The sequence below is a fragment of the Myotis myotis genome, unplaced genomic scaffold (assembly GCF_014108235.1).
Source record: "Myotis myotis isolate mMyoMyo1 unplaced genomic scaffold, mMyoMyo1.p scaffold_m19_p_17, whole genome shotgun sequence".
Classification (NCBI taxonomy): Eukaryota; Metazoa; Chordata; class Mammalia; order Chiroptera; family Vespertilionidae; genus Myotis; species Myotis myotis.
Window position 1 is genome coordinate 32,357,464 of NW_023416321.1, and position 138,764 is coordinate 32,496,227.

At 50.6% G+C, this 138,764-nt stretch overlaps 4 protein-coding genes across 19 annotated transcripts; all 4 read right to left on the bottom strand.

The window, feature by feature from the left end:
- Positions 1 to 1,874: 1,874 nt before the first annotated feature.
- FLOT2 (flotillin 2) lies at positions 1,875 to 18,719 on the bottom strand. 2 transcript variants are annotated; one of them, XM_036340756.1, is made up of 11 exons: positions 18,557 to 18,719; positions 12,423 to 12,504; positions 8,893 to 8,983; positions 5,774 to 5,897; positions 5,222 to 5,340; positions 4,812 to 4,925; positions 4,592 to 4,711; positions 4,290 to 4,504; positions 3,703 to 3,886; positions 3,280 to 3,429; positions 1,875 to 3,167 (listed from the first exon to the last, which is right to left on the bottom strand). In XM_036340756.1, the coding sequence occupies exons 1-11, from the start codon at positions 18,603 to 18,605 to the stop codon at positions 3,129 to 3,131; spliced, it is 1,287 nt and encodes a 428-aa protein (XP_036196649.1). In that variant the 5' UTR covers positions 18,606 to 18,719; the 3' UTR covers positions 1,875 to 3,128. The 2 variants fall into 2 exon arrangements, with proteins under 2 accessions (XP_036196649.1, XP_036196648.1); XM_036340755.1 differs by lacking the exon at positions 8,893 to 8,983 and adding an exon at positions 6,853 to 6,943 and having other exon boundaries at positions 18,557 to 18,718.
- DHRS13 (dehydrogenase/reductase 13) lies at positions 6,003 to 23,906 on the bottom strand. Of its 4 annotated transcripts, none has more exons than XM_036340761.1 (8): positions 23,618 to 23,906; positions 23,410 to 23,528; positions 22,069 to 22,192; positions 21,542 to 21,853; positions 19,059 to 19,941; positions 16,689 to 16,807; positions 6,577 to 6,639; positions 6,003 to 6,220 (listed from the first exon to the last, which is right to left on the bottom strand). In XM_036340761.1, the coding sequence occupies exons 1-5, from the start codon at positions 23,742 to 23,744 to the stop codon at positions 19,490 to 19,492; spliced, it is 1,134 nt and encodes a 377-aa protein (XP_036196654.1). In that variant the 5' UTR covers positions 23,745 to 23,906; the 3' UTR covers positions 6,003 to 6,220; positions 6,577 to 6,639; positions 16,689 to 16,807; positions 19,059 to 19,489. The 4 variants fall into 4 exon arrangements, with proteins under 4 accessions (XP_036196654.1, XP_036196653.1, XP_036196650.1 ...); XM_036340760.1 differs by lacking the exon at positions 6,003 to 6,220 and adding an exon at positions 6,853 to 6,943 and having other exon boundaries at positions 6,597 to 6,639; XM_036340757.1 differs by lacking the exons at positions 6,003 to 6,220; positions 6,577 to 6,639 and adding an exon at positions 12,423 to 12,504.
- A 3,011-nt stretch (positions 23,907 to 26,917) lies between these two features.
- Positions 26,918 to 69,452, bottom strand: PHF12 (PHD finger protein 12). 11 transcript variants are annotated; one of them, XM_036340763.1, is made up of 15 exons: positions 68,807 to 69,451; positions 67,990 to 68,171; positions 47,500 to 47,572; positions 44,292 to 44,685; positions 42,382 to 42,502; positions 40,867 to 40,999; positions 38,891 to 39,055; positions 35,145 to 35,303; positions 33,742 to 34,540; positions 32,424 to 32,549; positions 31,614 to 31,757; positions 30,596 to 30,694; positions 29,579 to 29,661; positions 28,531 to 28,669; positions 26,918 to 28,182 (listed from the first exon to the last, which is right to left on the bottom strand). In XM_036340763.1, the coding sequence occupies exons 1-15, from the start codon at positions 68,870 to 68,872 to the stop codon at positions 27,848 to 27,850; spliced, it is 3,018 nt and encodes a 1,005-aa protein (XP_036196656.1). In that variant the 5' UTR covers positions 68,873 to 69,451; the 3' UTR covers positions 26,918 to 27,847. The 11 variants fall into 11 exon arrangements, 8 of the variants coding, with proteins under 8 accessions (XP_036196656.1, XP_036196662.1, XP_036196658.1 ...); XM_036340769.1 differs by lacking the exon at positions 68,807 to 69,451 and adding an exon at positions 47,285 to 47,376 and having other exon boundaries at positions 67,990 to 68,037; XR_004972889.1 differs by having other exon boundaries at positions 28,040 to 28,182; positions 28,531 to 28,722; positions 68,807 to 69,452.
- Positions 69,453 to 72,856: 3,404 nt separating this feature from the next.
- On the bottom strand, positions 72,857 to 117,994 carry SEZ6 (seizure related 6 homolog). Of its 2 annotated transcripts, none has more exons than XM_036341944.1 (17): positions 117,765 to 117,994; positions 96,895 to 97,560; positions 96,298 to 96,431; positions 85,898 to 86,093; positions 81,183 to 81,368; positions 78,632 to 78,800; positions 78,334 to 78,500; positions 77,572 to 77,766; positions 77,194 to 77,332; positions 76,886 to 77,082; positions 76,106 to 76,300; positions 75,223 to 75,414; positions 74,928 to 75,125; positions 74,612 to 74,650; positions 74,252 to 74,369; positions 74,067 to 74,169; positions 72,857 to 73,887 (listed from the first exon to the last, which is right to left on the bottom strand). In XM_036341944.1, the coding sequence occupies exons 1-17, from the start codon at positions 117,817 to 117,819 to the stop codon at positions 73,858 to 73,860; spliced, it is 2,979 nt and encodes a 992-aa protein (XP_036197837.1). In that variant the 5' UTR covers positions 117,820 to 117,994; the 3' UTR covers positions 72,857 to 73,857. The 2 variants fall into 2 exon arrangements, with proteins under 2 accessions (XP_036197837.1, XP_036197836.1); XM_036341943.1 differs by having other exon boundaries at positions 72,857 to 73,903.
- Positions 117,995 to 138,764: the final 20,770 nt, after the last annotated feature.

Below are 138,764 nucleotides of genomic sequence, written 5' to 3' on the forward strand. Positions count from 1 at the left end.
TTCATAGGTCGAAGCTCAGCCACTGAGCCACGCCTGTTGGGCTTAAGTTTCTTTTGATGAACCCACTTAATTATATGGTCCAATTTATCAATTTCATCTTTAATGGTCTTTTTTCCCCCCTAAGAAATCTTGCCTATGCCAAGGTCATAGAGACATTCCTGTTATTCTATAAGCTTTGTGATTTGAGTTTTAACTTTAGGTCTATGATCCATCTCAAACTAGTTTTTGTATATGGAGTGAGGTGGGGGTTGTGATTAAGTTTCCCCCTCATACAGACTCAGTTGTTCTAACACCATTTTAAAAAAGATTTGTGCCCTAACCGGTTTGGCTCAGTGGATAGAGCGTCGGCCTGTGGACTGATGGGTCCCGGGTTCGATTCCGGTCAAGGGCATGTACCTTGGTTGCGGGCACATCCCCAGTAGGGGGCGTGCGGGAGGTGGCTGATGGATGTTTCTGGCTCTCTGTCCCTCTCTTTCTCTCTGTAAAAAATCAATAAAATATACTTTAAAAAAAGATTTGTCTTTTTTCCTTGAATTGTCACAGTGCTTAGGATGATCTCTTTATTATTATTATTTTTGTTAATCCTCACCCAAGGATAATTTTCCATTGATTTTTAGGGAGAGTGGAAGGGAGGGAAAGACAGAGAGAAACATCAATGTGAGAGAAACACATCGATTGATTGCCTCTTGCATGAGCCCTGACCAGGGCCCAGGCCAGGGAGGAGCCTGCAACTGAGGTACGTGCCCTTGACTAGAATCGAACCCAGGATCCTTTGGTCTGCAGGCTGACGCTCTATCCACAGAGCCAAACCGGTTAGGGCAGAATGATCTTTTTAAGTATGTCAGAGCACATCACTCCTCTTTCAAAAAGCTTCAGTGGTTTCCCATCTGAGAGTAATTGCCCCAAATATGCCATTACAGTAAGCTTCCACATTTCCATCATGACCTCATCTACTGCCACCCTCCCTGCTGCTCATTCACTCATCACTTCCAAACACACTGACCTTCGTGCTGTTCTTTGATCATGACAGACACACTCCCACCTTGAAGGTCTTTGGTTGGGAAGCTCTGCCCCTCACATATCTGCATTGCTTATTCCTTTACCCTTTAGCTGAAAAATGATTTATTTTCAGAGATGTCACCTTTGGAATTTAAAATAAGCAGTATAGAGAAATTGTCTCACAATACATGTAGTTTTAACCTTTCTCAAATAGGTCTCCCTTCAACACCCTAAAATTTCAACACCCTCCCAAACTTCCTAGTTCTTTCAGGATTTTATTTTCTTTCTTAGTACACACCATCATGTAACGTATTGCATATGTATTTAATTTTTATTTCATTTCCCCTACTTGAGTGCAAGCTCTAAAAGCTATGGATTTGTTCTGTTCATTGCAGTCCCCTCAGGATTTAGGACAATATCTGGAACACAGCAAGCGTTAGATAAATTTGTAAAATGAGTAAATATTGAAGCCCAGAAAGATGAAGTTACTTGTCCAAGAGGACATAGGTCATAAACAACTGAGCTAAAATTTAAACCGAAGCAGCCTAACTCCAGAGTTCATGCTTAAGCCTGAGACGTGGACTCCATTACTGAGTGGGGCTCAGGATGGCCAGAGAGATACAGTGGACCTGAGAGCCCCTTATTCTTCTGCCCGAAATGGAGCGGAGCCGGGTGTCCCAGAGCTCAGGTCTAGCCTCAGCAGCTGGGCCAATGGCTGCCCTGTCTCAGGATACTACTGGAGACACGGCAAGTGTGCTGATGCCCTCAAGTGGCTGGGGCGGGAAAGACAGACCAAGTACAGCCTTCAGGCTGAAGGTGTATATGGGAGGGCTATCTGTTAGTGCTTGGTTCCCAGTCACAGAAGACACACTATAGGGCATTGGCATAACAGATCTTTATTTTACCAGAAGGGACAGGCAGTGGGGCAGTGCAGCATCCAAGCCCCAGACCAAACATGCAGCATCCACATGCAGGAACAGCTACACAGGCTGGGGCAGGGCCCATGCCAGGGGTGGGGGACTGGGACCACAGGACATCCACAGCACCCCTGGGTGCTTGGCCTGTGGGCTTCTCTGCCTCCACTAGAGCAAGGAGACAGAGGGCTGGGCTGTTCCCATGGCTGGGACCCTATCACTGGCCAGGAAGAAAGATGGCACAAGGAGTATGAAGTCTGGCCAGTCTACAGCACTCGATTCTGTACAGGGTTGGCACAGCCTTGCCCACTGGAAGGGCCTGGCCTCATACCCAGAACAGAGCAGCCCTAGCAGGAAGAGGGTCTACAGACTTTCTAGTCCCCAACAGGGCTAGACCCTGATCCCAGAAAGACTCAGCAGAGCTGGGACCAAGCCTCACTCCAGCAGAGACATATCCATGAGGGGGACTTCCCTGAGCACAAGCAGGGGCCTCCTAAGGCAGTAGTCAACTGAGGGAGTTGTTATAGACAGGAGGCCTTGCTTCTGTGCCCCTGGGGTGGGTAGAAAGGTAAGGTATGAGAGCAGACCTGGGGTTGGGGAGGTGTGAAGAGAAGGGCAGTGGCCTGGGTCTGTAGGCCACTGCTACCTAGCCTAGAGGGGCTAGAGTGAGTGAGGCTGGGGTTTCCCAGGGGAGGGTTTAGGGCTGGAAAACCAGGCCAGGAGAGGGGCAGGTGGCCATTCTACCCAGACCCCCTGCACCCATGCTGAGGTCTGGACAAGGCCACAGGGAGGATGCACAGAGAACTTCAAGGCACCAGGATTCTGAAGAGCAGCAGGGCCACCCCTTACAGACAGACAGTGATTATAATAAACATCTTCAGCTTAAATTACATGATGTGTGTAAAGGATGGGTGGGAGGAAAGAGGGAGAGAAAAAGACAAACAGACGAAGGAAGAGGCATATGTACAGGAAGATGAGGGTGGAAGAGACACACCAGATGAATATGGCAGTGAGTGTGAGGGTGTGGGGTAAAGGAGAAGGGGAAGGAGACAGACAGAAGGGAAGACAGCCAGAGAAGGCCTGAACACGCAGCACTTCTGGTCCCTACAAATAAGGCACCAGAGTCAGTAACATTCCCGTTGTTCCTGCAGTATTGAAACAGGTGCTGGAGGGAGGAGCGGGCAGCTGCTGAAGGGTGTGGGTTCTTCGGGAGTCTCACACCTGTACACCGGTGGCCTTCTGGATCAGGGGTATCTGTAAGGATGGGAGATGCCATGAGGCCATGGCTCTGGGGCCCACAACCGTTCCACATGGGTCAGTCCAATAGCTACCCAGGCAACCTCATCACAGCGAGCCAAGTACACACCTTGGATAGGTCCACGCCAGTGAGGGCATGCACGGAGGCAGGCAGCTCGGCCAGCAGTCGGTTCACTTCTGATGTCACCTTACTGTTGTCCCCGGTGAGGACCACAATCTCATCGACTTTGGTCAATGGGGCTGCGACTTTGGCAGCAATCTAGGTTGGGTGGGAGGAGAGCTTGGTTGGTTGGTTCTGTCTCCATCCATTCGCCCTGCCCAGCATCTCTTCCCTCCCCATCTCACCTAAACCCCCACACAGCCTGGGTGGCCCTTATTTGAAAGCCATAGTCTGGATTTCTGTTGTAGGGTTCCTCCTCCTGCTGAATACTCTCCCATTTAACCCTTCTAGCCAGCCTGTCAGTGTTCCTGACAAGGCCCAGAGAAATTCCTGCACTTGCCCAGCTAGTCCCAGCCTAGGTGGGAGCCTCACCTGGGGCAGGGCTTCCAGCACCATGGCCATCTTGGCTGAGTCCCCATATTTCTGGTAGGCCTCAGCCTTGAGCTTCATCCGCTCAGCCTCTGCCTTGCCCATCGCCTCGATGACTGCTGCCTCCGCCTCACCGATTTTTCGGATCTTCTCAGCCTCTGCCTCAGCCAAGAGGACCTGCTTCACCCTGAGGGAGTCCAGGAGCGGCAGGATCAGTGGGATGTACCAGGGGTCCCTCAAGCCTTGTCTGGGGGCCAGCAAACCCTCCAGCCCTCTACTCTGCCAGGTGGTGTCAGGGTGGGGGACCCGTGAAGGGGGTGCCCTGGCATTCTGGCTCTGGCCAGGGAGAGGTATGGGCTTCCAGATGCAAACGGAAGAGGAGATTAACCAGGATGCTGTGTCAAGCACCATTCCAGGCCCTCAGACCTCTTTTATCTAATTCAGTTCTAACAATAATGCCACGTTCTTCACAGTGAGTAAACAGGACGGAGGAGCACTGGCTTCTAAGCTGTGGTCAGGAGAGTGGAGGGCGTGCGTGCACAGCAGAGGAGCCTGACGCCGCCCAGCCCCTGCCGCCCAGCAGCACTCACTTTTCGCCCTCGGCGATCTGCTGCATGCGGTGTGCCTCGGCCTCCGCGGGGCGGCGCACGGTGGCAATCAGCTCCTTTTCCGTGCGCAGGATCTCCTGTGCCTCCACTGCAATCTGCTTCTTACGCTGCACAACCTCGATCTCGATCTCTTCTTGCCGAATCTTCTGCTGCTCGTGGGCCCCTTGCAGCTCATAGGCCAGCTGGGCCTCAGCTGTCTGTGGCAGAGTGTGGTTAGCATGTCAGAGGCTAGCGGCCAAGTCTCGAGTCCTAAGCCCCAACTCAGGTGCCCTCTGGCTCCTCACCTTGATGTTGACTTCCTCACTGAAGGCTGACTTCTGCAGCTCGAAGGCTCGCTTGGAGTCGGCGATTTTGGTGTCTGCCATGAACTTCATGTCCAGCATCTCCCTCTTGCACTCGGCTTCCTGGGATCAGGAGGGGTAGGTGCTGAGGGGCCCCTGAGAAACCATGGTCGCACCACCCCTGAGTTCCCGGTCCCTGGGGCGGGAAGGAAAGGCCACATACCCGGATGCCTGCATCCCGCTCGGCCTCGGCCACCCCGATGTCAGCATCCCTCTGTACCACCGCCGTCTGCGTCTTGCCCAGGGAGCTCAGATAGTCCACTTTGTCATACACATCCTGGGGAGGGAAGGAAGAGGGAGTCACCCCTAGAACAGTTTTTAAACATTTTTTCTTAATTTGAGAGAGAAACGTTGATTTGTTGTGCCACTTATTTATGCATTCACTGGCTGCTTCTTGTATGTGCCCTGAGAGGAGATCAAGCCCGTGACCTTGGCGTATTGGGACGATGCTCTAATGATGAGGCCTCCTGGCCAAGGCTCCCAAGGAATAGTTATAAGCACAAAGGTCCCCTCCTGCCAAGCCCCCCACTCCCAGATGGTTGTAGGGGACTGCAGTCTTCCCATCCATCACACCTTGATGGTAAAGCTGAGGATCTCGATGCCCATGCGGCCGACGTCAGGGGCTGCCACCTCCCGCACCAGCTTGGCAAACTGGTCCCGGTCCTGATAAATCTGCTCCACAGTCAGGGTCCCTGGGGGCAGAAGGATCATGGGCTGGCTCCCCAGGGACCTAGCCGGCTAGGGAAGGGAGGAGGCATGCAAGCAGAGGTCTGAGTCTATGCAGGGCTGTGCAGTCTGAGCTGGGTCTTCCTGGTTTCTTCTCAACAGTGCTTAGCGCCAAGCTGCCTTCTGCAGAGTGCAGGCTGGGTGAAGAATAGTGTTCTAAGCAGCACTGGTGCCTGGTCAGACTGGCACCCCTACCCCCACAATGCCCTCTCCTTCACACAAGTCACCTGAAGTTCTGAAAGGAAATACTTGAGGAAAATGTTTCAGCTTTTCATCTAGAAACCTCGGTGGTCTGACAGGCCCCGCCCCACCTCCTGCACCCCTCCCTGGCCCTGGTTTGGGGCCCTGTGATGCTCCTCCAGGGCTGGGGAGGGGCCCCTGGGCTGGGCAGGGTCTCACCGAGGATGGAGCGCAGGTGCCCCTCCAGGGTCTGCAGGACGACATTCTTGATGTCCTGCACATTCTTGCCCAGGAACTGCTCGCAGGCCACGGCCAGAAGCTCCTTCTCCGTCATGATCTTCACCTGCCAGTGGGCACAAGGCGCCTGAGCCAGGAGGAAGGGGGCAGGTGGAGGCCGCAGACCCAGTGTGGAGGATGGTGGCTATGTCCCTCCCCTCCTTTTTCAGACCTGGTCTGGGGGCGGGAGTGGAGTCTGAGGCCTCTAGTGGGGACAGCACACGAGAATTCTCGCACTGAGGAATTTCATCCTTCCTGCCAGTCCAGGCCCTGATGTGGCCTCTCTCCTGGGCATGTGGGGCTTGTCCCCTCACCCTTCCAGTCCACATGCTTGTCCCTCATTAGCCAATTCCTCCCTTGCAGGCTCCCCACAGGTGGGAGACCTGAAGACTGAGGGGCAGAGAATGCAAAAAGGACAATGAACAATAGGGACAGAAACAAACCCACTAGGAAAGAGAGCCTAGATGGGGCAGGGGTGGTTCCAGGGGTGCCACCCAGACCTTCCTGAGATACTAAGCCAACAACCCCCTCACCAGAGGCCTACAACACTGTTGAATCTCTCTGCTCTCTGAAGTTGAGAGGTGGATGAGGGCAGGAAGCCCCTCACCCAGGCACCAAGCTGGGAATGTAAGTCTCCGACTCCAGAGCCTGCCTGACATGACCTCATCCTCTGGTCCCCACACCTCCAGCCCCCTGCCCAGGGAACAGGGAAGGGCCTGGATGCTGGGGCTTGGCAGTTCCGACACCTGCAAAGAACGGGGTTAGTGCGACAGGAGCCCTCAGCACTGGTTCTGTCCCTCGCAGGCCCGCTGAGGAGAAAAGGGGTGTCTGTTAGTTCTGCTGGGCGGCCAAGGCGCCAAGAGAGCACGTTCCAGTGGCGATGACCCTCTTTTGGAAGGGGGGGGGGCAGGGGTAGTGGTGCTGGAGAGAATGCCCCTGGCTGTTGTCTTCTCCTCCCCCCAAATCCCAGCACAGGATGAGGCAGCTCAACGGTCATGCGCAGGGCTGCTGAGTTACTATACCTGGGCGACACCCGTCACAGTTAAAGCTACCCCCTCGGCCGTCTCTACGTCCTCGCAGCGGGGCTGCAACGTCATAATCTCTAGGGTAATCCTGCCAAGAAATGCAAAACAGGGGCATGGGTCTGGGGGCCCGGGGCCTGGGGTGTGGGGGAAGAGTCCAATACCTCCCTGCTCCGGCTGGGACTGGCCAGCGGTCCTGCTGCAGAGAAGGGTGGGGAGGGTCCCCACGGGGTCGTGGCTGGAAGAGTGTGTGAAGGGGATGGGTGGGAAGGCAGGGCAGGGTGATGCAGGTGCCTCCGGGGGGAGTGTGAGTGGCTATCCCTGTGTATACTGCCTCTGCTGAAATCGGCCTGGCTTAAAGAGTGGGAAAAGGAAGCAGAGAAGTGGTTGTGGTGGTCTGGGCTGGTGGAAGGGTGGGGAGAGTGCAGGAGCAGCTGTGTGTATATATCCCGGGAGAGCAAGAAAGTGCTGGTACTCCAGGCTGTGCTGGGTAGGTTGCTCAGGGGTGACATCTGAACCTTCCCCAGGGGCCCTCGCCTGTTCCCTGGGTGTGCTCAGCCCTCCAGGATGCCCCGGGAGGCTGCCTACAAGCTCTGCTCGGTGGTCTGGCTGCCTGGGCGTGCCCACTGCTGGGCCATGATGACGGGATCCTGCCTCGGCCCCTTGCCAGGGAAGCCCTGCCTGGTCTCTCCACCTGACAGCAGACTACGATGTGAAGCTTACCCTCTGGGGTTGGGCCCAGGTGGTCAAGTTGGGAATGGGGCCACACTAGAGCTTCCCGGCCAAAAAGTGCTAGAAAGGCTTGTTCTACCCAGACAATCTGAGGCCTCACGGGTCCACATCACCAGCTTAAAAAGGACCTAGGCATCTGCAGTTATCTCAAGGAGAGCAGTGGGCTTGGAGGCAGGCGGGGCTGCTTTAGACAGGTGCGGGCGGCCAGGGCCCTGTCTGAAGTGCTCTGAGCTCAGGCCTCTGTGCTGACGCCTGCCCTCCCACGGCTACAGGGGCAAGTGCGATGGGCGGTCCCCTTCCCAATTGGAGATGGCAGCATGGGGGAGGAAGGGCGTAGCGGTACAGCTTTTGCCTGAAAAGGCTGAAGGGCAATATCACGCAGAGGGAAGGGGCTGGGTAAGATGACGCTTAGGTCTCTTCTTGTAATGGGAACCTGCACATGACAGGAGAGCACCTGGAGTTACTAAACGCCCTGGTCTAGGAATGAATTCCATCAGCTACGGCGACACGGCAATGAAGAGTGAGACACCAGGTTACTTGCTTTTCAGAGTAAAAGCATACTCATCATAAAGCTTGGGTTTCTCTATACTCTTTTCCCCAAAATCCCCAAGTGCCCTCATATTGTTTTACTTGCCTTTCCAATATCCCTACCTGGCACAGAGAGGACACGATTCTCCCCACCCATTTCACAGATGGGAAAACAAAGTCCAGTGACAAGAGATCTGCTCAAAGGCCCCTCAACAAAGCATTAGGGTTAGGGAACGGCCAAGGCTCTTTTTGCTCAGGCCTGTCAAGAAGATTGAAGGGGTCAAAGGGGCTGGGTGAGTAGAACTCCCCATGAGACCTATCTTCTAGCCTTGCAAGGAGGGGGCTAGGGCTTGACATTAGGGCGTCAGCCTGGAGAAGAGGCTAGCAAGGGGCTCTGTGGTACCTGGAGGACCAGGACTTCATCAGCTGTAGATAGGACTGAACCCACTCCACCCAGACAGCCCAGCTCTATCACATGAGGGCCTGTGTCTCCTGCCTCAACTCACTCCCAATTTAGGCTTGGCATCCAAGGACACCAACTGGTAGACTCTGCCACAGCTTCCAGATCCATTGTTCTTTCCCCACTAGGAGCCCCAGTGGGTGAGGGATCTACAGGGGATCTACAGGGATCTATCCTGGTGCTCAGACCAGCAGAGGTGGGAACAGAGAGGAGGGAGGCACACTCTCAGGAGGGGAGTCCATCTGGCTCCTGCCTGCCAGGCCCCACAGGGCAGGAAGAGAGAAGGTTAGACACAGAGGAGGAAGCAGGTGGGTTATTACCTGTGCAACCCCTGTTACGAATAGCGGGACCCCCTCCGACGTCTCAATATTCTCACAGCGACACAGGATGGTCATAACCTCCAGAGACAGTCTGAGGAGCAGCCGGGGGTAGGGAGAGGTAGGGGCAGGAAAGGGGTAGGAGGGGACACAGCAAACACACACAGTGGTTACCAGATAAGCACCGATGCCTGATGCCTGGGGGCAGGGTTGCTCTCCATACTTCAGCCCCCCACTGCCAGCTCAGCCTAGGGCTGTAGGGGGACAGAGACACCCACGTGCTGGCCTGACGCCTCTGGGTCTCTTCTCTAGCCCCCATACTCTTCCCAGGAGGTGCTGCCTGGCTGGGAAAAGAGCCTGTTGATGCCCTGGACCTATGATCTGGTCAGGAGGCCTGTGCACAGGGCACCTGGGCTGCTCCCCGCCTGCTCCCCAGGAGATTTCTGGCATGATCAGGGACACTTAGCCTCAGCTCCACACTCCAAACACAGGCAAACCTGCGTTTCCAGAAACTGGGAGAGGGAGGTCATTCTGGGCCTTAATGAGCCACAGGAAATACCGAATCCTGCTTGGGGCACACAAGCTCAAGGTCTCTGCTACATATCACTAAGAAGGCAATTTAGGACCCTGGCCGGTTGCTCAGTGGCTAGAGTACTGACTCTCGGACCAAAAGGTCTCGGGTTCAATTCCTGGTCAAAGGTATGCACCTCAGTTGTGGGTTTGATCTCCACCCCAGTTGGGGCGTGTGCAGGAGGGAACCAATCGCTCTCTCTCTCTCCCCAACTACCCCCTCCTCCCTTCCACTCTGTCTGAAAATCAATGGAAAAAATATCCTTAGGTGAGGATTAAAAAAAAAAAAAAAAAAAAAAAGGAATTTAGGGTCAGAAAAGTCCAAAGAAAAATTTGGATTTTCTGATTTGGGGGTGTAGGTGTCAAGGAAGGCTGGGGGAGGAGGTGTGCCCCTGCCGGGATATTCACAGGGACAACTGGGAGATGACAGAGCAAGTCACGTTGGAACTTCCAATGCTGGGCACAGGCAGAGAAGAGTCGTGGTAAAGAGAACCAGGCGCCTCTACGCTGCTTGGCCCCCAATTTGGGCTCCTTGGGCCTCCCCAGGGCAGTGTGTGTGCGCGAATGTGTATAGGGAAGTGGTCTAGGCAGAGGCCAGCCTGTGGACAGCGTGGAAGGTTGCCTTGAACCAGAGGAAGGGAGGACAGAGACTGAGGCTGAAGGAGCAGAAGCAAGTAGTTTGGGGGATGGGAAACCCTCACCTCAGCTCTCACATGCCACCCCTGGGGGCTCCGGCCATGCAGATGTGCAAAGGCTGCCTTCTTTCAAGCTCCTACCACTAGCACCCTGGGGCCGGAGAGAACTCTTGACCTGGCTCAGACAGGAAACCACCAAGATCTCTTCTGGGGAAGGAGGAGAGAGGGAGATAGCAGGATGGGAAGGAAGGAGGAAGGGAAGGAGGGAGGGAAGGAGGGAATACAGGAGGCTGCAGCTCAGATGCCAGAGGTGGAGGAATCGCTCAGGTAAGGAGAGAGCCGCCCATATCATGATAATATGGGACGTGGCAGGAAAGTGCAGCAGAAGGGACTTCACAGAGCCTGGAGAAGACAGCTGGCACTGAGAGTGGGTGACATGTAGGACAGCTATGGAAAGTACCTCGAAAAGGAGGCTGAGGATCCAGGCTCTAGGGAAATAAAGGCCTGGGTTTGTAGCGATGTCCTCCAGCAGGCTAGGGGTTGGAGAAAGAGGCGCCCCCAGAATAGGGCCCAAGAAGGAGAGGGCTGCAGACTCAGACTGTCCAGCAAGTGGGACAGAGGGAGAATGCAGAGCCTGGGTGTGAGATTGGTTTCCTAGGACATGGTACGTGGTCTTCCACCCCTCACTTCCACACCTGCTGTCAGAGAAGCGTGGCTCCGTCTCGGGCCTCTGATGCCTGGAGCAAGAAGCGGGAGTGGGTGACCAAGAATGTGGACCAAGAGCTGCAGAGCTGCTGCCCTAGCAGTGGCTGCCCATGCAGGACCCATCTCCGGGCAAGCTGCAATTCTCTGGGCCTCGCTGTACACTGAGGTGCCTGGACAGGACATACTGCTGTCCCAGGACTGCAGGGCATATGGAAAGGGGTGGCAGTGTCTCTGGAGAGGACAAGCCCTGGTTTCTGACAGGGCAATTGGCCTACTCAGAAGTGCCCATGAGCCTCCTGAGAGGAAGCTGTGACCAGTATTGATTGCTCCCTGACGCTTTCGGCCTTGGGCCAAAAGAGTCCCCCAGGACCATGGTCGGCAAACTGCGGCTCGCGAGCCACATGAAGCTCTTTGGCCCCTTGAGTGTGGCTCTTCCTAAGCCTTAGGAGTACCCTAATTAAGTTAATAACAATGTACCTACCTATATAGTTTAAGTTTAAAAAATTTGGCTCTCAAAAGAAATTTCAATTGTTGTACTGTTGATATTTGGCTCTGTTGACTAATGAGTTTGCCGACCACTGCCCCAGGATCCCACTCAGGCAGAGCAAAGTGAGGGGAGAGATGGGAAAGTGGGAGGGGTTACTGGGCAATCAGGGAAGTTAAAAAATTGTGACATGCTTCCCAAGCCCTGGACCCTAGCTGACACTTCCTGGAACCACAGGCACTGACAGCTCAGTGCAGCCATGGAACTTCTATCTGCCGCCTGGTGGGGCTGGGGTATAGGGGATTTCCACTGGAATCTCCATCACTTCCCCTTCAGGGTGACACCTCCTGGCCCCCAAATGCCCATACCTTCACAGGCCTGCTGTCCTTCTGGCCTGGGTCCTGGCCTGGAAGGATCTGGGTCCCTCCCCTGATCTCCCATAGCCCGGAGGGGGTGATGATGGAAAGGTGGCTGGCATGCCTCATCTCCTCTTGGGTGGGCAGTGAGGGTAGCAGGAAAGGTCCAGGTTGATCTGGCCCTGTCAGGGGCTCTGGAGGAGCCAGAAGGTATAGCCTTATGATAGTCCCTCTGGGGAGCTGAACTATCCCTTCCTCTAGTCTTTCCACACTGATTTAGGAAGTCCAGGCCTGGCTTGCCCACCCTGGCACTAATTCCTTAGATCTCCACTCCTGTCTCTAACCCACTGTTATCAGAGAGCCACTTCACACTGGACATGTATTCTCTGCTATTTAGCCCTTGCCTGCATTTCTCAGGGCCCGTAAAGGTGAGGGTGCATGTTAGGGGTCTCTTCAGCCTTCTCTCCCTCCCCAGACCCACTCTGAACAGGGTGTATAATTAAAGCTTCACAAATAACTTTGAGCTAAAATCAGGGCATTTGGATTCTGCCTGGGCAGGACCCTGAATTCTCTGGGCCAGAAGTGAGGCCTCCAATGGAAAAAAAGTACACCCAGCATCCCTGTGTAACCCATTCTGCCTGCTTCTCTGGAGGCTCCCACCCCCAGAATGAAATGTGGCAAGTGGCAGATGTTCTAGCTGATCTGCGGGGAGACGGGAAAGCTGAAAACCTTCTCTCCCTTGCCCACCAGGATTCCAGTTTCCCTGAGCCCCCAGGTCCTTACCTCTGAGTGTCAGAGATACACCACCAGGCCCAGGCCCAGCCGCCAAACACATACTGTTTATAGTCCGAACCACAACAGCCCCCTGGAGAACAAAGCAAAACATTGCTGTCAATCAGCTCTTGGGTTTGTCTATCCCCAATCCCTCCAACAGCAACCCTGGGCCTTTACCTGCTCAGACACTTAAATCGCATTTTGAGTGCCAGGTGCTGAGGTTACATACAAACGGGAGACATGCCCTTAAGGGTCTTGGAATCTAGTTAGGTAGATAGGCAGTTTGCATAGAAAGGAGGCTATCCAATGAGTAGATCAAAACATATGTGCATTCAGAGAATAGGAGAGGTCCATGGGCAGGAGTGAGCAGCAAAAGCTTCAATCTTTCAGTCAGCCATTAATTTAGCAAAGAAGTAGAGTATTTTCTCTGCTAGGAATACAGAAATGAAGGTGGTAAGTCCTGTCTTGAAGGAGATAAGACCAGGAGGAGGGACCTACTTTTTTTTTTTTGGAGACGATTGTAATGCCAAGCAATTCACCTATTCCCACCCAGACAGGGAGGGAATGCAGCCCCCCACCCCTCACACACAGGGAGATTGCTGGGAGGGAGGGAGACTCGAGCTAAGGTGGGAGCCTTGCTCAAGCCTGGCAGACACATCTCGGTGAGGCTGTCCTATATTCGCAGGGGTTCAGAGTGACTTTGTTCCTCTTGTGGGAGCAGATAGAGAAGGCAAGACCTCAACACAAAGGCCAACTCATGGTACCAATGGGAAGAGTGAAGATAAAGGGAAAAGGTCTACAAAGAAAGTTCTCCTGGGAACTATGTATCAACCAAACAGGATGTGGATCTGGCCGGGACCCAGATTCATGCTGTGGACATGTTCCGCATGCTCACTGTACAGAAAATGAGAAAAATCAATTCCCGAAATTCTTGTTGTGAACGCGCCAGCAAATGCCAAAACTACTCAAGTTCAAGAAAACCTGCGTAAAAGCTGGAGGGGCAGTTCACTTGTAGTGAAAAGAAATGTACAGGAAACATGTGATTGTTTATTAGGAAATGTGATTGTTTATTAAAAACACAAAACAAAGGCAGTATGACTTGGGGGAAAAAGTCAGTGGATGCCATCATTTCCATGTTCACAAACTGGGGTTTTAAGGAAAGCCTTAGGGTAGTTGCCTCTCAAGGTCAAGGGTCAGGGATAGTTTCCTGTAGCTGAGTAAGTGTCTACGAGGACCCATAGCAAGGGGCAAGCTGGTGATGGGGGAGTGCAGATCACAGTGTCTCAGGTATCAGACCAAGGAGCTGTGTGTGTGTGTGTGTGTGAGAGAGAGAGAGAGAGAGAGAGAGCGCGAGCGAGATGAGGGACCACACAGAGATTTAAACTGGGGAGCAACAAGCCCTGGCCAGGTAGCTCATTTGGTTACAGCGTAGTCCCTATATGCCAAGGTTGCGGGTTCAATGCCCAGTCAGGGCCCATAAAAGAATCAACCAATGAATGCATAAAAAAGTGGAACAACAAATTGCTGTTTCCCTCTCTTTCTCCCCTCCCTCTCTCTCTCAAAAATCAATAAATTAAAAAACACACCCTATTTTTAATTTTATAAATATAAAATTATATTTACACTTTAGAAACACTACTTTGCACAAGGAGGAAGATGCTGGGGTCAGGGAGATTGGGCCGCAGCCTCTTGCAGTGGCTGGCGATGAGGGGTAAGTTCCAGAGAACTTCCTGTGTAAGTGGAAGTGTTCTGTGGCTGCACTGTGCACAACGGCAGCCCCTCGCCACAGGTGGCTACTGAGCATTTGAAATGTGGCTGCTCCGACTGAGGGAATGAATTTTAATTTAATTAATTAAATTGAAGTAGCCACTTGTGGCTACTGAATACCATATCGGTGTAGCTCTACAGTCCAGGTTTGGGTGAGCGGTGAAGCAACCAAAACAGACACAACGGAGAGAAGCTCCACCTGGAGAGACGTTTTGGACGAGTGGAGGTGAAGGAACAAAGCCTCCGGGAGGGCAGAGGGCCTGCAGGTTCATGAACTGGCATCGGAGACTGCTCACAAAACGGCCAGCTCAGTTTCCTAGGGTTGCTGCTGGGCACAGTGGGCAAGTAGCTGGGCCGGAGGTCCAGGGAGCGAAGATCAGCCCACATGTGAGCAGTGGTAGGAAGAGGAGGTCTTAGGCCTCTGTTTCTTTGTGGTGAAAATACCTGTTCACCGGGCTGCTGTTCATTAGAAGCTATTGCAGGCTTCCCTGCCCTGGGGAGTGGGGTATGGGAGGCCTCTAAGGACAAGCAGTCAATCTGAAACCTAAACCAGCTCAGGATCCAGTGAGATTGGAAGAAGGTCAAAAATCACAGCTTGTTTCACTTCTTCTTGGCCTGGTGGGGGGTGGGGCCTGGCTGCCTCCAGCCAGCTCCAGGGCACCTTCTCCATGTGCTGGGGGAGGAGGCAGTCGTGGTGGGGTGGGCTAGGGGTGACGGTTAGGGGGATGTCCACCCTTTACCTTTAACTCAGTCTTTGACCTTGGGAGCAGGCGGCCACACACAGCTCAAGCTGGGCCTTGGCCAGGAGCCACATGGCCAGGTTCCCAGGGGTAGCAACAACAGGAAGCTGGGGTTGCCAGACTACCCCGTCCCCAGCAGCCTCCTCTTCTGGAAGGCATCTTCGGCCCAGCTTCCCGGTCACACGGAGCCTGAGCACCATTCCCAGAAGAGAACACGTAGGCGTCCCTTCCTTGCCTGTCCTAATTCCCACTGTCTTGAGACCTGAAAGTTCTCCCTAATTTTATCTCACTTTTTCTAAGCCAACTTGCTTTTCTTTGTCTATCCTTCACAGAGCTGAAGAATAACAAAACACGCCTAGATAACCTCCGCCCCACTCTTAGCCCCTCCCCAGACACATTCTGCCCTCCCAGGAAAACTCACTTCCCTTCTATCCTTCCCTCTCCCACTTCCTTCTTCCTATTAGTCCAGAAAAACCATCCTCTACAAGAGGGATTTAGCCTTTTTTTGAGCCACAAACATCCTTAGGAGTCCAGCAATGCTGGACTGTTCATAAAGGCAGAAAATGAAATTCATAAGAAACAAATCATATTAAAAGTTATAAAAATATTAAAGCTACCAAGTATGTGGTGCAGTGGGACATGTAATACACAGTAATATGTGTGATAGTGTAATACATTAAATAAGGTCTATGGTAGATCTAATAATTGGCTTATTTTCAAAGTAGTGATGAACATGATTTAAAAAATATTTTTACTGATATCAGAGAGAAAGGGAGAGATAGAAACATCAGTGATGAAAAAAAAGAAAAAGAAAAAGAGAAACATCAATGATGAGAGAATCATTGATCGGCTGCCTCCTGCATGCCCCACCCTGGGGATCCAGCCCAGAAATCTGGGTATGTGCCCTGACCTGAAACCAAACCGCAACCTCCTGGTTCAAAGGTCGACACTCAACCTCTGAGCCATGCCAGCTGGGCCATAAATGATTTTTAAGGTATTACAACACATGCAGTATAGTAGGAAAATATCTGCTAATACCATTACGGGCTGTCACCGGCCTTCATAATCATAGGAGTCACTAGATGTAAGTGCACTTTTCTCCCCATCCAAACGTACAGACCTCTACATTCATCCACAATCCCAGGTTAAGACACTCTGACCTATTATGGAGATGAGAGAATTATGTACGGTATTTGGATTCCCCTTTTAAAAATCCCAAGATAGAAAAAGAGCAAAAGGTTTTATATTATAGAATGGAGGAGGAAGGTTAGACAACCAGAAGAACCTCCAGACTTCTCAGGTGAAGAAGATGACCATGAGCTATAGCAGCATCCTTCTTCTGAAACTGGGCTTAGTGAGATGCCTGGACTTAGATACAGGCCAAGTAAGCAGGTGGGGCGGGCTGGGAGTAGTTACTCTGTTCTCCTGGGAGTCCATGTGCAAGAGAGAGCTGCATCTCAGTTTGGTCACTTCAAACCCCAAGGTACTATTATGCTAGGCATCATCTTTCCCTCTTCTCTCGCACCCTTCCTTGACTCCAGCACCCTCAATTCTCAGCACAGCCTCCTCTCCCCACCCCTAAAACAGCTTCCAAAGGAGCACTGCACCCGCCTCTGGCAAGAGGACCTCATTTCTGACAACTGGAAGGTACTAAGCAGCCTATCTCAGGGGCTCCTCTCACCCCTCTCCGAAGATCAGAGCTTTTGTCTCCTGAGCTCAGAGACCAGGCTTCCAGAAAGCAACTCACAAGAGAAACAAAGTAGCTCACCTTGTTAAAGGATTGTCCCAGTAAGCCAAGGTTGTGGGTTCAGTTCCCAGTCAGGGTGCATACAAGAATCAACCAGTGTGTGCATAAATGGGTGGAACAACAAGTTGATATTTTTCTCTCTTAAAAAAAAAAAAAGTCCGGCTCGTGTGGATCAGTGGTTGGGCATCGATCCATGAACTAAGAGGCCACTAGTCTGACTCCCGGTCAGGGCACATACTCACGTTGTAGCTCGATCTCCAGTAGGGGGCGTGTAGGAGGCAAATGATCTATGAAGTTTCTGTTTCTCTCTCATTGATGTTTCTCTCTATCCCTCTCCTTTCCTCTCTAAAAACCAATAAAAACATATTTAAAAAGAAAAAAGAAAAACATAATGCAGATTCGGGTTCTAAAAGCCTTCTTTACGAGTGGGGGCTGGGAGACTGGTCCAGGTCTTACAGAAGCAGGTGCAAATTTGGCCCTCAGTTGCCCTAGCTGTTTTGGCTCAGTGGATAGAGTGTCGGCCTGCAGACCAAAAGGTCCTGGGTTCAATTCCGGTCAAGGGCACATGCCAGGGGTTGAGGGCTCATCCCCAGTAGAGCGTGCAGGTGCCAGCCCATCAGTGATTCCCTCTCATCATTGATGTTTCCATCTCTCTCTCCCTCTCCCTTCCTCTCTGAAATCAAAATATTTGGCCTCAGTGTTCTCTGGGGATCTCCCTCCTAATAAAAGAGTCTCCTATAGGCTATCTCTATAGGCAAGTGAATATCTTATCTCCTCCACAGGAATAAGAGCCTGATCAGGGAGAGTGGGGATTTCCTATCCCAGTGAAGAGATTGATTTTGAGATCCAGACTGTGCCAGAAGTCATGTAGCCATGTTCTGGGGTAAAAGTTTTCAATGGATTTATCAATCTTTCCCAAAGGTGGGCAGCTACAAGACCTGGCTTAGCCTACCCGCTGCTACCTCCTTCTGTCGACAGCTGTAAAACTCTGCGCACAGGCTTAAAATCGGCATTGAGAGGGGGCAAGTAAGACATGAGGCCTCCAAGCTTTTAGGAACCACGGACCCTCCCTGGCACCTGCGATCCAGGGCTGCTGCACAAGCTGGTGCCTTGAAAGGCTTCAGCCGCCTTCCAAGAAACCCAAATATACCATTTAAAAGGCAGCCTTAAGACAAGATAGTCTTGTCTCCCCTCCCCTAGTACTGCAGAGTCGCCAAGCCCCACCTAAGCGCACAGAAATTCCGGCGCCTGCAGCATTTTGCAACAGGGACAGCACAAACCAGAACCCGGTTTCTCAACCTGTAGAGGCCGCACCCAGCTCGGTGCCAGGAAACCCCAGCGAGCCCCAGCCTGCTGGGGATTAACGGGTCTCCGAGCGCCCGGAGGAACGGTGTGTCCCAGGGCCGCTCCCCACGTAGGCACCTGCTCTCCGGAGCTGCGCGACCCACCCCAGGTCCGGGGCGCTGTTCCTCTCCCTCCCGGAACCCCACAGCTTCAGTTCGGGATCCCCCCCCATTCCCCCGCCAAGGCCACGGAGGGAGGACGTGCCCAGAGGGAAGGCGGAGAAAGGAGGAAATAAACATGGGGACAACACGCTGCGGGGGAGGAGCCCTGGGGGGCGCCGAGCCCCGCAGACGAGAGCGTGGGGGATTCTCCGGGAAGGTCTCGGGTGCCGCCCGGGGCGCAGGGGACTCAGGCCCGATTCTCGGGGTCCCGACCTCGTCCCCCCGCGGGGGCCCTCCACCCTCGGGGGCCTTCCCAGGCCGACTCTTCCCCGTCGCTCTCCAGCCCGAGACCCCTCCTCACCCACCTTTCCAGGCACACCGCCCCCCGGCCCCCAACAGCGTCCGGACCGGGCGCCCCGGCCCCCCCTCTCGCTGCCCCCTCACCTGAAACCACCAGCGCCTCGTTGGGCCCCACCGTGTGGCAATTGCCCATGGCGCCGCCGGCACGGAAGGCCACCGGGGGCCGCGGAGACCGGGACGGACAGCAGCAGGCAGCCGCCCGCACTCGCTCCCGCCGCACCGCGGGCCGCGCCCAGCCAATCGCGCCGCCCCCCGCCCGCCCGCCCGCCAGCGCCCCTCCGCGGCCGCGGCCCCGCCGGAAGTGGGGCGGCGGGGGGCGGGGCCGGCTCGGCGAGAGAGGCCGGGAGGCGCTCAGCCTGGGTGGGCAACGCGCTTTATTGCACGTGGGGTGGGATGGCGGGGCCCAGCCCGAAAGCACCCGGATCGTCCCTCTGCTCCCACGGGGCGCCCCGATAACAGCCGCCCTGCCCCGCTCTGCCCCGCCTCGCCAGCATCCACCTTACAGCAGCTGGCCCTGCAGCCGGACCCGGGTTCAAATCTCATCCCTACTCTTCCTAGCGGTGAGACCTTGGGCGAGTCCTCTTACCTCTGCTGCCTACCCTTGTTTCTGTAAAACGGGGATAATTTGACTAGCTACGTGGTTGCCACCAGTTCAGTAATTCCCAATATTGGCAGTACATCAAGTGACAGATTCCCTGGCCTGCATCCAGGGCTGCTCAGCATCACTGAGGGTGGGACCTCACAAAGAAGACAAATTCCTGAGAAGCAGTGTCTGGCACACTACACGCAACACACAGCTTCTCAAACTAGGCTTACTGTCACTCTCAGGAAGAAACAACCACCTATATTTCCTTCCACTAGGAAAAGAGCTGTCCAGGTCATACCTTGAAGCCCCCAGAAAGTAACCATGGAGGTAAAAACTGCAAACTCCTCCATGGCATGGCCAGGCCAGGGACCGGCACACACTAAGGTTTTCCAGGGCCACCAAGTGCCATAGCAAGCATCCCAGCCGGGGGGTTAAGAGGCTTGGGGCTCAGGTTCAGCTTTAACCCAAATTCGGTGTGTGACCTTAGACAAGTCTGGTGGGCTCTGAGGGCTGGGATAGGGTTCAGAAACGGTGGGCTCCTCAGGGTGGGGGCTGCTCAGAGAAGATGGGGTCCCTGAGTCCTCAGGGTGGGGGTCTTCATCCGATTCAGCATCCTCTCCCAGTCCAAGCCCTGCCAGCTTTTTGCTGGCCACCCACAGCCGGTGAGCTGCCCGGTCGTCTCTGGCAGCTGGAGGCACCTCCTCCACGTGGCAGTTGGCGAAGTATCTTCCACTGAGGGGCTCAATGCCCTCCTGTAGAGCGCAGTACAGGGGCGTCTGGGCACCCCCTCCTGGTGTCCGGAGCACCAGCCAAGCCAGTGGGTGCAAAAGTGGGCGCAGCCATCCAGGAACATGACGCAGGAACAGATCTGAGTTCACAGGCCCTGTGAACAGGAGAAAGGAAGGAGTGGGGCGTACCATGGGTGAGGGCCCAGGGTCTGAGCTGTGAGAAAAGGGCTAGAAGGGAGTGGGCACAGACTCCAGTTCCAGGGAAACCAGGGTAGTATTTACTGGGCACTCAGGGCCCTTACTAGGTGACCTCACTCATTTCCATCCTAACTTCTTGTACATCCCCATCTCCCAGAGTTAGCTCATGCTATGCCCCCTGTGAGGTACAGTTCTGTCTCCATCTTCCTCTGTTTAACCAGCAAACATTTATTATTAACAGCGATGGTAGACCAGCCACACTTTGGGGCACTAGAGATATGGAGTGTAATAAAGGCTTGCTAAAGATTAGTTGTGATTATTACTTTCACTGTTATAATTACTAGTTGTGATTATTATTGTCACGCTTGTAATTACTAATTAGCCACGGGCCATGACTATCTAGAATGCAGTATGGTAATACGGGTAGGGCAGATTTTGTTATCCAGTAACCTGCTCCCTAAAGGCAGGGGTAGGTCGTATTCACCAGTTAACTCATTCAGAGTAAAAGCCAAAACGCTTACAGGGGACCTGCAGACCCTGGATGGCCCAGCCCATCTCTGTACCACATCGCTTGCCACTTTCCCCTTCTCACTCTGCTCTAGCCACACCAGGCTCCCTGGTCTTTCTCAAGCACATCAGGCACTTCTGCCTCAGGGCCACTGTACTTGCTGTTTGCTCTGTTCTTTACCCTCTTCTCCCCAGAAAGCCACACGGCTCATTCTCTCATCTCCTTTGGGCCTCTATTCAAATGTTACCTTTTCGGGTATGTCTTTCTTGACTGCCATAGATAAAATAGCACCCCGGCATTTTCTAGTCCCCTTAACCTGTTTTATCTTTCTCCATCGCACTTGATCACTATCTGCCACTGTATATATTTATTAGTGGTTTCTCCTTCCCCTAAACTCTACAATGATAGAGTTTACTTTGTTTGGTTCACTGCTATAGCCCCAGCACTGAGATTAATGCCTGGCACATAGTAGGTACTCAGTTACTGCTTCCTGAAAGAATAATCATTTGCTATTATCATCATATTATAGTCAGTTCAGTCATAGAGATGGCTCCTTGGGGTGAGAACCTGGGCCTTATTCATGGCCATACCCTATCCCAGTGATGGCGAGCCTATGACACGCGTGTCAGAGGTGACACGCGAACTCATTTTTTTGGTTGATTTTTCTTTGTTAAGCGGCATTTAAATATATAAACTAAATATCAAAAAGATAAATCTTTGTTTTACTATGGTTGCAAATATCAAAAAATTTCTATATGTGACACGGCACCAGAGTTAAGTTAGGGTTTTTCAAAATGCTGACACGCCGAGCTCAAAAGGTTCGCCATCACTGCCCTGTCCAGTAGTCAGCATCCAACCTTGTGGTAGGAGAGCAAGAACCCAGACAAAAAAAGCCTGGTTTCAAGATTAGCAAAGAACAGGTCTCTCCTTGGAACATGCTTCCTTCCTGCTCTGAGATCCTGTAGCTCAATGAGAGGCTGGGGGAGCAAGGATGGGGCAGGGATGGGGAGAGGGAATCAAAGTAAAACAGCCAAAGAGCCAGGCCTCACCTGGGTGAGCTGCATAGCAGGTGACGCCAGTGCCCTCAAGCTGTGTGGCGAGCTCCCTGGCAAACAATACATTGGCCAGCTTACTGTCGGCATATGCTCGCAGCTCCTGCTGCCAGCCCACCACCGGGCGGTCCAGGCGTGTGAAGTCAAGGCGCCCTCGCCGGTGGGCAGCTGAGGCTACCACCACCACGCGGCTAGGGGCGCATGTCTTCAGCCGGGGCAGCAGCAGGTGTGTCAGCAGGAAGGGGCCGATGTGGTTTACTCGCAGCAGCAGGTTAAAGGGCTCACGGGTTTGTCCGCAGGAACTGATCCCTGGGGCAGGGACTAGGCGTGAGCAATGGCTCTGGAGTGATCCCCATAGGCCTCGGTGGCCCCATCTGTGAGACGGTGGCAGGGGACATCCTTCCCACATATCCACTGACCCCCAGCAATGCCTGGCTGGGAAGGGATGGCTGCCCCTCCAACAACCCCCCTTCAGCCCTCCCCGCCGCCCGCCCCCCACCCCCCTAGGGCCTGCTGCCTCTCACCAGCATTGTGGATGAGGATGTCCAGCCGTGGCTCAGACCTCAGGAAGGCAGTAGCAAAGGCCCGTACTGAGGCCAGACTGGCCAAGTCCAAGGCCATGAAGATGACTTCATTGTTCCCGCTCTCCTGTGGAGCAGCAAGGGCTGGGCTTGTGACCAGACGCCTCTCTCCTCTCCCCTATCCCCAGACACCAAATTCTGAGAGTCAACCTCCTACTATTATTAAGATCTACCCCTATGCATTAGAGTGATATGAATGAGTGTAGACTCTGGATGTAATTTTTTTTTAATCCTCACCCAAGAGGTGAGAATATTTTTTTCCATTGATTTTTAGAGAGAGTGGAAGGGAGGGGTGAGGGAGAGAGAGAGAAACCTTGATGCAAGAGAGACACATCGATTCACTGCCTCCTGCTCGCCCCCACCAGGATTGAACCTGCAACGGAGGCACATACCCTTGACAGGGAATTGAAACCACGGGCCGACGATCTAACCACTGAGCAACTGGCCAGGGCAGGATGTAAATCTTGACTATGCTTTTTACTAAAGGATGACCTTGGGCAAGATAATCTCTCTGTGTCTCAGTTCTCTCACTGTGAAATGGGAAGGATAATAGTGCCTATATCATAGAGTTGTGAGGATTAAATGAGTTAATATGTGTAAAATACTTGGAATAGTCCCTGGCACACAGCACTATGTAGGTACTTGCTATTACTGTATTATTATTATTGTCCCCTCTACCCTACCCTAAGATCTACACTAGACTTCTTATTGGTCACCTTTCAAACCTCTTGCCCCCTCCAGTCTAGGCATCACACTGCCACCAAAGGTTGGTTCCAAAAGGCTGCCAGTCCAGTGCCTGCTGAGGGCCCTTCGTTGGATCTCTACTGCCCACCCTATAAAATCTGAGCCCCCCTTTAAGGTCTATAAGAGCCTCCTACACCTGGCCCTGACCCCTTCATTTTGCTTCTTTCTTCCGTACTTCCCCGTGCTCCAGCCTCATCCCCCGCCCTCGCCCGGTTTCTTAAATTAGACCCGTTTTCTTGCCTCAGGGCCTTTGCATATGCTGTTCCCTTCCCTACTGTTTTTCATTAATGTAACTTCTACTAGTCCTTAAACGTCTTCAAGCAGCAATTACTTCTGCAAGTCCACTCCCCAGCTTGGGTCTGTGCCCCTTCCTTCCCTGTGGGACTAGGCACCTGTGCACTCCCTCTTCTTCGGCACTTAAAGAACTGAGTTGACCTCTCCCCTCTGGACTGGATCCCCCGGGGCCACTCTGCTCAGCCCATGGTCTCCCGAAGTCTCGGTCCTCTGTGCGCCGTCCCACCCACCCCGGCCTTCCCTCACCTGGCGGAGGTCAAAGGCTGCCGCCTCGCCGCGCTCCCGGCTCCGGCAGGCCAGCACCACACGAGCTCCTCGGCGCGCCAGCTCCAGGGCCGTCATCTTCCCGATGCCGCTGTTGGCGCCTGCGGAGGGCGGGCGGGAGCCCAGCTGAGCCGGGCGGGCATCGCCCCCTGCCGCCCCGGCCCCTCGCCACCCGCCGGCCCGCACTCACCCGTTACCACTGCGGTGCGGCCCCGCAGGCTCACGATGCCTCCGCACGGCGGGGCCTTCACCAGGTTGTAGTAGACGAGCACGTAGGCGCCCAGCAGCAATCCCGCGCCCAGCAGCAGCGCCTCCATGCCGGCCGCGCCTTCGGGCTCCCGCCCAGGCCCGTGCCGCCCTGGATCGCCGCCTGGCAGCTGCCGATCGAGCCCGCACTGGCTTGGAAGGGCGCCGCGAGGATCTCCGGAAGGCGGAGGTGGAGGGGAAGACTGGCGGCTGCAGGCAGTGCAGGGGTGTGTGCGTGCGTGGGCCCTGCGAGCGCCCCCTAGGCACGCGTCTGTGTCCTCCTATGTGTGTGTGTATGAACACCACGGTGCGTGTGTACATTTGGGCCCTGGGAGCGCCCTCTAGGTGTGCCCGCGTGAACTCGTTCTAGATGCGTGTGTGTGCACCGGCACGCTGAGGGTGCCCTCTAGGTCTGCACATGCACCCACATACCGTGTGTGAGTGATTTTTTGGGTATATAATGTACCCATGGGCTCTGGGATCACCCTTCAGGTTTCCCCCCCACTTCCATTTATTTATTTACTTACTTACTTACTTATGTTAATTTTTCTCTTTTATTTATTTTTCCATTGACTTTTTTAGAGAGTGGAAGGGAGGGGAGAGACAGAGAGAAACATAGATGTGACAGAGAAACATCAATTGGTTGCCTCCCCCAAACACCCCCACCAGGGACAGGGATGGAGCCTGCAACCAAGGAATGTGTCCTTGTCTGGAATCCAACCCAGGACTCTTCAGTCCGTGGGCCTACACTCTATTCACTGAGCCTAGCCTGCTAGGGCCGCCCTCCTTTTAGAAGGAGAGGGAGGGAGAAAAACAACGATTTGTTGTCCCACTCATTCATGTACTCATTGGTTGACTCCCCTCTGACCAATGATGGAGCCATATCCTTGGCATATGGGTACCACGTTCTAACCAACTGAGCTACCCAGCCAGGGCCGGATCCTTTGTGTGTGCATCTTTCATGTGTTTGTGTCCATGTTGCTGAGAGCCCCTCCAGGCATGTGCATGCATCTGTAGTCTCTGAGTGTGTGTGTGTTTGAATGAATATCAAGTGTACCTGTCCTTTGTGTGGTGCCCTATAACTGAAGGCTTGTAGGAGGGCTAACAGGGTGTGTGTGTGAGCCCTCTGGGTGACTGTGTAACAGAGTCGTTCCCTCTGAAGCGGCTTTCGTACATGAATACTCTTGTATCTGAAAGCAAGTTCCATCCTGGATACCGTTTCCTCCATAAACAAGTCCTTCCATTCATATCCTCATAACCCGTCCTCAGCTCCTAGGATTCTTCCCATAGAAAGCAAGGAGGTGAGACAGTGCTCAGCATGGCACCATCAGTTAAGGGCCGTCAGGATTCACTTTCCTTAGCTGTCTATATCTTCCTGTCTCTGCTCCCCACCCCCTCCAATTCCGAAGGGAAGCAGGAAGAGAAAGAGTGTAATATTTATCTGACTTCCAGGAGGAAATTCTCCATGGAATGGTTCTCACAGGTGGTAGAAATGGGTAAAGAAACTCCATCACCCAATGGAAGAAGTGACTTTGATGGCAAGGTGGGTGGGAACAACCAGGGAGGCAAGGGTAAGGATATTCCTGGCCAGCCAGGTGACTTGCCCGAGAAAGGACCTTGCCTGAGAAATCCAGTACAATTTAGTATCCATTGTTTGGCACTTACGGTGTGCCAGCAGTATGGTTAGCCTTGGAAAGATGGAGTTGAACAAGGTATGTTTCTGCCCTTAGGGAGTTCAGGAGGCCCATTAGGGCAGGGGCAAAGCTTGACAGGTAGGTGGAAGCCTGGAATAGACCTCAGATTCCCCGGCAAGTTTCCTATTTAGCTGCACTGTGGATTCACGGTTCAATTGTAGTTGTGGGATGAGGCTGGGGATGGAATATTAAGGACACAGTGCCTTCTCCACCCCTGAAGCAAGATCCTGACAGGCCGACAGGCCACCTACTTGAACAGTGCTGGGACAGACACACAGGTGCTCTTCAGCTGAGTCAGACTGTCATTATTTTCATTTATTGACTTTTCTTTTTCATATATTTTGATTGATTTCAGAGAGGAAGGGAGAGACAGAGACATCAATGATGAGAATCATTAGTCGGCTGCCTCCTACATGCCCCATACTGGGGATCGAGCCCACAACACTGACTGGCATGTGCCCTGACCAGGAATTGAACTGTGATCTCCTGGTTCATAGATTGACACAACCCCTGAGCCACGCTGGCCAGGCTATTTATTGACTTTTTAGAGAGAGAGAGAGAGGAAGGTAGAGAAGAACTGATTTGTTGTCCCATTTATTTATGCATTCGTTGGTTGATTCTTATATGTGCCTTGACCTGGGATCAAACCTGCAACCTTGATGTATCAGGACGATGCTCTAACCAACTGAGCCATCTGGCCAGGGCTGGGAGACTGTCTTTAGGAAAAACTTCCCAGATAGTTTCTCATGTAAGGTCTTCAAAGAGGAAAGGGTGGAATTTGGTTTCATAAGAGGGCTCAGGGCCTTAGAATTAAGGTAATGCATAGACTTCGTCTTGAGGAATTGCTGCTGTGGAGTAGTGAATGCAGTCCTATAAACTGTGGCACATCCGGGGTTAGAGACTGGATTTCTCATTTTTCATGTTTCCCCAGAGACGTTTGAATCAACAAATTGCTCCACACTACATTCTAAGACACAGGGGCCACATCTGCCTTGTTGACTGCTCATAGCAAGTGAGCTAGACCAAGATTCAGGCACAGAGGGTCAAGTGGTACTTGAATTGCTCCATGTCCAGCTAAGGTGACAGGGAAAGGACAAAACCAGGTGTTATGACCTCCCAGAATAGATGAATAAAGTATGACAGCAAATAATTGGAACTAAAGGCAGTCTCTACTCTCTAGATTAAAGCTTCTAGACCAGAATGCAGAGGTCTCACTCATGCCAGCTTGTTTTAATGTCTTGGTTTTGGAGCCAATAAGAGCAGGGGCCTGAACATTCTTAGAATCTTGCAGAATCTGATCATGTCAAATAATCAAACCCTCTAAACTCTAAGTCACCCACAAAGTCATACAACAGCTCCCCTTAGCAGATGCACCCTTACCCTCCCATTTCCACTCCCCATGCACTGTAGGCTCACTTTCCTACAACACCTCCCCTCTCCTGATTTCCCTTGGGGAATGTGACTTGTTCAAGGAGACTGTGGGGCCAAGATCTCAGGGAGGGTCCCTTCCAAGGATGATGACAGGTAGGACAGACAGGCAGAAAACATAATTTGAAGTATTTTTGTTTTTTTATATACAGAATACAGGAAAGTTTCTGTAAAGTCTAAAACATTACAATTACTATGTACATTGGTACTAGTTGTGGGGTAGGAGAAGAGGAGGGAGTCAAGGGTGGGAGGAAGAGGAGAGAAGTGGCAAGAGAACAAAAAAAGGAGACAAAACAGGTTTACGACAAAAAACATTTTTGCTACAATAGACAATTTGAAGAAAACGCTCTACCACATGTAGTACTGTACACAGTTTTTAAAAACATTGAAAAAATGTCATCACTAGATGTATTTACACAAAATCCAAATACACTTTTCCTTATTCGAAATAAAATAGATGGACAGCCAGAAAAAGGATTCATTTCTCATTTGTCCATAATACACAGTAGCTACCTGTAGTGCAACCGCTGCAGAAAGGGAAAATAACTTGGAGGGTGGGAACCATGGAAGGAGGGTGGGTAGCGATTTTTATATTAAATAAAACAATGATATTGTATAGATTTTGCTGTATGAAAACTGTATTTTTTTCTTTTAATATAAAACTATTGTCACTGCCACAAAATAGAACAAGTTTCTGATTATTTTACAACGGCGGGCGAGGGGGAGGGAGCAGGTGGGTGGGGAACGGTTTTGTGTTGGAGGAAGTGTCCAGACCATTGGCCTTCCCCTCCCTGCCCACGCTGTTCCTCAGCTCGGGTCTGCCGCTTTGCCATGAAATGTTGAGTACAAATATATGTGCAAATGCCCCCTAGAACTTGAGAAAAGAAAAAGGATTTTAAAAAACAGTCAAAAGGTTTTCTTCATGTCATGCAAAGATTGTAGTTGAAGGGTTTCTGGTGGAGTATAGAAAAAACCCGGGCTTGGTTTGTGTACATTTTTGCATTGCAGGAGTCTTGGGGTGGGTGAGGCGGGTGATGGGGTAGCCACCAGTCCTAGGGAACGGAGTTGGAGCGCAACACAGGGCCCTGGTGGGGCTTGAGAGAGAGCTTCTCGGCCAAGACCCCATCTTGCAACAGACTGGCATCGCCTTTGGGCTGTTTGGTCGCAAACTCAGTGATGCTGAAGACAAACTGCAGACACCCCAGCTTGATGTAGCTGCCATGGTGCAGTAAGGCCGTGCCTTCCCAGCCGGCCCCACTGCCCCCAATCAAGCTCGAGCTGCTGGCTTTGCAGTTGCAGGGTCTCCGTTGTGGCCCCTGGGCTTGGGAACTCATCATGGGTGCCTCCTCACTTGGCTCTTCATCCTGTTTCTGGTGCCGGCGGCGCCCTGGGGAAAAAGGGGATGGTCACCAGAGAGGAACAGTGAGCAGTCCAACCATCTGGGCCGTTTGCCAGATGGATCCCTGTACCTCCCCATTTTAGATGCTGCATGACTGGGGTGAGGGATGCTCAGAAAGGACTGGTCAAGTCTGAAGTGCTGTACACATAAGTGGGTGCACAGCACTTGGTTCTCCGTGACCCTCCCTGGGCCCAGAAGTAAGCACTTGGCCAATGCAACCAGGAAGGCAAGAGACAGCATATCACTGGCAGCAAGCCTGAGCCCCCCTGACAGAGCCTTTGAAAATGTGTCCAAAAATGGCAGGCCTCATGGCCACAGGCCTCTGCTCCAACTTACTGATGACACTCTGCACTTTGGCAACAATACTGCTTGGGGGGGTTGGCGGGGTCTTCTCAGAGAAGTCACATGAATACAGCACATTGTCCACCGTTGTCCCGTGCTCACTGTAGTTTAACAGCTCATAATGTTTGGTATTCTGAGGAGGAGGAGGGAAGATAAGATGTGTGGTCTGCTGCGTGGGGCCTGGGGCTAAGGGGAGAGAGGACATATGGAGAAGGCTGTGCTGCTCTATCTGAGGAGCTCTCTTTCTTTCCCAATCGTGCCCTTCTTCCCTATACTTTTCCACTGGGGCTCAAAATTCACCTCCTGTGTGCTCTCCCTCCCAGGAGCAAGCTCCCGCCTTTCCCTTCCCTCTCTCCTCCCCCCACAGGCATGCAACTCCTAACCTCTAAGGGAACCCATGAGACTTGCAACCAGGGGAGCAATGGGCACTGTCAGTCCCAGGCTCATCCCCTGAACCTATCTCTAAGGCTCCCTTTTCTCTGACTTTCCAGAGCCAAAGCAGATTCGCCTAGGTTCTCTCCTGTTGCTTCTTCTATCCTAAGCCCTGCCTTGTTTCACTATCCCCAGCTTTCATGAATGTACTCTAACAATAAAAAACAAAAACAAATAAACAAAAAAGATTCACCCCTTCAGGGAAGCCTTCCTTCTTAGACCCCCCCCCCCCCCCCACTCTTTTCTGCCTCCTCAGCACTGGCTCCTGTTGAAATCACTGGCATATGAGATGATGAAACTCACAGAGTTGCACTAAGAGGGCTTGGCTTCTTTCTATGCTGTTTCCTCCCCCTGCTTAGCCCCACCCCTCCCCCCACCTCAGCTGAGCCTGTGATCAACCTCAGGAAATATGGTAGCCCTGCTCCTGGGGAGCAGATGGCCATGGTAGAATGTCCTTTTCACACCAAGACTCTTCTCCTCCCCAGATGACAGGGAGGGAAAAGAAGAAGACCCCCAACCCCCTTCTCACCCAGGCACTGAACAAAAACCCAGTGCCTGGGAGAGGCCTCAGGTGGGGAGAGCTCCCTCCTACCCCATCAACACCCCTTACCTCATCGTAGAATATGCAGGCGTGTTTCCCGGACACGTAATTACAGTGACCATAGTTTGTAAGGCACACGTCCATGTCAGCTCCTGCAAGGTGACATGAATAGAGGAAAAGGCGGGCAGAGAACAAATTGTAAGGTGTATGTGTGAAGGTGTGGGGGAGGGGGAGTGTTAGCTTCTGGGCAGGCACTAGGAGACCCTGAGGGACAGGTAGCTCAGGGCCCCCTCCTTGTATTTTAAACTAAAGCTGATGTCTTTTCAACCTCTTGCTAAAGAACAGTTGTCTTTGCCAGTTGATCTGCTTTAGAACATATGGCTCCTGCCCAGTGGGTACAGTGAGCTACTGAAGAAAATGCGATATTTTCTTTTCATTTTTTAAAATATATTTTTTATTCATTTTAGAGAGAAAGGAAGAGAGAGAGAAACATCAATGATGTGAGAGAATCATTGACTGGCTGCCTCCTGCATGCCCCCTACTGGGGATTGAGTCTGCAACCCTGGGCATGTGCCCTTGACTGGAGCGTCAGTCCACAGGCCAACGTTCTATCCCCTGAGCCAAACTGGCTAGGGAGAGGATGGGATGTTTTCATGAGAACACAACATGGGGTGCAGGGCCTATAAATCATATCACCTGAAAGAAGGGAAATGTCTAGGCTGGGGGCTAATCTGCCTGCACCTCTGTACAAGATAGAGGGCGAACTAAAGCTCAGGTGTATGTGAGCCCCGTCACTTTTTCAAAGACCTGCAGGGAGAAAGCATGTGCTCTCTCCTTGGGTATCTCCTTGCAGTGTTTTAAATGCCTCACTGAGCAGCAGTCAGAAGTTTTACCTCTCCTGATGTCACACTGGGCACAAAGCAAAGGGCCAGAGGACAGGGAAGACAAGCAGCTGATGGTCTCCTTTCTTAGCCCCTCTGGTTGGGACATCCATCAAGTTAAACCAGTCTGCCCCTTTCTAGCCTTTGAGGGTCAGAGTGTTAGTCTTTAGGGCTGAACAGACTCAGCACCTCCTAGCTGGCTCACCTGTCCCGATGTAGAGGGTTCGATAACACATGTTCACAGCTCCTCCCAACCCTAAGAGAGGGTAGAACACAGCTCGGGCCTGTACCTCCTTTCTTTGCACTACAAGACAAACACAGGGATAGGGTTATTCAGAAACTCAGAACCTGACACTCAAATGCACACCAACAGAACATATGGCTCAAACATTAACAGAACCTGGACCTTTGGCGCATCGCTTGAAGAATATAATCCCACTGGATGAGTAATCTTTACAAACTCACATCTAACACTGGGCTGCTTCACGGTGAGGCTCTGTCCCACACAGCAGCCCTCACATGGGGTAAGAAGGACCAGCGCTTTGACAATGTCACAGAATTTAAGGATGATAGTACTTGATGAGCTCTTGGCTGCTGGTTGGTTTGTCAGGGATATACTAGCTGGTCCTATAGGGAGGTTGTGCAAAAAAGGGCACAGACCATCTCTCTCAAACTTTAAGGTGCGTATGATTTGCCTAGAATCTTGTTAAAATGCAGATTATGATTTTGTAGGTCTAAGGTGGCGCCAAAGCTCTGCATTTCTAACAAGTTCTTAGATGCAGCTGCTGCTGCTGGTCTGGGGACCAAACTTTTAACATCTAATGCTCCAAGGGGAATCCTAAGCAGAGTTAACCTCTTGGGAAGGATTTCCAGGAGGCTAGCCCAACTGTTACTCTGTTTCTCACCTTTTGGGAAATTCTTCTAACTTGAATATTTGACAGCAATTGAGCAGAAAACACTACATATACCCAAAGGCACTTGTAGCTGCTTTCTGTGTCTCAAAGTGGATATGTATGAAAGAAAGTTACAGTGCACTTCCTGGAGTCTGAGCTGAAAGCTGTGGGTGCCATTTTGTATCTGTTTTCTGAGGAAAAAAACAAAAACCATGGTGCTTTATAAAGCCCATAAAAAGCACACACTGAAAGCTGAGATTTCCATGGAGGGAGATGGCCATTCACACAGAGATCTGATGGCGTGGTGTGGTGGCAGGTGTGCATGCGCACCTTCTGTGTGGTGCCCTCCAGAAGCCAGTGGATGTGCCCCGACACTGCCCGGTGAAGTTTGGACCCGGGAGGGGAAAAGCTGATGTATTCTCTGCAAGGCCAGAAACTTGATCAGCTTCTCGTCCAGCATATTTATCTCGATTTCTATTAACCAAAGAGAAAGATTAAAAAAGCAGCTGAGGAGGAAATGGAATGAGAAGTAGGCTAAGGTTACCGAGCAAATAGTGCAGCATTTCTAAAATCCAGCCAAGAGCTTTTTTAAAAATAGCACAAAGTGATACAAAGATCTTGGCTGGGCATCTCACTAGCCATCTGCAGTGAGAGACAGGCCCCAGTGCAGAATATATAGATGCCTCCTGCCCCTGGGTAGCTGGATTTTAGGTAAAGTGGTCCTAGAAAGGTAGAGCAAGATAAACCATTTGCCTGTGCATGGGGAAGGGCCTGGATGTCTGATATTGGGGCTTGGATTTCTACCCACTCTCTGTTTACAGAGATCGAGTTCTGCCCTGCTTCTCCTTGATTGTGGGAGCGAGATGCCTCCTGATTTTATTCTGCAAGTGCAGGTGATCTGACTATAGTGATTTTCTTTCTTCTCTTCTCACTGGTCAGCTTGGCTCTGTTCTCTCTTCATCTTTGATTATGTGTATATGCATAAGGCAGAGATAGAAGGGGCTTTTCCCCTACACTACTCCCTTCTCCAACCCTGAGATCAGGCATCCCTTCTGCCCCTTTTGAAATGAGCTGAATGCTGCGTGGGGACAGCACTTCCACCACAGTAGCTGGTGGCAGAGCAGCAGCTCACTCACTCACCTCCATTGACATCCATAAATGCTCGAAGTGAGTTGGTGAGGTCCACCATGGCAGTAGAGTTGGCTGGGAAAGAGGGTACGGTTAAAGCGCTTCCTATGGATAACGTGCCGGGGCTGACCTTGCCATCTGGGGACGGAGCAGGAAGACTGTTACTTACGTCGCCTGAGGGAAACCCACCGGTACAATCCCCCACTGCCGAGACAGGTCTGGATTTCGGACCCAAGGTGATGTTCCCTTCTCGATTCTCACCCCATAGGCTCTGGAACTCCTAGAGCTAAAAACGTGTGGTGAGGAAGGGCAGATGGAACGACAATGCACCCAGGCATGCAGAAGGCTCCAGAGAACTGAGAACCAGTGAAATCTACTGCTCTGGGGAATGTTGGTGGGGTAACTTCATTCTCTGAGCCATGACTACCTCCCTACTACCTCTATTCATTTAAATAAGTGGTGCCTGCCCCTAAAGCTCCTGCCTACTGAAGTCTGACTCACAGGTGCAAAATCTATCCAGGAAAAAAGCCTGAGAAGTGGGGCCACCCTGAGATCAGGGGCTCCATGCAGAGAAGTCACAGACACCTTGTTACCAAGACTTCCAGCTGACTAGGGAGGCCAGGTTCAGTTCAGACAGGAGACCACAGGGGGTTTCAGCAGCATCTGATACCTGGTTCAGATGCTGAGGTCAGCAACCTCGAGGTCCCAAGTGCTGACTGGAGATAGCTGAGAGAGCAGGGCCACACTAGGTCAAGTGTGGACATGAGGGCAAGCTTTTGGGCCAGAACTATCTCTATGGGCATCCCACTCTGCAGCAATTCTAAAGGCAGTGTTCCTTTCTAGCCCTGCTTTCCCTGACATGGAAGTTCCTTCAAAATAACCAGGCTCTGAGAATCTGGATCAGGTGTGGATCTAATCTCTGGTGTGGAGCATGAAACAGAGGCTATCACTCAGGGCCTCAGGCTGAGCACAATGGTTTTGGAGCACATGCTGCCTTCCTCAAGGGTGATGGACAAAACAGGCAGAAGACCCAGGCCTGGAAGGAGTGGGAAGGTGGAATCAGGAGATCCAGGCTGTAGTTCCAATCCTGCAACTGACTTGTTAGATCACTTTAAAGAAATCACTTAAGCTTTCAGAGCCTAAGCAGTCCCATTGAATAGACGAAGACAAGTTAACATGTACTTTCTCTTCCATCACAGAAATGGGGGAAGAATAAATAATACAGAGATCAAAGCCCTCTGAAATATTCACAGATAGGATTTTTTGAAGCTTATTTGTCAGGAAGAGCATAAAATTACTCCAAATCACCCTAAGGCTGAGTAGCACTCACCTGAAGATGGCGCTGGTGAGCAGAAACTTTGGCTGGCTCCTGTGGCCAAGATACTGTCTCCTGCTGCTTGGGGGGGAGTGAGCACCCGGGTGGCATTTGGGGGTGAGCCCAGTGGCCTTGAATCTGTCAACGGAGGTCCTATCTGTGATTGGACAGTCTTTCTTTGCAAAGTGCTGGTGTTCTCGATGCTGGCACAAGAGCTGGGAATGGAAGGGGGCAGGCTTGGGACAGGAACCAAACTCCTCTGGGGGCAAGAGCTGGGGCCAGTGGCATTCTCTGTCTTCACAATGATGCCGACGGTGTGGTTCTGAAGCCCCCCAGCCGCTGGTGGTGTGAGGGGCCGGGGCCAGCCTTGTCGGTGTGAGAGGCCTGGTAGGGGGGTGTTGGCGCCTGGAAGTCGCCGGGGGTCCGTGGAATCAGTGGGGCTGCTGTAGAGGTGTGGGCCATTGGCTTTCACCTCTGTGTTCACCGGCCCGTTGGCAGTCCCACAGGGAGTTTTCTTGGATTTTTCCGCACAAGAACTGCAGCTGATGTCTTCTAGGGCTGGGGGTTGGTGGGGTGGAGAGCAGCTCAGGGAATTCTGGGTGCTAATCCCTGAGGGGCAGGACAGGGGATAGTGGGAAGGTGTAGTAGGTGCCTTGTCAGCTGTTTGCAGGGAGGTGGTGATTGAGCTGTCAGTCACAATAACAGGCTTAATATCAGCCTTCTCTGTCTGTTCAGAGTCCCAATGCGAAGGCATCTGCTTAGCAGATAAATGTTTCAATATGCTGCACTGGAGCGCAACAACACTACAGAGCCACTGTAATGGAAGGAGAGGAGAGGAGAGGAGGGTAAGAGGCCTGGGAGGCGCTGGTCCTTCCTGCCACAGTGGCCAGGGCTACAGCAGAGCTGATAAACACTGTTTCCGAGGTCCCATTGCGAATGCCCAGAAAGGGTGTGCTTGACTCCTGATAGGATTCCATTTCCATTCCCAAGCAAGACTTGTTGGTACACTCAGCAGACAACACCCTGGTCAGCAGAGCTTGGGATTCCCGTTCTGGTTTTGCCCCTAAGGCTCACCTTGTGACCAATATTCAGCAAGTACCCTAAACATCGGCTGTGTGTCCAGCACTATCACCTAGTCTCTCTATGGGTCTACTGAGCTCTTTCTACAGACAGTTTTGCCCATCTCACAGTGCAGGGAGACCGATGGAGAGAAGCAGACCGGTTGACTCTGTAGTTCTCTTACTTGCCTCAAGATCTGAGTCAGAGGTTCTCCCTGAAATAGTCAACTCTTGGGGGGTGGGGGTGGGGGTGGGTGGGGTTGTAGAAGATGGGGATGGGAATGACACTGAGGCTATTTCCATAACAGCTGCAGTGGGATGGAAGATTAGATTTGGAATCCCAGCCTTGCCTTCACTCACCTCTTGCTGCTCTGCCTGGGTGGCTAAGTGCTCAGAGTTCAAAAGGTGCATCTGTGATTCCTCAGGGATCCCATTGCAGATCAGCTCCCCATCCCGAATGGCCGCGGGTGCAATGAGTGGGGGTGGAAACTGGTATTGAGATTTTATAGCATCAGGAACCTGTTCAGAAGAGATGGGAGGAGGAAGGAGAGGGAGATAGTGCCAACATGGCCAGTTGATTGTGCTCTGACCGTGCTCTTCTGTCCTTGGTGCTGATGCCCAGGGGACCATCATCCACTCTGGGATAAGGTGGCTTGGTGGGCAGCAACTGCTCTGTGCCACCATCTCTTTGCCTAACACATATGCACGCTAGCTTGAGAAGGCACAAAACTGGAAACAGCAGGCATGCCCCCCACTTTACTTCATTAAGGTCTAAGGACTGAGGAAGCCAGAAATCATTGCATACTGCCTTCTGCTTTGGTCTAAAAAGTGGAAGACTGACACCAAACAGGGCTCCAGAGTGGTACCCTGGGCTCCTATTGCTTAGGATCAAGTTTGGAAAGTAGGTAAACAATATCTTAAGAGATAAAAAGTTAAATGAGATCACATTCACAGTAGACATGTTCAGCATGAGGCCTGGCTCCAGATAAGCACTCAATGTCAGTTTTCTCCATTCATGCATGACTCATAAAACAATTGAAGACCTCTTTGTTGCACAAACAGAAGACACACTCTGAATCTCACCATGTAAGAATGAAAGAGCCACACAAGCAAAGAAACAATCATTCATACATTCAACCAACATTTATTGAGCATCTCCTGAGTCTGGGCACTATGCCAATTCCTAGAAATCCAGATGAACAAAATTTAAGCCTTGCCCTCAAGGAGCTCACAGTCTAGTAGGGAAGATAAACACAGAAACATTATAATACAATGTAATGGATCCTAGAATAAAGGTATGTCTAAGTAGCTATTAAAAACATGGAGAAAAGTGCTTATTTCTACCTGGGGGACAGAAGCTTGGGATTAGAGATTTTATAGGAAGGCGGTATTTGAGCTGAGACTTGGCAGTTAAGAAGGAACTTCCAGGCAGACCAAGGGGATATAGGGTAGGGAAGCAGTACCTAAGGCAGAGATGTAAAAGCACCTGGTAGATTTGGAAAATATTTTGGGAGAATCAAGAGATTTGGTGAGCAGGTTCTTAGGGAGGATAAGGGAAGGAAAGCCCCAAATGGTTGCCTTTCCTTATTTTATTATTGTTATTTTAATTTTATTTTTTTATTTACTTACTTATTTTTATTGATTTCAGAGAGGAATGAAGAGGGAGAGAGATAGAAACAATGATGGGAGAGAATCATTGATTGGCTGCCTTCTGCACGCCCGCTACTGGGGATTGAGCCCACAACCTGGGCATGTGCCCTCGACTGGAATCAAACCCAGGACTCCAGTCCATAGGCTGACACTCTATCCACTGAGCCAAACCAGCGAGGGCTTATTTTATTATTATTATAAACCCTCATTTGAGGATATGTTTTTATTGACTTTAGAGGGGAGGGGGGGAGAAGAGAGAGAGAGAAACATCGATCAGTAGCCTCCCGTATGTGCCTAACCAGAGATTGAGCCCACAAGCTAGGAATGTGGCCTGAATGGAATTAAAACTGCAACCTTTTGATGTATGGCAGGAAGCTCCAACCAACTGAGCCACCCAGCTAGGGCTCCCTGTCCTTATTTCACTCTCAAATTGTCCAATTACAAAATGCTTTTCAGAAAATTTGTGCCCTTGGATTTTCTTCAAGAATAGAGAAACATTTTAAAAGGGAACATTATAAAGTGACAGGGTTTTATCAAAGCCTCTTGGCCTCTTCATTTTGGTAGCCTGGCTCTCTTCCATACCTATATGGTGAATTATAGTCTAGATTTGTTTTTTGTTTTTAAATATATTTTTTATTGATTTTTTACAGAGAGGAAGGTAGTGGGATAGAGAGTTAGAAACATCGATGAGCGAGAAACATCGATCTGCTGCCTCCTGCACAGTCCCTGCTGGGGATGTGCCTGCAACCAAGGTACATGCCCTTGACCGGAATCGAACCTGGGACCCTTGAGTCCGCAGGCCGACGCTCTATCCACTGAGCCAAACCGGCTTGGGCAAGTCTAGATTTTTTCTAGATCTGTTTAACTAAGGCAGTGGTCGGCAAACTGCGGCCTCTTGATCGTGGCTCTTCCACAAAATACCATGTGTGGGCACGCACGTACAGTGCGATTGAAACTTTGGCCACACTCAAGGGGCCAGAGAGCTGCATGTGGCTCGCGAGCCGCAGTTTGCGGACCACTGAACTAAGGTATGAGGCTTGTCACCTGTAATATTTCTTACCCCCAACTGAAAACACCTAACTTAATTTTGGAAAACTGGTGTTTCCACTGAAGTATAAATATTTACACAGTTAAGAGTTTGTTATCCAATTTTCAACAGTTAACATCTTGCTGGTGCTGACACCCACTGGAAATGATGGGTATGATTTTTTTAAAAAAAATCCTCACCAGAGGATATGTTTTTACTAATTTTATTTATTATTATTTTTTTAAATCCTCACCCAAGGATATTTTTCTATTGGTTTTTAGAGAGAGTGGAAGAGAGAGGGAAAGACAGAGAAATATTAATGTGAGAGAAACACATCAATTGGTTGCCTCCTGCATAAGCCCTGACCAGGGCCTGGGCCAGGGAGAAGCCTGTAACTGAGGTACATGCCCTTGACTGGAATCGAACCCAGGACCCTTTGGTCCACAGGCCGACACTCTATCCATTGAGCAAAACTGGCTAGGGCTGTTTTTACTAATTTTAGAGAGAGGTTAAAGGAGGGACAGGAAGCGGGGGGGCGGGAGAGAATATGTATGAGAAAAACAGTAATTGGTTGCCTCCTGTACCTGCAACCTAGGTATGTGCCTGGACCAGGAATAGAACCTGCAACCTTTCAGTGCATGGGACAACCAACTGAGCTACACCATCAGCCAGGGCGGGGCTGGTGTGATTTTAAAGTATGGCTGCCCCCAAGTGGCCATAATTGAGAATTGCTGGTTCCTATTGATAACATATGACAGTCTGGGATTATTTCAAAAGAGAAAAATCAGTTTATATATAGGTATATAGTGTTGGGCTAAGTTAAATGAATGAGGGGATTGAGTGGTTTATGAGAACCAGCCTCAACACCACCAAATACTCTTCAAATTTCTCTGTCAAATCTCTGTGGATACACTTTAATAATTGTTAAGTACATAAAATGTATTGCTAATATATTAACAGCAGCCTGGGAAAAGAGATTTAACTTTCCTTTAGACATTTTCCCCTCTTAAATTCCTCAGTTGGGATAGCTCACTTTCCACATGGCCCTCTGCTTAATCACCCCCACCTTCACCTCATGACAGCTCTAGGAAAGGGGCCATCAAACAGGAAGAGATGGCACCGAGTGCCAGGTGAGGGGCAGTAACAGCAGAGCACACCTACATTTGGTGGAAGGGGTTAAAGAGTGTTTATCCTCAGGAGAACTAGAGACCTGCAGTTTGAAGGCCTACTATGGGGTTTGGCATTCATAATCCCGACCACCCTCCTCAAGTATTAAAATGTACAGCCACATTCATTACTTGTTCAGATACCACAGAGAAGTCTCAGGGACTTCAGTTTCCCTACTTGTGGAAGTGGGACCATGGCCCTCTGTCTATACCTTGAAGGTGATCAGAAACCACCATCCTGCCTGAACCAGGTTGTGACTCACCTTCAAGCTTCTTCTTTTGACCGACTGGAGCACACGGCGGTTAGGAGGGTGCTTCTTGTGAATTCGGTTTAGGAAATCCACTTTGACGACGTGCTGTGAAATGGTGTCCTGGAAACGGTCAAACACCTGGCACCGATTACTCAGTGTCATATTCTTTTGGTTCAGCTAGGATCAAAGCAGAAACACTCCTGTGGTGAACCTCAAAAGACATCCCTCTCCCAGCTAACTATAAATGGACCAAATGGGATTGTCTGTCAGGGGTTGGCATGTCAACACTTGTCAGAGTTGCATAAGACTTTCTCCCTCAGCTCTGCCCAGTCCAACAAGGGACAACTGGTATGTTCCTATTCCCTAGAGTGGCAGGAAATAGGGAATTAGCTAAGAAGTGACCTTCCAAATTCAGCCTCTGAAAGTCATCTGTCCAGCTCAGACCACCCTCTGTCAGTTTACAGGTTTCTTTTTTTCTTTTCTTTTAGTGTACAGGTTTCTGAGGAGATGCAGGCCTTGGCCCTCAAGAGACCCAGACTCCATTCCTAGCAAGAGGAACCTCTCCCACAGGAAGCAGGACTGCTTCCTATATAGGAGTTTGGTTGACAGCTGGGATCAGCACCTAAATCCTGTGTGCCCTGCCCTTTTCCTCCTCCATGGTACTAGGAAGCAACCTCCTAGAATATATCAGTCTATAGGAGGCAGAAAACTTGGACTGCTCTAAGAGGCCAAAGGGAGGAGAGGGAAGTTTGTGCAGCAGCATACAGAAATTATGTCACATTTCTTCTTCTACAACTGGTCCCATACACTTTAATTCAAAAGGAAAAAAAACGTGTGGCAGCTTCTAATTAGTAAAAGAGGAAAAACCCCTAAGTGGCTAGTAAAATATTACCCAATTAATAACTTCTCATCTGCTGGAAAGGTGATCTTTAAGATTCATATTTGGGTAAACTGCTCATGGTTGCTTTTTGTTTTTGGTTCAGTAAGAGGCAAAACAAGATACTCACACTGAGCCCCAGAGAGAAGCTTCCTCCTAGATAAATCTTTTTGAACAGCATTAGACAAATAAGAGGACAAAGCAACTATTTTCTTTCATATGTGCAAGTCTATAACTGAGGTTCCTGCAGTGTAAAGTGGAGAGCACATTGCCATGTTGAGGGGCAACAGTCATTCCACGCTTATCACCATTTGATAGGCGACGTCTTATGCAATAACATTTTTTAATTTGGAAAGGCTGTTCTTATGAGGGACCTGCTCCTCCTGAAGCCCTCTCCTACTCAATCTATGAGTGACTATTCTAAGTGCCTGTAAGGAAATGTCTTTGGAGATAGCAAACTACAGTTCTGTTTTGGCCCCAGGAAGCAGTATGGAAAATGTACCCAAGACTTCTGGGAAATAGATAATACCCTCACACCATTCATTCAACAACTTAGTTACTCAACACCTATAAGTGTTATGACAAGAATTAAAGTAAGAGGAGGGAAAGAACCTTATTTGGTGCCTAGGAAAGATGAGGTGCTCAATAAATGGTTGACTGTCTGGAATACCATTATATCCACGTCAATTCGCTGAAGTTACTGTGCAGTTAATATCTTAGAATTTTCTTTGTTCCCTCTAAAAACAAGAGGCAGGAAAATATGGAAGCAACCACTGTGAGAGTATTTATTTCCGTAAGGTTGGACCTAATATACCCCAGTTTAGGGCTATAACATCTGCTTGATTCACTCTGGAAGAAAATATTAATGAACACCCAAATGCTAGTGGGTTAAGTCTGTCCATGCAGCTAAAATAAGGCATTGTGATAAAAGGGAAAATGCACAGCTAACGCATGTCAAAATAATCGGAATTGAGTAGAATGGTCTGCAGAAACCAGCATCGGAGAGATTATAGTGAATTCTGGTACAAAGCTGACCTTACTATGCTTTCTACTGAATCAGTCCACGCTCCACTGTGCCCATAGAGGACTGAAGGGACACTGCTGTACTTACCACCACATGTTCGATGTGATTTGGACACATCCATCTGCCCAGGGGCATGGCAGTGAGTGGTGGCTCAAGGCAGTCCATGTGGAACAGGAGGGGGCAATAGTCACACTGGATGAGAGGGGCCACGCGACAACTCCTGCAAAAAAGAGATTAGGCCATTTCTGTGGCAAGATGGGAGAACTCAAAACAACCTCCCCTCCTTAATCCTAACAACATCCTCCCACGTCCTCCTCCCCCAATGATTCAGTTACATTCATGATTAGAAAGATGGATGAAGTTGGGGGCCACCACACAGCTCTCCATTATTCGCTCTTCTAAGAGAACTGTGTCTTGTCAGGAAGTGAATGCTTACGTGGAGTACGCTAAAGTGGCTGTCAGAGCATGAATGATAAATGCTCAGTACTCACTGGGGGAAGACAGCCAGCTCTACTTGATCTTTCTAGTCCTTAAAAAAAGCAACTACTGCATTAAACAACAACAAAAATACTAGCAACCTTTCTAAAATCTACTACAGCAAGAACCTTTTCTTCTGCCGAAACCGGTTTGGCTCAGTGGATAGAGCGTCAGCCTGCGGACTGAAGGGTCCCAGGTTTGATTCCGGTCGGGGCATGTACCTGGGTTGCGGGCACATCCCCAGGGGGTGTGCAGGAGGTAGCTCATCGATGTTTCTCTCTCATCGATGTTTCTAACTCTCTATCTCTCTCCCTTCCTCTCTGTAAGAAATCAATAAAATATATTAAAAAAAAAAAAAAAAAAAAGAACCTTTTCTTCTGCATGAAGCACTCAGACTGAGAATCAGAGACAGTTGTGCTGGGAAAATGATTTTGTAATGTATTAATATAAGCATAATTAAAGGGAGGGGCTTAAGCAAATGTCAATTATGATTTGTAACCATGATACTCCCGGGTCCTCAAAATGCACTGGAGCCACAGTTTGGGCTCAGAGTCCTGCACTCTGCTATCCAGTCTCCTATAGCTTTTGGTGTGGAACATTTCTTTTTCATATTCTTTCTCCTGTTACCCTGTCCTTCTAACATATCTAAACAAGTCCATCTTCAGTAGCAGCTGGCTCCTGTCACTGAGGAGATCCGATTTGAAGAAAACCAGTATCACAGGGAAGCTACAACTGGGGCAACCTAGGTGCTTTTGGAATTCATCCAGGCTAACGCATACTGTGGATACCTGTACTACTTTTAAACTAAACTTGAGCGATTTAAAAATTATTTGTTGTTTCCAGGGACTTGTGTCGCTGCAGGCTAGAATTCTTCCTGATAGGTAGTCTAAATATTTCATACTTTAGTTTACTTTCAACTCCTCTTGTTTAGCCTCTACAGTTTACAATACTTGTTAAAATATTCAAGGCTCTGATCAATTAGTCACTCAGTCTCTCTGCTCTCATATCATCAAAATATATATTATGTACATTTAACATATATGGTTTGAAAGAGGTGCTGGAAAAGAGAAAAAAACATCATTTGCTGAATATGAGGAAAAGCCCCTTAGTATGGAGGAAAAATACCTGCTACACGTGAAGCAGACTTTGACCGGTAAGGGAACGAGACCATTGTGATCTAACTCATGCTGTGTCTTCTTAACGTTTTTTCCTGTGGTTTCCTCCTTTCTTCTTCTCTTGCTGGAACCTAGAAGAGAAATTGGTGGTGCTGGACTTTCTCTAGGTGCAGAGTTCCTGGCCTCAGATATGGACACAATAGTAAGCGAAAGGAAGAGACCTCAGTAAAAGCATGTGCTATGGCCTAGACATGGATCTCTTTCTGAGGCCCCCTGGTCTGGTTTCAAGTGAGAAAAAGAATTAGAAGGGAGACTGAGACATAAGTCAGAACCTTGATCAGAAGTCACTTGTTCTGTGGCACAAACACCTCTAAAGGTTTTGTAAACATAAAGTGGCCAGAAGCCTAGCTTATATACTGGCAACCTATGAAATGTAAATAGGTCAAAAAGCCTATTATCTGGAGGTAGATGAGGAAAAAACTACAATTTCACTGCATTTTAACAAAAATCAGAAAAGCTTTGATTCTGCATCCTACTGACCGTAAGTTTCTTAAGTTTGCCAATTTCACTCTATCTGAAAGAAAAAAATAAGATCTAGAAGCTTCATGGTATCAAGAAGAAGCCATGACTTGATTGATTAAACAAACAAACAAACAAAACACAAGGAGGGTAATTTGGTAGTATCTATTAAAACTATAAATATCTGCCCTAACCGGTTTGGCTCAGTGGATAGTGTGTTGGCCTGCAAACTGAAAGGTCCCAGGTTCGATTCCGGTCAAGGGCATGTACCTTGGTTGCAGGCACATCCCCAGTAGGAGGTGTGCAGGAGGCAGCTGATCGATGTTTCTTTCTCATCAATGTTTCTAACTCTCTATTCCTCTCCCTTCCTCTTTGTAATAAATCAATAAAAATATATTTAAAAACAAACAAACAAAAACTATAAATATACAGCCCGCCTGGCATGGCTCAGTGGTTGAGCATCGACCTATGAACCAGGAGGTCATGGTTTGATTCCCGGTCAGGGCACATGCCCAGGCTGTGGACTCGATCCCCAGTGTGGGGTATGCAGGAAGCAGCCAATCAATGATTCTCATTGCTGTTTCTATCTCCCTCTTCATTCCTTTCTGAAATTAATAAAAAATATATATATAAAAAATAAAGTAACTTGCCTTAAAAACAACAACTATAAACACAGTTTTGACTCAGCAATTCTAATATTAAGAATTTATCCTATAGACACACACCCACAAGTATACAATGATGTATTTACAGGATTATCTGTGAAGCACTATCTATAGAAACAAAAGATTAGGAAAAACCTGAATGTCCATTAACAGGGAATTAAATAAATTATAGTGCATCTATATGTATATGATAGATCATTATACAACCATTAAGAGAAACTAAGTAATGTCTATATTAATATGGAAAGATCTCTATCCTGAGCACATTATGAAGTAAAAAAAAAGCAACGTGTAGAACAGAATATCAAGTATGCTATTTAAGGGGGAAATAATGAGCATATATCTGTACTTGCTTATACATACACAAAGAAATTCTAGAGGAAATACACAAGAACAAAACAGTGGTTATCTGTGAGGGGTAGGAAGGTGGAAACTAGGCAAATGGCAGGCAGAAGTAGGGGGGAAATTTTTCCCGTACGCCTTTTTATATTTTTTGATTTCTGAATCATGTGAATATATTACTTTTTTAAAAAATGTGATACTGGGAAGGGTGGAAAGAGAAAATTGAATAAGCACTGTAAGAGCTAAAACCTTCAAAGATCTCTCCAGGAAGAACCAAGAACAGTATGAGACAGTGGCTATACAGACAGTGATCCCATAGGCAGCACTACCCTTTGCCTGGACAATAATCCTCTGGAAGGTGGAGTGGGGGAGGGGATATAATGGTTTGGCTAACCTGGTAGTGCAGTGGTACAAGTCAGTTCATTGGGCAACTGGAATTGGGTGGGGTTCCGCTCCATGGCGGCAGCAATCAGCAGCTCAAAAGGCCGCCTTAGCTGGGGCTGCACATAGTCTGGCTCTACTGCCACTGGCTCCTCATCCACGTCAATGATGTCCTCGTCAACGTCGTTCTGCTCAGAGGTGGGGGTCTCTGTGCTGGCATTGGACGTGGGCGTGCCAGGCCGGCTGGCTCTTCTCTCCAGGATCCGGGCATGGGCCATAGCCTTGAGTTCAGTTTTGCTAGCTGATCTGTCCAACAAGTCAGTGTCACTGCTGGGGGATGTAGTCCGTTTGCCAGATTTGTCCACCAGTCCATTAACATGGCCCAGCTCCTTTTTCTGTTCTCGCTTCTGTGCAAATGAACAGGAGGGCCCATCATACAAAGTACCACAAAACAGAAAGAAATAGATGCTATAAAATCCTATTAGACTACAAACCAAAATTATGAAAGTCACAGATTCATCCACCTGGGGACTTGGAACACAGTTCTGTTAAAGTTGACAAAATTATAGCTGAACTAATGCTGGCAAAACTATTGCAGCAGGGAATCACCAAAAGGCATGGAAATTAGAAAGTATTATACAAATCACACATCATTTCCTCTAAGTCATCATATGATACACAATATCTCTATACAAGTAGAGAAGTAAAGAAATAAACAACTAACACAGTGAGAACAAGCTCAGCGAGACTGAGGACAGTAAGAATAACAGTGGGAACCAATGAGATCACTGTAGTTTGCCTTGGAGCAGCAGCCTGACCTATTGAATGGTTTTAAGAACTGCTCAAAATAAATAAAGTCTGGCCCGTCAGGTGTGGCTCAGTGGCTGAGCATTGACCTATGAACCAGGAGGTCATGGTTTGATTCCCAGTCAGGGCACATACCCAGGTTGTGGGCTCAATCCCGGTGTGGGGCCTGCAGGAGGCAGCCGATCAATGATTCTTTTTCATCATTGATGTTTCTATCTCTCTCTCCCTTTCCCTTCTTCTCTGAAATAAATTAAAAAAAAATTATATATATAACAGTCTGCAAAAGCAAAGGTAATATGTAAAACAGGCAAGCAGAACTCCCTGTCTAGGGAGACTGAGTGCTAGCCTGGAAGGTATCTGTACTACACAGTGGAAAGATAGTGTGTGAAGGGTAAGGACTCAGCAATCATCGTGGTGGCTTTCAATGTTTCAAATTTAACTAGAACTCTGAAAGTGATACTTCTTTGAATGGGAAGGTGGAGAAGTAGAAAAAGACTAAGTGTACTCTGTAGGACTAGATGACTGACAATACATTTTCCTCCAGGATTCCAAATAGAGTGGTCAAATGAAAGTTTAACATTGGTCTCCAGTCAGAAGACAGTTCTGCCACTGATTTCCTATGACGTTGGGTGGCTCAGGCTGGTGGGCAGGAATTTCTCTATCTGTAAAGTGAATCTAGTAAAACTTTTCTTCTTTTCTCAGGGACATGGTGACGATAAAGAGAATCATATATATGCAAGGGATGGCTCTGAGTTGGGAGAATCTAGCCTCCACTAGGAACAGAACCTGAACATTGGAGGTTGATGAGGCTCAGAGGATGTATCATTTTGATCCACTTCAGTGTAACTACAGGAGGCCAAAGCCTGGAACTGGTGGTGGTGGTGGAAAAGACAGATATGGCTCTGGTAGGCAAAGAGGGCCATCTGAGAGAAGGTCAGAGTGAAATTTCAGAAAATACAAACTATGTTAGAAAAAAAGCATACTATAATCTCTAGCAAGTAGTTCTGCTTCTAGAAAATTGATGAAGAGGTAACAGAGCGTTGGAGTGAGACAGGATTTAGTTCTTATCTTGGCTCTGCCAATTCCTTTTCTTTGGGAAAGTTATTCTGCATTTATAAGCCTCAGTTTCTTCCATTCTAAAATGGAGATACTACCACCAGCACCCACAGATGGCTACATGGATTAAATAAGGCACATGAAATACCCAGCAGATGATGGGAACTAAAAGAACAGTTTATCTCCTCCACCCTCTTTTCCTGGCTTTACCTCTTCTCCCTCCACTGTCCTAACCCTTTCACGTCCAGCTTCTTTGAGTGGCAAGTTTCTGAAAGGCTTCCTGGCTGGAAGCTATCTCTAACTGGCCCTGCTCTAATCTAACCGAGGATGCACAGGAATAGACCTAGGGAGGTGAGCACGCTGGAGGACAGCCTGTTTTGTGGATTTTAGGAGAAATCAAACTACAACTGTGTTAGGTGGCTGAGTTGGCCCTGGCTTGCTTTTTAATAGGAACCCTTGTGAACACACTGAAAAAAAATGTCTACCTAACTGTTTATCTTCTTCTTAAAGGTTGAAAACTGTTACACACATAAACCACAATCTCTGAATCATCTCATCCTGTTTCTGCAACCAAGGAAGTCATCATTCACTGTGACATCATGTACAGGGGCCAGGAAAACAGAAGTGATGTCACAACAAAAGCAAGTTATTTGGTGTATAATTAGTGTGGGGGTGGGGGTGGGGCTTTACAATTTACACAGTGTAATCCACAGTCTATAATCTGAGGATTGGCTCTCTCTTAATCTGAGTGGAAACACACCTACTTCCTTTTTTGATAAAGGAGAATTTAGCTTTTGCATTCCACAGCAGTTCTCTCAATGTAGAAAATAATGTTCTCAAAGCCAGTACTGAATAATTGAAGCCAAGGTAAGGGAAACTAAAGAGAGATTAGGAATTTGGGGAACAAGTGAGTTCAAAGTCCCCCCACCCCCATATACCTGGCTAAGACTTTGGTTACTAGTGATTTATTTGTCTTGGGGTAACAGAAACCATTTTTCCATCAAGCTGGAGCAGTCTGTTTTTTCTTCAACCACTTTTAGCCATGGATATAGTTGCCACATTCAGGCCACTTATAGGAGGTCTACAAGATCAAACACTACTCCTGTCACTAGTGAATGAACATGGCTTAGTAAATTAACACACCTCTTCTGCCCATATCAGCAGCCCATGTTTGGATTTTAGGCCCTATTGGATTCCAAACAGTCACCATGAGGAGAATGTGGGTGATTCCAGGGCTGGAAGAGACAAGAAGAAGGGACAAAAACACCTTCAGGGCCAGGCCATCTTAGCTCTAGAATATCAGTACTCTAGATCCGGCATTCTGAGCAAAGCCTTTAGAAAACAGCATTATTTATTACCTTTCGACGAACAGTGCACCGGTGACACATCCACTCCCCAGGAGGCAACATTTCTTCACTCAGTGGAGGGTTACTGTGGGGAAAAGACAAGGGCAAGACTAAGTAACTAACTAATCCTTTGAAGCAGTGGAAAAAGCCTATCTAGATTTGGCACAAAGACTCATGTACCTCAACTTCTATTTTGGCCAGCCCTACACTCTCACATCTTTCAAAATGCTTACTTGGCATCATTTACAATAACCTAAAGAGTGAGCATCCCTTCCTTATCTTAGAAAGAGAAGCCAAAGCCAGAGCTATTAATACTTATAGGGAAAGACATAATTTCTTTCTCTAGAACACTCTTCCCCTAGAAAGCCATGCCTATAAGGCCTGCCTCAATCAGCCTATGATAGATGAAAGGTCATTACAAATTCTTTGATACTCCTTCCATCCAGAAGTAGTCTATTTCCTTCCTCTTGAACTGGACTTGTTCTTGTGCCTTGTTTGACCAACAGAATGTAGCAGAGGTGACAATGTTGTAACTTCCAAGGTTGGGTCCTGAAGATTCCATTTTTACAATCCTGGAATGTTCTACCTCAGAGCCCTGATGTTGTGCTGTGAGAGGCCACACAGAGGAGACTTAAGGCACTCCAATTAACAACTTCTGTTGAAATCCAAGCCAACAGCCAGCACCACTACTGCTATGTGACCAAGTCATCTTGGACCATGCCAGCTCAGATAAGCTTCCACATGACTGCAGTACCAGACAACAGCATATAGAACAGGAAAACCACCCAGCTGAGCCCAATCAACCTATAGACTTGTGAGAGATAATAACTAGTGTCTGTTTTAAGCCACGGAGTTTTGGGGCAGTTTGTCAGCAACAATGGCACACAAAGGACAGCTCCTCCAGGTGTTTTACTGGGATTACTCAAGCATCCTAGACCCCTGGCTGCATGGTTTTGGTTCACTTCTGGCACTTCTCATGCTTTCCCTTATGTGATAGTTCTCTTACTTCTTTTATTAGAGGGACCAAGACAAGGGTTGAATCTCTTCCCTCTTTGTATCTTTATAAGAGGTGTACACAGTAGCTACTCAGTAAGTCAATACTGAATCAAAATTAAAGCTGTGTAGGGCTAGCCTTGCTGATTCTCCAGGTGATTGATTTCCATTAAGGTTATACCAAGATCCATATGAGCCTTTATTAAGTCCTTGGGAGGCTCATATTTATAATGCCTATACAGTAGTTGTTCTCAAAGTGTGGTTTCCAGACTGGCAGCATCATTTGGGAACTTATTAGAAATGCAAATTCTGAGACCTCACTCCAGATTCACTGAATCATAAATTTTGGGGATAGGCCTCAGCAATTTATGCTCAACACCAAAGTTTGAAAACCCCTGCTATACAGAATAGGCTACATTTATGCTTAAGAAATTCTTACATTTGGTTCCTGAAGGTATTTACTTGGAATGGTAAGGAGGAAATTTTTCTTCAAAGAATCCGAGATATTATAAAAACAAACAAACACACTCGAAGGTTGAGTGTATAAGGACACTCCTTCAAGTCCCAGGGCTTAATGCTCTCCTGCTTTACCGTTTCTACTTAAAATAGCCTCAGGCTGGCAAATTTTCCTAGCTCCATGCTTCCCCAGAGCCCTGAACATACATGTCAGGATGCCCAGCAAGCCTCATTGTTCCCTTTCTTCCCTGTTACCTTGGTGGGATCACAGGAGGACCTGTATCAGGAAGCAGAAAACTGGAGGCACACTGGCCTGTGCGGATAGGTCTTCAAGCCCTGGAGGACCACAGGTGAACATCACCTGTAATGTCTACCTTTGTTCTCTCCAATGTATTTCTGCATAGACCAGACCCAAACTAATGAAATGCACACATGTAATTTGCAAAGGTCTACAGACTCTGCTATGCTCCAGCAGCTGTTATATTAAAATTAACCCTGAAAAGGCTGTCATTTCTGATTCTGTTTTTCATCATTTCTTTTCAGAAATCTGCCTACTGGCTTTGAACCAAGATACCCTACACCACATGTAAAGCAGAGAAGGGCAAGGCAAGGTGGTACAGGCTTAGATCTTTTTACCAAGATGTGAATGGCCTCCTGGTTACCCTTCATGCTTCCCCTAATCTATTTCTAACTCTGCTGGCAGAATGGTATATTTAAAACACAATTCAGATCAGATCACTCTCCAAATTAAAATGCCCTTCAATAACACCCCATCCATTACAGTTCAAGCTCCTCAATGTTGTAGATAAGACCCCGTGACCAGAACCCTGCCTCCTTCTCCAGCTCCATTAAGTCTGGTGGCCCCCCCCTACACAGCCTATACTGTTTCTCAACTCTGTCTCTGCTCATTCCAGGGCCACTGTTCACAACCACTAAAGCCAAGTCTTTCCCCACTCCTTCACCTGGTGGACTCATCTTTTATAGGGGCTCAAGTCAGGTGTTACCTACCGGAAGCCTTCTCTGACAGCCACCTGGCCACGGTGCTTTCTTGTTTCTCTTTCTTTTTAAAAATTGATTTTTAGAGAGAGAGGAAGGGAGAGGGAGAGAGGAACATCTCTTTATGCATTCACTAGAGGCCTGGTGCATGAAATTTGTGCACGGGTAGGGTCCCTAGGCCTTCCTTCCCCAGCTGCGGGCTAGGGCCTTCCTTCTCTCCGCGCCGCCCCCTAGTGGTCAATGCATGTCATAGTGAGTGATCGAACCCCTGGTCTCCTGAACTCTCAAGGGGATACTTTGCATATTAACCTTTTACATATATAGAAGATGGGTTGATTCTTCTATGTGCCCTGACCAGGGATCAAACCTGAAGCCTTGGTGTATCTGGGCGATGCTCTAACCAATTGAGCTATCTGGTCAGGGCCTTGTTTCTCTTGTGTGTCAGTTTAGATTTTTTAAAAATATATTTTTTATTGATTTCAGAGAGGAAGGGAGAGGGAGAGAGAATCATTGATCAGCTGCCACCTGCACACCCCCTACTGGGATTGAGCCTAGCAACCGGGCATGTGCCCTTGACCAAAATCAAACCTGGGACCCTTCAGTCTGCAGGTTGATACTCTATCCTGAGCCAAAACGGCCAGGGTGAAATGCTTAAAATTCTTATTAAGAGGCTTTCAAAAGTAGCTCCTGATTGGTTTCTAAAAGTTCACTTTTAGAGATACCAAGTTTAAGAACACACATTTTTCAGAATTCTAGATTATGGCCACAGGCTCCTCTTGTCTGCCCTAAAGTATGGGATGAGGACTGTGAGTTTAGGGAGTATGCAGGGAAGTTAGAGGGTTATCTCCAAGATTAATGTAGAACACTTAAAACAGTAAGGCCTTGCTGGGATTTTGCTGCTTTCTTAGAGACAGAACATGCATCTTGAAATACATTTGAAAATGTGGTTATCTTGAGAAACAGTAATAAAATAATATCTAAGATGGGACTGAAAAGGAAGGAAGGTCTGTCTATGTTTCTAGAAAATGATCATCATAAGCATAGCTGGAACACAGGAATTGCCCATCATAAAGCTTTCTCATAATGATGATTCCTCTTTGCTACTAGCAATTCCTTTCAAGCAATTTAGATGGCAGTTTTTCAATTCAAAAGGAAAAGGATTTATGAAATGCCTCCAGGAAAGACAGACTGTCACTGGGGTAAAAAGCTCAGGAACCAGTTCCAGAAAAAGGCTGTTTTGCAAATAGACTAGTTCTGTTCCACATTAAATATTGTCAACAGGGAAAGGATTCCAGAGAGAAAGGAAATTCTGCCTCAGGGGACTCAAGTACACATCCTGAGAAGTTCCCCACCTCATCCACCCACCTTAAAGCTCCTACCCCCATAAGAATGACGTACCCCTAAGTTTAGTGTGCAACTCTGAAATAATTACAGGCGCACCTTGGAGATGTTGTGGGTTCAATTACAGACCACTGCACTAAAATGAATATCACAATAGAGAGTCATGCAAATTTTTGGTTCCCTAGTACACATAGTAGTTATGTTTACACTATACTATAGTCTTTTTTTTTTAAATTTTTATTTATTGACTTTAGAGAAAGGCAGGGAGGGGGGGGGGGAAGAAACATTGATTTTGTTGTTCCACTTATCTATGCATTCATTGGTTGATTCTTGTATAAACCCTGACCAGGGATCGAACCCACAACATTGGCATATTAGGATGACACCTAACCAGCTGAGCTCCCCGGCCAGGGCTATTAAGTGTGCAACAGCACTGTCTAGAAAAACAAAAACAAACCACTATATATATATGTATATATATATATGTTAAAAAATACTTCGTTAAAAAATATGCTAACCATTATTTGAACCTTCAACAAGTTGCAGGGTTTTTGCTGCTGGAGGGTCTTACCTTCATTTTGTAAAAAACAACAACACAGTATCTGTGAAACACAAGAAAGAGGAGTACAATAAAAAAAGGAATACCTATACATGTACTTATGTCAGATTCTTGAAAATTAATGATATGCTTGTCAAGAAAAACAAGGCTCTGTCCCAGCTCCCTCTCATCCTGATATATCAATGAAGACAGGGTGCCAAGGGCCATTCTCTACTAAAGGAAATAATTAAAAGCTAAAAGTCAGGTAGTGCTGAAATTATTCTATCCGAGTTTCTGTAAGCAGTGAAAACCATGAAAATACTATAATGAGCCAGTACTTCCTAATCACTAAAGTTAGAAATAGCACAGTGATATTACATTTAGACAGTGTATCACAGTTCACAAAGTGTTTTCACAGATGCTCTTATTTGATTTTCACCACCATACTGTGAGAATTAATTATTATTCCCATCGCACAGGTGAGAAAACTGACTTATCTAAAGCCATGTAGCTGCCCTAACAGGTTTGGCTCAGTGGATAGAGTGTCGGCCTGTGGACTGAAGGGTCCTGGGTTGGATTCTGGTCAAGGGCATGTACCTTGGTTGCGGGCACATCCCCAGTAGGGGGTGTGCAGGAGGCAGCTGATCGATGTTTCTAACTCTCTATCCCTCTCCCTTCCTCTCTGTAAAAAATCAACTAAAAAATGTATTTAAAGCCATGTAACCAATAAGCAGCAGAATTAGAACCCAAGTCCTAACAGGTTTGGCTCAGTGGAGAGAGCACTGGCCTGTGGAATGAAGGGTCCCAGGTTCGATTCCAGTCAAGGGCATGTACCTTGGTTGCAGGCACATGCCCAGTAGGGGGTGTGCAAGAGGCGGCTGATCGATTTTTCTCTCTCATTAATGTTTCTCTCTATTCCTCTCCCTTCCTCTCTGTAAAAAATCAACAAAATATTAAAAAAAAAATAGAACCCAAGTCAGTTTTCTAGTTCTTTCACATCTTGAATTCAAACTGTTTTTAAAGACTGTTCAGTAGTTCTCTTATTTCTAAGGAACACATTAGAATATCTACCAGGGTATCTTCCTCAACTTCAAGGTCAAGCATTTCCTTCTTCATCAGTCAATATTTATTGAGTTCCCACTGCTTACTAACCAATGCCACAATGGAGGTGCCACATTGAAGAAAGAATATAAAGCAAACAAAGTTATGATCTACCCCATCAAGAAACACAGCCTTTGAGGAGAGAGGATCAAGGTCATTTGTCCATTCAAGCATTTATTGGACATTTATTTCATGCTAGGCAATATGCTAAGTGGTGAGATTTCAGACATGATCCTTGCTCTCAGGGATCAGAGACTAGAGACAACATGAAAAGGACAGCTGGCAATGCGACCACATACAATCAACTACAAAGTGATTCTTGCCGTACAGACTTATATAAGACTCAATTGCTCATGGGTGCCAACCTCAGCAAAGAGCCCCAGATGTTTGGTTACTAGGTACATGAAGGTGACAGTGGCCTTTTCTCTACTCTCTTTCTACAATCCAGAGCTACTCAGCAAATGATAGTTCAGCCAGTGATCCTTTAAAGAGGGCAAAATTAAGGATCTCAAGGTATTCAGAAAGAAACTATGGTTTTAGAAGCAGGTATATTCTGAATTTTGAAAAGCTACTTGATAAAAAGAAGGTTCTGGGAGTGGGAGCATTTTTCTGAGAATCCACGTTTAAGTCTATCTAGCGCATAATAGTATTTGAGCCTTTAGATTTCTTCTAAGGACTGTCCAAGTCCTGAGAAGGAAGGTGAGTCCTGGAATAGTTGGCTGTGGTATATGAGCAGGCTTGTCTTGGGAAACTGGTAGCCCTTAAGCTAACAGGCCAAGGACCTCTATTTTCTGGCTTCCAAAGAATATGGCCTATATAGTACTTTGAGATAGGTACTCTTCTCCACGGCAGAGAAGGTACCCCGTGAGGATGGAGCTTCTGCAGAATACCTTCCCCTCTTCACTGCTTGTGGATGTTTCCTTCAAGATCACTTGTTGAAAAGCGCTGGACTGCAAGTCCTGGCTAGAAAGTGCCTGTTCACTGCTTTCCAACTCCCTATTTATTTTAACCACTGCCCAATCTTAAAAGACATTCTGTTAGCTATAAAATAATTCATAACAATAGAACTCTAAATCTTCAGAGATTATACAATTAAAGTATATGTGTCTAAGAGTTTGGTGTAGTTTTCTATAAGGCCTAAGAGGCCTATAAACTATTAACAGTAATATCTGTACACCAACCAACTAGAAAGCTGGTGAAGGACATTAATTTTTCAAAAGTAAAACTCTTCAAGCCAACCTCTGCAGTAGGACTCTAGCATCTAGACTACCATAAACAAATCCATTGTTGATAAGGGTGTTTACATAGGTCTATTTCAGAGTTATCGAAGAGAAAACCACAAATACACACCTCTCAGTTAACTGTAAAGCCTGCACTGACAGACCCCTCCATGTCAAATATTCAAAGCCTACAGCCAGATGACTCCAACTACAGCTAAAGGACAGCCCCAATTTTAATTCAGAAAGCCTCTTTCATTCCCTAATGAGGCTGCAGCTCACCACTGCAGGTGGAAGATATTGGTAGTTGTCATGGTTCTTGGCTCTCTAATTAAGAGGATCTATTTCAAGTCGTACCCTAGTATGGCTGATCTGAGTCTAACCTCACTCATCTCCCTCGCTTATTAATGCACGTGAACCTGCACGACATTAACATTTACTTCAGATGTAGTCCCCACCAGTGGGACCTGTTGCTCTGCGTTAATTATCCATCCAGCGCAAGCAGTTTTTCAATATGGAACTGGAAGGGAGCAGGGGGAAGGGAACAAAAGAACAAAGGAGGGAAGGGAGAGGTGGAGGAAGAAAGGGAGATAGGGAAGCAAAAAGACCGCCTTTTATTTCAAAGACCTATTTTTTACATTACAACACGCAGATAAAAATGGTGTTGCGTTCTGGACTTGTTTTTTAAAAATATATTAGGTTACTGTCCATCCAGCTAAGTGACATTGACATTTTAAAACTTGAGCCAAAGGCAGCCAGAAAGACAATATCATTTAACCAAATTAAAAGCTTTAGTGTATGTCTTAGGACAAAAGGAAGCAAGTGGGTGAAATATATTTAAGAAAAAACACACTCCCATTTTCTCTTCCCAGGCTGACAAAATATTCTGTTTAAAACAAACACTTAATAGGAACACTATGTAGACAACATATCTACACAATATACTAACAGTCTTCCATTTGGGTTGTCTTCTAAAAGAGGTCGGTTGCATGAACTGGTAGAGTCCCTCCTGTCAGAATCCATTGATTCTCCAAGCAACAGAAGCTCTCTAGCCACATATGGCAGTTTGAGTTGAAATAAAATATCAGTTAAACTAAGAAAGATCTCAATGGCCCCCTACCATCATCTGTATACCACCTCCCTTTAAAAAAAAAAATATTTTATCAATTTTTTACAGAGAGGAAGGGAGAGGAATAGAGAGTTAGAAACATCGATGAGAGAGAAACATTGATCAGCTGCCTCCTGCACACCTCCCACTGGGGATGTGCCTGCAACCAAGGTACATGCCCTTGACTGGAATCGAACCTGGGACCCTTCAGTCCACAGGCCAACACTCTATCCACTGAGCCAAACCAGTCACAGCCCACCTCCCTTAAAAAAAAAAAAAAAAAAAAAAAATATGCATATATGTGTGTGTGTGTGTGTGTGTGTGTGTGTATATATATATATATATATATATATATATATTTTTTTTTTTTTTTCCAGAGAGGAAGGGAGGAGAGAAAGATAGAATCATCAATGATGAGAACCACTGATTGGCTGCCTCCTACACACTCCCCACTGGGGATCGAGCCCACAACCTAGGCATATGCCCTTGCCCAGAATCGAACCCAGGACTCTTCAGTCCGCAGGCCAACATTCTATCCACTGGGCCAAACTGGCTAGGGCACCATCTCCCTTTTTTGATGGTGGTGGGGTATTCAGCAAGCAAACAATAGCACTAAACAGTTTTGATTTTTAAATTCATAGTTCATGGATCCCATTCATCCACCTGAGGTCCACTACCAGATAAAAATCCTACAATTATATTTAGTGGCATTGTGTAATACCAACTGCAAAAGACAATACCATACATGTTCAGAACAGGACTACTCCCTCTAACTGGCCCTGCTATCCTCTGCTAGCTCCGGAAATGTGTTGGTACCAGCCAAAATGAGAGTAAAGGTGACTACTAGCAGGACCACAATCAGGTTTCAGCCTCCCAGCAGCCATCTTTTTTCAGTTTGTTCTAAATTTTTTACTTTTTAAAAATTGATTGCAGAGAGGAAGGGAGAGGGGGAGAGAGAGAAACATTAGTGGTGAGAATCACTGATTGGCTGCCTCCTGTATGCCCCCCATTTGGGACTAGCCCACAGACGGGGCATGTGCCCTGACGGGGAATCGAATCATGACCTCCTGGATCATAGGCCAATGCTCAACCATTGAGCAACACTGGCTGGGCTCCCAGAAGACATCTTGATCTATAAAGGGACCTATGAGCACAGAAAACAAGCCTTTTACAAACTGAAACCAGCTACTGTCCTGGAAAAGCTAAGAGGCCCTGGGTGAAGTTTAACTTGAAAATACATTTTAAAATGTAAATTGAAAGCTGTATTAATATACTCAAATTTAATGGTTTAGGTTTTGAGGGAACAAAATTTAATGAAATTTAAATGGCAGCAGAGCCCTAACCGGTTTGGCTCAGTGCGTCGGCCTGCAGACTCAAGGGTCCCAGGTTTGATTCCGGTCAAGGGCATGTACCTTGGTTGCGGGCACATCCCCAGTAGGGAGTGTGCAGGAGGCAGCTGATCGATGTTTCTCTCTCATCGATGTTTCTAACTATCTCTCTCCATTCCTCTCTGTAAAAAATCAATAAAATATATTTAAAAAAAAAATAAAATAAATGGCAGCAGAAATAGTAAGCTTCCCCTGGACACTTGTGTGGTCACCAGCTTTTATCTTCAAATATGGTACACCTTTCAAAGGCAGGAAAGATGGTCACATTGAAGGATACTGGAGAGATGAAAGCACAGAGAAAGTTCATGGGGGTGGAGGGGGGGGGGGGCGTTGTCCCTGAACCTTAATACCTTACTCTCCTTCATCCCAGCTACTGACTGACTCAAATACAGCTAACACCACAAAGTAAAAAATACAAGGACTGCTGGTTTTCATGCAAAGCCTCAGTAGCAATGTTAACAAAAAGACCAATGAAGTGCCAGGCCATTACAAATACCCCATTGAGAAACTTAGCTAGTTGCGTCATTTCCACAGGCTACAATCCTTTCAAACTAGCTGACTGTGCTCCCAAATTTTAAGTAAAGCTGGCCTGTGACATCCTCCCAGTGAAGGACACCTGGGGAAGAGGGTTACAAGTTAGTGCACGGAAAGGAGGGAGGGAGGGTAGAGCACCAACAGTTACACCAGGTGTTTGCTTCTGCTAACTTCTCTATAAGCTGAGTCCAGGTGCTTACAGGGCCTGATCTATTATTACTAGTTTGGCTATTCTTGCAATTCTGGCTTCTCTAGAATGGAAAATGGGCTTACTACAAACATTTTTTAAATGGGCTCCATTCATCCACCTCATGATAGCTGTAGGAGCCCACCTGTTCTGGAAGAGTCAATATTCTGGCCTCAACAGTCACTGTGTAACACTCCTAGGGAACATGCCATTGAAAAGAGGAACCAACAAAACTGAGTACTGTTCTGTGGCCAAATTTTAGTGGACTATCAAGAACAAAGTAATACTCAGGCCACACTATTCTTACAGACATAGCTCAGGGAATCTGGACCAATTTACATATTTTTTTTTAAAAATACTTTATTGATTTTTTACAGAGAGGAAGGGAGAGAGATAGCTAGAAACATCGATGAGAGAGAAACATCAATCAGCTGCCTCCTGCACATCCCCCACTGGGGATGTGCCCGCAACCCAGGTACATGCCCTTGACCGGAATCGAACCCGGGACCCTTCAGTCCGCAGGCCGACGCTCTATCCACTGAGCCAAACTGGTTTCGGCCCAATTTACATCTTATATATAGATATAGAACCTAAAATTCTATAAAGACTAGGAAAACTAAGAAAATATTAACAATGTCTTTATTTGAAATCCTACTAAAAACAGGGTGGGACAAAAGTAGCTTTACAGTTGTGAATATGCGAAAGTTTATTCTTGTGTTATCATTTATTCATTATTGTATTATTTTCCATACAAACTGTAAGCCATGTTTTGTTCCACTTTGTATATAGAGAACAGGTTTCTACTTAAGACCCAGCTACTTTTCCCTAAGGAGAATTTCTGCTTCATTTACTGACAGGGTCTTCTATTAAAAAAAAAAAAAGGAGGGAAAATGCTATTATTTGGGGCAAAACAGCATAGAGGTTATTCCTTCCTTCTTTGACCACTATTTTCTCCCCTCCCCCAATTTTACTCATAAACTTCAACACTTCCCCCGCCCTACATGACTGAAGTAATCTCCTGGGCATGCTGTCAAACTGTGCCGTCGTGGTTTGATGCCACAGCTAAGTGCTGACTTGGGCTGCTGAAGCCTTCCAGTTATACCCACAGTGACCTATTTAGGAGTTGAACGTACTTCTCAGAGACAGAGCACCATGATTTTTCCCTTTGGCCCAGTTTTCTTCCTAGATGGTCCCTAATCAAAGAACAATCATCCTAAAGACCTGAATATGTGCACAAAAATGTTAAGATATTAGAAAAGCTTGTATGCAGTAGGCACACAAGCCTTTGACATGAGCTCTTTCCCATAACTTAAATTGCAGACACTTTACTTACTATTCAGCTTATATCCACAACACCTACAAACTACAGCCTGCACTCAAAGATGCCTGATATTATGGAATTAGGCGTTAGAATTTAGTTAGAATTGCTAAGTGTCATCTGTGCCAGGCAAAACCGGAAGGGCTACAGAAGGATAAAGTAAAACAAGAAAAAGCAAAACAATGTTTATAAAAAGGCCAAAATTAGTGCCAGAATTCTCCCTAATTTAAAATGCTCTTTGAAAAAATGGCAAGCAAGCTCAAAGAAAGCTGAATGTAGTAAACCTATGTATAGAACTATGAAAAGTTACAGGTTTATACACATTTAATGGTGTATAATTTTCATAGTGCATTTTAACCAATAATTGATGACCGTCAATGGAAAAAGTACACGGTGTAGTGTCCCTCTAATGTTTCCAGAGTTTCGTTAAAACCAAGAATCAGTAGAGCTCTGATTTAATTCCCATGTTCAGTGGACGTGGGAACTAAAAAGCTACCAGCTTGTCACAGCTCATAACTGGTGGAACGCAGAACAAGAGCAGCTCCACAATGCCCAAGTTTGTAACGCAGAGACTTATCTAAATCCACTTGAAGTGCTGTACATTTCATTAGCTTCTTGCAGACATGAGAAAAGTAATACTCAACATCCCTCTGAATATCACAGTTGGATAAAAGCCTGTAAATGTGCTTGCATTGTCAAAAACAGGATTCCACCCTGGAACTCAAGCTTTCTAGTAACTCTGAGCGGTTCCCCCATTCCTGCCTGGTCTAGAGGTGAAGTGATGTCTTTGGGTTATGGTTAAATTCAAACCCTGCAGAGAGTCCTTTTTTGCTCACTCAAGCTTATTTCAAAAAGAGCCTCATGCAGAGCCTAAATCAGTGGACTGATGGCTTGGTTTAGGCATGGAGTTTTCCTCTGCCCTGCAGTCACTCTCTGTCTTTTGTCCTTTCAAGACTGGGAAACATTTTCTGAGAGATATGCTGTACAATTTGTCAGAAAACAGGGGAAGGGCAAAGATTAAACACCAAAGCCATTAACATACAGGAAAGCAAATGTAATTAAGAGGGAAAGGAATGGTCACTCTGTGTTTGTATTTTTTTAATTGATTTCAGAGAGGAAGGTAGAGGGAGAGAGAGAGAGAAAAATTAATGATGAGAATCATTGATTGGCAGTCTCCTGCATGCCCCCTACCAGGGATCGAGCCTGCAACCCAGCCATGTGCCCTTGACCAGAATCAAACCCAGGACTCTTCAGTCCTTAGGCCGACGCTCTATCCACTGAGCCAAACTGGCTAGGGCACTGTATGTCTGTATTAACAAAGGTACCATCCACTTGGAAGAACCCAGACATAATTTCTGTTCCCCAAACAGTGTTTATCTTTGCACATTCTCATTTGTAATACCATTAGTATTATGCACCCGTGAGCAGAGGAAATGGGTCAGCCTCTGGCTTTCAAGTACAGATGCTCCTTGACTTAATGATGGGGTTAAATCCCAATAAACCCATTGTAAGTTGAAGCTATTGTAAGTCGAAAATGCATTTAATAAACCTAACCCACTGACCATAGCTTAGCCTAGCTGGTTTCTACTGAATGTGTATTGCTTTTGCACTATAAACAAAAATCATAAGTTGACCACTGTAAACCAGAAACTGTAGTTTAGTGAGCATTTAGTACACAACTGTAAAAGGGAAAGGAGCTCTTTGAATGAGTTGAGTTTTTATTAGATAATTTTATCAACCTGAAGGTGTACTTGGTATTTGCTTATTGTGAATTCACCAACAGCTCTATATAGTAAGTAGCCAAGTTCCTCTTTGCTGATGGGTAAAATCAATGATTTCTCCTTTTATCAGTGTCTATTGTTTCCTTCAGTGTCTTTTGCCTCCCACACAAATGTGCTAAAACATCATCTTTATTCTTATTTGCTGAGACCTACCTAGATTTAGAAATAACCTTAGGTTTAAAAGATAAGGATTTTGATATCCATAAGAGGTAGGCAGAAAAAGGAGTCACCTTATTCTTAACTGTTCTCGAGTCATGGGAAAAGCAGTCAGCTAGTGACCTGTGCATGCGTGCTGGGCATGGTGACAAATCCGCAATACCAAAGTGCCTTTCTGAAATTTGGTCTAGGACTTGCACTGAATACAATGTCCTCCTCTTTCAGGAAACTGGCAGGGGGACAGCTGTACTCTTGTCCTATCTCTTGGGAGGATAGCATTATGCAGAGGTGCTCTTATAAGTGTCACTCATTCAACGGCAATGCAGCTGGCCATGTTGTACTCCCTGGGGACTCTAAGTAAAAGGAAAGCACAGTGGAGGTGGGAAAACAAACTCCCCCTCCCCCCCGCCCCCCTGCTCTGGTCACTTAAAACTCTGGTACCTTAAAATAATGCATTTCCAGGAGCTTGTGCTACATTATCATAAGTCCATCATAACCCCAACCAGAATATTCTACTAGGGTGACCTGCTTAACTACACACCCAAGGAATTGTTTTATACATGCTAGTTCAAAGATGGATTTCAACATTCTTTTTTTTTTTATTTAATATATTTTTTATTAAGATATTACATATGTGTCCTTGTCCCCACATTACCCTCTACCCCTCCCCCCTCAACATTCTTATCTATAACCAAAAGCAAACAACATTCAGCTTCATCTATATTCTATTGCCCTGTCTCTTGTAGAAGAAAAGATGTACCCATTTCTGTTAATTAGCAGGACAACTGCATTTCTAGGTAACAAAAAAAATCCTCTTGGGAACATCAAAGCAGACTGTTTCTTTTTACAAGTTATATAAAACCTGCAGGCAAATATTCTCTCCCTATTTATTGCTACTTGGGCTTACATAAAGACACATATAAACAGGTGAGTTCACCAATGTACAAAAATCTTTTTGTCCGTGTTAACTGGTTCAAAAGACAGCTCATTAATTGATTTGAAGTTATTTCCACCCCAAGCTGTTACCAATCAAACTGAGGCAATTAAAATCTTCCCCCTTGCCACCGGTTTGGCTCAGTGGATACAGCCAAAGGGTCCCCGGTTCGAGCATGTACCTTGGTTGCGGGCACATCCCCAGTAGCGAGTGTGCAGGAGGCAGCTGATTGATGTTTCTCTCTCATTGATGTTTCTAACTCTCCTCTCCCTTCCTCTGTGTAAAAATCAATAAAATGTATTTAAAAAAAAATCTTCCTCCTTACACTAGGAGCCCCCATGTATGAGAAGTGCCTATACACAGAAATTTTCTATTGTGGCTGGTGGGTGCTGGGTGGGCATCCTGCTTAAGGCAGGTGGCGGATTTTTTTATATTTCCTCTAGGGTAACTTTCAGCCTTAGACTTCTTTGTTGAGAAGGGTCACTCAGAAAAGTTGAAACAGCAACACACCAAAGCACATTGTAAGGTTCTCTCCACTGAGATGCACCATCTTGACTGCAGTTCACAGAAGAAACAGTTTACTCACTGTCATTACATAGGTTATACAGGCATAGACATTAACCTGTAATTAAATCTACCATCTTTCTCTAGGTAAGACTCAAAAGTTGAAAAATAAAAAGACAACCCATAAATTGTGAGAAAATACTTGCAAATCATGTATCTGACAAGGGACTTGTATCTCTAGAACATATAGAAAAACCCCTTAAAACTCAATAAAAAAACAACAAAAATCCCAATTAAACTTGGACAAAGGATCTGAATAGACATTTCTCCAAGAAAATATACAAATGGCCAATAAGCACATGAAAAGATGTTCAATCTCATTAGCCAGCAGGAAAATGCAAATCTAAATCTCAGTGACATAGCACTTTGTACCCACTGGATGGCTTTAATCAAGAAGACAGATAATGCCCTAACTGGTTTGGCTCAGTGGATAGAGCATCGGCCTGCGGACTGAAGGGTCCCAGGTTCGATTCCGGTCAAGGGCATATGCCTTGGTTGCGGGCACATCCCCAGTAGGGAGTGTGCAGGAGGCAGCTGACCGATGTTTCTCTCTCATCGGTGTTTCTAACTCTCTATCCCTCTCCCATCCTCTCTCTGTAAAAAATCAATAAAATATATATATATATATATATATATATATATACACACACACACACACACACACACACACACACACACATATATATATTAAAAAAAAGAAGACAGATAATAACAAGGGTTGGTAAAGATGTGGAGAAACTGGGACCCTCATACATTGCTGGTGGGAATGTAAAATGGTGCAACCACTTTGGAGAATAGTCTGGCAGATCTTCAAAGGTAAAACGTTAGAGTGACTTAGCAATTCCACTCCTGAATATACACTTAAGAGAAATGAAAGCAGATGTTCACACAAAGAACTTGCACATGAATGTTCATAGCATCATTATTCATGATAGCAAAAAGTAGAAACAACCCAAATTTTCACCAACTAATGAATGAATAAATAAAATGTATTATAGCCACACATAGAATAGTATTCAGCCACAGAAAGTACTGATAAATCCTACAAGGATGAACCTTGAAAACTCATTGAGCCCTTTTGAGTATCACTTGCAATTTCATTCAGAGCTTACCAAAACCCACTGTTTCATTTAACACAGGACTATTTGAATCCCTTTTCAGTCCAAATCAAATAATTTTTTATTTTACTTTATTTTTAAATTTTTTATTTATTGATTTGAGAGAGACTAAGAGAGAGGAGAGAGACATCAATTTGTTGTTCCACTTATGTATGCACTCATTAGTTGCTTCTTGTATTTGCCCTAACTGAAGACAAACCTGCAATCTTGGCATATTGGGGACAATGCTCTAATCAACTGAGCTACCCGGCCAGGGTGCAATTTTTATGATTTGGCTGTCAAAAAATTCTTTTGGAGACATACTTAAGAACGTAAAATAAATACAAATGCATCTCCATATTAAAAATAAAGGCTGTGCCTAAAACATGTCTTTACACATTTACACATGATTGAGGAGTATTACCTCTTTTCCCACTTTTAATACTTCCCATGCTTCCCTTTTTCAACAAAAGCCATCTGAGTCACAAACATTTTGTGAGCAAACAACTCATACCAAATATTATTCTTATATTTTTAAACAGTGATTATCCTTTATCCTTGGATTAAAGCACTCATGTAATAAGAATTAGTCCCTGAGCCCCATCATAGGTTTACAAAGCATACATGTGATATTGAGTTGAAGGTGATTGGCAATGGACCCTCCCTGTTTGAGTGGACCACTTAAGAATACTACAAATGCAATTTAGCAAATGCAAAAGTAAATACATAAAATACACATAAAACCAAATTAGGTTTATTGTTCAATCATTTTACTACTGAGGTTGCAGAGTAAGGGGAGGCAGTCCTGATGCTGCCACCTCCAATTCTTCAGTGCCAGGCTTCTAAGCACTTACGATGTCAGAAACAACAGACTCATAAGATAATGTTAACATAAATGTATTTTAATTAATCTCTTGCCTGACACTATTCTAATGAGGAGCTAAATACAACAAAATCAGAAAAACCACCTCCTTAAAAGTTCACATGGCAAATAGTTTCTGTAAGGCAGTTTTCTACTCTGTTTGAAACCTTTCTTGTTATGACTCACTGAAAATTAAATATGCAAAACTCCAAGCTGAGCTTAGTTTTGCCTGTGCACAGAGACCTTTTTACTCTCATTCTTCGAAAACCTCATTTTGGATCTTGCTGCCAACACCAGAGAGAGGAAAGCGGCCAACAATTCCAAATATAACATGCGGAGGCAAATGCTACAGAAATCTGTCTGACGGGAAGCAACCATGCTGAGGTCTGCTGAGGTAGACGCACTTCTTAATCAGACCATTTTGGTCCCTCAGTCTGGAGCAAAATGCCATGAGAAAGCAATCAGAGGAAACCATCCAGTTTCTAGACAGCCTCATTATCAATGCCCTATGATACTCTACCAGTAAGAATAATTCTATCCATCTCAAACAGAAAGATGGGTCAGTGGCAACTAGAGCTCCATCCGTTATTCTAATATTTTTTAAACTGATGTTTTAGGGACCAGTCCACGGAGACCAGTATTTTCAGAAGGCTCAACTTATGGCATGACAATTATAATAAAGGTCAGGCTCACCAGGGAACACTTAAAAACATATCTCTTTCCAACTCTCCAGGGGCAGGTTTAGTAACCCCTGCTACCACTCCGAATAATTGATAACCAGTTAAACTTGGATAAAACGATTATACTATCACTTAAACAAATATGAAAACATCATTAGCTTCCCAAGTTTAATTCTTTAGTGAGTTAATGGTACTGAGTACAGGAAAACTCATTTCCTCACCCAGATCATTACAGAAAACCCAAAAATAGGACTCCCAGTCTAATTGGGAAAAGGACTGTTCTTCATATAAAGCACTGACCCTGAGACAAGACAAGACAATTAAAACAGCTTATTTGACCAGTCATTTCCTCCAGTAGTTTATCTTAGAAAAATCCCTGGTGGTGGTGGCTGTCACTAAACCCAGGAAGTAAAGTTTGCCTAGAATCACTTCTGGAACATTTTACTAGATCCGGTTCACTGTGAGGCAAGCTGGCAAGGCGCACTGGAGACTGAAAAAGGACTTGTCTCAGAGCCTTGAATGGAGACCCACAGTAGCACTGCAGTTAGGACCTACAGGGTTTGCAAAACTCCACCTTCACTCTTGTACATTCTGTACATGAGGAAAATTATCACCCTATGCTTACCTAAATAACCCAGTCTTAGCTAGTTAGAAAGGGAAGCAAGAGAAAATATAACCATACCTTCTAACCTCATTCCCACATGGGTCAAGAAAGCAATGGGACAAGTTAAGGAGAACACACTCAGGAATCGAAATTTTCTGAGACCATTAAGTAACCGCTGGACCTAGCCACTTCGGTTGAGATGGCTAACGAAGCACTTCACTTGTGCTGGAAAGAGCCTAGGCTAGGAGGCAGGAAAATGGGATAAGCCACACTTAAAACAAGGCTTCCTGTTTTTGTACCACTATCTAGAATGTTTTGTGATTTATATAATAACTCAGATAAGCTAATGGTACATTCAGTACCGGCATCTTCAAAGGGGGAACTGGAGATGTGAAACAAGCCCTACCTCGTTTACTAGGATTCTCAAATCTCTGATTACCAGTTCCCATTCATGGTCTTGTAAAAAGTATTCAATGAAATGCACAGTCTGGCAAGGCTGAATCTCACCAACAGCTAAAAAAAGTCCTCCCCCCTCTCCTCTCAGCTAAAGTGGAAACTGCTAATTGTACAACTTGACAAGATTTAGACTCACCTAATTAAAAGATTCAGAGGTTAGATTTTAGAGTTTAAAAGTCCAATGTCAGGCAAAACAGTACACTTTTCCAGGACTAAAGTTTCTAATAAACAATTTCAGTTTTATTAAACAAACGAGACTAAAAACAATAAAGAGCTTATCAAATTTTCACTCAATATGGTTAACACTAACTTTAAGAAGTTAGGTAAAACATTAAGCCATATTTAAAATCAAGCAATCTACAATTCAGTCCTGGTGTATGTATTAAGTAAGCACAATATAAAAAAATGTAAGCAACTGGGAATAACTTGTAAGAAACGCAACGTATTCAGGTACAAACTGTTTCCATTGGCAAGAACAGAACAGGAAACTTGCCGAGATTTTTTTTCTCCAGGTGAATTACAACTTATAGGATAAAAAGGATAAACCCACAGACCCTTCCTACTGGTATTAGTCATTTCATAATAAAAATTTTAAAGCTAGCAGCAAAGCTTCCTCCAGGATAATCATTTTTGTTTCTGCAACATTACAAGCCAAGATGGGGTGCCCTCCTGGACAAAAGTATTTTGGGAATGGTAACTGGAGCTTTCTACATAACTTCTGACCACAGACTTAATTTGCCCAGGATCAATCATCTGTTTAATAGGTGTTCCAAAACCTGCAATTAGTGTAAGTATACAATAGGTGCTATTCCACAAACTGAAACATGGAATTTGAATAGAATTGTGTACAGTCCTAAGGAAAACCTCATTAAAAAAATTTTTTTAAACAGGGCTAAACAAGACAACATGAAAAAAACGGGTGGAACAAACCGCCCCTCTCCTCCCCCCTCTCTCTGCAGCCTGTCTCTTTCCACAACCGCCCATTCAGTCAACTGTTGCTGAAAAACAGAATGAGACCCAATCTGGGTTCTATGAGCAAATTACGGGGTTTTCTGTGGAGGGCAGAGGTGATTTCTCCAGGCAGAAGCTGGAGTATAAACTCTTCTTGGCCTGACTGTTCAGGGCTGAGCTGCTGAGGAGGATCAAGCATCGGGCCATCAACCCAGGTCCCTCCCTCTCTTCCCGTGGTCTCTCCCCTCCCCTCGAGTTCAGTAAGGGGGGTGGTGGTGTAAAAAAAGCGCACAGCTTCCCATCTCTCCGCTCCTTAAAAATGTCCTTGCGGAGCCACCGCATACAATCCAGCCCCAGCAGCAAATAATCTTGCAGTGAAGGGTTCGCCGATCCAGAGCGGATAAGTGAAATCGGCGCCCAAGGGCAATTTTAATTGTCTAACAGGGCCCGATTTCCTAAGAGGCGGCAGCACGGGGCGGGGAAGGAGGAGGCAGCTTCGAGAGGCAACAGGGGGCAAGCGGCGGCAGAGAAAGGGGACCAGAGCGGTGAGATCCCAGCCTCGGCCTCCGAGGAGCTTCCGCAGAAAGGACCCAGGGGCTAACCCCACCGTTCCCCGGGAGGCGTTTGCAAATCATATATGCAGCCAAAATGGCGCTGAGAATAAAAATATAATTTAAAGACAGGTCGCCATATTGTAAACAGAGAGACAGAGAAGAGGCGGACTCAAGAGACACCCTCCATGCTTTCTTCTACAGCCGCAAGCGCCCGGACGCCGGGTCCCGGGGTCTGGACCTGGGCAGCCCTGGCGGCCGAGGGTTCCGCGCACCCACCCGGAGGAGAGCCCGGCCCGGCACGACCCGAGCCCGAGGGCGGCGGGCGCGCGAGCGAGCGAGCGAGCGGCACAGGGCCCAGAGCTCCTCCCCTTCCTCCCCGCCACGGCCGGCCGTGCCCGGCAGGCTCAGTCCCGGCTCCCTAGCGACTTCCAGTCCCAGATGGGGTTCTCCTCACTCCTCCCAATCCCCACCTCGGGGTCCGGACCCATCGCTGCTCCCCACCCCCACCCCCCCAAACGGCCAGAGCCCTGCATACACCTGGGGCCGGGAGGCGCTCGCCCCAGCGGCGACAGAAAGGCATCTAGCGGCTGCAAGCGCCCGTTATTTGGCAGGCAGGGGTAGGCCGGGTGAAGGAATGTGCCAACGAGGGTCCACCATGGGGCTCCCAAGGTGTCCGCAGACCTTACCAGCACTGAAGGTGGAAGGCGGCAGGGCAATGGTCACAGCACAGGAGGTCACCCCCTTCTTTGCAGCTATCGCAGCTGTCGTGGTTGGTGGCCCTGCCGCTTCTCCGGGGTTCCTTCTCAGGCTTCCGACTCCGCTTTTCGGCCTCGTCCGTCTTGGGGGGTGCCAGCAGCGCTTGGATTTGCTGCACACACATACACACGGCGTGTGTGCACACTCGGAGCTCCCGGGCTGCCCGCCGCCCCTCCGGCGCGGCTTCTCCGTCACCCACCCCTCTCCCCCCTTTTGTCCTTCTTCCTCCCATCCAGGCTGCTCCCAGAACCTCTCGGCCCCCGGAACCAGGGGGAGCCCACCCTAACCGTGTTCCTGCAGCACAACAAGGAGAGCAGCTTCTTCCAAATGGGGAGAATCAGGGTAGGGGGATGGGGAGAGGGTGCGCGGTTCCCAGCTCGCCACTTCCTTGTATGGACAGTGGGGGACTCCAAGCTGGGCTCTGGAGAGGCCTGAAGCCCGGTACCCGGGCGTGCTGGGGAGGGGGGTGGGGAGCACAAAGGGGCCGACAAGAAGGGGGTGGGGAAGCCCGCCGGTGCAACGAGATGGAGTGGGTTGGTGCTTCGGGAGAGCAAATCGAGGGCGGCGGGTGGTGAGGCTGCTGCAAACGTCCTCGGAGGCTGCGCTCGGCCCCCTCGGATTGCAAAGATGGGAGAGTCTGGGTGGAAAGAACCCCCCTCCTCCCCCGGCCCACTTGCGCTTTGTGGGGCGGAGGGCGGAGGTTCCCTCCCGGCGCTGGGGGAAGGGGATGAGGAGGGCTCCTCTTACCTCCATCAGCCCCCCTGACGTGTCCAAGTCGTACACGATCGTCTTGGTCTCCATTTTCTCCCACATTCATCCACCTCCCGGGCTGGGCGCTTTCTGCTCGGGCCCCCCCAACCCCGGGGGGAGGGGGGAAGCGGGAGGAGGGGGCGCTCCTGACCCCGGTCCCTCTTCTTTTTTCTCAACACAGGTCCCGACTTCCTTGCCCTGGCTCCCCCCCACCCCCCGGCCCCCAGTCCCCGGGATGGCAGCGTCCTCCCTACGGGCCGTGAGGGGGGAGCGGCCCCTCAGCCCCGGCCCAGTGGCTGACTGCACGGTGGGTCCCGGCTCCGGGGGTCAGGCCTCGGCGGGGCCTAGTCCCACAAGCTAGAGCCGGCGCTGGCGACCGCTGGTCCGGCAGGGAAGGCTGGCGGGCGCTGCCATCCCGGGGTTGGGGGCTCGGAGGGGGGGTGAGAGGTTAGGTGAGGTTGTGGTACGTGAGGTGACTGCGGGGAGGGTGATGAGGGGTGGTCCCCGGGCTCCGCCTCTCGCCGCCGCCGCCGTCTGCGTCCCGGCTGCCGCGCACTTGGCGCAAACTTACCGCGAGCGCCCGCAAAGCCACCCGCGCAGGCGCCCGGGGATCGCCGCTCGCCGCGCGCAACCGCAGTGACAGCCGGCGGCCGGGCTCCCGCGCAGCCGCAATGAGGGGGTACCCCCCAGCGCGCAGCCGCGCTGGCATTCTTCTGAAGCGCCGAAACCCTGGCTTTTTTCCCCCTGCGCCAGCGCACTGAGATAAAAGGGCGGGACCTGAGGAATCGCGCAGGCGCCTGGGAGAGCGCGTAAGGGTCATAGCGCAGCCGCAGAAACAGGAGTACGCTTCATCCATTGGGGTTTGTATATGGACCGAGAATACGCTGTTCCTGCGCAGGCGTGTTGAGGATGTTCCTCTCCCGCCTACAACACAGCCAGCTCTCACGCAGGCGTATTGTCACCTGCAGGCCCTAACAAGAATGCTTCTCCTTTCGCCATTTTGGTAACGGGATATAGACTATCATGTCCTTGGAATCCTCAGGCATGAACAGGAAGGATAAGGTGTGATGTTGGCTGGAGCTGGTAGGCTGTTGGTGACAGCAGCACTCCCAGGGATGTTGCGCTGGACTGTTTCGTTCCAGCGTCAGGTGTGGCTGGACCAGGCGCCATATTCTTAAAGAGAAAAGAAAAGCCATTGCGATGGAAAACGATGCTTTTGGTGTCGGGTTGGATGGCTCAGTTCCCACTTCCCTCCCGTTCCCCACAGTTAATTTTAGTCTTAGCATCTCTGCCTTGCGTAGTGATGACACCATGGAGAGTTTCGCATGCCTGTTAGTACCCTCTTTTGATCACTGTCCATGAGAAATGCTCAAGAGGAAGCCAAAAGCCAAGAGTTTATAATGTTGACAACGCCCAGCTACCTGCCTACAGTGGACTTCAACTCCCAGTTTGCAATGCGCAAGGGCTCCAAAAAGCTAACGGGAGCGCACTGCACCCTGGGAGGAAAGCTCGCGATGGCTCTGGTGGATTGTGGGAGCCGTAGTTCTGTGTGCATGCGATGCGCTGTACCGTAGAATGGACTCGGGGAAGAGTGATTTGCCTTCTAGGAAGGGCTTCGTTTGGGAGCGGCCGTTCTGTATGCTGGGGTATTTGTAGTCTGAAGGCCTCATTTCGAGTTCTGTGAAAAGGGCTTCATGCTACCTCTCCGGTGCCCGCCCCTCTCCTTGGTATCTCTTTCAGAGATGGCCAGTTATCCTGCCGACTGTAGATGAAGCGGTGAAGAAGGGAGTGGCATCATTGTGTTTGACACTAGGATTTTAGATGGCACTGTCACAGCTCACTGCTGAGGTATACTTACCACTCCCAGAAGCGGAAAACTGGAAAGGGCTTAAAGACCATCTGTATTAATCCCCGAATTTCCATATGCACAGAAGGGAGTAGTGATTTGCTTAGTTCAATTTATGGAAGACCTAGGAATGACACAGATTTCTTGATTCCCAGGCCAGGACACTGCCGGTGAGGAGTTGCTGCTGTTCCTTCTTTTAGGATAGTAAGGAGGATGAGTTAGATAGGTTGGTATGTCAGTGTGTGGTCTTTGGTTTCCGATGATCCTCTTGGTGCCTGGGAAGAATTATAAGGTCATGGGCCTTATCATTGCTCTCTACCAACCTCAGCAAACAAATTATAGTGGCTATGGGTCAGAGATGTGGCCCTCAGAGAGAGGAGGGCTGAGTTAGATGTATGGAAGTGGCCAGACTTCATCTTTTCTGGGGCTATATTTCATGCCCTCAGAAGTTGGAGCCTCATGTTCTCTCTCTTACTGGATTCCTTCCTATTGCTCAGGGCCTAGCTGTGTTGCTGTGTCAGCCTGAAGGCATTATGGGGCAGATAAGTAAGCCATTGGCACAAGCCCAATAAGCAAAGTTTTACTTTGATCGACACCATCATTTGCAGTTGAGAATTGGAACAGGCTGTGAGCTAATGAGGGAAATAATACTTGGCTTTGTTGACAAGTGCCAGGAGAACTAATCACTCCACACCCCTCCTTCTCTTCCTCCTCCTCCTTTTTTGTTAATCCTCACCCGAGGATATTTTCCCATTGATTTTTAGAGAGAGTGGAAAAAAGGGAGGGAGGAGCAGGAGAGAGAGAAAAACATTGATGTGAGAGAGACACATTGATTAGTTGCTTCCTGCATTCAGGGAATCAAACCTGCAGCCCATGTAGGTACCCTTGACCAGGAATTGAACCCATGACCTTTCAGTGCGCACGCAGATTCCCTAACCAATGAGCAACACCGGCTAGGGACACACTCCTTCTTCTTTGAACTTGGAGGGGGTGAAGTCAGCCCAGCGAGTCCAGGAGTTGGTGCCACCTTGGAGAGCTCCAGCCTGGGTTATTCCAGGAGGATTGAGGGGAGAGAGCAGGTGGGATACAAATACCTTCAGAAGTGACCTCTTGTGGCTAATCTAGGCACTGCACTCTGCCTGGACAGCTACTTCATTCTTCCAGGTGGCCTGTGCTAGAGCCAAGAGGTGGTCAGCCATGAGTGGTCAAGACTTCTCTGTTGGAAGACTGTAGAAGCAGAAGGTGCTGGTTGCTGTTGTTATTTCCTTCAGAGATTTGTCTTTTGGCTTCTGAGTTCCCCTAATTCCCTGTTGCTTGTTTTTTGCTCTTATTCTGGAGGCAGCCATGCAGAGCAGTCTAAACATGGACATGCATGCTGTGGATCACGGCTGGGCAAACACTTTCATTTGAGGAGGTGCTTGGGGCCACAGGTAATGGGCTCAGGGGCTGGAAGGGACCAAACTTGACTAACTTAAGCAGATCCCATCCAGCCACTTCTTTCTGGGCTCTGGGGCGTTTGCTAAAGTGGGAGCCAAACCTCTAAGCTTCATTGTCCCTGCTGCTGACAGCCTGGATGTTTTCTGAGGGCAAGGCAGACTTGAGCCTCATGTTTAGGGTTGTCTCTGATTCCTGTTCCAGTTTCCTAAGTCTTGCTAGCTGGGAAAGAAGAGGAAGAAGAGATGTATGTGTCAGGCTTCCTGGGCCTTGTCAGCAATACAGTGACATTGAGAAGGGGCTTGGGAGTTTGCTACCCTGTAGTTCTAGACCTGGAAAAGAGGGGGAAATGAGGCTTTGAGGTGGATGAACAGTTGGGTTTCTGGGCTCTCACGCTTGGACTTCATGTTTCACTGCCATCTATTGCACTGACCTTGTTGGGACAGTGAATGCTGTAGCACCTATAACTGTTAAATATAATTGATTTCAGAGAGGAAGAGAGAGGGAGAAACACCAACAATGAGAGAGAATTGTTGCCTCCTGCACATCCCTCACAACGGATCGAGCCCGCTACCCGGGCATGTGCCCCGACCAGGAATTGAACCGTGACCTCCAGGTTTATAGGTTGATGCATAACCACTGAGCCACACCAGCCAGGATTATTAGTTGATGTGTCCAGCATACCTTATGGTCCTGAAGTTCACATCCCATTTATCTCCCACCTCCTTTCCCTTCAAAAAAGCACCATCCACCTGGCCATTGCTTGTGTGTTTTTTTTTTTTTTCCAAAACACCATTTTAATAAGGAAACAACAGAAATAGAAGATTATTCTCTGGCTGGAGGCCAGACTGCATATGATACATTACATATACAAAGCGGCCTATAACCGGCTCCTGGGCCTCTCTGAGCCCCTGCTCCACGCCAAATTCCTCGACCCTTAGACTTCTCCGCCTCTCCAGAATATGCCTGCCCACTCCCCTTATTCCAAAACAGTAGCCAGGAGGGGAGTCTGGCAAATGGTTGGAGTTAGAGGAGGGATTAGTGGGAAAGGGGATGTTTTAATAGCCAGACTGGCATCAGGAGGAGGTCTTTCTCTCCTCAGCGTAGGGGAGCAGGGGGACTTCCTGCTTTGGTGTGGAGCATGAGTACCTAGGGAACCCCAGCCTTAGCTTGGGTAAGGTCTCTAAACCCCTCACGATCCCCTAGAATTGTTGCCTCCACTGGGAAGGGACAAGAGCAGAACTGTCCATTCCCGGGGCCTTAGAGAAGGACTAGAGGCTTTCTCATGGGCCAGGACCACCCAGAGGTCACTATTGAGAGCAGTTTTGGCCACCGGTGATGGCCCTGTGAGGAGCACCCTGGCGCGCTTTCTGCCATCATGACGTTAACCCTGCTGCACAGAGCTATCTGCCAGCGCTGGATGGTGGTCCCATGGAGAACGGCGCTTGCATTCTGCCTCTGAATTCCAGGCTCGAGGTGCAGGGCGTGAAGGAGGGTCAGGAGAAATGCTGGTTCTTGATGCAAATGCTCCAGCTGTGTTCTGCCCAGAGGCAGATGCCCCCCGACTTGGACCCAAGGAAGGGCCCTAAGTGGGCAGTGGAACCAAGAAAATAGGACCTGGTGGGCATTGCAGGTGGGGAAGGGCACCACTTCTTGAGAGATTAGTGGTGTCTCTTCCCGGGTGGTATGTACAGGAGGTGGAGGGACAGCAGGAAGCTGGGAGCCCCGCTGCTGGGCTGTGACGCAGGGCTGAGCTGGCTTCCCCCACCTAGATGGACACTTCATATTCTCTCATCTCCTGCAAAGGAAAGAGACTGCTGGGAGTTGGAAACTTGCGTAAAGTTTGCCAGCCCGTAATCCACCTTCCCAAGGAAAAGGAAAAGAGCAAGAGGACTTGATAGGGCCCTCAGGGGTACCTGCCCAAGGGAGCATAGCATGGGTGCTGGGTAGGGTGTCAAGGCCGGCCTGGGTACTTACTCCAGTCTCGTAGGTTGGATTGTCAAATGCTGACTCCACGGTGATCCGGTCATAGGCGCGGGGTCGTGTTCCGGGCAGCTGCCTGGGGCTTTTTCCCTGGAGCCTGTGGGACAGAGTAGCCTGTGAGTAGAGTGCGAGGCAGGAGTGAGGCAGGTGTGCAGGGTAGGAAGGGAAGCCGGCCTCACCTGGAGAAGTAGAGGTACACACCTCCCACCAAGAGCGCCACTGCCACCAGTGGCAGGAAGATGGCAGCTGCAATGTGGGCAGCATCCAGGGTGCTGGAGGCAGCAGGTGCCTTGGCAACTGAAAGCACAGAGGGTGGGATTGGGGCAGAGGTCCCAGTCACTGAGAGCCCACAGCCCCTCACCTCTGCCCAGGGAAATCCAGCCAGCAGCTCCTTCCGGCTGGCTGGGGGCAGGGAAGGAGCTGCTAGTCCCAGACCTCTCTCTTTATCAATCCACCCTCCTTGGGGAACCCAATGGCCTGGGATCTATGAGAACCAGCGGAAGAGACTACTTCCCTGGCCCTCCAGCGTGGGGGCTCACCATCCAGGCTGCGGCCGCTGTAGAACCCATCCAGAGAGGCTGGAACAAGAGGGGAGGGCCAAGGGCAGTGGTTGAGTCCAACAGGCCTAACCACTAAGGCAGGGGGTGGGCTGATCATGGGGAGGTTTTGTCCATGAAGAACCCACCCCAGCATTTGTCTTGGTGTCGCCAGGTCAGGAAAATCGGGCAGAGACTGGGGAGACCAAGGGTAATATGAAGAGAGAGTGGGCAGTGGGTTCTGGTTCTCAACATTTGACCTCTTTGCCAGAGCAGCCCTATGAGCCAGGCAGAGGGTTTAGGGGGGCAGACGACTCACCAGCCCTGCAGATGGGTGGGGGGTCACTCCAATGTGAGGGGTTCCCGGGTACACACTTGATGCTGGCCTGGCCCTTCAGCACATAGCCGGGGGCACACGAGAAGTGGACAGTAGCCCCCGCTGGGTGTAGCCGCTTTTCAGGACTGCAGGCGCCATTCTCGGGGGCACTGAGGCTATGGCATGGCTTGAGCTGTTCCACTGCAAAGCAGGCGGAGCCTAGTGAGGGTGCCACGCCCCTCAGGCAGCATCTTTTTCTCCTATCAGAGGCTTCCCCTGCTACCCATTTGACACTTACGGAGACATTTGGGGGCCCGGTCGCTCCACTTGGGGCTGCTGGCTTGGCGGTCATGGCAGGTGAGGATGGCACTACCCGTCAGCACAAAACCCTGGTCACAGATATACTGCACCGTGGCTCCCACGGGGAACTTGGGGTTAGATATGAGGCGTCGGCTGTGCTCCACATCCCCAGGGTCATGGCAGGAAGTTACTATGGGTGTGTGGGGGGAGGGTGATGGGGAGGAAGTAGCTCAAGTAGAACTCAACAAAAGCCGGTCCTCCCTGGCGTTGTGCCAGGCAGCCAACATCTTCATGCCAGGGAGCTTTACCCTCTAGTTATCTGTCACCACCATTTTGCTGGTGTATCCCTACCTCTGTCCCCTTCCAATCCATGAGAGTCAACAGACACTGATTGGTGGAATTTAATTAACAAGCTGATGAACAGAGTGGATCCAGAGATATGGAAGCATGGAACAGAGAGGAATCTCGGAGGGAAGGCGGGGGAGATGATCAAGCAAAGAACTTGTATGCATATACTAGGTCTATGCATAACCCATGGACACAGACAATAGGGTGGTGAAGGCCTGGAGTGGGGGGTGGGGTGGGCTGGAAGGAGTCAATGGGGGGAAAAAGGGGACATATATAATACTTCCAACAATAAAGATTAAAACAACAACAAACAAACACCGATTGGCCAGCTACCAGGACCAAAATACTTGGAGTACTTGGTAGATAACTATGGAAAGGTATTGTCCCATTTCCCAGATGAGGAAACCGAGGCTATGAAAGGTGGAAGAACTTCAAGGATACCAGCTAGTAACAGTTGGAGTGTGGTTCATAGTCCAAGAGAGAGGCTTGTAGGTTGCATTGGGGAGGGACATATGGGGAACAGGTACACTCACCCCTCTGGCAGGAGGGCAGGTCCTCACTCCAGGTTAGGTCCCACTGGCACATAAGGATACTGGATCCCACCACCTGGTAGCCAGGGTAGCACTGGTAAGTGACGACAGTGCCATGCACCAGCTCAGGCTGTGACGGGCTCTTCCAGCCATTGGGGATCTCAGGCAGCTCTGGACACGTGTCATTGCGGGGCACCTCTAGGGGCACAGGGGCAAAAGATGTAGACCCTCAGCCAGCACCAGAGTAACTGTGCTAGCCTCCCCTCTCCTGAGGACACTCGGCTCCTGCCAGTTTGGCCTGGGCCTGGCCTGGGCCGGCTCAGTGATTCTCCCCACTCCAAAGTGTCCCTCCTTACTCGTCCCTGACATGACTGTCTCCTTGATTCCTGGTTTATCATCTAGGCTTTGACCTTAGCTCCAAATACATGTTGGCCAGTTTCTCGGTCCTGAGAGATGGGCCGGGTAAAGTGGGGGAAATTGTCACTTCTAGTGAAGATGACCAGAAAGGTAGAATAGAATACTTTTCCTTAGTTCCCTACTTTTGTTACGAAGTTCTGCCTGCTGCCCACCAAATCTCTCTTGCTGCGACAGAAGGTCCCTTTCTCCCCCTGGGCTCTGGTGGAAGATGGAGAACAAGGCTAGCTTCAGGTGATGCCCAGAGTGTTTTGAGCTTTCCCTTGTTAGGCTCCTCATCACCCTGGCCTCTCTGACTTGCATGTTTTGGGGTCTGCATTCTAGCATCCCTTCTCCCTCAGGCACAGGGTGGGGCAGGGGCAAACTCACCAAAGAAGTGGATGACAAAGCCCTGCTGGTAGCCCAGCACCGAGGTCCCAGGGTCTGACTGGAACTGGATGGTGACATCAGCCATGGAGGTAAAGAGCTTGAAGTGGCCTCGGGGCCCAGAATACTGGCCCAGAACCCGGGCTGTCAGGTCATCCCCATCATAGAAGGTAAGTACATCACCGGGGCCTATGCGCAGCCTATGGAGGAGGACTGTCAGGGAGGGTGGGTCTGGGGACCCCAGGATGGGCTGGGCAAGAGATGTCTCCATGGCTTAGGAGCTGGCTTGGCCGAGCCCAGTGGGCACTTACACTCGGACGTCCAGCATGATGCGCTTGTCCTCCTCCACGTGCACGCCCCAGATGCAGTCTTGCCCACGGCCATAGGGCTCCGGCCAGTTGGGGGAGAGCACCACGCCGGCTGAGTCTGTGATCTCCCCGCTGCACACAGCTGGAAGGCAGGGGAGGCCCGGGAGGCACGTCCCCTCCGCATTCCCCCCAGTGCCATGTCCTGGAGCTGCCATCTGCCCCCAGGAGTGCCTATCCATTGCTGGGAGTCCCCACCTTTTCCTCGGGGAAGCTTGCATGACACGTCACTGGGACCCTGCGGCCCCAGGTTCTGTGGCTGCTCCCTGGTGCCCACCCTGCTCCCTGCCCTTGGCAGGCCCACCTCTGCTTGTGCCTACTGACCTCGGCAGGCGGGCTCTGTCTCATTCCACTGAGGGTCATGGGGGTCAACACACTCAATGATGATGGAGCCTTGCTCTAGGGTATAGCCAGGGTCGCAGCTGAACTCCACGGTGGTACCCACAGGGTAGGAGGGTGCACTGCTGCTGAAGTTGCCGTATTTGACAAAGGGCTCATAGCAATGGCCCTGCTGGAAGGCTGTAAACCACAGGGCCGGGCTCAGCCTTCACTGGGTCAAACGGGGCAAACGTCCTCCTAGTTCCCTTTCTAGGGCTTTCCTCGTCCTGACTACAAATGTCTCTCCTGGGCTTGGAGCAGGGGGCAGGAGCAGCCCAGAGCACCCATCCCTATTATGCTCAGGAGGCTGCCCTGATCACCGTTATATTTCTAGCACCCAATTTTGTGCTTAGTACATAGAAGGCACTCCATACATGTTTTGAATGAATGCATGCCTGAGTGGTTCTAGAATGTCTCTTGTAGCAATTCTCCTCCCCTAAGAATTGGGCCTTTTTTTGCTCTTCAAATTCTAGAGAATTCATTCACTTGGACCAGAGGGCCTGGGTCCAGGCAGGGGTCTCCTGCAGATGGGGTAGGAATCCTGGACTTGAAGGAAGGAATGGAGAGAGAAGGCCTTGGTGCCAGGTGAGCAAGGGCTGAGTTGGAAGGAGTGATGATGGCATGGAGGGGGAGGGTATGAGAGAAGAGACCCTAGGCCCAAGCCCCCGCTCTAGCCCCTCACCCCTGGGTAGGCCCCAACAGGCTCACCCTCATAGCGCAGGGCCATGCCTGCAGCTGCCCCGCTGCTGTCAGTGCTGAGCTCCACAAAGAAGTGTCGGCCAGAGCTGAGCAGGCCCTCGATGGGCAGGTACTCCACCTCATAGGAATCATACACGGGCGGGGCCTCCACGTTGTCCCCATTGCGGATGATGAGCCTGGGTCAGCAGAGTGGCAGCTGTGTGTCTGGTTGCTGCCCCGGGTGGGGTGTGACCCATGCTTGTGTGCTGTCCCTCCAGGAGGGTATTGCCAAGCCAGGTGCTCCCCTCCCACCAGGACATGCCCTCACCTGTCGTCGTCCTCTGCCAGGGAAACCTTCTCAAAGTGCAAGTGCAGTCGCTGGCTCTCGGGAGCTTCCAGCAGCCAGTGGCAGGTGAGGTTGTTGCTGTAGTTGCCCGGGAAGCCAGGGGAGACAATGCGGCCGGTGGTGGCATTGCGGATCACTCCGCCACAGGCAGCTGGGAGACAGGGCCAGAACTGTGGGCAGGGCCCCCTGGCTGGAGCCCAGGCAGCCTACCAAGCCTTCCGGCTTTTCCCAGCTCTGTGCCCTGTGCATGGGGCAGCGGGGATCTTTGCCTTCATGGTGCTGAAGATCAACCCTTTGCCCCTGTAACCCTGCAGCTCCAGGCAGCCTGGACTCCAGAATCTGCCTCCTCACCGTTCACCTCTGGGACTACTCATATGCGACTCCCTTGAGTGTGGTAGCTCTGCCATGGCCTGGCTGTGTGGCCCTGGAGGAGTCACTTTCCTTCTCTGCTGACTCCTCCGGGAGGCCTTCCCTGACTGCCCCCCAGGTGGACTTTATTAAAGCCTCTTACCCAGGCTCCAATCTTCTTGGGTGTATCTACTACTTCTACCTCATGCCACTTCCTAAAACCAGTTACTGTTTGGATATGTCCCTTAACTAGGATCCCCTGGGGTGGGGGCCAGTCTTCTCAGGCCAGGCACAGATTGGTGTTCAGTATTTGTTGAATCAAATGATTGAATCAACGTAAAAGGGGGGTAGGACTAGATCAGGGATGACAAACATGGTGTGCATGCCAGTCACCTCCAAATTCTGTGCCCTGAGTAGACAGGACTAGTCAGGTGATGGCCTCGAACACTCAGAAATAGCATCACTGCCACTGTCATTCCCGGGTTGACCCTTGAGGGCCTTCCCAGCACTGCCTCCTCTGGCCTGGGATGGTCCTCTTTCCCGAGGAGAGGCTGAGCAGCTCACTTGTCCCCATCACTAAGGACGGCTCAGTCCGTTGGCCTTAGACTCCCAGCTGCTAAGTGGGGCCAGTGAAGCGGTCTCGGGCGAGAGGAGTGTGGCTGGTTCAGGCAGCACTTTCCTTTCCCAGACAGAGAGCTTCGGACCCTACCAGCTCGCAGGGGCCCTGCTGCCAAGACACAGCGCCTTTGTCTCTAAATGTTCAAGACAGCAGAATGTTTTCCCCGAATAAACCTCGTGCGGAGGGGGTTGTGGTGAGTTTCCTCTCCGCTTCTCTGCAGAGAGGGCAAAGCTACCGTTGGCTTGTTCTCAGAACAGAATGCCCTCAAATCTGATCGTGCCCTGTCCTGCACTTACATTCCTCCGTGGTTCCCTGTGACCCCCGGACAGAGTCCAAGCTAAGATGGCATTCAGCCCTGTATGAAACTGATTCTGGACTTGGCCTCAGCCTCTGCTTATTTCCCCTCTTCTTTAGGCCCAGCTCACCGAGTCCTCACCGTAGCACGCGGCTTCGTGCCTCCGCACCTCTGCACGTGCTGTCCCAGGAATCCACTCCACCTCCCTGGGCTGACATTCTTGTAATCCTTCCAAGTCATCTCCTTGGGAAGCTTTCTTTGACTCCTTCCTCATTTTGGAGCAGCCTGCCCTCCCCCCCCCCCAACCCCCGTGCCTCCCGTGCCCCCCGTGGGTCCCCCTTGCACTCTGACTTTGTCCCCTCCCAGCCGTGTCTGCCCTGAACGTGCCGAGCTGCTTGCTGGTCTCACTAGACAGCCCATGCCTGGCTCATTCACCTCTGCTTGTGCCTGGCACCCAGGAAGAGTGTATAGAATGGAATAAGGTTCAAAAGCCCAAGCTAAAAGAAAGGAAAAAAGCCCAAACCGCCTTTCATATTGCAAACTAAACACTCCATCTTTTTCCTGCCAGCAGAACTTGGGAGTCTCCTTCCACTCTCGCCCTTTCTCTCATTCCTGTCTCTGGAATCTCTTCCCTCCTCTTCATTTCCAAAGTCACTAAGTTCAAACCCGCTTGCCTGGCTGGCCTCCCAGCCTCTGGACTCCACCTGATTTGGCTTTCCTGGGGAATAGTTCTGAGCGCCTCTCGCCTCCTCTCCAAAACTTAAACAGCTCCCACCCCAGTAATTTGGCTGATATTCAAGGCCCTCCCTCTGTCTTCTTCACAAGCCTCAGGCCTCAAATACTCCCTTACCTCTCCTCTGTGTCACTGTCCACTGAAATGTCAAACCTTCAGTGCCACTTCCTCCAGGAAGCCTTGTGAATGCCCAGCTAAGAATGACCGCTTTCTCGCCTCCCAGGTCACTTATGTCTCTTCACTGGTACTTTTTACTTCCTGCTGTGAAAGTTGATGACTCACATGCTTTCTTCTTCCCCCATTTCCTGGAAGGGTGGGCCCTTTGAGGGCACAGTCCCTGTTTAATTCAGCTCTATATACCTGTGGTGCCTGTATATAGTAGGTGCTCACTAAGTGTGGGTTGGATGAATGCCACTGACATGTGAAACCATTTTCGGGCTTCCTTATGGAGAGCCTGTGAAGGGACTACATAGTAACAGAAAACAAAGATGAGCCCCCCTTCTCTCCGTTCAGCACGGAGTCCCCTGGGGCCACTCACCAATGCAGATAGGCTCCTGGGAATCCCAGAAGGGTTGAGTGGCGTTGAGACAGGTAAGGAGCCTGGCACCCTTCAGCTGGTAGCCAGTGGCACAATGGAAGCGGGCACTGCCTCCTGGATGGAGGCTAGTGACAGTCACAGCTCCATAAGCTGGACGTCGGGGAAAGTGGCAGCTCAGGAGATAGGCTGCAGAGAAAGAATGGGTGACATTGTGTGTGTGTGTGTTGGTGCTGAGGGGGTTGTTGGGTCATAGCCAGGGCAAAAGGGGTCGGCCCCAGCCTGCCTGGTGGTGTCACTTGGGGCCAGAGGAAGCATCAGGAGTTCCAGAAAAGAGACTGATCCCTTCCCCAGCAGCCTGGGTGCCGTGGCTTGGGTTGTGGTCCCAGGTTTCGAACTTTTAGGCAGGTTACTTGACCTTTCTTTGTCACAGTTTCCTCATTTGTTAGATGAGGTTAAAGCCCAGCTACAGGGTTATTGTGAGAATAAATGGGGGTAGTGTTTTATTCAGCTTGGTATCCCTGGAATCTTCAAAAAATATTACTGAAAGACTTGAAGGTGTGAAAGCACTTGAAACAGCGAAAAGCCTATACTAATGTATCTATATTATTTTTCCCATAGGGGACAAATATGAATTGCGGCAGGAAAGATTGAAGCCAGACAGTAAAAACTTTCCCAATGTTCATTGAGAAATGCTAAAAAGCTCAATGGCAAGGTAGTGCACTTTTTAAAAAACAGGATGGGCAAGGGTGGGAAGATAAGGCATGCCTTCAAGGAAGTTGGGGGCGGGACAAGTTGCCCTAGGAAACTTGGTAGCTTTTAGATTTGTCATACCAAATACAACCAAATGGTGGCAGCAAATCCTACAAAACAGCCTGGCCAATTCCAACTCCGGGCCAAGCTGGGGTGGTAGCTAAAATGGGGGTCAGGGCTTGGGTCTGAGCGGGGGAGAAAGATCTGGAGGGGTCAAGGAGAGAGGCTGAAAGAAAAGCCTTGGGCTACAGAGTCTGAAGACCCCTGAGGACCGGGGGGAGGGATGAGGACTGACCACTCCTGGGTTTTGGGATGGGAGGGTGACCCCTACTGATGGCACCAGGTGGATGGAAAGAGAGGTTCAGGCAGGGACTCTGCGAGCCTCCATGGGCCTTTGTGTGAATGTCAAAAGGAGGTGCCTCTGGGCTGACCAGGGTCCAGAATCAAGTTGAGTGATTTTTTTCACCTGTTCTGGCCTTAGGTCTTGAAAGGGGGAGGATGATACCTACTCTTCCCTCTCTCACAGGGTTCTTTTAAAAAATATGTTTTTATTGATTTCAGAGAGGAAGAGAGAGGGAGAGAGAGATAGAAACATCAATGATGAGGGAGAATCATTGATCAGCTGTCTCCTGCATACCCCATACTGGGGATCGAGCCCACAACCTGGGCATATGCCCTGACCAGGAATCAAACCCTGACCTCTTGGTTTACAGGTCGATGCGTAACCACTGAGCCATGCTGGCTGGGCTCTCACAGGGTTCTTAAGAGAATGGCCAATGAATGATTACTTGTGATTGGCAGACAGTACAGGGCAGGGCTTAGGAAGTGGGCTCTGGGGTCAGATGGCCTGGATTTGAACATAGGCTCCGCACTTGCTGTGCCACCTTGGGCAAGTTACCTAACTTCTCTGTGCCCATTTCCTTGTTTATCCATCCATTTAGAAGATTACATACAATGTTGTTACATGAGAGGTTAAATGAGAGGACAGATGGGCAGTGCCTGGCACAGAACAAATACTGAACACACCAGCCTGCTGTTGTTTATAATCTTGATTAATAAAAACACCTCACATTGGAATTCACCTTCTAGCTTCTAAAATGTCTCCATACTCTTCTTACTTGATGTCTACAACATGCTTAGGAGGAAGGCAGGCAAGGTAGGGTTATTAATTCATTTTCAGCTGAGGGAAATGAAGGTTTAGAGAGACTGAGGGACTTGCCCTGATCACACGGCCAATAAGGGGTAGAGTGGGCCCTTGAGGCTTCTGGCCATAGAGCCCACTTGCTATGCGTCTCCCCTGTCCCACCTGCTTCCCCAGGTGAAGTAGAGACCTGGGCTTAGGAGGCAGGGAAACCTGAGAGTAATAGACAAGGCTGACCTGAGTGGCTGTTCAGGGCAGCCACTCACAATGATCCGGGAAGACACTCTCGGCCAGGGTGGGATGGGGAAAAGGGTGTGGGGCACTTTACCCAGAGTGGAGAGCGTGGTATTCAGGGAGTTCTAGGCCATGAGCCAATGTCATGCTCATCACTTACATCTTCTCTGTGAGTTCTTGTCACAACTCTGGGAAGGGAGGTCCCCCTGCTCCACAGATTAGGAAACTGAGCTGGGATGAGGTGAGAGCAGGATGCTGGGGGCAGATGACAAAGCCCCCGGACTTCACAGTGGGTAAAGTGCCACTTTGCAGGACGAGCTTCCTCCTGTTGCCATGACGACTGTTCCCGGAGTGCCTTCACCACTGCAATCTGTTGAGCTATTTTCTCCCTGGTGTCTGTTTCTGGAGCCAAGTCCGGTGCCAGGAATGCTCAGGAGGGAGGAGGGGGGTGCCTGGCAGGGCTCCCTGCCTCCTCACCCTGCCTGAGGCTGTGGGAGGGGAGTTGGGACTTGGTTCTGCAGTTGAGGCCTTTGTGGGGCCCCATCTTTGTGATCTCCAATATTATCTTGGACAGGTCCGGCAGGAGTGTTGGTACTGGGTCCCTTACCTCCTCTGCTGGCACCTTCTTTCTCCAGCCCAGGGAGACACGTGTGTGAGCACATGCTCTTCCTGTTCCCATCTCTGGGATCAGGGCTAATTACAGCCTATAATTAGGGGAATTACACTCATTAGGGAAAGAGCTGATCATTGACAAAAACTGGGCTGAGGAGGGAGGGCTTCTGGGAGCTGAGAAGGAGGCAGCACTGGGCTAGCTCTCCTGGCCCCTCCATAGCGTTTGTTCCCGTGTCAGGGCCCCAACTTGCTGCCTTTCAGCCACCTTTGTCTGGCCCAACAGAGAGGAGGTCCGGGTTTTTGTGCAAAGGAATTTGCAGCAAGAGAGAAGGTTACCATGGCGTGAAATTATGCCTGCTGTTTAGGAGGATTGATGAGCCATTAGGGAGGCTGACTGGGCTGCCTAGATGCTCACCCTTTCCTTAGCTGGCCTCTTGCCTCTGCCAAGCCCCCGGCCCGCCCCACCACCAAACCCCTGCTGCCACGCCAGACTGTTCCCCCAGTTTGGGTGGTGAGCTCCGGAAGGGGTGAGTGCTCCTCAGGTGGGTTCCAAGCATCTGCATCTTCAGAGGAGTGCCTGCCCTCCTCCCTAGGCTGCGGCCCCCCACAGGGCCGAGGAAGTGGTCCGTGACAATTCAAAGCAATCCTGTAACTGTTCACACCAATTATTTCCCCATTAGCATTCCCCAATCTAAACCGGTTATCCTGCTGCAGCAGTGCAAGAGATCAAGAAGACTTTGCCTGGAGGAGGGGGCGCCAGGAGGGATGCTGATGGGAAGGGGTACAGTTCCAAGCCCCTTCTCCCTTTCCCATCCTGCTAGCTCTTTAATACTAGTTTCTGGTTTCTTCATGGAGCATGTGCTAAGCACTGGACATGCACCATTTTGTTTAATCCTTATCATGACTTTGTGGAGTGTTTTGGTCTCATCTTGCAGCAGAGGAAAAGGAAAGTTAAAGAGGTCAAGTGACCTGTCCAAGGTCAATAGCCAGTAGGGAAGAGATTCAAACACAGATCTGCCTGGTCTGTGATTTTATCATTACACTAGAGGCCCAGTGCATGAATTCGTGCACTGGGCCAGTGTGTGTGTGGGGGGAACAAGGGGGGAAGGGAGGGGCTGAGGGCGATTGGCTGGCAGGCCCTGCCTCCTATTGGGGTGGGGGGGCCTGATTGGAGGAGGGGCTGGCCAGGGGGAGGGGCCGTGGGTGGTAGCCTCCTGCCTTGCCCCTGATCGGAGTGGGGAAGGGGCATCGGGGGCAGGCCTTGTGTGGGGGAGGGGCCATGGGGGGTTGGCAGGCTGGCCCTGGCCCCTATCTGGCTGGTTTGCTGGCTGCAGTGGGCGTCATAGCAACTGGTCATTCCAGTCGTTCCAGCTTTCCAGTCGCTAGCTTTTTATATGTATAGATAATGCCACTTCCCTATTTCCTGAGGTGTTCTGAGCTGATTGGGGTATGGGCCAGGGCTAGGGTGGGTTATGCAGTTCAGGAGGGCCAGGCTAGTAGCTTAGCACCTCCACATGGTCACTGAACTTGACCCCTTTGCATTTTGGGAAAGGTTATAATGTTATTGCCTTTTTAAGTATCTGCCTCCCCAGAGATTTTTAACTCCTTGAGGTCAAGGACTAGGCTGGTTCATCTTGATATTGCCAGTATCCAGCACAGGCTTGGCAAAGAGTAGATGCCTAGGAAAAGTATACTGAATGAATTAATAAATGAATGAGTGGCAGTAGGCACCCCTGGGGGTTACCCAGTCCTGTGTCAGTCTCCCTTCCAGACCAGTTCTCTGCAGGTGGAGGAGGGAAGGTTCTGGAAGTGTCAGATGTATACAATACTTACCTCCGGTTTATACAGCTTCACCAGGCGCCTGTGCTGTCAGTTACTAGCCTCTCCCTGTTCCCCGTGCCCCCATGCCGTAATAGCACCAGAGACCCCAGGAAGGTAGCCAGTCTGGGCTGGTTCTTCCTCTGCTGCCTGGGCCTACCTTGGTAGTGGAAATGGAATGTGCCAGGCCCTGCAGGTGGTGGGAGGCTCTGGAACCTCAGGGCTGCTTGGTGGGTGGGGCTTCGGATGACTTGGCCCCTCAGCAGGAAAGACTGGTTGGCCAGGGGCAGCGGGTCAGGTCCCCCCAAGCCCTCCACAGTCACCGTCTCCCCTTCCTGCAGGCTGATGTTCCGGACCTGCCGATGGAATAGACAGCAAAGCAGAGCGGTCAGGCTTTGTCCTGCTGAGTCCTACTGCCTTTAGGTTCCTGCAGGCCCGGGGCCTGGCCAGTCCTCAGTGTCCCTTGGGCACTGGCACCCCCAGGCCATGAGCTAGGCACTTGAGTGCAGGAGGAGGTCATTTTACCTTCCCAGTAATCTTGTGAGATAGGACCTGAAGTTCAAAGATAGTAAGTAAATAATCCAAGGGCACACAGAGATTATTAGCAGAATTAAGATTTGTAAGCATGTTTGTCTCAAAGCTTTTCAACTACACCCGCTGCTTCCTGTCCTTTCACTTCTCTGGGCTCAGTTTTCTCATCTGTAAAGTGGGGATGGAGTAGGTATATTGAACTAGATGGTGTCTGAAAGCCTGGCCAGCATTGTGAGGTCTTATTTTGATTTTAAATTGATTTGAGGGCGGGGGAAGGGGGAGATTTGCTGTTTCACTCATTTATGCATTCATTGGTTGATTCTTGAATGTACCCAGACAGGGGATTGAACCAGCAGCCTTGGCATATCAGGATGGCGCTCTAACCAACTAAGCTACCTAGCCAGGGCAGCGTTGTGAAGTCTTAACCATCAGATCCACGTGCTCAGCTTCCCCTAGACTTCCTCTGTTAGGTGCCTGACAGGCACCCCGCATCTAGTCTGTTTCATACTGAGCCACCCTCTTCCCCCAGGCAGCTGTTCCCCTGGCTCCCCATCTCAGGGGATGACCTCACCATCCACCTGCGTGCCCAAGTCAGAAACTGGCATCTTGCCTCCTCCCTCATCTCCCACATCCAATCAGTCATTCAGTCCTGTCAGGTGGGTCCAAATCTGTTCCCTACCCTTCGTCCCCACTGCCACTTCCCTGGTACCTCACTGTTATTCTCACCTAGATCATGGCAGCAGCCTCCTGGCCAGCCTCCCTGTCTGCAGGGCTTAACCCACTCCACCCTCCACATCAGTATCTCTGAACGACAGCCAGTTCAGTCTCATCCTGTTGCTGATCATGGTGCTTCTGTGTTTAAATCCTCTGGTGGCTCTCCGCTGAGCCCACAAAGCCCATGGTATCTGGCTCAAACTTCTTGCTGTGGCCCTCAAGGCCCTGCCCAACTTGGCCCCTGCTGACTGCTGGCTTTATACCATGAGCCTCCCCATGCCGCAACCATTCTATTCTCTCTTCAATTCTCAGTAACCTCTTTTTCCAGTCCTTCGCTCTGGCTGTCACAGGCCCCTCTGCCACCACCCAAGTCCTCAGGTCCTTAATCCCTGGAGCATCCTTCTAGGCTCCATGCCTCCATTCAGTCAAACAAACATTGACCAGCAACAGCCTCCACCCAGAGGGGAAGTAGCAGTGTGGCCTGCTACAAGGAGCACTGGATTGGGAGCCCAGAAATCTGGGACCTCATCCTAACCGTGTCATCTTGGACAAATATGCTGACCATTTGAGCTTCAGTTCCCTCATCTTCTAAAATGGCCTTTGCTACTCAAATGTGGTCCAGCAGCATCAGCATCACCTGGGAGCTTGTAAGAAATGCAGAATCTTAGACCCACCTCCGATCTACTAAATCATATTCTGCATTTTTTTTTTTATATCTTAGTGATTTTTTTTTACAGAGAAGAAGGGAGAGGGATAGAGAGTTAGAAACATCGATGAGAGAGAAACATCGATCAGCTGCCTCCTGCACACCCCCTACTGGGGATGTGCCCTTGACCGGAATCGAACCCGGGACCCTTCAGTCCGCAGGCCGACGCTCCATCCACTGAGCCAAACCAGCTAGGGCCATACTCTGCATTTTAACGAGATCCCCAGGTGATTCAGAAACACTGATCTACATGATCTCCAGGCTCCCTACCATGTTGCTCTGAGACAGGGCCTTCAAGGGTTAACCACGTGGGCTAGTTAAGTGGCATCCAGTGAGTCACCAAGCCTCCCCCCTCAGTCTTACCTTCCAAATATTCCAGTTGCTTTCTCCTCTCATCCCTTTGTAACTGTCTTGGCTCAGATCTCCCCTATTGTTTCTCACCTAGAGAATGGCCTTCACACCTCCCATTCCCAACGCATCTGCCAGGTCTCAGCTGTCTCAGATCAGATCATGTCTCTCTCCCACCCAAACCCTGTTGGTGACTTCAGATTGCACAGAGCACCAGGTCCAAACTTGCCAGCTCGCAATTGGCCCCAGCGGCTTTGCCAGCCTCATGTACCTGCACTGCAGCCGCAGGCTTTGCCTCACGCCTGCCCTCTGGGTATTTGCCTGTGCAGGACCCTGCCCAGGGAATGCTTTCCTCTCTTCCTTTCAGATCTCAGGGCCATCATCCTCTGCCCCCCCAGCCAGGCCAGTCAGTTCCGTTGCTTTGGGCTCTCCCCACCTGTCCTCTCCCCAGGGTGGCATTTGGGGTCACCACTCCTTCTTCACTGGCATTCTCAGTCAAGATGTGCGGAGAGAGGGAGTGTGTGGGTTGCTGGTGGTGCCGTCCTCCCCAGGTTCCTGTGAACTGAGAAGCCACAGGAGGCTGAACACAGCCATATCCAAGGAGACGGCCGTACTAGGCTCTGGGCCCCTTGGACTGTGGGCACTGAGAACAGATGTGCCCTGAGGACGCCCCTGACTGGGAGAAAAGACCTGGTGGGTCTTTGGGGCGGAAGAGAATGCCAAGAGAGGGTGCTGGGCAGAAACGCCTCCTCCGCCAGGAGCTCTCCACCATGGCACATTTGGGTGGAGGCTGCCTGACCATCTGCTGGTGACATTCCTCAGGGAATTCCTGCCGCAGGCGGAGACTGGATGAGGCCCCTTCAAACTTGGAGATTTTGTGATTCTAGAGTTGGGCAAACAAGACTCACACACGTGGAATCTGTAATTATCGAGAGATGCCAGGCAGCATATAATTCTGCCTTAAGTGGCACCAAATGCGTGCAGCAGGAATCCTCGGGGGAAGTGGAGGAGTTGCCGGCAGAGGAAAGCGCACAGAGCAGGTGGGTCTGAGAGCACGTGGTGGTGGTGGGGGTTGCGGGGGGGCGGGGGACGGTGGACTGGAAGGAGGAGGGACTGGAAAGAGGAGGAGGAAGGGAGGACATCTCTACTGGGAAATTACTCAGGAAGCGAAGGCAGAGAAGTAGAAATGAATTAGCATTTTTTTCTAGTTCCCTTAAACACCCTTTTGACCTCTAGCTTCCAGCTCCTGACCCTGCTGCTTTGCTAGCAGCAACAGCATCATTGCAACAACAATAATTACCATTTCCAGAGCACCCATAACATGCCAAGCCTTTACTATTTATGGATATTATTTCAGCCTCACCACAGTTGTATCAGGTAGGTGGTAAAATCTCCATAAGTAAACAGAGAGGCTAAGGAACTTGCAAAAGGTCACACACAAGTGTTGAGTAGTAGAGTCTTGCTTTGCTGGAGGCAAAAGGCAGCTCCTTTCCTCCCAACCTCGTGGGGCTGTCACCCGCAGATAGACTCCCAGACATCTTTATTCGCAGGCCCCAGGCCTGCCAGGCACAGCAGGGAGTTGGAACTTGGCCTGACTTGGCTTTTTGCAAGATGTTGAGATTTACGTTCCCACCAGCCATCCTTCCCCCCAGAAGCCTGTCAAGCTGGGAAAACTGGGAGCTGAGGCCTCTGGCTCCCTCTGGTCTGGGGAAGGCAATGCCCCCTTAAGCTGGCCTGGCTCCTAGCTCCGCGTGGTGGTGACGGTTGTGATGAGTGCATGGAATTGAGAGGGCCCGGGTTCCCTGGGGATCACATCCACAAGGCGCCCTGCTCTTGGCCAGATTCTGTCTGGTCCCTCAGGTTTCCGACACCTACTTGCAGGCCTGCTGCAGTAGCTGGAATGTAATTTGTCGCTTGTTTGAGGGCCAGGCCTGACAGGAGCCAGCCAGGGCTGGGTGTTGGACAAGGATGGTGATGAAGTCTTGATGCAATTTGCCGGCACCTGAAGAACTTGGGAGACAGATTGAAATGTCAGTTCTGCTCATGAGGACTGTCTTCTCACACCTCTAGCCAGTGACAAGAGCGGAGCTGGGGGCCATGCAGTGGGAAGAGAGAAGCAGAGGGAGATGAGGACAATTCCCATAGGACTCCAGACTCCAAGCCACCAGAGGGTCAGTTCAAGGAAGAAAATGTAGCCACTTTGAGGGGACTGACTCTTTCCTGGATGGGAGGTGGGGAGGACGCAGGTTGCCCTTTGCCATCCCCCAGACCATCAGCCTGACCGCCCTGTCTGTCCCCATAGAAGCTGCCAGTCGGGTCTCCAGAACAGGCCCTAATGATGTGACAGCGCCACAAGTCTTTGCACACAATTGCCTCAGTACAACCCTGCACAGGTGGATGAGCTCAAGGATGACTTGTGTGTGAGCCTCATTCCTAGCACCTGAGCCTCACACCCCCTGCAACTGACCACAGTCCCTGCTCCATTACACTCTCCTGGCCACCGACACACACCTGTGTCCTCTGACATAGGCCCACTTGCACGCACACAGCTCCCTCAAACACATGGCCTGGCACAAGTGCGTCCTCACATCTGTACGCTCCCTCAGGTTCACGTGCTCTTTCATGCCAATAGTAGTATAATCACAATCTCCCCCATGAGTTCAAAAGTTCGTTCACACCCATTATCCTTTCCGATCTCACAAAACCTCCATAAGGGAAGCGGGACAAGCTGTGTTTACTTCAACTCCATAGCAGAGGGAAATGTGTAATCAGAGAAGTGAGAGCTCCTCTTTGGGTCACACAGTAATTCCCAGGCAAAACCAGGACTCCAGGCCAGTGCTCCTGATTCCTGGTCCAGGGCTTTGTCTTTAGGCACAGCATCCCAGCCCCTCCCCCAAACTGGGAGAATTCCAGGTGGGTGTCCTACAGGAGCAGGCAGGGCTGGGCTGAGAGAAGGGGTCAGAGGGGGAGCCCCCCCACCTCCCCTACTGTCCCCACCTGAACTCCCTCTTTGGAAATGCCACCCCCAGGCCAATCTCCTGGGCTAATGGAAGGACAGGGGCTCTTGAGTCCTGGGATCAATCCAAGCTCCATCACTGATAAGTTGAAAGGTCCTTGGGGAAGTCCCATGACTTCTCTGAACCCCAGTCTCATCTGTGAAATAGGATAATCCTGCCACTTCCTGGGGTTGTAAGGATTAAGTTAGATCCTGCCTGTACGGGGCTCAGCACAGAGTGGGCAGAGCATTCACAGGCCTCTTTCCCTTCTTGAGGAGACCTGCACCCTCCTCTGGTAAAGCCATGTCCTTCTCCATGATGATAGCTGGCTGTGGACTCACCCCACCCGCAGGCCTGTCAGGGCTCTGCCTGGGAAGCACTGTGCCTGGGAGCCACCCTCTCCCTGGCCCAGGTTCTGCAGCTGCTGGGAAGCAGGGTCAAGGGCCTGAGGTGCCACTGCCCAGTATGGCCCAGGAGGGAGCTTTCTGAACCAAGGAAAGGAGGCAGACTCAGAGTGACTAGCTGGGAGGGGCCTTCTGTTTCAATCTCCTTTTACAGAGAGGGAAACTGAGGTCCAGAGAAGGTCAGGGGCTGAGCCCAGTCACCAAGACGGGCTGCAGAGCTAGGTAGGACTGGAAATTCAGTTCCAGTTCTGGAGCCTGCAGCAGCCTCTGTGCTCTGTCTGAACGGATGCTCTTTCATAAACTCTTATGGGGTAGGGTCTGCTTTAAGGATGGGGAGAGGGGCCTAAACCTATGGAGCTATAGCTGCCTGTACCCCACTGGCCCCCCTCAAATGAGCCTTCCAGGAGCCAGAAATCTCACCTCTTGATATGGCAGGGAACTAGGTGCTTTGGCTATTTAACTGGCAGCTGGCCTGGCATGAGAGAAGTGTGTTCCAATGGGGCCACCTGGGGCACTAGGGCAGGGACAGTGGGCAGCTGTGCCCAGGCTCCAGATGGTATAGGGAGCAACCAAGCCAGGATGGAGGCTGGCAGTGGGAAGGCTCTTGGAATGCCAAGCACAGTCAGAGGCATGTGCCAGGCCCAGAAAGACCTGGAGCCCCCAGGGGAGACTGGCTGCTTGGAGGGGATGGGACCTATAAAGCCATCATAAAAGGGCTTCTCTGGATCTCTCAAGAAAGAGCCTAGCCCAGTGCCTGAACCCCCGCTGAAGCGGGCAAGACTTCTCTGAGCTGGCCTCCTTGCTGTGGCGGCTCAGACTCCTGGCCTTAGCAAGCACAGATATCTGCAGTGCCCTGAAGGGAGGTGTGGGGCAGGGCATGAAGCAGGGTATGAGGGGCTGTGGTCCAAAGCTGAGCTGTCAGGGATTCTGGAACCCCGGAGGCTATTCCTCATGAGAAGGACATTGAAAGGGTCTTGCCCAGGGCCCCAGACTTTAGCCAAGTTTGCGGTCACATAGCAGGGGCTCAGCATGATGTGAGGCTGACCTGCACAGGGGTGGGATTTGTGGGTCCTTAGGGTGCTCCTTTCTTCCCCTGGCTCCTCCCAACTCCCTTGCCCAGATTCCATCCCTTTTGCTTATCCCTAGCCATCCTCGTGCGTTCATGCAGGGCAGACAGGGGCTAACCCACAATGGGCAGAAGCCACAGACTTTACCCAAGCCTGAAGGAGCAATGGGCTGTCTTCTAGGCCTTCTGGCTGCCTCACCCATCCCACCTCCAATGCCCAGCATGGCCTAGCCCAGCTGCCAGCCCTGGCTGGGCAGGGTGGCCCTGCTCAGGCCTAGCCTCTGGCAGGAGTGTAATCCAGAAGCTCTTAAGCCTACTCCTATGCAATAAAGTCACCGGTGCAAAACTGCTCAGCAGCTTTCAAGGGCCAGTGTACCACATCCGCTACTTTCCAACCCAGACTTGGCTGCTGGCCTCTCTCCTTCAGGTCTCAGAGCAGGTATTGTCACCTCCAGAAAGCCTTCTCTGTCCCCCCAGACTGGAAAAGTGTGCCCCAGCTTGGAATTCCCATAATTCCCTGTGCTTCCCACTCCATTCCCAACGGCACTGAGCATTCTGTGGTCATTGTTTATGACTTCTGTCTCCTCCGCTGACTGTGAAGAGCTATGTTCCCAGCACCTCGCACAGAGCCGGGCACCTAGTAGTCGCTCAAGTTATATTTGTGGAACAAATTCATTCATAAAAACACACATTAGTTAATGATTAACTGAGTGACCTTGGGCAATTCCATTTTTTTGCTGGCCTTGGTTTTTCCACCTAGCTATTTGGTTTTGGTATATGCAGTGTCAGTAATTCTCCAGGTCCCCAAGTGGCCTGTGTAGCCAGGAGGCCCGGGTAGGAGTAGAGATTGCCTGAACTGGCCCTGAAAGAACAACTTTTTATTTCTTTTTAAATCCTCACCCAAGGATATTTTTTCCATTGATTTTTTTTTTTTTTTTTGAGAGAGGAAGAGAGGGCAGGAGGAAGGGAAGGGGAGAGAATCATCGATGTGAGAGAGACCCATAGATTGGTTGCCTCCTACACATGCCCCAGCCAGAGCCAAGGATCAAACCTTCAACCCAGGTATGTGCCCTTGACTGGGAATTGAAATCGTGTCCTTTCGGTGCACAGGCCACTGCTCTAACCCCTGAGCTCACCGGCCAGGGCAGGAACAACTTTAAATCCTGCTTCAGCCTGGATGATTCTGTCCCTTCCCCTCCGACCCTCCCTGCCTTGGCCTCAGACTCTGTCTCCGGCCATCAGTGCTCTCTCCTTGGTGGCGAGGCGGAGGGTGGGGCCAGCATTTGCCTCCACATTTCCTGACGGCAATCCAGGGCTGTGGCAGGTCTTCCTCTCAAGGTTGCCTGGTAACGGCTTTTGCATTTTGATGAAAAAAATGTGGCGGCAGCAAACAACAGACACTGGGCTTACATGAGAGGGTGGGCATCTAGGGTGGGGCTGGTGCCTGGGCCAAGGCTGGGGCAGGCAGAGCCAACATCTTGCTCCTTTGTGGAGAGTACCAGGACTGAGCCCAGCCTGGCCCAGTGGGCTTCAGTGGGGATGGTAGGCTTGGGGGGCTGGTAGAGCCAGCCTAGGCCTGCAGGGGGGCACCCAGCCTGGCATCAGCTCCTCCTACCCCCTTCCCCACACCTGCAACTGGTGTCTTCCACCTGGTGAGCCACAGCCAGTGCCACCTCTCATTAGGTGATGATTTTACATTAATTACCTTAATTAAGCGGCACTGAGTGCTAATGGCTTGGGGGATGGTGGCTTTTCCTAATTACCCTCCCAGTCAGCCCAGAGTGAGGGGCACAGTGTTTTGCGGAGCAGAAGCAAACAGTTACAGAAAGAAGGGGAGGGCCCAGCCGGTGTGGCTCAGTGGTTGCATGTCGACCCATGAACCAGGAGGTCACAGTTCGATTCCAGTCAGGGCACATGCCTGGGTTGTGGGCTCCATCCCCAGTAGGGGCTATGCAGGAGGCAGCCGATAGTTGATTCTCTCTCATCATTGATGCTTCTCTCTCTCTTTCCCTTTCCCCTTTTCTCTCTGAAATCAATAAAAAATATTTCTTTAAAAAAAGAAAGAAAGAAAGAAAGAAGGGAAGGGGCCCACCAGTGGTGGGAGAGGTCCCTCCTCCACAGGGCCTGTCTCATAGACCTGGGCCTGACATCCCCAGGGGAGGGCTGGGGTGCTACCCCAGGACAGGTGTAGCTGACTTTAGGTCCGTACCTAAGGGCTTTGGAGTAGACGGGGAGGTGGCTGGAAGTGGGGAACAGGTAGTGCTGCCCCATTCCCTCGACTCCTCCTCTGCCCCCTTCCCTGTGCCTCTCAGTTGCCTTCCTGACTGCCTTCAACAGTCACCTCCTTCCTTCCTTCATGCGTTCAACTGTCCATTCATTCAGTTAGTCTGTGGAGAACCCATTCTGGGCCCCTTACTCCAAGGCACGCACAGCCTAGCTGGGGAGATGGACAGCTGTAAACAGATAGGTAGAAGGCAGAGTAATAAGACATAGAATGGGGGATGCCCCAGGCTTTGGGAATCAGGAGAGAATTCCCAGAGAAAGTGATCCCAGGGTTGAGTCCTAAGGGAGGGAATAGTAGGATGGCTCTCCCAGGCAGAGGGACCAGCACGTACAATTGGGGCTTGAGGGGGCAGCGGGCTTGGCCCATTCAGTTAGCTGCAAGCTGTTTGTGCAAAGGGGGAGTAGAGAACAGGGGAGGAAGTGTTCAAGATGGGCCCAGAGGACTGGCCTTGATTCTGAGGCACCTGGGAGGTGTGGGGGTAGGATTAATTTCGTTTGGAAAAAGTGACCGCAGTGTAGGTGAAGGAGGGATAGTGAGGACAAGCGTGAGTGGGGTGACCAGTGAGGCGGTCACCACATCATCTCGGGGAGGGATGATGGAGGCTGGAGCATGTAGTGGGTGTGGGATGGAGGGGCCCTGGAGGTTGTGGGGAGTGTCATGGTGATAGGACTTAGGTGTGAGTTGATGGGACTCAGGAAAGAGGGAGAGAAAAGGGCCAAGTTGACCTCATGTTGCCCCAGGGATGCCATCCACATTGCACTGTAGTTGCCCTAGTCCAGGTTTCTGAACAGGGGTCAGTCTCTGAGGAAAGAGTGGGGTGTAAGCAGGTTGAAGGAACAAAAAGGAAGAGCTGGGTTTGGGGCATGTGGAGGTCAAGGAGCCTTTGGCACATTCATAAGGACCTGCAGGCTCAGGTTTTGGGATTAAGAGAGAGTTTGGGGTTTATAAGGGATGAGATGGTCCAAGGAGGTGGGAGCAAGAGGCTGGGGCTGTAGGTCTGACTCCCTCACCAACTGGTCACCCCTCTGATTGTGTGGCCATGACTGTCTTCCCACTTCTGCATCCCAGGAGCCAGCACAGGGCCTGACCCAGAGGAGCTGCTCAGGGAGTATTTGCTGAAGGAATGAGTGAGTGAATAAATGAGTGAATGGCCAAGTAGCCTTGTGCTCTCTCTACTCAGTTACACAGATTCAGACACCCAACCCCCTGTCCACTGAGGCAAGAGCCCCTTCCACAGGTTCTCCTGAGCCCCTGATCAAACCCCTGTGGGAAGAGGAGGGGCACACCACAGCCCCTCTTAGCCTAGGACACCGCTGAGGGGAGCAGTAGCCTCTTTGCTCACTGGTCCAGAACCCAACCATGTTTTAGGCCAATCGCCTAGCCTTGGCCTGAGGAGCCCCACCTCTAACTGATGACCTTGAGCATCCCCCCCTTTCTCCCATAGCAGGTATCTTTCTGGAAAGATAACACACTAGCCCTAGCTTTGCCCCTGCCCAATCCAGGTCACTCACCTTAATTTCCACACCGTAGCCAGGGTAGACAGAGATGTAGTAGAAACAGTCCAGGCCGACATCATGGGGTGAACTGGGGGCCGAAGGGGAGTCCAGAGAGCCCTCTGGGCCTGAGAAATTCCAGCTACAAGGGCCTGAGAGGCAGGAGGAGACACAAGGCTAAGCCCAGCCCTGGAGAAGTGGGTCCAGCCAAAGCTGATGTGTGTGTGTGTGTGTGTGTGTGTGTGTGTGTGTGTGTGTATGTGTGTGAAGCCCACCTCTTGGGATGTCTATTCCCCTATTGAAAGAAGGGGACCACCTTCTCTTGAGCACTTTTGGTGTACAATCTTATCTCAGTTCTCACAATGGCTCAATGAGGGAGGTATTCTTATTGCCATTTTACAAATGGAGGCTCAGAGAGGTTAAAGTTCCAAGGGCCTGGTGTAGTTGCTTCCAATCAGGATTTGAACCCAGGTCTATCTGGTTCCAAACTGCATGCCTCCTGCATCCTGGCCCTTGGTACTGAAGGGCAAGGCCAACTGGCACAGTGATGGAGAGAGGAACTTAGGGCCCCACAGCTCCCCCATATCCAGATCTGCAAGCCAGCAAGGAGCTGACCTGGTGGCTGGACTGTGGTGATGGTGGTGGTGATGATGGTGGTGGTGGTGGTGGTCTCCTCATCATCCCCTGAAGCCGTGGAGGTGGCGATGGTCCCCTCAATCCCAAGCCCTGTGGTCCGGGACATGATCTCTGGAGCCCATGGCCTGCCCATGTCTCCAGGACCCTCTTGGGTTGGAGTCCATGCTCTGCTAGGGGGTGTAGTACCCAGCTTCTCCCCTGGGCCTGTGGTGGGCACTGCCATGCTGGGCCCTGGAGGCAGGGGAGCTGTGACATGAAGCTCAGGGGACTCTGACTCCAGGCTCCAGGGTCCTTCCCTGGACGGGGGCTGAGTGGGTGCTGCAGCTATGGCCGGAGTAGGGCTGGTGAAGACGGGACGGCTGTCCTGGTTGGCCAGGCGGGGAAGGGGACTTGGGGTCTGTGGCGTAGGTGGATCAGGCTGAAAAGGCAGTGCTGGCCTCAGCTCTTCGCCTGTCTCCAGCCCCTCTTGTAGGAACTCCTCGAGCAGTGGGTGGTGGTTGAGCAGCTTCAGGGTGGGGGCGGTTGTGACGAAGTGGATGCCTCGTTCTGGCTGCTCAGGTGTGGGGGCTACTGTCCACTCCCCATCCGTCTCCTCGATGCCTGGGGCCTGACCTTCCGCCATGGTTGGGGCCTCTGAGGAGAGTCCTGAAATAACAATGGATGATCAGAGGTGTGCCCCTGCCCCGGGGAGAGCAGCATCACGCTCAGTCCAGGCAGTAGGAGATTCATCTGTGGAGTGCGCTCACCACTGAGAATCACGGAACCGCAGAATTTCAGAGCTGGACATAAGATGATATCACATACTTCGAGAATGGCACATGAGCCGTGGCTGGTTTGGCTCAGTGGATAGAGCATCGGCCTGCGGACTGAAAGGTCCTGGGTTCGATTCCGGTCAAGGACATGTACCTTGGTTGCGGGCACATCCCCAGTGAGAAGTGTGCGGGAGGCGGCTGATCGATGTTTCTCTCTCATCGATGTTTCTAACTCTCTATCTCTCTCCCTTCCACTCTGTAAAAAAATCAATAAAATATATTAAAAAGAAAACAAAGAATGGCACATGAGCTGTCCTCTCCCCTCCAGCACTAGAAGTGGACATTACTATCTATTATTGCACCATTCCCTGTTCTGTTCTCAGATTCAGCCTCGGACTCTTTCTCAATGCAGCACTCCAGGCAGCCATGCTTAATTCCTCAGACCGATGACAAATAAATATTTGCCATGCCTAATGTAGCTCACAGGCTTATTGGACTGATGAGCAAACAGCCAAAGAAAGGAGGCAACTTGCTCAAACTCTATGACCAGTCGGTTGACCTGAGAGGATACCCTTAGCAAGAGTGCCATCGCCCACCACAGTGGCTGTTCTGCCTGAGATAACAGTTCATTTTTGTTCTCAATGAAGCTGCTGGTCACTAGTCTCAGTAAATCGTCATATATTTGGAATTTTATTTTAGACCAGAGGCCCGATGCAAGAAATTTGTGTAAGAGTAGGCCCTCGCAGCCGCGGGCTGGCTGCCTCGGTCCCTCCCTCGCAGCTGAGGTGGCTGCAGCCACGACTTGGTCCGGAAGGCCGTTGGGTCTAATTCGCATATTATGCTTTTATTATCATAGATTCCATTGTGTGTTTCATTGTCTCATTGTCCCATTTCTCTCACTTCTCAATCATTTCTTTTCTCTCTCTCTCACTATATCTATATCTATATATATCTATATATCTCTATCTATCTATCTATCTATTTATCTATCTATCTATAATTTGCCAGCTCTGAGAAAGCTGGGAGGAAATTTTGATTCTAACATCTCTCAAAATGGCTGCAAGAAGACTTGAAGGGAAACAGCCAGGGCGAGATAGTTTGCAAGGAGAAGGTTGGCTCCTCTGCGTGTCTGGTGGTGGGTGTCATTCCACAGGCTCACACCCACCCCATGGATTGGCAGGCGTGAGGAAGCGGCAGATGGCTTACATTCTGTTCAGGAGACTATGGCAGCTCTGATGTGTCAGACAAATGAGAGCAGGGAGGAAATTGGGGTGAGGAAGGTGGGTACAGGTCAGAGGGCTTTCCACTCCTCTGGGTTTTGATGCCTTAAAGCCCCGAGAAACCAAGAACAACTCCTATCTCCCGAGACGCCCACGAAAGCAGCCCATCTGTGCCTTGGCATTCTGCGCCAGACACTGGCAACACAGTGCCCAAACTAGATGACCGGCCAGGCCCAGACCCCCTGGAGCAGATGGTTGCCAGCGCCCTGTGTCTTTCATCTGAGTAGGGATGGAAGGTCTAGGCAGTGCCCTGCCAGGACTGTTTTTACCTCCCCCCACAGATGTCACATGGTCGTTGCCAGGTGAGCTGAGACTGATCTCAGTGTGGCACAAGGAAGAGAAGCCTTTCCTGGGGGCTCCAGGATTGCCCCTCCCAGGATTGCCCAATAAAAGACGTGGCCTATGGCTCCCAGGATAGATACTCGTGGGATTCTTCCCTGGGAGAGTGCAAAGATCCTCTTTCTCAGGAAGGGTCCATAGTGGGCACAGCTCCTCCCGCTGGCTGCCAGGTGGGTGCTGGGCAATGGAGCAGAGCTAATGGGCACCTCCCATCACTGTCGATTGCACTGATTGTGTTATCTGGGGGCACTGAGCACTTGGTTAAATGGGATTGAGATAGCATATCAAACGAGCAAATTGATTCTGCAATCAGCTGCCACTTGGTCCCAGAGGGTGCCACCCACTGTCAGAGAGGGTAAGATAATCTCGGGGAGACAAGCCATTTCTGGGAAGAGGGCATCTTCAGACACCCTGGTTAACTCCGATGGAAGCCTGAGGCCCTGTGACAGTCCCCTTCCCAACACCCCCCACCCCACCCTACAGTCTCTCTGCCTGGGCTGACCAAGTTCAAAGGTGCAGACTGACAAAGGGCGAGAGTGTGTGATTCAGGAGATGTCAGGGACCCAGATGCCCAGTCTCATCAGGTACCTATTATGTGCCAGACACTGAGTCAGGCCGTTCCCAGACCTGTATTATTTAATTGACACCACACCTCTATGAAATGAGAATCTTATCCCCACATTACAAAGAACCTGAAGCCTAGAGAGGTGAGGTGAGGACTTGCCCCATGACACAGGGCTGGAGCTGGGATTTGAACCGACGCTGATCTGGCTTCAAAGCTTTAGTCTTTCCTCACCAGCCTGCCTCGCAGAAGAGACTAGAGCTACCCAGCAGAGACATTCCAGCCAGTGGAGGAAACCAAGGCTTAGAGAGAAGAATGGACTTGTCCAAGGGATCACACAGGTTAGAAGTGGAGCTGGGGCCATAGTCTCAGGCTTCTGGCACCTGAGTTGAGTCTCAGCCAAGCTAGGCTGGGACCCAGGGAGCCCCCACCACATTCCCGAAGCACATCTGAGTCTGGGACCCAAACCAGAGACCCAACAGCACTGCTCCACAGGGCTGGGGCCCAGGTTCCTTCAAATGTCAGCTCTGCCACTTAAACATCATGTGAACCTGGGCGAGTTTTTGTATCATTGGCTATAAAATGGGCGCTTTGGAGGCGTTTTGTGAGACTCTGAATGCTCTAAATAGCAGTTTCCTGAGGGCACTGAGGGAGCGGCCATAGTACTGCGAGGCTGGGCAGCCCCCTGCCAGGGTAAGGCTGAGAGGCAGGCTTCTAGAGTGGGGAGGCTGCCGGCCCAGGGTGAGGCCTGTACTCTCAGGGTCCATGTTCCTTGTTGTGTGGCTGAGGTGTGGAGGACAATGTGGTACCACCTTGCAAAATGCAGCCACCTTCAAGGCCTGCATGTCTGTGGGGGACATGCCCACAGCAAGACAGTCCCCATGATGATCCCCAGCTGCCCAATCCACCCAGTGCCTGAACACGGGAATGTACTCCCCCAACGCCCCCAAGTTGGCAGCATCCTAGGGCTGGGTCTGGGAAATACCACTCCCCTTCCCCCACCACCATTGTGGAGGCAGAGGCTGCCCAGAGCTTCTGCCGCCCCCAGCCCTGGAGTGGCCCTGCAGCCGCCCGGGCCCTCCCCCTGCATTAGCTCTTAAGCTATGCAAATAGACATCGGAGGGAGCCCTGTTTAAAGTATTTAGACGAAATGAAAAAAGGCTTTCATCGGCACTAATGAGCCATTCAGGATGCTTCCCCGGTGGATTCTCCCTCTCCTGCCTCCTGGCCCGTGCCACCCCCCTATGTCGCCCCTCTGGGGATTGGAGGCCCCCTCCCCCACAGTCCCAGCTTGGGCCTCCCACGGAAGGTCTCTTGCTCTGCCCCCTCCTCCCAGGGCCCAGCTGGGTAAAAGTAGAGATGAGGGCCCACGTGTTCTACCCCGACAGGCTCAGATTAGAATGGGAGGAGGGGTGCCTAGTGAATGTTTAGGGGAAGCCAAAACATTTGGGGGGGACGGTTCTTTAGAGCATCCAGCTAGGTAAGTGCTCTTGTCATTGTCTGATAGTTGGGGAAACTGAAGCTCAGAGAGGCCCAGGAGGCTGCCAAGGGTCACAGTGCTGTGAAGCTGAAATTGGTCTGTGTGGACCACGCAACAGTTTACGACTCCAGATGCCATCTCAGGGCCAACTGGGCTGTCCCCGTGGGGCTATTTTCCTGCAGATCTTTCTGCACCACACAGCCAGAAATCCTCAGGGTACAATCCTCACCAGCTGTCTGACCTGGGCAGGGGGCTGTGCCCACTGAGCCTCTGTTTCTTCGTCTGTGGACTGGGGACATCTTGAGTTTGGTGAGGACCATCTATGTTCTCATCTGCCAGCCCCACCCCATCCTCTGCAAGGGCAGCCCCTGCAGGGGTGCCAGGTATTCCCCTTCCGGGGCCTGAGCTGCTGGCCCCTTGGAGGTAGACACAGGAGCAGAATCCAGAGTTCTGAGATGTCAGACTTGGTTCCCTCCTTGTGGTGGCACCAGCTCTGGGATGGGGTGCGGGCGGCAGGACAGCAGGTAGGTACAGGGAGAGCCTGGGGGATGCAGTGGGCAAGGAGCCCACCCCGCTGGGTTCTGGAGGTTAAGCTGGCCCAGCACAGGGAGAATGAGAATTTAATGGGATCCATTTATTAGCCCATAAAAGTTAATGAGTTTATTCTAGAGGTTTCTTAGCCCCTTTGAAGTTTTAATAGGGGATTAGTGAGGGCCTGGCCCCTGCAGAACCCCCATTATCCTAGAGCCCCAGGGAGGGAAGAGAGGCCCTGGGAGTGAGAGTGCTTGAGCTCCCCAGAGCCAGGGCCGGTCTCCACAGTGAGGGTTTCACTGGGCCATCCCGCATGCTGACCTGAGGGGCCCCAGCTGGAGGCTGGTGGGGCCAAATAGGATCCCCGAAGCCCTAGGTGACATCCTGTTCTAGAGCTTCTAATTCCACGTGCTACTGAAATAACTACCCCTACAGCGTCTCTGCATCTGAGGTAGGTTTGCTGCTGTTTGACTACTTGTATTAACAGGGAAGGCAATAATATAAGTCCCATATGACAAATGGGGATACTGAGACCCAGAGCTGGGATGTGGCTTCTCCAAGGTCACCTAGAACATACAGCAGAGCCAGAATGGACACATTCCTGTGGCCTGGAGCCAGGCAGCTGGGGCTGGTAACAGTTGCTATTACTCAGTGCTAACTGCGTGTGGACCATGTCCTTAGCACCCTAACATGTCATCTCTTCTCTCCTTACTCCAGGGAGGTCCCTAGAGACAAGGACACTGAGGCCCAGAATGGTTAATTAACTTGTCCAAGGTTGCACAGTTAATGAGTGGCAAGCCAGGAGCAGAACCCAGATGTGGGCAGCTCCACAGCTCAGCTCTGTGCACTGCTCCCACAGGCCCTCAGCTGTAGCTCCTGGGGTCTCCTACTGTCTCCCCACCAGCCTGGCCACCACCATCTGAGGCACTTGTGCTGGGAGCCCTGTATCTCAGGGTGATGGGGAAGGATGCCCTGATCGTGTCATGGTGGGGCAGTTGCTAGGGTGGGCACAGAGATATACTCAAAGGGATCTTCTCTTCCTCTTTCTGGCCCACTTGCTCACTATGTCTCTTCAAACTCTCCCCATCCTACTGGGCCCACCTCCTATCCCTGCGCTGGGGAGTCATCCCTGCCTGGTCCGCTGAGTGACAATAGCTCCTTCTTCTGATCTCCTGATGGAACTTCAGCCCATGTACAGCTTGCATTGATAGACAAGGATCCAACCAGAGGCATCTCTCTTTTCCTCCATCTCTGTCCACAATAGCTGACTCTTGGTGGTAGGCACGGTGAAGGGTGGACTCAGGGCACACAGTTTCCAAGCTGGGATTTTGCCCTTCCGCACCCTGGGAAGGCTCTCTGCTCCCCATTGCACCTGGCCCTTGGCCAGCAGGGTAGCTAGGGATGGGCAGGGCGGGTCCTGCAGGGAGAAGACAGTCAGCCAGAACAGCAGTGTCCCAGTACAGCGCCCACTGGCAGCTGATGAAGAGTGTCTGCTGGCATAGGCTGGCGGGTCCCCTGGCCCCAACTACCCTCCCTTCCCCTGCCTCTGACCACCTCCCAGCACAGCCTCTTACTACCCTCTCTTGGTCAGCCCCCGGCAGTCAGTCAAATACACAATGCAGATATGAATGGCGGATCTCCTCTCGGCCAGGCTCCCAGCAAGGACGTGGTTGATCCTAGAATCTGAATCCTTTTAGTTTTTGTGAGCATCTCATCCCTCCCTCATTTATGCAGGTGGCAACGGAGTCCCAGGTCACACAGCGAACATGGGGCAGGGCTGGGACTTAGGCTATTGGGGCTCAGAGAGCATCTGGCCCAACTGCTCTGAAGCACGAACCCTCCAGTGCTCTGGGCTGTCTACCACCCATGGGTATATACCTCCAGGGGCAGAGAGCGCACTGCTTCCTGAGCTGCCAGGGCAGCTATTTCCCTCATTGTGCTGGGGTGGGTGGTGGGTAACCCTGGGCTTCGGCGTCTTCAGGGTTGGGGTCTCCTTGCCAGATGGAGGAATGGGTGGGGGTAGTGGGTAACAGCCAGGAAGCGGCCCACTGGTCCTGGTCCTGCCCCTTTACTAGGTCCCTATGTGCAAATCACTTCCCCAACCTGAGCCTCTATTTCCCCAACCGTAAAATGGATTCAGTATCTAAGGGCCCTGCCAGCTCTCATATTATATAGAATCCCATGAGCCACAAAGGGCTCTGTGAATAAAAATATTGAATGCTGCTATTTACTGAGAATTTACCACACTCCTAGCACCATTCTAAGTACTTTACCAGAATTAATTCATTTAACCCTCACGATAACTCTATGAGATATGAACCTTTATTATCCCATTTTATAGATGAGGAAACTGGGACCCAGCTCCCAAGTTACCAGTTTGGATATATCATGTTCAAACCCAGAGGTCGGCCAGCCCTGGAGTGGCGCTGGTCTAACAGAGCTTTCTGCTAGGATGGAAATGTTTTCTATCTGTGTCCAATGTGAGAACCAGTAGCCACACATGACTACTGAGCACTTGAAATGTGGCTAGTGAGACTGAGGAACAGATTTAAAATTTTATTTCATGTTAATGAATTTATACTTAAAGAGCCACATGCGGTGAGCGGTTACCAAAATGGAAAGCTCAGCCCCATAACAGGGCCTCTCAACGCTTGCAGTGTTCGCCGCCTCTCAGAAGGGAAGAGCCTGGAGTGGGGGGTTCCCAGGGAAGAGTTAAGATAGGGTGACGGTGTCTGCTCCCCTCCTTCGGACCTGAGGAAACTGGGGACTTGGGTTGGCGAGGGAAAGATGACAAGGAGCCCTGGGACTTTAAATTTTTCATAAAAGCCCGAGGGAGCTGGGCCCATCAGCCACTCACTCCTTAGGGAGGATTAGTGGCATCTACCGATGACATTTGCTTCCCAGCCTTGGCTGAGCACTGGTGTGCTGAGGGACGGGGTGTTTGATGGGTAATTTTGGGAGCTCAGACGGAGCCAGTTTAGGAGGACTTTATGGGGGAAGGACAGCCAGGAATGCTTGGCCTGTGGGATCTGGCCCAGGGTGTGTGACTGTTCCCTGGTGGTTCCTGATGTGCTCTACTGACTTGCCGCTATCTCACTGCCCAGTCAGGAGCACAGGGGCCTAGTCTGGCCAGGGTGGGGGCCACACTCCCATTTACTGATTACCTGCTACAGGTCAGGCATGGACCTTCTAGAGAGCTGTCTTCCACCCTGAATGACAGCCTTTTGCATTTATAATCCATATTTTACATTAAAACATTAAAAAAGAATAGTTTCTCATTTTTTAGAGAGAGGGAACGAGAGAGAGAGAGAGAGAGAGAGAGAGAGAGAGAGAGAGAGAGAGAGAAACATTGATATAACATTAATCGGCTGCCTCCTGCACATTCCTACCAGGGATGGAGCCCACACTCTGGGCATGTGCCCTGACCGGGAACTGAACCTGCAATCTTTCGGTGCACGGGACAACACCCAACATACACCCAACCAACTGAGCCACACTGGTCAGGGTCATATTTTACACTTTACATGTGAAGGAACTGAGGCTGAGAAACAGAGTTGCTCATCCTAGTTCATAGAGGAGAAAAGTGGTAAATAAGGGGTTTGAACTGGGTCTGCTTGTTTCACAGCCTGAGCTCAATATTCTACAGCACTGAGCTGCTGCTTCATAGGAACATGTGTGTGTGCATGCGAGTATGTGGGCCTGTGTGTGCACATGAATGCATGTGCATGCATGTGTGCGTGTGCATGCGCGTGCGTGCGTGTGTGCGCGTGTGTGGCCCAACATATTCATGGGCCACAGGTCATTACCATTTGTCCTTGCCCATGTTCACCACACCCTGGAGCCTGGCTTCACACAGTCCTCAAGGCCAGAAAGGCCCCGGCTCCCAGAAAGGACACACCTTTTCCCAAGGTAACTGCTCTGCTCCCCGCTTTTCACTCTGCTGCCTTCTTGGACCCCAACCCGATCCTTCCTGGGGCCATGTGGCCTGGACAGTCCCTCAGGCTCTGGGTGCCTGGAGGGGAAGAAGAACGCAGCACTGAGCTACGGCAGGGCCTGCCTTTTTCTCCCCACTGCCCCTCCCTCCCATGAGGCTGTGACCAGGGGCCCAGGGTAGAGGGAACTCCCAGCTAACTGCCTCGTTCTCCGCTTTCCAATTTAAAATCTAATATGGTTTTGCCACTGCAGAGCTGGGGTCTGGAGAGGTGATTAATGAGGCCTCTGCTACAGAGTCACCTGCTGCGCTCTACACCTTCCCCTGCAGCCCTGCGTGTGTTCCCCCTCCTGCCTGCCTGCTGGCCCTGGGGACCTGGGGGTCCTGGCCCTGCCTACCCACAGCTCCTGGGGCTGGGCAGGTGGCACAGGAGCTGGAGGCTTGGAGTGGGGGTTGGGAAGAGAAAGGAGCTGGCAGTGGAGGTGGGGACAGTAGAATCGACCCCCACCCTGGGCAGGCTAGAAGGAGTGGAACAGCGGGCGCCTCCTTTGCACCACCTCCCTTCCTGGCAAGGTAAGTAATCAATTTACCATGCGCCACCAATTATGCCGGCTCTCAGTAGTGTGGCCAGGGCAGGGGACAGACAAGGCCCTGCGCTGGTGCTCAGATGAGCCCTCCCCTAGCACCAACACCTCCCACCACCACCTTGTCAGCAGCAGGGACCATATTTCTCTGAATGAAAAACCTTGGAAATGTCAGCTGGAATGAGGAAGGCTGTGAAAGCAGGAACTGCATTCTCCCTGGAGCTAGTACCAGGGCTGGCTCAGCCCAGCCCAGTGGTGAAGTTGGGAACAGGGGGTGATCTAGGGAGGAGCAGCCATCCGCTCCATCCTCTGCCCCTGCCCAGCTCCAAGCATCTGCCAAGGACAGTCCTTCCCAGCCACCGAGCCCAGCAAGACAGGGCCATAAGGTGCCAGGGCTTGAGATCAGGTACCATCCTGGGCTCCTGATCAGCAGCTCTGAGCTGCTGCCTCCTCCCAGCCCCCACCCTGAAGTTCAAAAGCCAGCACCCACTGCTGTTGTCCCAGCACCTGTGTCCACCTCTGAGATGAATGACCAACCCGATAGCCCCAAGATTTCATGATCTCCCTCCCGCCCCCGCTATTTTTATTGATTTCAGAAAGGAAGGGAGAGGGAGAGAGAGATAGAAACATCAATGATGAGAGAGAATCATTGATTGGCTGCCTCCTGCATGCTTCCTACTAGGGATTGAGCTTGCAACCCGGCCATGTGCCTTGACTGGTAATTGAACCATGACCTCCTGGTTCATAGGTAAACGCTCAACCACTCAGCCACGCTGGCCGGGCTGTCTGGCTTTTTACTTAGGTATTCTAGAAAGTCTTTGGGTGGGTGGATGGAGAGCCACAGCCCCTCTGTTATCAGTGTTCAACCTCAGGGGCTGATGGAGCCTCATGGTGGGTAGTGCTAAAGATGGAGGGGCCTGGCAAGGCAGGGGACTGGGCTCTGTTGACTTGCTGCTTTCCTTCTGTATGGTTCTTGACCCCCGCCCCCCCGCCCCTTCTCATCTCCACCTGCTGGTCAGTGTTTGCTGAGCATCTGGTGGGCTTGGCTGTGTGTGTGCATACATGCGAGTATGCAAGTGTACATATATATGCATGTGCTTGGGGGCGGCATGAGGTGGGAGGTGGGAGATGGAGGTGTGAGACAAAGACCAAGGGAGAGATTTAACATTTTCCAGCACCTACTGTGTGCCAGGGTCTGCTGGCCCACTCACCTACACTATTTGATTAATCTTCCCCAGCCCACAGATCAGTGGTTCTCAACCTGTGGGTCGCGACCTCTTTGGGGGTCGAATGACCCTTTCACAGGGGTTGCCTAAGACCATCGGAAAACACATATATAATTACATATTGTGTTTGTGATTAATCACTATGCTTTAATTATGTTCAATTTGTAACAATGAAATTGGGGGTCACCACAACATGAGGAACTGTATTAAAGGGTCGCGGCGTTAGGAAGATTGAGAACCACTGCCACGGATAGAGAAATAGGATCAGATAGCTGAGAGAAGTGCTCTAGCTGGGCAACCATTAGCCCAGGAGACTGGCCTGGAGCTGTCCCTGCTCTGCAGAGCCCAAGAGACAAATAGAAGGACAGATGCAGGGACAAAAGATCTCTGAAAGCAAGGGCAGCCTGAGCCCATAGGGCAGACACCGACTCGGATTGGGCCAGGGCTGCCTTCCTTCTTGGTCCCTAGGTTTAAGCTCCTTGAACTGCTGTATCCTACCCCTCCCAGCTGGTGTCAGTTTTCAGATCAGCTGGGACAGTGATGGGGTGGAACCCAGAAGCCCCAAGGGTCTGGAGGGCTAGGGGCTCTAAGCGTGGCCTTTTGGCAAAGTTGAGCCTTAGCAAGAATCTGAAACCCCTCTGGAAAGTGCCAGGGTGGCACCAGAGGTCCCTGGGCGGGGTGGGGTGGTAGTCTCATCCAGGTATGCCTCCCTCCCCTTGACTTCCTGACACTTTGCACCCTTTTCTGCCTCTCCAGCTTCCATGGGGGAGACCCCGGAGGTCTGGCCTTACTTCCAAACGGCCTGGGGAACAGTCACTGGAGGCTTGAGTTCTGTCTCTGTCCTTAGGGACTTGGAGGCGGCAGAGGGAGGACAGCCTGGGACCTTCTCCCAGCCCAGGTAAGTAGAAGGAAGCCTAACCTGCCCCAGAGTGTGGGCCCTGCACCTGTAGCCGATCCCAGGCTCTCCGTGCCATCATGGCCTTGTTAGACTGAGGGGAAAGGGCCTTACCTTCCCAGCACCCCAGCCTGTGAGGCTCCCCAGGCTTGGCCTGTCCATAACCCCATTCCCCCAGCAAGTCTGAGAGGGGGAGGGGAGGGGTGCAGAGCTGCTAAAAATAGCAGCGGCAGCTCCAGCTCTGAGTCTCCTTGAGGGAACAATAGAGTCCAAGAGTGGGGAAGAAGAGAGTGGAAGGGGCTCTGGGGGAGGGAGAGACAGGCCTGAGTTGGGGCCTGCTGTGCTTACACCAAGGACCACAGTCCCAAGATACAGAGACAGAGGGCACGATATGTAGGGGCGTGTGGACACAGACACCCGAGGAATAGATGGACAAGCAGGGCAGAGATGTGCACAGACGTGGCTACCTGCACATCTGGGGCTTCTCCCTGAGACCCCTAGGAACCCCAAATAGGCCCAGCTGGCGTACCTCCAACCCTTCAGTCTTCTCTCTTACCCTAACCTTGCTTTGACCTCCAAGGACCCTGCCAGTCTGGGTGTGCTGACACCTTGAGTTGAGAGTGCTAGGACCTCTTCCCCTGTCCCTTTCAAACTCTTCTGCTTGAGGCCCAGGGCAGGGAAGGACCAGGGGCCCCAGAGGCAGCATCAGCAGTGCAGTGCAACAGGGACCAGACTCAGGGCACCACTCAGGTGGCTGGGGCTTCAGGAGCACCACCCCAACCTGATCAGCAGGCTTCCTCCTAGCTTGGGCTGGCAGGCACTGGCGGGGGGGGGGGGGGGGGGGGAGGGGAGGTGTCCAGACCCAGTAGGGCAGGGGTGGGCTCTGCCAGTAGATTGGCAAGAACTGAGTGGGCAGTGAAGGAAGGAGGACAAAGGAGGCTGAATAAGCAAATGTACAAATGATTTCTTGATCTCTCGTGCATGCTTTGTTTGGTCCCTTTGCCTGGAGATGCCATGGACTCTTCTGTACTCAGAAGAAGGTGACTCCTTCATCTACTCCATTTCCTCTGATCAGCCAGAAAAGAGGGCAGGAGGGAGCCTGCCAGCTGCCAGACCAGATGTTTCAAACCACCAGCACATCCCTTGCTGGATGTAAATGATGTCTAAGACAATGTCCATAAGAGCAGTGAGCCAGGAGGAGGCCCTTAGAAGCACCCCGAACCCAACCTTCATCGCTCTGCACTTCTAGTCTTGCCTTCCTGGTCAGACCTGGGCCAGCTGTCTCAACTGTCCAGCCCTGGGCTCCTCCAGCTTCTGATCCAGCCCCTCCGGCGACTACCTGAAAAGCAGCCCCTCCTGGTGATGGACAGCTCTGGCTGCTGGAGGACCCTCCCCTCAAGCAGGTCTTCTGGTTTCTTTCCAGTACCAACCCCTCTGATTGCCTTTGATCTTGCTGCTATTCTTTGAAAGAGGTGGGACAGGCACCATGAATCCCAAGGAAGCTGAGGCACAGGAAGGTGACACAACTTGCCCAAGATCACCCAGCCAGCAAGAGCCAATATTGGGTTTAAACCCTGGGGTTCTGGCTCCCTGACCAGTACTCTTCTAATTATGTTCTTCCTATGGGGCTACACCCTCCTCCTGACCCACAACGTGGCTCTCCACACTGCTCCCTCACAGGCTCTGGGTCTCCCTAGGCACCTGCTGGCTGGTGGGACCCAGGCCAGACACTCAGCAGGTGGCTGCTAGGGGGACAAAGGAACGGGTGCTCAGCTGCTGGGCTGGGAGGGAGGGAGGAAGAGGCTATGGAGGAGAGGAAGCTCTGGACTGGGAGTGTGGAGGGGCAGGGTCTGCCTCTGTGCCTTTAATAAGGAGCCAGCATGCAAAGGGGGGTGGGGTGGGTAAAACAGCATACAAATGAGCATCTGTGGGGGGCGGTGATCTGTGGTTCAGGCACATTTCACAGTTCTGCCCTCTCAGCCCGATGACCAGCTGGAAGGAGGGTCCTGAGGGTGGAGAGAGGAGCTTGTGGGGAAGGGAGGAGTGGGGGATTGGAGGAGATGCTGAGGTTGATGCCAGGATACAGGCTGGGCCCCTGGGGACCGCACTGGTGGAGGGGAGAGACACACTGAATGGATTCTGCAACACATGCGGCTTGGTGGCAATAGGGACCCTGCACCTGCTCTTTCTTGTTGGGGGGTTGGGGAAGCACCCCGACCCTGCAGAGATGGGAAGAGCTGTGGGAATGTAGGCCTAGGGATCCCCGAGGCTTGCTGGGCCCTCAAAGACCCACAAAGTGAGCCCTCTTGCTAGAGATAGAAAAACTGAGGCCCAGAGCAGTCCTTGGCAAGAAATCTCTTGTTCTTAGGAAGGTGAGTGGCTGGACCATGTAGGTGCTATTGGCATCTCATTTGAATCTCATTTAATCAAGATCAGAGGGTCCTTGGTCTAGCTGGGGAGGCAGTCACAGCTGAGCTTATTAAGAAGGCAGCTACCCGTCTAACCTGAGTTCCTGAAGGGCAAGGATTATGTTGTATTCTTGCCCATCAGAGAGCCTGTTAGGTGCTGAATAGAATGAAAATGGATGGGTGGATGAAGGATGGACAGGCTAAGTTCCTGATGGGAGCTATTTGGTGTCCAGAGGACAGAGAAAGCTCTCTGGGCTGAATGATCAGGAAAAGAGAGTGTGGGAGAACTGAAATAAGCTGAAGGACCCAGAGTAGCATTCTAGGTATGGAAAATGCCGGAGCAAAATTTGATAGATGTACAAGGCATACACAGGGCCTAGGGGTCACTCCAGCATCCTCACCCAGTCTCTCTGTTGTCCCCCTTCCCACACCCACTCAGTTCCTTTTTGTCTCCTGGCAGAGCCCCTTGTCCCTGCTGGGCCCAGCCAGGACCTCCCACCCCCACCCCTTCCCGCCAGCCCGCCTGCCAGCAAGACTGCAGACTCTGCAGCCGGAGACCTGGATTGTTGTTGGAAAAGCGGCAGGTTTGTTTGCTCCAGAGCCCGCCGAGAAATCTCAACAATCAATGGCCAACAACACCGCCGGCGGCTTCAGCATCGATCAGCCCTCCTATGCCAGGGTTGGCAGTTGGGTATAGGTAGGCAGGCTTGGCGTCTAGCCCATCTAGGAGCTGAGCTTCAGGCCAGTTTGGGTCTTCTCACCTGGGGGCTGAGGCTGAGGGGGGTGGAGGGGATGGGGGGCAGCCTAGGATGCCAAGACTAGAGTGACTGGTCCTATCATTCTCCAAGGCTCCCAAAGGGTGAGAGGATGAGTCATGCAAGGTCACTGACCTCTGGGCCAAGATTCAGGGTTCACCTCACTCCCAGCCCTGTGTTGTACCCTGATCTCCAAGTGTCAGAAAGGAAGTGTTATTGCTTTGCTACTAAGGATTGAGCAAGATAAAATGTTTCTAATCTACAGCAGTAAGGACTGAGGGTAGACATCAAGAAGATAAGCCACTGTCATCACCAGAAATGTGCTGGAAGAAAGTTAGGGGCCATTTACCTGGGTCTGTCTGGCAGCACGGGCTTGAACTGGCCTATAAAATGCAGATAATAGCTTCTATCTCGTAGAATGATATGAGGACTAAATGAGTGAATGTATATAAAGCAGTTAGTACAGTGCCTGGCACATAGTTAATGCCCAATAAATGTTTGCTATTATGGTTGCTGCTATTTTATTCTTGTTGTTATTGTTATTATTAGGATAGTGATACTCTCCTGGGTTCCCATCTGCCTCTACGGAGGCTCTGCTTCAGGCTGGCTGTTGGATATAGCTACCAACTGGCTAAAGCCAGGTTTTGCAAAAATGGGCAGGGGATTAGGAGAAGCCTTATAGCTTATTGGCTTGGAGCCCAGAATAACTGACTTAATCTCTCTGAAACTCTGTTTTCCCATCTGTAAAGTGGGACATAACTAGTCCCTTGTTGTGTTAAATAGAAAAAGGATATGGAAGGTTTGGCTCCTGAGTGTTCTGGGCCATACCTCACGCCTCAATACATGTTTGTGAAGTGAATGAACCCTAGATGGGTGTACCTCAGGGACTGCTCTTTTAGGAGATGTGAAAGGTTTGTGGGCATGAATTGTGGTCCTGAATAACACCTTGACCCCCACCTTGCCTTCATGAGCTTGACAGTTTCAGAGCTGTCCCCAAGATTCCCTTCCAAGCTCTGTGAGGGTGTGTGAAGCTGAGATAAATGAAGGGGCTATGAAGCCAGATGGCATGGGGTTGCCTTCCCCTTACCTCAGTCCTTAAGTTCATACAGGACACCCCAGAGGTGGTGGGTAGGTATTGGAGGAGGGAGTCAAGAAGCCTGAACTCCAGGCTTAACTCTGCCACCGTGCAACTCTCGTGAGTTTATTCAGTATGTATTTAATGTCTGCTGTGTGCTAGGCTCTGCCACTGGGGACACGAGCAGTGGTAGCCGTAAGAAGTGGCTGGCGGGAGGTTTTAGCCCTCTCAGAATGGCCATCAGCACCCCATCTCCAAGCCACTTCAGGCTGATGGTGTGACAGCTTAATTTGTGGGAGGAAAAAACTAAGTAAAGGCTATAATTTACAGTCGGGGTAATAGGCCAGCCGTTAGGAAATCTATGTAAAAATAGTGTGGTGGTTATGCAAACTCAGCTTCAAGACGCAGCCTCAGCTGCCATGCATCCACCATTGCTCACTCCTTTCTAAACAGTCAGCTGACACTAAACTTCTTCCAAATAGGAATTCTGGAGCTGCCCCAAGACGGAGGGAGTGAGCAAAACAGACTTCGTGGCCTCAGTCTTGCTCCTGGAGGGGAGTATCAAGCAATCAGGCGCTCACGACCCAACACAATGAATAACTTCATGGGGGAAGCCAGGGGATGGTGGGAGCACAGCAGTCCCCTGACTCAACTGGAGGTCAGGTGAGGCTTCCTTTGAAAACCATATCATAGATGATTCATATGTGCTAAGGAATTACATGAAGTGCCCACCAAGCCAAGACCTGAAGTATGAGGTGGAGTGAGGCAGTTTGGCCCAGCGGGAGAAAAGAATTTCAGGCAGAAGGAATTAGTATGGAAGAGGCCTTGAAGACCTCCTAGTGTCTGCTGTCCACCTCCCAGCTAATGACCAGGCCGGGCAGCATTTCTTTCTGCCTTCCCCCAGCCTCTTACATACAAATCCTGGCTCTTCCTCCCTGAGAGGAAGCTGGGGACCCAGGAATCTGCATGACTTGACAGCCCGTGAAGGCCTGGTGTGATCCCAGACTTGGCAACCACCAGAGTGGTGCAACCTTACCCTGGATGTTGCAGAAAGTAGAGACCCACAGTCCAGCTAGCATGGCTCAATTGGTTGAGCGTCAACCTATGAACCAGGAGGTCAAGGTTTGATTCCTGGTCAGGGCATATGCCCAGGTTGCAGGCTCGATCCCCAGTGTGGGGAGTGCAGGAGGCAGCCGATCTGTGATTCTCTCTCATCATTGATGTTTCTATCTCTCTCCCTTTCTTTTCCTCTCTGAAATCAATAAAAATATATTTAAAAAAGAAAAAAAAGAAAAGAAAGTAGAGATACGGAGAGGACCGAAGCATGCCTGAGGCCACACAGAGAGCTTGGTCTCCTAACCGTCTGGGCGGAGAGTTCCCTTCACTAAAGTAACCTCTACCTATAGGCTCTTTCCCACACTCTCTTGTTTGCTGGGTGGGGTGCCTTGCTCTGATAGTTCTGCCCAGGTGGGGGCGCAGCATCCTTGAGCTGAGCTCAGCCTGGCAACTGGGCCTGAAAGGGCTTGGAGAGTTGGGGACCAGGAGGGTGGGAGGAGACTGGAGGGATTGGGCACCTAGGGCAGTGTGGAAGGAGGGGCTAAGGAAACAGGCTTTCTGATATGCCCTCCACCATTCAGGCAGCCATGGTGAGAGGGGTAGAGAAGCTCTAATTAAGCCCAGTTTCTAATTAAGCCCAGCCCCTGTGTCTCCTCGATCCCCATTAGCTCCCCATGGTGTTCCCAAGGCATTTTAAGCTGCCACCCTGCTGAGGATGCTGGGACCGCTGCCAGGGCTTGCCAAGCCTGAAGAGCTTAGGCCCGTGAGGGGCAAAAAAATCAACCCATAATTCCCCTCCGTCCCTGGCAGTTACTAAGTCCTCCAGTCTCCTCAGAAGCACAGGGGAGCCTCCTGCCCACCATGTCAACCTCTGGGGCACTGAGTGGAAACTAGATTGGCTCCCATGCAGCCTTGTCCCCAGCACCCACTTTTTGCCTCCAAAATGCCAGGCTGGGGGACCGGGAGCAGGGCTGGTATTGGCTTTGGCTGCAGCCCCTAGACTCAGGAATGTTCTTTCAGAATCCTGAGCCCAGCACAGAGTCTTCAGGAAGCAGCAATTACCATTTTAGGTTAAGACAGCCCTGGTTTGTTAACCCTTGTGGTGCTGGATGCCAAACACTCTTCCTCCTCCTCTCTTTCCCCCTCCATACGCCATGCTCCAAGTTCTTGGCAGAGTGAGCAACCCCTACTTGTCACCTCATCCCTCCCTCTTTCCACCAGGCACCCGGAGTTCAGAGAGGTGGAGCATCCCTTTTAAGGTCACACAGCCTCTGCCCCCTGGAGACTCAACTACAGCCCTTCCTCTGCCACTACCACCTTGGCAATCTCCCCAGGCCACATTCACACATGCAGAGTTTAATTAACTTTATTGATATTCAAAAATTAGGAGAATGACTAAAGGTAATTACTCATTAAAAATCATGAAACTGACACAGCAGGCCCTGGCACGGCACCGGCACGGTGCTGCCCCTCCTACACCGGTTCCCTCCTACTTGTGGCAGGATCTTCTGGGCACTGCTCACAGGTTGGGAGTATGACCAGTGGCCCCTGACACCCCTCCCGGCTGGGAACAATTAGCCCGGCAGCTTTGGGGGTGGGGGAAGGTGTGGAATAAGGGACTGCATTTATCAGGTTGAGCCAGGCCCAGAGACATCTTTCCCTGCCCCCTCCACCTCCTGATTCTGGGCTGTTCCTGGCCGTATCCCAGGGTCTGCAGACCTAGGCCTCTGTGTGAGCAAAGCTCTAAAGGCCCTTCTTGAGGCCACGAGGCTGCGGATGCACCGCCTGGGCTGCAAAGGCTCACAGCCCCTTCAGCCTTCTCTTGACAGCCGCCGCCAGGAGCCCAGAGGTGGCCCGATACACTGCCTCCCGATGAGAGGACTTAGTAGCCCACCACCTGGGACCTCACACCTGCTGGGAGGGAAGAGGGTGCCAGGGCAAGCCCAGGTGCAAGCCCTCTCGCCTCAGCCTGGGCACTGCCGGGCTGCCTCCTCTTCTCCCTTAAAGAGGGAAAATAAAGATCTTCCCTTACCCCACATATCCCTTGGGCGGGTGGCCCCACGGGTGTTAGGAAGGTCTGGATGGGTCAGGGAGGGACATTGGCCGGCGATACACAGACCCTCAGCCATAGAGTGGACACTCACCCCTCACCCCCAGGAGGGCTCCCTGGACTCCTGGCCACACCAGCCATTCTCCTGGAGACCCGCAGGCAATCTCACCCCAGCCCTGCAGAGAGCTCCCTGGTAGAGGCTGCACTGCACACTAGCATTCTTACACACTCCTCACACCTGCTCACAGCTGAGCTCTCACCCAACATCCAGACCTCCTGAAGCACAGACGCCCTTGGACCCTCTACTCCAGATACACTGGGCCTCGATTACATTCACACTCAAACTGACACACCCACACACCAGGCTCCAGACTACACGCAGGGGAGGAGGCACACGCCGGCCCTGTGCCCCAGGAGAGCTGTCCATCGGAAGTCCGGCTGGACCCCAAGACAGGTCTTAGCTCCTGGGATAGCTGGGCTAGGATGTTGGCTTCCCCTCCCTGCCTGTCCCAGATGGTATGGGGTTTAAGGGGCTACAACCCCCTTAATATGAACACACACGTTCTGAATTCTGGGCACCAAGTATGAACCCTGCGAGGTCAGCTAGGGGATGGGGTGAGGACATCGGCCCAATGCGACGGCTGGATGCAGCTGGAGCCAGAGGTTCAGAGAAGGACTTCTGTGCCCTGGGGCCGCAGAGTGAAGAGAACTGCCATCCCGGGGCTCACTCTGACCCCGGCCCCGCTGCCTGACCTCAAAACGGCTTGGAAAGATTGAGCACGGAGGTTTAGAAGTGTCTACATTCTCCTTCGTCCACACTGGGTTCTACAAACCACACTGCGAAAGGCAGCAGGTCCCAACTTCAAGCAAGGTCCCAGCCCACCCAAATGCACTGCAAGAAAGACCTGGGCGGAGGTAGCTTTGGTGAGTGCTTGTTTAAGCCCAGGCAGCAGGTCCCCTGTAGGCTCGGAAACCTTTCCTCCCAAAGGCACAGAACCACCAACCTCTCCCCAACACCCCCTTACTGCCCACTCCAAGGCCAAGCTTCCCTCAACCCCGGACAGATGAAGTTGGAGATGGGACTGCACTGATGGCGGAGGGCTTGAGGCGGTAGGGTGGGTGGCAGGTCTTCTCCGACGAGTCTCCCCACATAGGGTGGGAGGGAGCTGAGAGGAGGGCTGGCCTGGAAGGAGGAAGAGCTCTGGACGTGTGTGTGTGTGTGTGTGTGTGTGTGTGTGTGTGTGTGTGTGTGTGACCAGCGCTGCGCGCGCGCGGAAAAGACCTGGGGAGGACAAAGTATCTATCCCAGGACCTCAGCCGCTGCAGCCTAGGGCCGAGCGCGGAGCCGGTTGCGGGGCCCAGAGCCGCCGACTTTCCCCGGAATCGTACACGAGGTTCCGACTCCGGCATGGCAGCGGCAAGACCGAGGGAAGTGAGCGACGTCCCAACTCCGGGTCCGGCCGCCATCCCGCCCCGTCCCTCCGCCACGGGGGCGCGAGGGCCTCTGGAACCCGCAGCAAAGTCGAGCGAAGTTTGGAGGGCGGCAGGAAAGGCGGGACCGCGGCCGCCGGCAGGACCGTCCAGGCTCACCGCCCTGTGGCCTCCCTCCCTGGAGCGTGGCGAGGTAGCGCGCGGGTGAGCGCGAGAGTGTGTGCGGGGTGGGGGTGGCGTGATGAATTGCAGCAGAGAAATCCCATTAGATCCGGGAAGATGATTAAAGGCGAGGTCTCGGCCGGGCGCGAATGGCGGGAGCCGCGGCAGCTTCCCGCCCGCGGAGCCCGCGCCCCGCCCGGTTCGGCCGGTGCGGGGGCAGCGCAGCCGGCGGAACAGCCAGATGCGCGGAGCAGGGCGCCGGACAGCCCTCCCTTCCCACCCCGGGACCTGTCCTCGTCCCCGTCCTGCGGCCGGACGCCAGGGTCCCTTACCGTGAGCCAGAAGCGCCAGCAGCGAGGGCAGGAGCAGCAGGGCTGCCGGGAGCATGATGTTGGTTGTAGCCGCGCCCGGGTCCGGGCCGCGGCGGGAGGGCGGGGGGCTCGCTGGGGCGCGGGCGCGGGGCACAGAGCAGGGTCCGGCGGGAGAGGGAGCGGGGCCGCCGCCGTCGCTGCCGCCGCCAGCGCCTGACAGAATCAGCACCACGGCCAGCGCCTGGCGTCGGCGCCGGGGATCGCGGAGCGGGCCTGGGGGCGGGGGCGCGGGAGGAGCGGCTTACCGTAAAGTCTCAAGCAAAGGCGCAGAAGACCCAGCGGCGGGAGCACCGGGCACCGCTGCCTCCAGCTCCGGGGAAGCGCGGCCCTGCTCATGGGGGCACACGGCCCCGCCCTTCCGCGCTGCCCACGCCCAGCCAAGCCCAGTCACCCTTGCCCTCCTTAGCAGCCTGCCGAAGAGATGGGGTTCTAACTGGATTCTCCATGAGCGAGCATCCTCTTCCCCACGCTCCCCACCCCCTCCTGGTACCTGAGGGCGCCAAGGGCGACCTGGGAAGAACGCGAGTGAGGCAGCCGGCGAGGCCCGCAGGCCCTTGTGACAGCTCAGTCCTGGGCCGATAATGAAGATGGCTTTGAACGTACAAGGGACAATAAATTATTACTTTGCGCTCAATAAATGCCAGGGCTCCAGGCAGCTGCATCAGCAGCAAACTGTGCTCACAGAAAAGCTTAATTATCCTGATATTATAGTTAAAAGCCAGTGGTACTTGTGTCCTGGGAAGACAGTCTTCATTTGGCAGGAGGCAACCTGGGCCAACCTGTGGGGCGCTGAAGCTAGTGTCCCGGGTCCCCAATGCAGCCCTGGATCTCCAGGACCCTTCCTTGACAACTCCCCACCCCCACAGGGTCAGAGCAGATGCGTTCCAGCCCGTGAGAGCAGAACCTTTGCGCCTATCCCTGCCCAGGTTCCTAGGGCTATTTGACATAAGGACTTGAAGGAGGCGCAGAAGGGTAGCCAGAACACCGCGCCATTCAAGGGCATAGAGAAATAAGCTTCCAGGGCTGAGGAGCCCCCGGGAGTCACCAAACAGCAAAGAGGACAATCACAGTGGTGCCATCCCAGGGGCTGATGTGTAGACCCTGGGGATTTTGGCGCCACGGACGGGCTCACTTGAAGAGCCTCAGTGGATACAGTGTGACAGGATCCTGTGACTGGTGTTATTATCGTTCCCTGCAGAGGAAGAGGAGGGCGGAACTCACCGTGCTCCCTAGGGAACACGGCTTTCTGTTTAGTTCTTTTCAACTGCACTAGGCTCCTCCCTACTCCAGACCCCAGTCATTGTCCAGCGCCCTTCCTGACCTCATCCTGGAAGCAGGTGGCAAGACTTCTGCTCTTAAGGCTCATTCCTCAGAGAGTCTTCTGGTCCTTAGCCCTTCCACAGTCTTCCAGTTCTGCTCATCAGATCCTCTCTGGATCCTCTTTCTGTACCTCAACTGCTGTAAAGAATCCCAGGCAGCAGGCAGGTGGTGTGGAATTATCTGAGGGAGCCACTGGGAGAGGGTTTCTGCACAGTTGTTTCAAGAAGCTGTGAAAAAAGGGCAGTAGCAGAAGGGTGGCAGAAGGGGGGACTTGACAAAAGGATCGGTGGTAAGGAGAGGAAGCCAGGAAAGAAGAATGTGCAGAGAGGGAGAAAGGGCTACCAACAGAAGAGGGAGGTGGGAGGTTCTGTGGCTGAGGGGAGTTTGGGGAGATACTGGCAAGTGGCATGAGATTCCTCTTTCTTCCTTAAAGGGATTCTCGAACTCCTCCTTGATTCCTGGGCCCCTCTGGACTAAGCAGCTTGCGCAGAGGAGGGTGAGTCATGATCCAGTGATGAACCTTGTATGCCAGGATGATTCATATGGATTTGGAGGCTGGTGGCAGGCTTGTTTCCTAGCAGCTGGGCTCCTTGACGGGCTGGGCACTCCCAAGAAGAAGGGTGATAGGAGTCACCCAGGAACTTGGCACATCAGCCTCCTCATTGCCCCAAGAAAGAAAAGCTTTTAGGAGGGGGTTCAATGGAGACTACAAGTCCCAGAATGCAGCACTCTGCCCTGAGCTCAGAGGATGGGTTTGTACTGCATAATGGGAAGAATAATGTACCTGGGCTGTCCCTTCCCCCTAAAGGTGGTCAATGTGGTTTCCATGGAATGGATTCCCAGTTAGGTTGAGGCAGAGCCTGGGTCAAACTGGGAAGCAGTAGAGTTTATGTCAAGCACCCTGTCTCGTGCGCTGCAAAGGGTCCATTGTGTCCAGATCTCAGCATCACCCACAAATTGAGGACAATAGATGCCCTAGGGGACATTCAACTGTATGCTGCAGGCTTATTGTGTACTCAAGTCATATACACATTTGAAAGTGGCAGCCTGGGGAGACTTGCAAGTCTCCCTTCACTGGTCTTATTTCTCGCATTCTCTCTGTGTCTCAGACCTGGCTCTTTGCCCCCAGAGGAGCCTGGGTTTCCCTTGTTTATGTGATTGCTTGCTTAATTTCCTGTCTTCTCTACTAATTGTCAAATCTGTGAAGGCACAGAGCATGTCTGTTTTCTCTACTACCAACCTAGCCCACCACCCAGCACATAGTAGATGCTTAATAAATATTTATGAATGATGGCATGGGTGGGGTGTCTAAAGCCCAAGGCAAGTCATTGGTGCCAATGAATGTTGTGAGATAATGGCGAAGGAGACAATTGCTTCTTTTAAAAATGTATATATTTTTATTGATTTTTAGAGAGAGGAAGAGAAAGGGAGCGAGAGATACATCAATGACAGAGAAACATTGATCAGCTGCCTCTGGCATGTCCCCTACTGGGGATTGAGCCTGAAACTCGGGAATTGAACTGGTGACTCTTGGTGCATGGGTGGACGCTCAACTACTGAGCCACACTGGCTAGGCAGACAATTGCTTCTATGAATATAAGAAGAGGTCATTGAAAGCTTTAAACAGGAGAAAGGTGGACTGCTGTGACTGATTTGGCTCAGTGGATAGAGCGTCGGGCCTGCGGACTGAAAGGTCCCAGGTTCCATTCTGGTCAAGGGCATGTACTTTGGTTGTGGGCACAACCCCAGTGGGAGGCGTGCGGGAGGCGGCTGATCGATGTTTCTAACTCTCTATCTCTCTCCCTTCCTCTCTGTAAAAAATTAATAAAATATTTTTTTTTGAAAGAAGAAAGGTGGACTAAAATGAAGTCTTAGATATGTTTTAGGTTTCCATCAGTGGAGAGGAAGAGGGAAGACATCCAAAGTTGAGGGAGTGTCTTATACAAAGCAAAATAGTGGAAAATGCAAGATAGTCTGGGGTCAGTGAGAAGACCTGTTTTAGTGGAGCAGGGAGTCCCTGCAGGGTTGGAGGAGGAAGGGAGGGAGTAGGCTGGGGTCAGGATTTGTGGTTATCTGAGATGCGTGGCACCCTTGTTGGCTACGCTGAAGGGGTTACCCTATCATAACGATATTTGTACCAAATCAAGGGAGTCTGGAATTATTAAGGTAAGTTTTCAAGTACTATGGCAAGTGGTAAGAACTGAGAGGTTCACTGCTGACTCAGAAAGTGTGTGTGTGTGTGTGTGTGTGTGTGTGAGAGAGAGAGAGAGAGAGAGGGAGTTCCAATGGCTGTGTTAGGACTAAGAGCCAGAGAGAGAAAAGTAGGGGCTCTCTCACTCCAGGGATCCTCACAGCCTCAGCCCAGACAGTGTCAGACATCAGCCCATAACCCTGGAGAAGCCAGCCCCACTTTCCCATTTTGGGATCACGGGCACATTGGTAACTGATTTTAAACTCTCTCTCTGAGTGAGAGGAGAAAAACATTAGTCTTTTCTAAGATTTCAAAGCAGAGCTATATCTTGTGTGGAGCCAGGGGGCTTTAGGGGTTTTAGGGAAGGAGGGGCCAAGGGCTGCTTCACTCCAGAGACCCTCAGGGCACAGAGCTGCCTGCTCACCTCAATCCACTCCTGCAGCATCTGGAACAGTCTGGGATGCCGTGGCTCTGGCCAGGTTCCTGGAGTACCCAAAGTCAAGCCTGAATTTAGGGGTGAGAGGAGGGCCCTGCCCTGGTAACCGGGGGGTCCTGTGCCCTGGCTCCTGAGCATTTGCTCTCGCTCCGGGAGCAGGACCAGGTCAGCTGTGGCAGAGCCCAGCGTCGATGGAGACAGCAGGAGAAAGTGGTTTGAGCTGCTTCGCATCTCCAAACCGAGGCCTCCAGCCTGCCCACCACCCCCAACCAAGGCCTTTGATCCTCCTCAGCTTCATCAATGTTTAATGCCACCAGCTGGGCAGGAATGAGGCACTGGTGGAGGAGCAGAGAGACTGCGGATAGGACTTAAGATCCACGATGTTGACTAGATTATTTTCACGTAGGAGCCCTGGGATGGTGGGCGGAGGCCTTCCCCCTCCACGTGACAGGAGAAGAAGTCCCAGGGTTCAAGTTTGTGGCACTAATAAAGGAAACTCTGAAAACCCATCAAGGGGTTGAAAAATAAAACAAATAATCAATCGTGGAAGCCCAATCCCCAGTTTGATTGAAGGAGAAAGATGAAAGTTAAATGACAATCAAATGCAAATACAGCTCAACAAACACCACAGCAATTACCAGGCGCAGTAACCACATGGTGCTTGCAGGCGGCAGGGGCTGGCAGTTTGGAAGCCTGCGCCTGTGCGGAGGTGATGGAAGTGGGGCCATTTTAACGGACAGTTAAATGGAAAAAACCAACCCCAAACCACTTTGCATCTACTTTGCATACACAGCTAATGAGTGGGGAGCTGGAGTGCTGGCATCCAGAGGGAGGTCACGCCACCTTCTGTGGCTGCCTCTGCGTCATTTCAGAACTGAAGAGGACCCAAGTGCCTGGGGGGTGAGGCCAGAGTGGGCTCTTGGATCAGAGGACCTTAAAAGCTTCACACCAGTTTCATTGGATTCTTCATACCAGCTGGTGCTGAAGGGATGAGGGTTGAAGTTGAAGGGAGCCTGTGGGTTCCTCTGGGAAAGGGCTCAAGGTGCTGGCCTTTCAATAGCCCAAAGGCCCGGTGAGAGCAGCCTTCTCCTTTAGATTTGCATAATTATTTGCATATCATTTGAATGCTATTAATTTGCTGTCAGGCTAGGTTGGCTCGGTGTAGAAAAAGAGAACAGCTGGCCTTCTCCCTCCCCTCTGTGCCCCGAGGCTCACCCTGAGCAGAGCCCTCCCTAACTTGGGGGGCATGAGGCCTCCATTTCTATCACCCACTCAGTGTTCCCTGGCACTTGGAGAGTTTCTTGGTGAAGCCAGCTCCTAAAAGCCAAGGCTGCCTGGGTAGTGGGGCCACCTGCAGAGTTATACAGAAGGAAGAGGGAAGGATCCCCCACAGTTGGTTGCTTTCACCCTTCCCAGAGGAGCCATGGGAGGATGCTGGCAGCCTTCTCCCCAAGCAATCAGGCAGCTTGGCTTGGAAAGTGTCCAAAGATAATAACCCAGAGAGGGCGGGAACAAAGACAGGTGATAATCCCAGAGAAATATAGAGGGCTCTTGAAATAAAATTCTCTGAACTCAATATTTCCAGTGCTTGAACTTACATAAAATACATTTGTCCAGAGGCATTGGGTTTATGGTGGCGTGGCTCGGGGGCCGGGGACCTGGTAAGCAGGATGATAGCCATGCGGTGGGAACTGGGTCATCAGGTGGGGTGAGCTCCTGAGAAAGGGGGAGGAGGCCCCAGGTGCACCATGTGGGTTGCCCCTGGCAGATGGGACTCAAGGGGCTACAGTGAGCTGGGGTGGGGGTGGAAAGAGCAAAGCTCGTCAGGCTGGCTCAAAGGCATCTTAATTCCTTCCTATGTGGATCCAGCAAGGATGCTCCACTGATTTCTTGCCTGAGGTGGCCTGACCTGCAATCTTGGCCAGTAGATCTGAGAATATTTATGCATAGGACAAGCAAGGAGGAGGTGCCAGTGACCAAAAAGCTGGTCTCCTTTTGTCATGAAGAGCCCTTCCACCCTACAGAATCCCAAGGCCAACTTCACCAAACTCTGGGGACTAGGGCAGGATGGGAAGGCATGAACAAATATCCCCGCCAGATTGACCTCATTCCTCTGCCCATGATGGTACTCACTCTGAGTCAAGCTGTGGCTGGGGCAAAAGACAAGATTAGGGGGTTGCTTTGAATAATGTGAGAGGGTAATTGAGTTTTCCCTTGAGCAAACCCAGGCATGAAGCTTTGGGACTGCATAAAGGATGGACTCGTAGCTGGCTCATATTTTACAGAAGGGCTTTAAGTATTTCCTTTTAAAAAGATTGTCACATACATTTAAAGCAGATTCATAAAAATTTAGTATGTTCTCCATTTTCTTTTTTACAATTTCAGCCCTGAATCTAGTGGGCTGTTCCTGACTTTTAAAAATGAACAATGGCACCATTTATTATTTACTGTTACTAGACATTGAGCTGGGGGAGGTAACCACATCCTCACAGTAGCTAGTTACTGGTAAAACCAAGATATAAAACCAAGGCAGAGCAGAAAGACCTAGGTGCCAGTGGCTCTTTGCAGGAGCAGAGGTGGGAGGGATCTCAGGTGCCGTGGACCTCTGGCCTCTGCTCTGGGTTCACCTCCAGGCGGCCTGTGCCTCGATGTTCTCCTCTGGTGCCAGTCCATGGAGGACGGGCTGCTTAGAAAAGGCAGTGCAGGCATAGATACTTATTAAATGTTTTATTAGAAAAATACTTAAGTATTCACTGTGCTACGTGCTGGGGATACACAGGTGAGTGCAAGCAGCCACTGCCCCTATCTATTCATAGCTCAAGGTCTAGAATGGGAGACCTCAGACAACCACTTGGCTAAGTGCAAAATTGCAATATAGCTGGCGATCAGGAGATGTTCCCAAGGCTGTGGAGTCCTACACTGGGGATTTGGCTAGTCAGGGAAGGCTTCCTGGAGGAGGCAATGATTGAGTAGGAAGTCAAAAGATGAGTATGAGTTATGTGATTGAAGAGGGAAGGGAAGTGCATTCCATGTAGAGAGAACGGTATGTACCAAGTCCTGTGGTAGGCAGGACCTAGAGATAATTAGTGTGGCCTGATCTCAGAGAACGAGGTGTGGGGTGGGATGCAGCTAGAGAGGTGGGCAGACGTATAGCTCTAAAGCTTAGGAGCTGTGCATGATCTCTAGGCTCCCCACCTGCCCATCTGTCCATCCGTTGATCTGTCCATGCATTCACTCATCCTTCACCTGACCACCTACCCAGTTCATTCATCACCCTCTCATTTGTTTACTGAATGAGGGAACATTTATTGAGCATTTAGTGTGTGCCAGGACCTGAGTGTGGCACTGGAGAGGCAGAGTCCTTGAGGAGCTCCCAGGCCAGGGAGGGGAGCTATAGTAGTAATAGCATGTCAATCTCAACAAGGTACTCACACAGGGCAATGAAAGCCCTAGAGGCCAAGTGTCTCCCGTGGTTCAAACTTCCTAAGCCAAGGCGACATCATCTCTTCTGGGGCATCTTCCAGCCACACAGCTCCTGCTGGCATCCAATCTCATTCTTTTCTGCTATAAAAGTAGCCCACTTCTTACAGCCCCAAAGTGGGGAGTGTTTCTGGTATTCCTTTATATTTACGCTTCTTTGGGGTCTCAGAGGCATCTGAGTCCCAGGAGAACACAGGGTAATTCGGCCAGGTCTCCTTCAGATATCAGAATCCAGCTCCAGACATTTTCTTTTCTGGGCATGAAAGTAGGACAGAAATTCCAAATGTCCCTCAATTCCCCAGTCATGCATCCCCCCTCTCCACTCCTCCTTGAACTACTTGTCCTCTGCTTGTGACATCACAATGGTCTCTATGGCAACCAAACGTGAGGTCACCAATCCTTAAAGCAATAGAATCTGCATGGCTTGGAGGAAAGAGGGAGAATGTAAAATGGGGGCCCAAGAAAGAAACCATATGCTACCGTGTATGGGGATGGCTACCCAAGACCTATGGGATCGAGGAGAACTCTAATTTTAGCCCATCTTCAAAGAAAGGTAAAAATAGCCTCTTGGTCTTGTCTTTCACTGAAAAGCTAAGTTGACACTGAACCCCTTTAAAACTGCCCATGAAGGGAAAACTTCCTATAATTTTTGTCTTTTAAAAAATATGTTTTTATTAATTTTTAGAGAGAGGAAGGGAAAGGTATAGAGAGATAGAAACATCGATGAGAGAGGAACATCATTGGTTAGCTGCCTCCTGCACAGCCCCTACTGGGGACTGAGCCTGCAACCTGGGCATGTGCCCTGACCGGGAATGGAACCTGGGACCTCTTGGTTCTTGGGCTGACGCTCAACCACTGAGCCACACTGGTCAGGTGGAACTTCCTATGATTTGACTTATATGAGCCATAGAGATTGATGGGATCTGCTGAACAGCTTCCTGGGATCATTGACTTGGCCCCATGTACCAGTGGGAAGGGGAGGTAGAAGCATGGTTCTGGTCTCAGCCCAGCAGAAAGACAGGCCAAGATCTGGCCCATGCTTGAGCCTTGATTTCCCCATCAGAGAAGGAGTGAGGGTGTGAAGGGGCTGCAGTGGTTCTCAACCTTGGCTGCACATTAGAATCACCTGGGAATCTTTTTAAAATCCTGATTTCTGGGCCTCATCCTCCGGAAATTCTGTTTCTTTGTTACTAATGTTGTGGCCTCCCCCCATAACCAAGAAACAGAATTTCCAGAGGATGAGGCCCAGAAATCAGGATTTTAAAAAGATTCCCAGGTGATTCTAATGTGCAGCCAAGGTTGAGAACCACTGGGCTAAGGAGTCCTTTTCCTGACTTAAGATAAGAAACAGATTGGCTTAATGCTGTTGGGCTTGCCATACATCATCTGTGAATCCGCAAGGGAAATTGCTGTGAGTGGAGAAGGGTGGAGCTGGGCTCCTGCAGGTGTTCTTGGATAGGGCTGGCTCCTCTGAGGCCATGCTGGCGGTTTGTAAGAGCAAGCTTGGCCTGTTGGAAAGGCAGGCTGCTCATCGAGAGGCTGAGGGGTATCCTGAACATTACCCAGGTTTCAAATTCAGGCCTGGGTTTAAGTCACCTCAGCCTTAAGCTCGCCTTAGGCAAGTTTCTGAGCCTCTCTGGGCTTCCGCTTCTTTACCTGTGAAAGGAAAACGGTGCAACTTACCTTTCAGAGAAGTTTTCAGTAAAATAACCTGTAGGAGGGCTTGGCATATAGTAGGTGCTCAATAAATGCTTGTTATATTCCTTTTCAATCCTCTCCATCCTTAGCCTTGGGCTTTGCATATTATATGTGCTTCATTAATGCTTGTGACTGTAAGTGCTGTGAGAGAAGTAGGGGAGATATAGGGGATACAGTTTAGAGCCAGGGAAGTCAGTGGACCTGAGTCCAAATCCTGGTCCTTACCAGTTGTACCTCTTTGTGCCTCAGTTTCCTTACTAGTGGCATGGAAGATCATGATAGTATTGTACTTAAAGGGTTGCTAAGCCCTAACCGGTTTGGCTCAGTGGATAGAGCATCGGCCTGCGGACTGAAGGGTCCCAGGTTCGATTCCGGTCAAGGGCATGTACCTTGGTTGCGGGCACATCCCTGTGGGGAGGGGGGGTGCAGGAGGCAACTGATTGATGTTTCTCTCTCATTGATGTTTCTCTCTATCCCTCTCCCTTCCTTTCTGTAAAAAATCAATAAAATATATTTTTAAAAAAAGGGTTGCTAAAGGCTACATGAGGCAAGTAGAGAGCACAGCTCAGCACATGCTCAGTGCACAGAGGATGGTGGCGAATGTGCTCTTGAGTAGGGCTATTTCCGCACATGCCGAAGAGTTTCTGTCCATTATCAGCTTTAAGGAAATGTGAGTTAATCTGTGGGATGCCCAGAACTGGAGAGTGGGTGAGGCGCGTAGGATGGCAGCCCTCCCCTCCCCCAGGAAGGGGTCGTCACTCCTCCGGATTCCCTCAGCGTGGATACCAGTAGTGCTGCCCAGTTCATGCCCGTCACAGGGGCTGGGTCCCCCGCTGGGCTGGTGTGCGTTGAAGTCAGGGCCTGGCTGTGTCTCATTCATCTGTGAAACCCCTGCTAACGCCTGGCACATGGCAGAGGCTCAGCAGCAGGTAAGGTGAATCAAATCAGATGATATCTTAATCATCATATATTGGCCGGCATGTATTCTGCACATACCACACGCCAGGCTCTGTTCTAAGTACTTTGCATGTTGTTGATCCTCACAACAACCTATGAGGTAGATATCATGATCCATTTTTGTTTATTTTATTATTTTTTAAAAAATCCTCATCTGAGGACATGCTTAGAGAGGAAGGGGGATGTGCTCCGACTGGGGATTGAACCCCAAACCCAGGTATGTATGGGCCCGACCGGGAATGGAACCGGCAACCTTTTGGTGCACAGGACTACGCTCAATCCACTGAAACACTCTGGCCAGGCTCATTATCCATTAAAAACAATTTTTTAAAATTGATTTCAGAGAGGAAGGGAGAGGGAGAGAGAGATAGAAACATCAATGCTGAGAGTGAATCATTGATTGGCTGCCTCCTGCACGCCCCACACTGGGGGATTGAGCCTGCAACCAGGGCATGTGACCTGACTGGGAATCGAACTGTGACTTCCTGGTCCATAGGTCGACTCTACACCACTGAGCCATGGTGACCTGGCTCATTATTTATTTTTAAAAGGAGGGAACAGAGAGACGAAGTGGCTTGCCCAAGGTCACACAGCTAGTAAGCAATAGCGTGGCTGGGATTTGAACCTAGGCTACCTGGCTCTAGAACCTGTGCTTTAACTCCCACATTACCCCCAGACTCATGGGCGCTGTCCATCCATTTTGCCACATCTGCCACCACGAATTTCCTCTGTCAGGTCTGCCTCCTGCCCTCTCTTCTTCCAGCTGAGCCTGGACTTAATGCAGCCCAAAGAATGGAAATTCTTCCCTGACCTGCCTCAGCCACCCGCCTCCCTCTCTGCTGAAGTAAAGCCGCGGCTGCCGCTGCCACCGCCGCCGCCAAAGCCTCCACTGGATCCCTTGCTTATTTCAAGTCCTCCTAAAAGCTTGTTGAGTTCTTAACTTATTAAAGATAAGCACATGGAAATAGGGAGCAAATCTCTTTATTTATGACATAATCTCCAGCCCAGAAAAGCGGCAGGAACAGTGTTGCCTATATTAAGGAACCAATAGGAAAAAAATCAATTAGATCCACCAGAGCGTTTCCCTATTAGCTTGCTTCTGATGTTTCTCTTAAGGCTGGCCGTGGGGTCTCCACCAGCCACGGAACTGGAGGAGGGAGGAGAGCTCCGTAGGAACAGAGGAAGGCATGTCACACGGAAGGCAGCAGACCAGGGTCCCAGACAGACGAGAGCCCGTCCGTCCATGGTCTCCTTCACTGCCTTCCTTCAGCCAGGAAGTCCTCACGTTGGTTCAACCTCCACGTTTTTGCTGCAGTTTCAGCTGGTGTCTTTAGGGGCAGTGGGAGTCAGCTGCTTATGGGCTGCTTCTCGCAGACCTGAACCCCGAGTCTGATCACGCTTCTGCTAGTTCCTTTGAGGGCAGGATCCTCTTCTTTCTGGAAGTATGTTCTTCTGAAGGGGCTCTTGCTGGCGGATTTGCAGTACAGATGCTTTCTGCTGGGTAACCCTGTGGCCTGCAGCCATCCCATTAGGTCCTCACGTCTGTCTGCCTGCCTGCTTTCAGGAGCAACTTCCAAGCCGTCTCCCAGAAATAGGATTCTCCCTTATTCCGGAGAGCCTCCAGCAAGGGGGATGCCCTGGCCCCCATAGAAACCCAGATTTCATCTCCTCAAAAGCAAGGGATCGTGGCTTGTTCACTAGTGTTTCCTTAGGGCAAGGCATGTAGCAGGAGCTCAATAAATATTCATTGAATCAATAATTATTATGATAATAAAACGCCATTGATTGAATGCTCACTTGGTGCTTTGTTACCCAAAGTAGGACCCTTCTGCTTCTCCCTGAACCAGAAGGCAGCCCAGGAGAGGCCTCTAGTTTTATTCTGTCTTATTTTTTTTGGGGGGGGGGGGGGCCGGGAGCACAGTAGCAACCGATTCTGAGAAGTATTATAATCGTCACTTTACAGAGGAGGAAACAGACTCAGAGAAATAACTTGTCAAGTCTAATACGTGAATGAGGTGCTCTACCCATCCATGTTCTGTCATTAGGAAGTCCTCCTTGAGGTCTAACCTAAACCTTTCATGTTTCAGCAGCACCAGTTCCTTTTCCGTCCCATGGGAGCAGAATGCAGCATCGCCACGCATGCAAACTTCCCTCGGTTTAGGAGTGTCCACCAGCTCTTTGTATGGGTTGACCTGCAATGAATATTAAACACCACACCTCACAGGGGCCAGCCCTGCAGGGCAGGCAATGAACCAATCCTCCTCATGCCTGTTCATTATTATAATTAATATCGAGCCAGGGTTGGTGGTGACCTCGCCCTCACCAGGTATTTGGGCTATTTTAGAAGCTTATTCAGATCAATGACAGACAGCTCCAAATAGATAAACTCCCTGCCATCCAGACGAATCAATTGCAACACTGCCGTCACAACAAGCCCGAGAAATCAATCTGATTTCAGGCGACATGGTAACTCAGCGCTGGGCAAGCTGGTTTTAATTTCCGCCTGGCTGCGACCCAGCTTCCTCTGCTCACTGGAGCACCCCCTCTTTCCCAGCTGGGGTTCCACGCACACAGGTGCCCAGGGCCCTCAGAGGGCTCAGGCCAAGGGGCAGTCAGATGGAGGACAAGGTGACTGGGAGGCTGTGTGACTTTGAGACAGGCTCTTGAACCCCCAGACCCAGGAGGAGCTGACTCAGATCCGCTGCTGGGATCCTTGTTTTGCTGGCTTCAGCTCCCATTTTTCCGCTGCCCTCTGCAAAAAAACAAGCCTGGAGGCCTTTCTGGGCTGCCTCCCAAATCAGGGAGCTGCAGAGGTAGTCTGCCTACCTCAGGCACCAAGACACCTGCCCTTCTTGGTCTTGGAGATGGACTTTGTCTAGCAGGGCAGCAAAAAGCTCACGAGAACAGATATAGCCATTTACTGGTGCTTGCTTTATGCTCAGGCACTACGCTAAATACCTTACACACCTCATATTCTTAACACAACAACCCGGAGAGATAGGGAGCAATTATCTACATTTTGCAGAAGATGAAACCAAAGCTCAGAGAGGTTAAGTAACTTGCCCTGAGTCACACAGCTTGCAAGTGATGGAGCCTGGATTTGAACCTAGGTCCCTAAGTCTTTGCTACCGCTCTGTCCTAAAGATGACATTGGAGATGCCCTCGGTATCCCCCTTGTCTGGATTCTATCTGGTTAAAATAAGCCATTCTTTTCCTCCAGTCTTCCAGGGAAGGGAGCCCCTCTCAGGAATTTTCACAATCAGCAATTGTTCCCTGAATATTCACTTTGATGCTTTAGGTACTGAGTTGAGGGTGTTCAGGAGGCTGAGCTGGCTACCTTTTCACCCCCAGTGTTTACTCCCCTCCCTCTTCCCCAGAGCTGTTAGTATATCTAGGTGGTGCCTGGGAGATGTTACTTTGGAATCAGCTGATCTGGGTCCAAATTCTAGCCCAATCACTTAGTTGAATACCTGAGGCAAGTCTCTTATCCTCCTGAAACTTCCCTTATCTGGTCTACATAGTGCAGATACAGTGGGGCCTTGACTTACGAGTGTCCCGACGAACGATTTTTTGCATTGAGTCGATAGAGTAATTTGAGTTAACGAGCACAGGTGGTGAGGGTTAAAATGAACCACTATAGCTGAAGTGCCTAGGACAGTGCCCAGCATGGAGTGTGTGGGGGGTGCTCCATGTGTTGGGTCCTCCCCGCCCCCCCCCATCTTGCCCCTGCTCTTTCTGGACTCCATGCCTTGGGTGCCCGGTTCCAAATGGCCAAGATGAGGGCCTTTCAAATATTTTTTAGCTCAGAAACGCTTTAATCCAGAGACACCGTATAAGGAAGGCAAGGATACAAATAACACGGGAGTTGGCCAGATGGAGACAGGTGGCTAGGAGCCCTCCTGCTCCACCTCTTCTCTCCTCCCCACCCGAAGCTGCCCCCGGCGGCTTTCACCCAGCCCTGGGCCCTGGGGCTCTTTGTCAGCCATGGCTACCTTGAGTCTGTTCTGGATTTAATGAGAGACAATTTAGGTGCTAAGTGGGCAAACCCGCCCCTGGCCAGAGGGAGGCCACATATCCCTTTCCTTGGAGGAGGGGGGTTGAGGATTGTGGCTGGGGAGGCATAGATCTGGGCCCAGTTGGTCCTGGATGGGAAGGGGGTCTTCTGTCTGTCCTGGTAGCAACGGGCCTGGGCTGGCTCCTGTGGGAGGTCGATACCTGCTCATTAGGCTCAGGAATTAGGCTCAGGAACGTGCATCCTCCCTGAGGGAGGCAGGGACATCTGGACTCTGAAGCCTAACAATGGAGAGTGACATACACTGTCACCCAGCTAGCAAGTGACAGAAGCGGATACAAACCTAGGCCTTGAATGGCTCTGGAGGCTGGATTGCCTCCCCTCTCTCTTCTAGGTATAGTGGGCTGCCCGCCCCAACACGTCCTGTTCTGCAAAGAATTACCCACCAGCCTTTTCACCCACCAAATAACGTGAAGAAAGAAACCAAAATTATAGCAGGAGGGATGGGATTAGATCTTGGGAAGGACTTCCTGACTCATTAGCTGGTCTCTAGGGAGTGTGCTCTCTCGGGAGGGGTCTCAGATCGGCTGCCTTCCCCCCCCCCCCCCCCCCCCACACACACCCTGCCTCCCCCCTTGCTTCCACTTTCTGAGAAACGAGATGACCTCTGATATGTGTGTGGCTTTGTCTTTTATTTTTGAATAGGTGATACCTGCTCACGGTTCAAAAAATAAGGGTGTGGGGGAAGCCTGTTCAGTGAAAATTCTCCCAGCTACCCTCCCCAGGGGCAAGCCATGCGAGGCGCTCCCTGTCTAGACATACACAAGCAAACAGGGACACCTTCTCCTTCTCTAGTCCTATTTTTAATACACAAGATGTAGCACACCCTGCACTGTTCTGCGCCTTGCTTTTGTCACCTGACAATATATCTTGGAGATTACTCCGAATCAGTACATAAAGAGCTGCCTTGCTCTTAGGTGTCTTTTTATGGTCACAGGCTTCTGGGAGCTCAGAAGTAATCACATCTGGTTTGATTAGCTTCCCATTTCCATTTATGACGTCCCCGCCCAGAGAGGGCAGGAAAGCTCTCCAAGGTCACGCAGCAAGGACTAGGGACGCAGGGGCTTCTCCCCCTCCTCGGTCCCCAGCTCCTTCCTGCCCCCAGCCACCTGGAGGCGGAGCGCTGCCCGCAGAGGGAAGGACAGGGAGGGGGTGGGGGGCGCATTTCTGATTGAAATGCGTGGTGCGCTGGGTACGGTTGCGGGGCGGGTGCGGAGCGGGCAGCAGTGGCGCGCACCCACGTGCGAGCCGGGGAGGCTGCCGATTCCCCGGGAAACCCACGCCGCGTGCTTCGCGGTAATGAGCTCCCGGGGCCCGAGGTGAACGTCCCCGGCTGCTCACATGGCCGCCGCGTGCCACCACCGAAAAACGAGTCCTCTTTTTCTTCCGTGCCTGACAGCTCATTAGAAGAATTAATTTACTCCTGCGTTTGCAGTTTAAAGGACATTATTTACTGGTTAATTGTTGTTATTACAAAATGTTAAATATCATTATTTATTTCCCAGGCCCTGACAGCTTCTCTGACAGGAATTTATTAGGTGAGACGGAGGCACCGGTGGGGGTCCCTGCGCCGGGCAGTGTGAAGGTGGCTGCTTGGCCTTGGGCCTAGGTCTCTGGGAAGGGTAGGCTCTGGGAGGGGCAGAACGTGAGAGGCTGCACCCCTGCTCACCCCAGGGCAGAAACCATCGGCTTCTCCTATCCCCCATTTCTGACTCCTGTGTGTGTTGGGGGTGGGGGTGGGGGGGTGGCAGATAGGGGGCAGCATTCCCATAGAGCTGTGTTGGGGGTCAGGGAGGCCGTTGCCAGAGGCTCTGCTGCCAGAATGAGGCCTGAACTTTGGGTCTTGTTCTGAAAGGTTACCCCAAGAACATGAGTCCTCAGGCCATTTTCTTGCACTCGCAGATTTTAAGAGCTGGAGGGGAGGGGAGTGGTCAGCTGGTGTTCAGATCACAAAGTAGAGGCCTCCAGGCTATAAGTGGCCTATGGATTTGAGTTTGATCTGTTCGGGAGACTTCACATAAAAATCTAGATTTCTGGCTTCTCCTGAAAAATCAGAAAACCTTGCCACGCTTGGCAATGACCAGCTCGCACTGCAGGGCAGTGCTGTTCAAGTTCAGGCCCGATCCCTGACTGGTACCATACTCCCCACCCTTTGCTTCCCTCTCTACATTATTTTCCTCTGTAGGCGTTTGAGTTTTTAACTCCTGATCTGGTCTGATGAAGAACCGAGCCCAGAGCAGTTAAGTCTCCGATGGCCAGGACCACAGCTCAGCCCACTTTTCACCACACCTGCTTCCTGCCCCCCCGCCCCCCCGGCCTCCTCACCCCCCTGACCTTCTGCCTCCTCTGGGTCTGGTTTACAGTGAGTTTGGACAGGGAGCTCAGGTCTAAGGGCAGCCTCTGGGTCAGGAAGTGAGAATTTACAAGGATTGTGGCTCCATAAATAGCATTCGTTTCTTCACTGGGCAAATAGTTTCTGAGGACCTACTGTGTGATATATAAAAATGATTTGGAGACAAATTCTGCTCTCAAGCTACTTGGTCTGGGGAGACTGTGTGTGTCACACAAGCCTACAATTACAATACAGGGAGATGCATGAGTGATAGATGCATAGGGCAGCCCAGAAGAAGAAAGGGGTGTCTTAGCAGGACTGGAGGGGATCCAGGAGGAGGCTTTCCAGGGAGGGAATTAATAGTTCATGAAGCAGGTTCTAAGCTGGGCAGGCTGCCTTTGTCCTCATACGTGCACATACATCATCTCATTGATATTGAAAGTGCATGTCATCATTTGATAAATATCGGCGACTCCAGGCCTCATAGAGGCCTCCACAGCCCGTGTAGATCCTCTCCCCAGGACGGGTGTCTGAAAGCTGCTCCAGCTTGGGGGACCCTCTGTTCTTTTTGTTGTTGTTGTTGTTGTTGCTGTTGTTTGGTTGTTGTCACTCGAGGACATTTTTCCGTTGATTTTTTTAGAGAGAGTGGAAGACAGAGGGAAAGACAGAGAGAAATATTGATGTGAGAGAGAGACATTGATTGGTTGCCTCCCACATGTGCCCTGACCAGGGCCAGGATTGAGCCTGCAACTAAGGTACATGTCCTTGACCAGAATTGAACCCGGGACCCTCTGTCCATGGGTTGATGCTTTATCCACTGAGCCAAACCGGTTAGGGCAGCACTCTTGCCATACAGTCCATCAACCATCACCCACATCTCACAACCAGTTTATGGGGCAAGGCTTGAATACCCTCATTTTACAGGTTAGGAACCTGAGGCTCAGAGACACGACAGGAGCTGGGTGCTGGCAGATGAGATGGGCCCTGGGAAGGAGGGAGAAAGGACTGTTGTCTGAGACCCAACACCAGGCCCCGGGAAGTGTGGATCTTTCAGGCAGACTTCAAACAATGGCCCTTTAGACAAGGACTTCGGCTGAGTCTTTTCCTGCCCAGGAACCTGACAGTAGCAGGTAGCCTCAAGGAAATGTTGCAGAACCGAAAGATGAAAAGTACTTTGAAAAAGTATAAAAACCAGCTCATCTGAGCTGTTCCTGTTGCTATGCTGGAAATTATTACAAAGTTATTTCTGGCTGGCAGCCTGGTCTATTTTAGACCCTACCCCATTTCTTCCAGGTTAGGGGCCCCAATCCCTTGTCTGTTGCGACGAAAAGATACTAGTGCTATTGGAGTGAATCTTGAGCGATTCAGAGACTATAACCACAGCTTGAAGGATTTTACAGATTCCCAGAATATCAGGGCTTGCCATCCTTCGGAGATCCGCCAGCCCCTCATTTTATTTTATTGCCATATTAAGTTTTTAAAGAAATTATGCATATTTTTGAATAGGTAATCGCGCCCAAGGAGCAGAATCAAAAGGCATCAAAGAGTACATGGTGCACAGTCTCTCTCACTCCTCAGAGGCAGCCAATGTTACCAATTCCTTATTTTACTATATTTAAAAATAGCATTGTTTCTCTTTTCTGTTTATGCAGAGAATACAGTAATTGCTGCAGAAGGAAATAAAAATCATAAACAATTCCGCTATCTGGAGCCGAATACTGTTAACATTTTGGTGTATAATCTGTAAGGCTTTTCTATTTGTAGTTACAAACTTGAGTAACCTGATTTTATTATTTGTTTATATTAACTACGATTCTTCAAAAATAAAGGTCTGAGAGGATACATGCTAAACTGCTAAGAATGGGTACCTTTCGAGGAACAGGATTGGGTTATGATTAAGAGAGAACTTTGCTTTACTTATTTGAAACATTTTAGAATCTATAATAATAAAAGCATAATATGCTAATCAAACCTGGCGTCCGTCCTTCTGGACAAAGCCGCAGCGGGTGAGGGCCGCGGCAGAGGTCCCTGGCTGCAGCAGCGGTGGATGAGGGCTGGGGCCAAGGCCCTTGCACGAATTTTGTGCATTGGGCCTCCAGTAAAAATATAATTGTATATGACTTCCCCCCATCATTCCAGAATCTGATCTTAAATAACTGCATCAGAAGGCTACTATTTTTTAAAAAAATGTAGAGAGAGAGGGAAGGGAGAAGGGATAGAGAGATAGAAACATCATTGATTGGCTGCTTCCTGCATGGCCCCCACCAGGATGAGCCCCTAACCAGGACATGTGCTATGACTGGGAATTGAACCGATGACCTCCTGGTTCCTGGGTCGATGGTCAACACTGAGCCATACAGGCCAGGCAGGAGGCTACTATTTAACCAACCCTTTAGTATCATGGTTTTAAGATATTTGCAAGTTTTGCTGTTATCAACGAGGCTAGGCTGGACATTTTATACATCTTTGAACACTTGTCTAATGTTTTCTTGGAGCAGTTAGTAGGAAATGGAATTGCTAGGTCAAAGGGTATATTCACTTTAAGGCCTTTTGATCCATCATGTCAAATTTCCTTTTTTCCTGGACTGTTTCAATTTCTCATTCCACCAACAGTGCCTGCTCCTCACCCCAACTTCCGATTGGTCCAGCACAGCACAACTGTGAGGTTTGATGAGATAGTGGGGCGAAACATAGGAGGGTGATGCCATTTCTTCTCTGGATGAGGTTTAAGAAGGGGACAGTATCCAGTATGGGAGCCTGCACTGGTGCTTTAGCACCCTGAATGCTAGCAGGAGCCGAGAGGGGTCCTTGGTGGCCAAAGGGAAGGAAAGGAGGAGGAGCAAAGAATGACTGCAGAACCCTCAGGCGGGTGGGGCAGGGGCCTCCACCAGTCCAAGTCACAAGGCTTGAGAGCTGTGCAGCAGGCACCTAAGTCTGGATCCAGGTCCTTCCACCAGGCATCCATGCATAGTGTGGGTGCTGCTCCACCATCTGCAGTGGGTCTGCAGAGTTAAAGGCATGGCTCTTCTTCGAGCTCTTGCAGCCCATAGAGTTACAGCCCTCAAGTTCACCTGGCACGCAGAGGACCTTCCAGGGTCAATGTCTCCAGCGCCTGCTTCCTCTAAGTATCTTCTCTAGGATTCCAAGTGCTTCCTGCGGCCCAATTCTTCTGGGTCCCACTTGCAACCTTTGCATCCTTAGACTCTCTAGCAAGGTGACCCCACTCATTTGGAAATCTTCAAAAGGAACAAGAGGGACTCGAGACAGACTTGTTGATGTAATATTGAAAAGATGGTGTCGAGAAAACGCCCCTTCCTCCCAGAGCCCAGCATCCCACAGTCGCCAAGGATTCCTCTTCATGGGGTGAAAAGAGAAAGCCCACGATTGCATCTCATTGGTGAGATGAATAATACATTTGAAGCGTCTCCCCAACCGTGTTTGATCCGCCTAAAGCTTCAACTGTTAACGCATTTCTCTTTATCCCCAGCCAGGGAGGGCTGGGAACTGTCAACATTTTCCTTTCTGCCTAATTTGTGCCTTCTCCATCAAGAGGAAAGCAGAGGCTGTGGGGGAGGGAAGGAGGCAGGAAAGAGGGTGGCAACACACACTCCCTGGAACAATGCAATGAGCCACGGGACCACGGGACCACGGTGCTCCCTTGGCCTGGAAACTCCTGGGCTCCCCAGGTCAGAGCGGGGGAGGGAGGCCCTGGGGAAGGAGGCGAAGCTTGGGTGCTGGCGCTATTCAGGGCCAGTTTGCAGGACTGTGTGCCCCTCAGAAGTCCATCTCTGGGAAGACCCATCTCCGGTGTTTCTGGTGGGCAGCCAGGGGTGGGAAGTAGAAGCTTGCCAGCTGTCACAGAAGATGCTCCCCTCTTCTCACGAGAAGCGGAGAATAACAACATTAAAAACTGCCACTGCCTGACCGGCTTGGCTCAGGGGTTGAGCGTCGACCTATGAACCAGGAGGTCAGGGTTCGATTCCCGGTCAGGGCACATGCCTGGGTTTCGGGCTCAATCCCCGGTATGGGGCATGCAGGAGGCAGCCGATCAATGATTCTCTATCATCACTGATGTTTCTATCTCTCTCTCTCCCTTCCTCTCTGAAATCAATAAAAATATATTAAAAAAAGAAACAAAACAACAACAACAAAAAACACCCTGCCACTGCCTGAGCTTAGGGGCCAGTATTTTAACCTACATGCATTCAGTCACTCTGAGCATTGCTCTGAGGGGTGATCTTAGGTTCTAAGGATCTTATCCAAGGTCACACTGCTAGTCAGTGTCTGGCTGTTTGGCCCCCAAGTTCACATTCTTAACCACAGAACTATTCTTCCGCTTGACTAGTCTCTAATACATTGTCAAACCGGTACCCTGTTCGGGGTGCGGGGGTGGGGAGGAGTGGAGAGAAGTGGGTAGGAGCACAGACTCTGGAGCTTGCAATCCTGGCGCCTCCCTCTCACAGTGCCTCAGTTTC

Bases quoted from the DNA above. Each gene is read 5' to 3' on its own strand.
- SEZ6 (XM_036341943.1), bottom strand. From the start codon at position 117,819: ATGCTCCCGGCAGCCCTGCTGCTCCTGCCCTCGCTGCTGGCGCTTCTG. The intron at 77,333-77,571 runs GTCAGTAGGCAC...CCTGCCTTCCAG, and splicing joins GACAGAGCCCGCCTGCCGAG to CTGTGTGCAGCGGGGAGATC. The intron at 73,904-74,066 runs GTAAGTACCCAG...AACTCCCAGCAG, and splicing joins ATCCAACCTACGAGACTGGA to TCTCTTTCCTTTGCAGGAGA.
- PHF12 (XM_036340762.1), bottom strand. From the start codon at position 68,291: ATGGGAGGAAGAAGGACAAAAGGGGGGAGAGGGGTGGGTGACGGAGAA. The intron at 30,695-31,613 runs GTGCGCATGCAC...TTTGTCTTGTAG, and splicing joins TGGAGGGCACCACACAGAAG to TGCAAAGAAAGGAGGTACAG. The intron at 28,183-28,530 runs GTAAGTTGGAGC...CTTTTTCCCCAG, and splicing joins CAAAGTGCAGAGTGTCATCA to GGCGCCGCCGGCACCAGAAA.
- FLOT2 (XM_036340756.1), bottom strand. From the start codon at position 18,605: ATGGGCAATTGCCACACGGTGGGGCCCAACGAGGCGCTGGTGGTTTCA. The intron at 5,341-5,773 runs GTGAGACCCTGC...TTCTGCCCCCAG, and splicing joins GCACCTGCGCTCCATCCTCG to GGACCCTGACTGTGGAGCAG. The intron at 4,712-4,811 runs GTATGTGGCCTT...TCCTGATCCCAG, and splicing joins AGCGGGATGCAGGCATCCGG to GAAGCCGAGTGCAAGAGGGA.
- DHRS13 (XM_036340761.1), bottom strand. From the start codon at position 23,744: ATGGAGGCGCTGCTGCTGGGCGCGGGATTGCTGCTGGGCGCCTACGTG. The intron at 23,529-23,617 runs GTGAGTGCGGGC...CGCCCTCCGCAG, and splicing joins CCGCACCGCAGTGGTAACGG to GCGCCAACAGCGGCATCGGG. The intron at 19,942-21,541 runs GTGAGGCCTGGC...TCCTGTTCACAG, and splicing joins CTGCTATGCAGCTCACCCAG to GGCCTGTGAACTCAGATCTG.